General features: G+C 45.6%; 8 protein-coding genes across 11 annotated transcripts; all 8 read right to left on the minus strand.

Annotated features, from left to right (window-relative positions):
- Positions 1–22,356: 22,356 nt before the first annotated feature.
- On the minus strand, positions 22,357–28,835 carry LOC133890507 (G-type lectin S-receptor-like serine/threonine-protein kinase B120). The gene is made up of 9 exons (XM_062330894.1): positions 27,738–28,835; positions 25,796–26,109; positions 24,899–25,228; positions 24,671–24,790; positions 23,824–24,044; positions 23,534–23,744; positions 23,206–23,443; positions 22,972–23,122; positions 22,357–22,882 (listed from the first exon to the last, which is right to left on the minus strand). Exons 1-9 carry the CDS (start codon positions 28,424–28,426, stop codon positions 22,574–22,576), a joined length of 2,583 nt encoding a protein of 860 aa, XP_062186878.1. The 5' UTR covers positions 28,427–28,835; the 3' UTR covers positions 22,357–22,573.
- A 4,670-nt stretch (positions 28,836–33,505) lies between these two features.
- On the minus strand, positions 33,506–41,198 carry LOC133890764 (universal stress protein PHOS32-like). Of its 3 annotated transcripts, XR_009904101.1 has the most exons (5): positions 40,256–41,198; positions 38,067–39,525; positions 37,856–37,960; positions 35,611–35,654; positions 33,506–33,816 (listed from the first exon to the last, which is right to left on the minus strand). XR_009904101.1 is itself a non-coding variant. In XM_062331290.1 (3 exons), the coding sequence occupies exons 1-2, from the start codon at positions 41,052–41,054 to the stop codon at positions 35,647–35,649; spliced, it is 807 nt and encodes a 268-aa protein (XP_062187274.1). In that variant the 5' UTR covers positions 41,055–41,196; the 3' UTR covers positions 33,506–33,816; positions 35,611–35,646. The 3 variants fall into 3 exon arrangements, 1 of the variants encoding a protein (XP_062187274.1); XR_009904102.1 differs by lacking the exon at positions 38,067–39,525 and having other exon boundaries at positions 40,256–41,197; XM_062331290.1 differs by lacking the exons at positions 37,856–37,960; positions 38,067–39,525 and having other exon boundaries at positions 40,256–41,196.
- A 1,616-nt stretch (positions 41,199–42,814) lies between these two features.
- On the minus strand, positions 42,815–48,036 carry LOC133891753 (probable mixed-linked glucan synthase 8). The gene is made up of 3 exons (XM_062332496.1): positions 47,569–48,036; positions 44,818–45,553; positions 42,815–44,668 (listed from the first exon to the last, which is right to left on the minus strand). Exons 1-3 carry the CDS (start codon positions 47,829–47,831, stop codon positions 43,025–43,027), a joined length of 2,643 nt encoding a protein of 880 aa, XP_062188480.1. The 5' UTR covers positions 47,832–48,036; the 3' UTR covers positions 42,815–43,024.
- Positions 48,037–63,524: 15,488 nt separating this feature from the next.
- On the minus strand, positions 63,525–66,656 carry LOC133891037 (mixed-linked glucan synthase 4-like). Its single transcript, XM_062331726.1, has 3 exons — positions 66,355–66,656; positions 65,480–66,224; positions 63,525–65,377 (listed from the first exon to the last, which is right to left on the minus strand). The coding sequence occupies exons 1-3, from the start codon at positions 66,615–66,617 to the stop codon at positions 63,734–63,736; spliced, it is 2,652 nt and encodes an 883-aa protein (XP_062187710.1). The 5' UTR covers positions 66,618–66,656; the 3' UTR covers positions 63,525–63,733.
- Positions 66,657–79,378: 12,722 nt separating this feature from the next.
- LOC133891038 (probable mixed-linked glucan synthase 3) lies at positions 79,379–82,774 on the minus strand. The gene is made up of 3 exons (XM_062331727.1): positions 82,421–82,774; positions 81,281–82,022; positions 79,379–81,105 (listed from the first exon to the last, which is right to left on the minus strand). The coding sequence occupies exons 1-3, from the start codon at positions 82,666–82,668 to the stop codon at positions 79,513–79,515; spliced, it is 2,583 nt and encodes an 860-aa protein (XP_062187711.1). The 5' UTR covers positions 82,669–82,774; the 3' UTR covers positions 79,379–79,512.
- Positions 82,775–88,779: 6,005 nt separating this feature from the next.
- Positions 88,780–92,412, minus strand: LOC133891590 (probable mixed-linked glucan synthase 3). The gene is made up of 4 exons (XM_062332317.1): positions 92,274–92,412; positions 91,870–92,182; positions 90,641–91,382; positions 88,780–90,449 (listed from the first exon to the last, which is right to left on the minus strand). Exons 2-4 carry the CDS (start codon positions 92,175–92,177, stop codon positions 88,836–88,838), a joined length of 2,664 nt encoding a protein of 887 aa, XP_062188301.1. The 5' UTR covers positions 92,178–92,182; positions 92,274–92,412; the 3' UTR covers positions 88,780–88,835.
- A 21,735-nt stretch (positions 92,413–114,147) lies between these two features.
- LOC133891792 (probable mixed-linked glucan synthase 3) lies at positions 114,148–118,423 on the minus strand. The gene is made up of 3 exons (XM_062332547.1): positions 118,038–118,423; positions 116,484–117,245; positions 114,148–115,899 (listed from the first exon to the last, which is right to left on the minus strand). Exons 1-3 carry the CDS (start codon positions 118,350–118,352, stop codon positions 114,307–114,309), a joined length of 2,670 nt encoding a protein of 889 aa, XP_062188531.1. The 5' UTR covers positions 118,353–118,423; the 3' UTR covers positions 114,148–114,306.
- Positions 118,424–129,126: 10,703 nt separating this feature from the next.
- LOC133891684 (G-type lectin S-receptor-like serine/threonine-protein kinase At2g19130) lies at positions 129,127–139,107 on the minus strand. 2 transcript variants are annotated; one of them, XM_062332420.1, is made up of 2 exons: positions 136,648–139,106; positions 129,127–129,443 (listed from the first exon to the last, which is right to left on the minus strand). In XM_062332420.1, exons 1-2 carry the CDS (start codon positions 139,019–139,021, stop codon positions 129,388–129,390), a joined length of 2,430 nt encoding a protein of 809 aa, XP_062188404.1. In that variant the 5' UTR covers positions 139,022–139,106; the 3' UTR covers positions 129,127–129,387. The 2 variants fall into 2 exon arrangements, with proteins under 2 accessions (XP_062188404.1, XP_062188405.1); XM_062332421.1 differs by lacking the exon at positions 129,127–129,443 and adding an exon at positions 129,902–130,678 and having other exon boundaries at positions 136,648–139,107.
- Between the last annotated feature and the right edge of the window lie 3,388 nt (positions 139,108–142,495).

Raw genomic sequence — 142,495 nt, forward strand, 5'->3', positions numbered from 1 at the left:
CGTTATGTTTCTTAGAGCACGCCAATCCATCGATCCCGGAGACCGAGGTCGATCCCGAGGTGCCGCACCTTTGTGAACCAGTGCATAAAGGCAAGCATCTATCATATTGAATCCTGTCAGTTGAATGAAATAAAGTCTAAATATTGATAAATTATGCTTATGTATAGGTTTGCATGTATAGGAAGTCGATGTCGGGCTTTTATAGATAGAACCTATGTTATCACATTGTCTCTACCTTGAATTATTGTTGATCTATATCCTTGTAGCTTGGGTTTATTCATGATAAGGTCTAACTTAAAAGTGATGCGAGATGCTTAGCAATACATAAGTCCTCGGTAAAAGTCAAGCGGTGGAACGTCCCATCGTTCGCGAGCTATAGGTTAAATTACTTTCACAATGGTTACCGTGTTGGGTTGTTGGTGTTGATTGGTCAAGTGGTGAGTATGAGACGAGATGTGGACGGTGTTAGGGGGTGTCATCTGCCCTCAAGGAAAGTCTGGGGATAGTTCGGGAAGGGAACCCAGACACCGTAGGCCGCTTACATCGTTTAAGGCCGATCGTCGGGGTAGTTGTCTTTAGCACTTACCTTACTCACCACATGCTGATTTAATGGTAAGGCGAGCCGAATACCTTCGCAACTGTGGCTTTGTGGGCGTGGACATCGACGGTGTGAGCGGGTGGGCTTGTAAGCGGTACTAGTTTGCTCCGGGAGTAGTTATAGTATCGTCGCGTCGAGCGATGCATGCTCCACACGGTTGGGGCTGGTTGGGAAAGGTTGTCACGAGTACCCCTTGTGTGCACTTTGGCCGGTGGCACAAGTCATATGGTCCTTGTGTCATGTGGGTCCAGGAGTATCCCCTGCAGGGTGTATAAACAGTTCGAACTGTCGCGCTCTCGGTCATGAGCATGCTGTTGTTTCATTTGCACCCGGACGTAGAGTTCTCGTGGTTGGTTCGGTTGTATGGTTCGGATATGTGATTTGTGGTTCGAATATGTGGGAGGTGGTCGAGATGGTACTTGTTATACATTGATACTAATGTGGTTTCAGTTTCATATGATCAGTTGGTAGTTGCAGGGTAATTTTATATATGTTGGTTAAGTTAGTTACTCACACATATGTCTAGGTTGCTTACCGCATATGTTTTACTTAACCTTATGGCCTACTCTTGCTAACAGCTCAATGCATAATCCTTGGAGTTGGGATATTATATACTCATATTGTGTAAGACTTGCGAGTACCTTCGTACTCAGAGTGCTGCCCTTAAGTTGATGCAAGTTCACAGGTCGGCGAGGAGTGGGCGGTGTTTGGCTACTTTGTGCCTGCCGATCAGGGTGAAGGGCAAGAGTAGCACACTCTACTCCGAACTCAGTGTTTTGGTATGGAGCCTAAGGGCATGTGGCTCCATATCTTTTTGTTGTATAGCTTTTAGTCTTCCACTGCTTAGTTCTTTTGCTGGTTAGGAGTTGAGCAGGTTTTAGTCTCCTCCTAGCTCTCTTTTGCTATAAATTCTGATAACTTGTTGCATGCTTAAGAACTTGTAATATAATGTTAATTACTCGCTCTTTCTTAAGTTTTGTTGTAATGTACATGTTGAAAGGCATGTGTTCCGATCTTGGGCACAAAACACGTGCCGGGACTACCGGGATGATATTCTGGTTAATCATCGAGGTTGTGATTATGAATAATGATCCTCCTGATGATTAATTAGAATATTATTTGGACGGTTCCTCACAGCGTGGTATCAGAGCTTGGTTTAATTAAGTAGCCTAAACACAATTAGAATGTTGTTTAGTAAGTGTGTCAAATCCACTAAGCAACCAACTAAAGTTTAGTTATACATTTTCCTGTCAATATGTATGAATCTGATATATTATGCCCCTAAGTATAACGTCTTGTGAGTTTTAATGTTTGTTGCGAAGAGAAGTGCACGAGAAAAAAACGGTAGCTAGGATCGAGCATACCGTCATTCTCATACTGCATTCATGCATGCATGATCTATATACATGTATTATGGGGGGGGGGGGCTAGAAAATGATATCCGGTGAATGCTTTTAGGCTATGTCGGAATTTGACGTTTCCCTTTTTATTTTGTCAGTACAGTTGGTGAGCAGATCCCTCATGGTGGAGTTCAAGCTCAAGAACCACCAGGAGGAGAAGAAGCGCAAGAGGGGTCCCTCGCCTTCTGTGAGCGAGAGCTCGCAGCGCGCCCGTACGGAGAGTCTACTTCCACCATCTCGCGTGCCGGCATCAAGCGCTCCTCGTCTGATGTGGCTCGTGCAGCGCCCGTCGTTCTCCACTCCACAGGGACAACCACCACGACTAACCGGTTAGCAAGTGAGCGTGATTGGTGGCCCCGGCGGCCCGTGCAACAACTGCGGCCGTGTTGGCCACTACGCACGGGATTGCCCCAACCCGAGGTTAGGAGCCGTGGTGACCGCTCCAAGGCCACCACCAGCTTAATCTGCATCGCAGTCCTCTCAGGCGACCCACGTCCCCAAGCGTGGCCGAGCATGCCACACCACCACTGAGGACGTTCACGAGAGTGACACCGTCCTGATGGGTACGTTGATTGTGCATTCACATTCTGTCATAGCTCCAGCAGTTGTTCTTTTCGATTCTGGAGCTTCTCAATGCTTCATAGCGGCAAGTTATACTCGGCGTCATGGGTTGATAGTCAGCACCACCCCTACGCCCTATCTTATAGATGCACCTGGAGCCAAGGTCCTTATTAAGCAATGCGTGTCCAACGCCTCGGTAATCATCAATGAGATATCTTTCAGGGAAAATTTGCTAGTGATGGATTCGAAGGGAATAGATATCATATTGGGGATGAACTGGCTCACTAAGAATGAGGCGGTCTTAGATTGTGCTCAGCGGACAGTTACTCTAAATGGTCCGTCCAGCACCCGTATTCAATTGAAGCGTGAGGGTGACAAATCTTGTCTCTTCGCTTTGAAGGCTGTCCCCACCGTAGACATGATGAGTATTCCTATGGTGTGGGAATTCTCGGATGAATTGCCAGGAATGCCGCTCGACCGAGCAGTTGAGTTCTCAATTGACCTCATGCCTGCAGCGTCCAATTTCCAAGAAATCTTACAAGATGTCGTCAGTTGAGTTAGTTGAGCCTCATACTCTTGCTTCACAACGGTGTATCTCAGGAGCACCTCACTCAATGTTGACACCTTGTCCTGATCAGCAAAGCGAAGGATTGCATACAATGGCTGGACAGAATCGACAACCATTTTTAGATTGTCCCACCATGGTAAGCTGGATAGGCAACTATGTGCATATCTCCCAATATCAGAACTAATGTATCGAGACTGCTGGAGCTCACTAGATGCCATCCATTGCATGAACTTATCCTTTCGTCGTAGAAAGCTATCAAGGAATAGGTAGTTCGTGCCAAATCTTGTGGCATTCCACCTCACCAACTCTCCACTAATCGCGGCCTTCATCATTCCATGTAGTTTTGAATGATTGTACAGCAATCGCGATATGGACCTTGCACTTTGGATGACCATATCGTGTTCTCTAAAATCATCAACCGATTTCAACATTAAATTTATCGTGTGCGCCACACAAGGCTACCACACGATAGCACGATATTCCCTTCTGAGAACCTGGCATACCTTCTTGCAGTTGGACCCGTTATCAGTCACAATCTGCACAATATTTTGTGGCCCTAAATCATTTACCACTGCTCTTATCTCCTGCATAAAAGAATGAACCAAATAAATATGCAACAATTGAAATACTATGTTAGCAACTTAGGAAATAATGTACCTTGTTCAAATATTTTGCATCCTGACTGTAGCCAGTCGCATCTACAGACTTGTGAAAAAACATACGACCATTGCAATATAAGAGAAAATTAATAATACTCATGTGCGTCGGTCTCGTCCACAAATCGCATATTGTGGTAACACCATACTCTGGACATTCTAGCTTCCACTTGTCAAATATTTTCTTCAATGCACTTTCGTTCTCGTCCAGATACTTACTATCTATATCCTGGCCAGCTGGAGATGGTACACCCTCGCCTGTTACGGAACAAATGATCAGACGTCAAAAAGAAAGAAGTATGACAACAATAAATTCATTACAAACTTAATCACTCACCCCATTTTTGTGTTTCTTTCACTGCAACAACAAAGAATGCATCGTCCGCCCTTCTACCAGGAATGCCTGAAGTGTGGAAAAATTTGGACAATGCCACACCAATAGCTTCCTTCGCTTTATTTCCCTTAGCACTCCATGACCCGATGTCAATCCTCGACTGCACAGGGGCTTTTGCTAAAGTAACATTGTAATCTCTGATACTTGGTGGTGGCTCCCTTAGTGAAGATGCTCCCCTAAGCATCCTCTTTAACATAGAGCCCCCTCTGTCACTACCACTACCACATCTATGCTCGTAGGACTCGCCTACCCTCCTCCTAAACTCTTCCTTGTCCCTCGATTGAGTCATGACACACTGCACCTATTCCTCTTCCGTGTCATCATTGTCGCTTGTCAAATCTACCTGAACTTTAGCTGATTCTTGCCTCCGAACCCTCTCCTCAGTCTTTCCCTTCCTCTTATCTCTTGCCCTATCCAACTCACGTCTGAAATAATCACGTACATCTGGAGGCACCCTATCACAATATATAACATTCGATCCACGCCCTGCCAAATGTTCTTTCAACCTTGTAGCACCACCGCCTCTCTTTTCCTTATTGCAGTACTTGCACCTAAAACCCGGGGCTAAATTGTCCCCATGCTACCACACCACATCTTTATCTGTCATCGCTTAGTTTGCAATTTCTCTGTTGGAAGAAGAAAACTCGATGGTTAGCCTACTAATAAATATCTCCATACATGTTCAAATCGCTAGTCAACTGAATTGAACGAAAATTATTAATGGTTAGCCAACTAATAAACTTATTTGAACGAATATTAGCACCATTTGCACCTAAAATCGATAGTAAATGGCCAATTATCTTGCACGAATATTACCAACATTCGCATATATACGGACAATTCAATGTAATAAGGTCCATAACCCAGCGAATCAACCGCTCCATATTCCTAATCGACTACACGACGAACTGTTGCCCTTGTAACACCACTTACCGAGCATAATACACGAAAGAACGCTACTAAACAGTCCACAACCGAACGCATCATGCATTGCATCGTCGAAATACCACGCAATCTACAACTACCGACCATATATCCACGATTACCGACCGAGAAACATGCAAAATCGAAGAAGTGGCGATTGTCGGTGTATTAGAAACCAGGGGTCCCTGAATCCCGAGACCGGGCCGGCCATCCGCCACATGTCACCATCCCGCGAGGTCCACCCTGCAGGATAAGAAAAAAACTAAGTCCCGGGGGAAGGTGCTCGGGGCCGTAGCCTCTAGGTTTCCGAGCACCCCAGTTCCCCGATGATCCACAGAGTCCAAGTACCGAGAAGGAAGTACTCGGAAGGTTTCTCACTTATCCCCGAGTACTGTAGTCCCCCGATGATCCAAACACCGAAGTGCTCGGGAGAGAGTGCTCGGGGCTGCACGTGGCAGCCCCCGAGGACTCGGTTCCCCGAAGGTCCCACCGAAGTGCTCGGGAGAGATTGCTCGGGGCTGCACGTGGTAGCCCCCGAGGACTCGGTTCCCCGAAGGTCCCACCGAAGTGCTCGGGAGAGAGTGCTCGGGGCTGCACGTGGCAGCCCCCGAGGACTCGGTTCCCCGAAGGTCTCACCCAAGTACTCGGAGAGAGAGTGCTCGGGGCTGCACGTGGCAGCCCCCGAGGACTCGGTTCCCCGAAGGTCGCACCCAAGTACTCGGGAGAGAGTGCTCGGGGCTGCACGTGGCAGCCCCCGAGGACTCGGTTCCCCGAAGGTCCCACCGAAGTGCTCGGGAGAGAGTGCTCGGGGCTGCACGTGGCAGCCCCCGAGGACTCGGTTCCTCGAAGGTCTCACCGAAGTACTCGGGAGAGAGTGCTCGGGGCTGCACGTGGCAGCCCCCGAGGACTCGGTTCCCCGAAGGTCTCACCGAAGTGCTCGGGAGAGAAGGCTCGGGGCTGCACGTGGCAGCCCCCGAGGACTCGGTTCCCCGAAGGTTCGCGCAAGATCGTCCGACGACCCGAAGGGTCCCATCGTCGGGGTGTCAGCCAGTCAAAGGCCCAATGCCGCATTTAATAGGCACGCGCAGCCTGACATCCTGACATTCTCAGCTGCCCACGCTCCAGTGTCAGACCCTGCCATGCACTGGCAGGGGGGCGTGGGTCCATTAAATGCACGGGTCCCGTCCCGTTTCATCCGGGTGCCTCGGGATAACGTTGCCAGAATCGAAGCGCTCCGCCTGCCACCCCGCCCTGGCAGAAGAACAAGACAGGGTGGGCGCACCGGGCACCTCTGAGGCTGCCCGGTGGGCCCCCTTAATGGCGCCCGAGGGCATCCACAGTGGCGGGTGGTCGGATGCGCGCCGCATTTTTCCACCGCCCCTGTCACTTCGCCAAGACGGAATGATGATGCCTTTCTCCGTAGCACCTTGGCACTCGCACCCCCTATTTCCCATTCAGGATATGTCGAGGTCGGCGCGCCTATAAAAGGAAAGAATGGAGAACACGTAAAAAGACAGACCGTAAGAAAAAAAGAAAGAGGACGCAGACGCTCGAACCAGCTCAAGCCAAGCTAGAACACGAGAGCCTCAAGCTCTCAGTAAGTGGCTCTCTCTTGTAACCAGATACATCCTTAAAGAATTCCCTTCAAGGATAGATATAGCACTCACACAGGAGTAGGGTGTTACGCCCCCGTGCGGCCCGAACCTATCTAAACCCCGGAGCACCCATCTTTCTCGCACTAGGACGATCATCTCCCACCAGTCACTGCATTTATTTCCGTTTCTCGCTTATTTTCCAAAACAAGCTCGTTCAGGATCATCCCCCCGGCCGAATCTCTAAAAAGGGGTCTCTCAGTATCCCTGCGATAGAAGTTCACCCTCCGACAGCTGGCGCGCCAGGTAGGGGGGAATATCCCTGGATTGTTTGTTTCACTTTTTTTCCCACAGGAAAAGATGGCCGGTGGGCATCGCCTCCAGCGTTCCGGCTCCACTTCCAGTGACGGGGCGCTGCCCGACGCCAGAGGAGGCCCAGTCGCTGCTGCGTACCAGCAACAGCCACCATCCACGTGCGCGTTTTTTCCCGCTCAAGGGGATCAAGGCATTGGGCCCGTCAGGGCCGCCGCCGCCGCTGCCGACGCACTTTCCGACCCCGGCCGCCCGGTCCGCCTCTGGACCGCGTCGGGTGCCACCACGACGCGGGCTCGCTTTCAGCGAGGCTAGCCCAGGGAGCGCTCTGCTTGCAGCACATGCTCTCCTTAGGCACCCGCCCGTTCAGGCCACGCTGAACACTCCGGAAGGCCGGTGGATACAAGATGTCGTCGCTTTGGTCGGCACTGCTCGTCGCCAGGTGCAGGCCGGGAGTCCTCGCACCACTTCCCGGCATGGTGCCGCCAGAGCTGGCTCCTCAACGGGCAACACCCGCACGGGCCGAGGGGTCTCCAGGCGGAGTGCTGTCCCCCTGGTCGCATCTGAAGCCCAGGACCTTCGTTTGCGCCTTGACGAGCGGAGGGGCCACGAGGATGCTCGAGTTACTCTCGAGCGTCAGCGGGAGACCCGGCAGGGGGTCGGGGCAGAGGACCAGGCTTCCTCTCTCCCAGCCCAAGGCCACCGGGGATCCCCGGCTCGCCGCCACTCGCCACCGAGGACCCCCGCTCGCGCTGCGGGGTACGGCACCGGCTGCCGTGCTTTCACCGCCGAGCTCCGCCGGGTCAGGTGGCCTTCCAAGTTCCGCCCCGAGCTGCCGGAGAAGTACGACGGGTACATCGACCCCGTCGAGTTCCTCCAGATCTACACAACGGCCGTCCAAGCGGTCGGAGGCAGCGAAAAGGTGATGGCAAACTACTTTCATGTTGCCCTGAGGGGCCCGCTCTTGGCTTATGAACTTACCCCCAGGGTCTATCGGCTCCTGGGATGACCTGTGCCACCAGTTCGTGGCCAACTTTCAGGGCACGTTTACGCGTCCCGGTTTGGAGTGCGACCTCCACGCCGTCCAACAGCAGGAAGGGGAGACGCTACGGTGCTTTATACAGCGTTTCAGCCAGGTTCGCAACACCATTCCACGAGTGGCCCCCACGCTGTTATTGTTGCTTTCCGGCAGGGCGTCCGCGATGAGCAGATGCTCGAAAAGCTAGGTACGCACGAGATCGAGACCACTGCGGAACTCTTCGCACTGGCCGATAAGTGCGCCATGGCTGCGGGAGGCCAGGGCGTGGCATGCTCCTCGCCCCGCCTCCGACCAGCCAAGTTCTTCCCGCTCCGACAAGCGGGAAAAGAAGAAGAGAAGGAAGCGCGAGGCCGCTCCCGTTGAGCCAACCCAGGTCCCCGCTCACAGGGTGCCGCAAGAGCCCGATCACCGGCAAGAGCGCCGGCCGGGTGTCGATCGACGCCCCGTCAGGGCCCCTGCTCGGGCTCCTCCTCGGGCCTCCGTGCCTACGAGGGCCCCGGCTCCAGCAAGGGCACCAGCTCCAGCGAGAGCCCCGGCCCCTGGCCGAGCTCCCGCTCCAGCGAGGGCCCCCGCTCCCGCGGGGCCCGAGCCAGGTAAATGGTGTCCCATACACCAGACCAGATGGCACGACCTCACGGAGTGTCGTACGGTCAAAGGACTCGTGGAGCAGCGCCAGAGGGAGCGTGACGAGTTCCGTGGAGGAGGCGATACTGAGGTCGCCCCCGACAACGCCGAGCTCGGCTTCCAGGAGCCCGAGCACACCGTCGCCTTCATCGACGGGGGCGCGTATACGCCTTCCTCGCGTCGTGGCATCAAGGTCATGCGACGCGAGGTGTGCTCGGCAACCCCGAGCGACGAGGCCGCAAGGCCCCTAAGGTGGTCAAATACTTCGATCACGTTCAGCATGGCTGATCACCCCGCCAGTACTGCAGCCGTGGGGCGACTACCTTTGGTAGTGTCCCCCACTGTCTGCAATGTCAAGGTCGGCAGAGTGCTGATCGACGGTGGTGCTGGCCTCAACCTCCTTTCTAAGGAGGCTTTTGAGAAGCTACAGGTGTCTTCCCGACGCCTAAAGCCGTCGCTCCCTTTCTGTGGAGTGACCCCTGGGCACTCCCTGCCCCTCGGGCAGGTTGAGTTGCCTGTCACGTTCGGGAGCCGGGACAACTTCCGCACGGAGTGCGTCCTATTCGATGTCGCGGAGCTCCCTCTCCCCTACAACGCCATCCTCGGGCGTCCGGCGCTCGCCAAGTTTATGATGGCCGTGCATTATGCATACCTTACGGTTAAGATGCCCGGCCCCGCAGGCTCCATCTCTGTGATCGCCGATTCCTGCGGCGCCGTCTCCTGCGCTGAACAGTCATACATGGCTCTGGTCTCAGCGTAGGCCGAGGTCGATGGCTCTACAGGGGGCCCGGGACCCTCTTCATCCAAACCCCGACTCGCCGCAGACACCTCTGTTCCAACGAAGGAGGTCGTGGTGGGCGAAGACGCTACCCAGGTTGTCCGTATCGGCAGCAACCTGGGCAGCAAATAGGAAAGCGCGCTCGTCGCCTTCCTCCGGGCTAACGTAGACGTGTTTGCCTGGCAACGGTCCGACATGCCCGGGATCCCTAGGGAGGTGATCGAGCATCACTTGGCGGTGCGTCCGGACGCCCGCCCGGTGAAGCAGAAGGTCCGGCGGCAAGCGCCAGAGCGCCAGGAGTTTCTCCTCGAGCAGGTTAGCAAGCTCCTCAATGCCGGATTCATCCGAGAAGTCCTCCACCCCGACTGGCTAGCAAACCCAGTCATCGTCCCAAAGGCCAATGGCAAGGTCCGCATGTGCGTGGACTACACCGACCTAAATAAGGCTTGCCCTAAAGATCCCTTCCCCTTACCTCGCATTGATCAAATTATAGATTCAACTGCGGGATGCGATCTTTTATGCTTTCTAGATGCAAACTCTGGGTATCACCAGATTCGCATGGCCGTAGGGGACGAGGAAAAAACTGCTTTTACCACCCCGGTGGGGACTTATTGCTACATGTCAATGCCTTTCGGCCTGCGCAACGCTGGGTCATCCTTCCAGCGCGCTATTCGTATTACTCTTGACTCGCAAGTTGGCCGTAACGTCGAGGCTTACATCGACGACCTCGTGGTCAAAACCCGAGACCGTGCCACCCTGCTCGAGGACCTTGCCGAGACTTTCAACAGTCTCCGTTCTACCCGCCTCAAGCTCAACCCGGAGAAGTGTGTCTTCGGGGTGCCGGCGGGCAAGCTCCTTGGTTTCTTGGTCTCTGGCCGAGGGATCGAGGTCAATCCAGAAAAAATCCGGGCCATCGAGCAGATGCGACCCCCGGTTCGACTCAAGGAGGTCCAGCGCCTCACCGACTGCATGGCAGCCCTCGGGCGCTTCATCTCCAAGCTCGGGGAGCGAGGGCTCCCCCTCTTCAAGCTTTTGAAGAAATCCGGTCGTTTTGACTGGACGCCGGAGGCCGAGCAGGCCTTCCGCGACTTAAAAGAGTACCTTACTTTGCCACCCGTGTTGGTGGCTCCCTCTCAAGGTGAGCCCCTACTACTCTACGTTTCGGCCACTCCTCAGGTCGTGAGCGTAGTGCTGGTGGTGGAGCACGACGAGTGTCGGGGGCCGGGTGCTGGGTCCCAGCTCCCAGAGGCCCCCGACCACTCACTTGTCCTCGCGGCTCCCCCCGGGCAAGGGGTCGAGCCCGAGCACATTGCTCTTCCCAGCCAAGGAGTCGAGCCCGAGTGCCTGGCCAGCCCCGACCGTGCCGCCAACCCTGGGGGCTGCAGTAGCCCCCCGGGTGGAGCCGCCGTCCAGGCTCGCCGGGTGCAGCGACCGGTGTACTTCGTCAGCGAAGTCCTCCGGGAAGCCAAGACAAGATATCCCCAGGCGCAAAAGCTACTCTATGCCGTGCTCGTCGCCTCCCGGAAGCTGCGCCACTACTTCCAGGCGCACAAGGTCTCGGTGGTTACCACTTATCCACTAGGACCCATTCTCCGGAACCGGGAAGGCACCGGGCGCGTTGTCAAATGGGCAGTAGGGCTGGTGGAGTTCGACCTACACTTCGTCAGTCGCCAGGCAATCAAAAGCCAGGCGCTCTCCGACTTCTTGGCAGAGTGGACGCCCGTCCCCTGCGTCGTCCCAGAAGAGGTTTCTGCCTATCCCGGGCACGACGCGCCCGGGTACTGGGTCATACACTTCGACGGCTCCCTCTTGCTGAAAGGCGCAGGGGACGGAGTGGTTCTCACCTCCCCAACAGGTGAAGAGCTCAGGTACGTCGTACAGTTGCAATTCCGCGCATCCAACAACATGGCGGAGTATGAAGGTCTCATCGCCGGCCTCCGGGCTGCGGTGGGGCTCGGGATTCGTCGCCTCCTGGTCAAAGGGGACTCCCAACTGGTCGTCAACCAGGTATCCAAGGAGTACCAGTGCACGGATCCTCAAATAGCGGCGTACGTGGCTGCAGTCAGGAAGCTCGAGAGACGCTTCGACGGCCTCGAATTGCGGCATATCCCTCGCCGCGACAATGCTCCGGCCGACGAGCTCTCTCGCCTGGCCTCCTCACGTGCGCGCGTCCCTGCCGGAGTCTTTGAAGAAAGACTCGCACGGCCTTCCGTCCTGCCTGCCGAACAGGATGAAGGGGAAACCTCGAACTCAATTCAGGGGACCCCAGCGGTGCCCTCAGTGGGAAGCCCCGTCAGGGCGCCACCGTCCGGAGAGTGCGCTGTGCTCACCGAATGTTCTCAAGATGCCTCGTGGATGTCTGACATCCGAGGGTACTTGAAAGAAAAGTTCCTACCCGAGGATGAGGCGTCTGCCGAAAGAGTTGCTCGGCAGTCCAGACGCTATGCCATAGTAGATGGGGATCTCTACCGGCGTAGCGCAGGAGGTGTCCTCCTAAAATGCATCTCCCGGGCAGAAGGCGGCGATCTTCTCGCTGAGGTCCACGAGGGCGAGTGCGGTGGCCATTCATCGTTCCGCACGCTAGTCGGGAAGGCCTTCCGGCAAGGTTTCTACTGGCCTACGGCTCTCCAGGATGCTTCCGAGCTGGTTCGGCGCTGCAGGGCGTGCCAGTTCCATGCAAAGCAGATTCACCAGCCAGCTCAGGCTCTTCATACCATTCCCCTGTCATGGCCTTTCGCGGTCTGGGGTTTGGACATTCTGGGTCCATTCCCCCGAGCAATCGGGGGCTATGCATACCTATATGTCGCTATCGACAAGTTCACCAAGTGGCCGGAGGCGGTCCCAGTCATCAAGGTGACCAAAAACACAGCACTCCAGTTTATCCGCGGCATCACTAGCCGCTTTAGCGTCCCGAACCGGATCATCATCGACAACGGCACCCAGTTCACAAGTGCCTTGTTCGGGGACTATTGCGAAGATCTCGGCATCAAGCTCTGCTTCGCTTCCGTCGCTCATCCTCGGAGTAACGGGCAGGTCGAGCGCGCCAACGCGGAGATACTGAAGGGCCTCAAAACCCGGACCTATAACGTGCTCGCTAAGCACGGGAAGGGATGGGTGGACGAGCTGCCAACCGTGATGTGGGCCAATCGGACTACGCCAAGCCGCGCCACCGGGGAGACTCCGTTCTTCCTCGTCTATGGCGCCGAAGCAGTCCTCCCCTCCGAGCTCACTCTGGGCTCCCCTCGAGTGCATGCATACTCTGAGGGTGAGTAGGAGCGGCAAAGACGCGACGACGTGGACTACCTGGAAGAGCGCCGGCGGCGTGCCGCTGTCCGGGCGGCTCGGTATCAGCAGAGTCTACGGCGGTATCATCTACGCCATGTCCGGGCCCGGTCTCTCGAGGTGGGGGACCTAGTTCTCCGACGCGTCCAGTCGCACGAAGGAATGAATAAGCTATCCCCTGTGTGGGAAGGTCCTTTCACCGTGATCGCGGTCCCCCGGGCAGGTTCTTTCAGGTTGGCGACGGAGGAAGGACAGCCACTCCCGAATCCGTGGAACATCGAGCACCTCCGACGCTTCTACCCGTAGATGGTCGTGCTCGCGGCTCAGGTCAGCGAGGCCGGGGGCTTCTCCCCGCCCAAGCAGTCCGAGGGCTTCGCCCCTTGGGTAAGTCACTGTCGCCCAACCTTGTAAATATTGCACATTCAGTATTTTGATAAGCAATCACTATGTCAAAATATTTTTTCTGGATTCCGTATGTTTAATCTGTCTGGTGAGGTGCTCGGTTGTGCGAGAAAAAGTTTGCTCTCTCATTTTCCCCGCTGATAAAAGAATCCCAATCGGTATGCATGCGAGCAGTCGCCGCTGACTTATGTCCGGCATGGTAGGCTGTGGTGTTCAGTGTCGTGGCAGGCTCCCGGGCAATACCGAGTTTCGGGGTGCTCTGGGTAATCCCATCGCTCGAGCTGCTCGAGTAGTCCGGAGCCCAGGCCCCCGGAGCGGGCTGTTGGTGCTCGGTCTGGTCTGTCATACCCGGGCGCCATCGAACCATAGGATCTCTGGGTTATGCCTCTGCCCACTCTTGTCCGTCGGTTTGGGTGTTCGAGAGGTCTCGGGTCGAAAACGAGAGCAGTCTATAGCAAGTACCGCACTAACAGAGCGCACCAGACAAAGAAATTCTATATTCTCTCTTAAGTCACAGGCTGGCAATCGCGAGCAGTTCGGCCGCGAGGGCTTCGATGCCTCGGTCTCTGGTCGGCCCCAAGGGTCCTCGGGTGATCCTACCACTTATGCATGGGTGGTCGAGATCACCCGACCCCAGGAGCCTCGTATGCCTCTGGGCACTCGGGCGCTCCGTTGAAAGAATCAAGTCCCCGGGCACCCGAGCTCCGAAGCACACCCCTCCTGGATCGGTTGGCCGGAAGGCCGACAGCTGTCCGGTGAGTGGTTATATTCAGACAAGTCTGCTTTAAATAAATTTATGTCCTCAAGTCACTCTCGGGGGCTCTCGCGCTTTAATCTGTTCGGCGAGGTGGTCTCCTCGCACGCAAAAACCCTACCACGTGTCTACTTTTTTCCAGAACGACAGAGCGGTTTGTAGAAAGGAGTAGCACGCGTGCGGTAATGTCTGACCGAAGCCCTTCGTGGTGGTCGTGGTGTTCGGTCCGCTTTTAAGGACCCCGAGCACTACCGAGTCCTCGGGTACCCTGGGTAATCCTATCACTCGAGCTGCTAGAGTAGTCCGGAGCTCAGGCCTCGGGGGCGGGCTGTCAGTGCTCGGTCCGGCCCGTTTTAAAGCCCGGGCACCACCGGACCACGAGGACTCTTGGTCACATTCTCGCCCGCACGCATCTCCCTTCTACTAACTGAGTGGTCGTAAAGTGAAAAAGTGTTCACTAGGTATGGCGTGTTCCGAGCGGGATCGATCTATCTCCCGGGCAAGGACATCTGTGTCTTTGTTTCTTAACTTAGGCAAATGCGGACTCGCGAGAGCTCGAAGGCCGACTACGCCAGCAGCAGCGATCAGGACAACTTCATTCTCGGGGACGGGAAGGTCGGGAACGGCCCGACTGAGTACTCCCCGGGACTTCCGGACAAAACACCAGAAGGAACATCAAACACTCAAAGAAACTGGAGTTGCGAGCCCAAAGGAAAAGTTGCCATTAATATTCACAGGATATATACAAGGCTTTTTCTAAGGTTTCACTCATACATCTACATTCATCAAGACAACAAAAGAAAAAAAAAGACTACAAAAGATCTAGTCGGCAGCAGAGGCGTCGGCTGAATCCTCTGAGTCGTCCCCGGGGGCTGGCGGCGACGGCACCTCTCGCCTGAAGCCGGCCGCCACCACGGCGGCGGTACTCCGGACCGCTACCCGGGCGGCCTCTCCCTCAGCCTCGACCACTCCCTCCCGCGCCGGCTCCAGCGGGAAGTTTGGGTCCCTACTTCGGTAGCAGGCCAGAACGTGCTCGGCCACTGCATGTGCCAAGCCACGTCCCTCCCGGGCGGCGAGTTCCTGGACTGCCCAAGGCAGGGCCTCGAGGCGCTCGCAGACCTGCTGCAGCCCCAACACTTGTCGTGCGGGGCCGTCGCCCTTCTCGCCTTCAACGAGTCGTCCGAGACCACCCTTCTCTACGGCCCGCCGCATCCGCCGGAGTATGTCTTCCAGCATATGCTCGAGGTTGACCCGCGAGACAAAGGCGGTCTCGAGCTTCTCCTTGGCGGCCCGCAGCTGCGCCTCGAGTCCCTGGTTCCCGACCGGACCGGAAGAACCGCCAACTGCTGCGGGGGCGGCAGCCTGCTTCATCTTGGCCACCATCTCGGATAAGGTGCGTTCGCGGGCGGCCAGTTCCGCCTCATGCTTCGCGTTTTGCTCCGCCCTGGTCGCCATGGCCGCCGCCACCGCGTCAGCCTCGCCCTCTCGGCGACTCAGTTTGCCTTCTCGACGACTCAGCTCGCCCTCCCGCCGGGCCAGCACGTCCTCCTGCTGAGTCACCGAATCCTCCCGAACATCGAGCTCCGACGCTAATAGTTCGTTGTTCACCTCCCGCAAGGAAACGTCCTCCTCCCAACGGTGGATCTCTTCCCTGATCTTCCGAAGGTCGTCTTCCCTGCGCTGGAGGTCGGTGCACGTCTTCTCGGCCGCGCCCTCCCGGCGGGTCAGCTCGGCTTGCCGCTCCTCCGCAGCCTGCTCCCGGGCTACGATTGCTACCTCCCTCTCCTACGCCTGCCCCATCCTGGCAAGGGCCTCGGCAGCTTGCTGCTTCGACACCTCAGCCAGGCGGGCGGCATCTTCTCGTTCCCGCATGGCCTCTGCCCGCACGGTCTTCAAAATTTCTTGTTCCCGCGCGGCTTCCGCGCGAATATCTTCTAGGAGCTTCTGCTCCCGCGCAGCCGCCCGCTAGCTGCGCCTTCTCCAACGCCAGGCGAGCGCTCAGCTTCAAGCTCCCCCTCCTTGGCATCCACCGCGGCGCCCAGCCGCCCAACCGCTACTTTGACGCCTTCAATGGCGGCCAGGAAAGGGTCGGCGGGCTGGCCGGGCGCCGGTGGGGCCCAGGCTTCTCCGCAAAGTGCCTCCAGGGGGGCCGAGCTCTCTGCAGGGCCCTGCTCTGCCATCCGCCCCGGGCTCTGCCTGCCCGGGGTAGGCTCCGCCGGCGCCGAAGACTCGGACGGCGGCCGCATTCCCGCATCGGCCGCCCTGTCCGTCGGCCCCGGCAAAGCGTCCGCCTCCACCATCATCCGCCCCGGGCTCTCCACGCCCGGGGTAGGTTCCGCCGGTGCCAAGGATCCGGACGTTTGCTCCGTCCTCCTCTCGGCCGCCGCCTCCGTCTCTCTCCCGCTGGCCGCCACGACGATTGGCGCCTCCGCCGTTCCGGTGCCCGCCTCCGTCGGAGCTGCAGGCGGGCTCGTTTCTGGTCTCGGCGCCCGCTCTTTCTCCGTCGCAGTGGCACCTGCGGCCGGCCTACGGGAGACAGATGAAAAATGCCAAAGCATGGTTCGGGCCAGAAATGCCCATGGAAAAGCAAGAAAGGAGACTCACCGATACCGCCATTTGGCCGCTGGGAGCCTGATGTCCGGGTCCGGCGCCGTCGGTCCGGACTCCTCCCGCCGCCTCTTCCGCTGGGGGCTCGGCTGAACCGCTGCGCGGGCCTCGGGCGCCGTCGTGCGGGCCTCGGGTGCCGCCGCACGAGTCTCGGTTTCCGCCATGCGGGTCGCGGGCGCCGGTGCAGGCCCCATCCGCACCAGGCGCGGCTCCAGCACCGGAAATGCCGCCGCTGCCGTTGGCGACGGCGGAGAGTCCGGCACCAGGATCAGGGCCCGGGGACGCTTTCCCCGATCCCCCGGCGCCACCTCCTCGACGACTTCAGTGGCGCCCTCCTCTCTGGCACGGCGGCTGCTGCTTGCGGCGGCCCCGTCGCCAGCCCGCGCCGAGCTAGCAGTAGTCTCCTCGCCAAGTAGCTCCTCTAGCCCGGGGAGTTCGGAGGCCTCGGGACTCCGGCTTCTTGGCCGGTCCACAGGCCCCTGGGCGTCGAACTCCGGCAGCCCCGCCATAATGGCCACCCGGTTGGGGTTGGCGCAGAGCGCCATCTCCGGCCACGGGAGCTCCGTCCGGCCCATGTCCTCCGTTCCGGTGATCACCCTTGTCATCCCCCGCAGTTCCGCCTGCCCCAAATCCCAGCTCGCGCCAATCTGGGTCCTGGTGATGTCCTCCGGCCCGGTATAGAACCAGCTCGGCCGGGCCCGCTCTCACAAGGGCGCCAGCCGACGGCGCAGGAAGTCCACGACCACCATGACGGAGGTCAGCCCGGACTCGCGCAATTCCAGGATGCGCTCCAGCACCGGCTTCAGCCTCGCGTCTTCCGGCGGCGGCGCCTCCCACGTCGATCGCCGAGGCTCCGCCGCCGCCTCCGGCAGCTCGAGGCGCTCATAGGGGTCGACGTCGACGAAGAACCAGTCCCGTCGCCACTCCTCCCACTTGCTGCGCAGCACCTGGGGAATGTAACGATCCCCCAGGCCGTCCCGGAGCCGAAGGTTGCAGCACCCCGCGACGTCCGCCGTGGAGTGCCCCCTCTTCTTCCCCACCGGCCGAAGGACGAAGAAATGACGAAGCAGCGTCGCCGACGGCATCACCCCCACGAACATTTCGCAGAGATGCGCGAAAGTCGCCAACACCACCACAGAGTTGGGGCTTAGGTGCACCAGCTGAATGCCGTACGTCTCCAGCACTTGCAGGAAGAAGGCGGAGAACGGCGGCACCAACCCCGCCGCCACAAAGGAGGTGAAGAGGACGGTCCGCCCAGGGACGGTAGTCGCCGGCGTCAGGCTCGCCGGCCTCACCACCACAGCACCTTCTTGCCCCTTCGGCACCAGCAGTTTCCTGATTTTGTCCGCCGCCTCCTCGTTCCTCAGACGAGACTCCGGCAAGATGCTATCCGAAGCCTTGTCCCGGCGTCCTCCTCCAACCCTCGTCATCTCGGCAAAGATGGAAGGTGTTTTGGTGGTGGAGAGAGAGAGAAGGAAGAATGCTCCGGTCGCCTGAGAATTTCCTAAGGGCTTCAGAGCACAAAGAAGGCAAGAGCACAAGTGCGAGAGAGCGTAAAGAGGGGAACGGACCGATCCATTCCCCCTTTTATATCTCAAAGTTCAAAAACTGCCGCCCAAACGGTTCGCTCGGCGAAGCGTCGCCTCGATCGACGCAACTGCCAGGTGAATCTCCCGTCGATTGCGCGATGTCAGCGGCTGCCAGGCGCATTTTCCTCGATCTGCGCGGCGACCGCGTGTGCCGCCCGTATGGTCATCATACCCTTCGGAAGTTGTGTGGACACGCGTCCACTCATTTTCCCGTTGGGGCATACTTGAGGTCTGGGTCCGCAAGCGCCACCTCTCGAAAGCTTGCCACATGGCGTCTGCGCCAGCCTCGGCCTCGGCCGCGACGAAGGGCCCATCCGCAGTCTCCGTCCCGTCGCCTACCAATAGACCCGGGGGCTACTGTCGGTGTATTAGAAACCAGGGGTCCCTGAATCCTGAGACCGGGCCGGCCATCCGCCACATGTCACCATCCCGCGAGGTCCACCCTGCAGGATAAGAAAAAAACTAAGTCCCGGGGGAAGGTGCTCGGGGCCGTAGCCTCTAGGTTCCCGAGCACCCCAGTTCCCCGATGATCCACAGAGTCCAAGTACCGAGAAGGAAGTGCTCGGAAGGTTTCTCACTTATCCCCGAGTACTGTAGTCCCCCGATGATCCAAACACCGAAGTGCTCGGGAGAGAGTGCTCGGGGCTGCACGTGGCAGCCCCCGAGGACTCGGTTCCCCGAAGGTCCCACCGAAATGCTCGGGAGAGAGTGCTCGGGGCTGCACGTGGCAGCCCCCGAGGACTCGGTTCCCCGAAGGTCCCACCGAAGTGCTCGGGAGAGAGTGCTCGGGGCTGCACGTGGCAGCCCCCGAGGACTCGGTTCCCCGAAGGTCTCACCCAAGTACTCGTGAGAGAGTGCTCGGGGCTGCACGTGGCAGCCCCCGAGGACTCGGTTCCCCGAAGGTCGCACCCAAGTACTCGGGAGAGAGTGCTCGGGGCTGCACGTGGCAGCCCCCGAGGACTCGGTTCCCCGAAGGTCCCACCGAAGTGCTCGGGAGAGAGTGCTCGGGGCTGCACGTGGCAGCCCCCGAGGACTCGGTTCCTCGAAGGTCTCACCGAAGTACTCGGGAGAGAGTGCTCGGGGCTGCACGTGGCAGCCCCCGAGGACTCGGTTCCCCGAAGGTCTCACCGAAGTGCTCGGGAGAGAAGGCTCGGGGCTGCACGTGGCAGCCCCCGAGGACTCGGTTCCCCGAAGGTTCGCGCAAGATCGTCCGACGACCCGAAGGGTCCCATCGTCGGGGTGTCAGCCAGTCAAAGGCCTAATGCCGCATTTAATAGGCACGCGCGGCCTGACATCCTGACATTCTCAGCTGCCCACGCTCCAGTGTCAGACCCTGCCATGCACTGGCAGGGGGGCGTGGGTCCATTAAATGCACGGGTCCCGTCCCGTTTCATCCGGGTGCCTCGGGATAACGTTGCCAGAATCGAAGCGCTCCGCCTGCCACCCCGCCCTGGCAGAAGAACAAGACAGGGTGGGCGCACCTGGCACCTCTGAGGCTGCCCGGTGGGCCCCCTTAATGGCGCCCGAGGGCATCCACAGTGGCGGGTGGTCGGATGCGCGCCGTATTTTTCCACCGCCCCTGTCACTTCGCCAAGACGGAATGATGATGCCTTTCTCCGTGGCACCTTGGCACTCGCACCCCCTCTTTCCCATTCAGGATATGTCGAGGTCGGCGCGCCTATAAAAGGAAAGAATGGAGAACACGTAAAAAGACAGACCGTAAGAAAAAAAGAAAGAGGACGCAGACGCTCGAACCAGCTCAAGCCAAGCTAGAACACGAGAGCCTCAAGCTCTCACTAAGTGGCTCTCTCTTGTAACCAGATACATCCTTGAAGAATTCCCTTCAAGGATAGATATAGCACTCACACAGGAGTAGGGTGTTACGCCCCCGTGCGGCCCAAACCTGTCTAAACCCCGGAGCACCCATCTTTCTCGCACTAGGACGATCATCTCCCACCAGCCACTGCATTTATTTCCGTTTCCCGCTTATTTTCCAAAACAAGCTCGTTCAGGATCATCCCCCCGGCCGAATCTCTAAAAAGGGGTCTCTCGGGATCCCTGCAATAGGAGTTCACCCTCCGACAGCGATGGTTACCGAAGCTTTAACGATGGTTACCGAAGTGTGGCGAGAAGTGGCGACGCGCAGGGTGCAGCCCGTCGGTTACCGCTCGGATGCGATCGATAACTGACCTCCCCCGCTTGATTACCACACCTGCGTCGTCGGATTTGCGCTGGAGAACACCGAAAACAGCCAGGCGGTCGTTGTCCTGCTGCTGTGGGAAGTGGGGTGGGGATTGTCTGCAGTGCACAGAAGCCTCCACACCAACGCAACCTTATCCAATGAACGTGGGCCGAAACGGGCCGGATCCATACTGTTCATTCGGCCCTGTAGACAAAACAGCCCATTTAAAAGAAATCCGAACTTTGCTCGCCAATTTGGAGCTCCAAACGAGATTTGTTTCAAATTTTATTTGCACAGATACTCGTAAAATTAGCTCTAGTTTTTTTATCAGATTTATTTTGGATTTTTTGATTTTTTTCAAAATCGGTTTGAATTTTTTGAATTCAAATTTGGTTACCGCTTGACTTTTGAAACCGAACCGAACCGAGAAGATCGGTAATCGTGGTTTTTGCTCGGTAATCGTCGCATTTTTGAACCATGCGCGGGAGAGCGCGAAACGCTTGCAAACCGGTCGAAATGGACGAAAATCGCGAAATGGGCCGGGATTGAAATTTTGGACGGACTCGGCGTGCCACGACAAGGAGAAGGTTCTGTAGCGCCCAGTACAAAACGGAGCCTGCTACGGTAATAGATTAAAATTTCACAAGAATGAAATATCTAATTTTTAAATTTCTAATAAAAAAGTTCAAAATTTTATGAACTTTCATCTTTATTAAAATCCATGGCTACTTTAGCTCTCTCCGTCGCTAATGGCGCGTGGCTGGGCCCACCTGCACCATACCATATGCTACTTCTTAATTACTCCTTTTATTACGTCTGTTTTTTTATTTGTCATTTCGGATATTGATACTGTCTCCAACAAACACGTTTAATTATTTTTTTTTATAACTACCTCTTAATAAAATATGATAAAAATTAGATGATGTTAAAGTATTTTTATGATAAATTTATTACTATCATTTTAATGTGTTAAATCTTAATAGTTTTATGTATATTAATGATCTAAGTTTTTAAAATTTGACTGTATGTATTCTAGGACATTTATTTCAAAACAAATATAGTATTAAGTGCGGGGACGTGTGATTAATTAGGACACCTGATGCATTGTGCAACTTACCTTACGTAATGCATGGGTTCTCGCTGTTTAATGGACGTCTATCTAAAGAGATATCAAAAACCCAAAACAAAAAAAGAAATGCTGCGTTTAATGCGAGTTTCACGTTTCATTCATGTTTAGATAGAGATATAAGTGTTTGGTTTACGTATGTGCAATCGGCAGCAAGCGATACACATGCGTCATGACCTCGAGTCAGAAATATGTGTGTTGTCGCCTGGTGAGCTCATGGTTCATGGCTCCATATTTTCCTGACTATGCATCAATTTCGGAGTGTCTTTGCACTGGACATCTGAAGTGATGTGTAAAAATTTAAAATTAGATAATATATATGAACGTATTTATCGAAAGAGACACAATGTAGACGTATTTATTAATTCAGTATCCGTATTCGACGTACGGTGTACCAAAAATGGTGTGCCGTATTCGTTATATCGTGTGTCAAAAACACTTTTTCGGTATACGGTTATGCCGTATCTGCTTTTTCGATACACGGTTATGTTGGTACGAACACACGATGTACAGAATACGGGCAATAGTGTCGAAAATGTCTTTTTGGTATACGGTGTACCAAAAATATATTTTTGATGCACTATACACCAAATACGGATACTAAATTAATAAATACGATTACATATTATCTATTTTAATAAATACGTTTATATATGTTATCTAATTTTGAGTTTTTACATACTCCTTGTGATGATATGCATGTCCTATTCAGTAGATGTCATATTCATACCAGGTTAGATAAAAGTGGAGTATAGCTCCATAACACAGTTTGTTGAGGGTAATGCTGTTTTTCTTTCCTTTATTGACAAGTGAAGGGAATAAAGCAAAGAATAGCAATATAACTGCCAGAAACTAGTCAGAAATTCACATCCGGTTCTGCTAAAAAAAAATACTTTCTAGCAAAGTAAGATGGTATCAAGTTTTGTATTCATCTCATGATTAGCTTACGCATGCCCTGGGTCGACAAATGACAGTACTACACTCACCTGCTCATATTTCCTTTTGGAAAACTAAATGTCACTACGATTTTTTCATACAAATTGAAGTGACCCAACCCCTAACACACACACCCAAAAACAGAAAGAATAACATAAAGTAATCTACACCAAACAGCATATTATCAACATCAGAAAGGGTAAAAAAGACACAAAGATATCGCAATTCCAGTATATTGTTCTTGCTATTCTATCTTCCATGCAACTGTGTCATCGATACAGTACCAATGGAGTGGCTCTGCTCATTCTCACTTGATTTGCTTGTTTCAATGTCGCGGCCTCGAAGCATCAGGGTAGGCGGCCTCGGGTTGGGAAGGTTCAAGCTGTCGCTGCTCAACATAAGGATGACGGCAGGGATGTCGGGACGCTCATCAGCATGATCTTGCACGCATAGCAACGCAATGTGGATGCACCTCAAGACTTGTCGAACTGGGCACGATGCTCTTATCAGTGGATCAATCAGTTCCGCACCCTTATCTTCGTTCCATTGCCGCCATGCCTGAAAAACAAAACAGAATATGGGGGGGAACGCCTGTTTGGTTAGGTAAGAGCCCCAAAAAAATAGCTATGGGACAAGCATGTACTTACATATCCTGCAATATTCAGTGAGTCCTGATGACCATGGAAGCTCACAGCCCTCTTTCCTGTGATGATCTCGAAGATCAGGACTCCAAAGCTGTAAACGTCAGACTTGATTGAGAAAATGCCTTCCATTGCGTATTCAGGAGACATGTAGCCACTGCAAAACAAAAATCAACCTATCATAACCAAGTTGGAGATGTGGTTATTGACTTATCGTATGGTCTATCGAATCACACATACAATGTCCCGACAACACGATTTGTGTTGAATTGGTTTTGATCCCCACCAAATATCCTTGCCATCCCAAAATCTGATATCTTGGGGTTCATGTCTGCGTCCAGGAGAATGTTGCTGGCCTTGAGATCACGGTGAACAATACGCAGCCTTGAGTCCCGGTGGAGATATAGCAGCCCTCTAGCAATACCTTCAATTATATCAAACCGTTTCCTCCAGTCTACAAGCCCTTGCTTTTCAGGATCTATTCATCGACAGTGATCACAATTTAATCAGCATATTTGTTCATTCGGTGGGGCAATCAAGATGCATGGAAAGTGGAAATGATACGTACTAAAGAGGAATGCATCTAGGCTTTTGTTAGGCATGTACTCATACACCAAGATCTTCTCTTCTCCCTGTATGCAGCACCCTAGTAGTCTTACAAGATTGCGGTGCTGCAACTTTGCGATAAGTACGACCTCGTTCTTGAATTCCTCAAGGCCTTGACCTGAATTCCTACAGAGCCTCTTCACAGCTACTTCTTCTCCCCCAGGTAATCTTCCCTACAGTGATTCATGATATTCATTATCATTATGCCAACTATAACACAAAGATTGTTGTCATTGATGGCATTTAACATACCATATAGACAGGACCAAATCCTCCTGCTCCAAGCTTGTTGGAGTCACTAAAATTACATGTAGCAGCTCTTATGCAGTCCAGGGAGTATACTTTGAGTTCGTGACTTTTTCCATCCTCCACTTCATCATCAAAATGAATCGACTGTGAGATATCGAGCATAGCAGTAGCCTGATGGGACTGGGTAGATGAATGTCTTGACCTCCAACTTATGTGCACAGCATCTGCTCCAGAATGGTAGTTAATATTATACATTCTACAAAGAATTCATTTTAGAACTGCCAGTTTCACACCTATTTTAGCGAGCTTACGACAACATTATAGCAAAGTTTATGGTTTTTCTAATCCCGTAAGGCATGATTAATCACGGATCTAACTAGTACACTTCATCAGAACAGTGACTAATAGGATCACTTAAAATATTTGTTATTGTAAAAAAATAGTTCAACCAAAGGAATGAGCTTTTGCTATTCAATCAGTAAAAACTATGATTTTCGTTCACCATGACGAGAATACCTCAATTACTGATGATGGCAATGTTTTCCTACAGCAACCACATAACTAAAATCCATGGCATTATCATGATTGATTAAATCCATGAAGGAGACGACTTGACTTCGAGCCCTAACCACTAGCTTGTTTTAGGATTCACTAAAGCCACCAATTTGGTAGATGAAAATCAAGCCCACAACACATCTGAGCATGATGTATGTTTATCTTTCATTACAGTATAACCATTGTTGCATCCCATATTTGACTGAATTCCTACATTCAAAATACTGGTAGGTGAACAGTACTTAGCGGCCACATGGATTTGTCCACATGAAGGGTACATGCAACAGAACCTTACCTTTAGTATTTCTGCCACGCTTCCACCACATCCACCACAGAATGAGGCAAGCTACCAAAACAAATAGCACCACAGCAGATACTATTGTCGCTATTTTCCAAGTTGCAAGATGTCCTCTTGCTGATTAAGGGACAGAGAAAATTGGCATAAACATCATATTTTACAGGTGAAGAAATATAGAAATGTGCAAAGTTATACCCTGTTGTTTAGACAATCATCATTACTTACGTAACTCAGAAGCAGGAAGCTTCAGGTTTAGGGTATATCCCCCAGTCGGCAACTCGTGGATATCAATTAGTTCATCACCCCAGGCTAGACACCCTATTGTAGTCACATAAACATAGGCACCACATGAGCAGTTGTTCTGGCAGGCAGTCCTGCACCCAGTCTCATCTGCCACACCGGATGCCCAATACGCGAAATCAGGCCACTTTACGTTTCCGATAGAAAGAAATCCATCCCCGGATTGGTTGACCTGACAACCCAAAGGTGGGCTCCTGATGCAACCTTGACTCCAGTTTCCTGCATTCCACTGATCCAACAACTTCGGCTGAAAACCTATTGAAATAAATAAAAAATGTAAAGCCAGACCGTAGCTAGTATTTATTTCGTAAGCATATATGAAAGAGCTTTAAGGTATATAAAGAAACAGACATAGCAGTCCATGTATTCCTGTTTTGAACGACTGGAGAACAAAAATGGAATATGCCCATTTAAGTAAGAAAAAAGACAGGCAAACAAGTTTCCTTTTAACCAAGTAAACAATCCTTCCAATATAAAGCACTTGACTTGAGCATATTCTAAAACTTTAGGCATCCAACCATCAAAGTTCGGGCTTTCATTACCATGTACCATCAAATTTTAACCATTTTGCAGCTAAATCAACTGGATGTTAAATAAAAACCTTTGAGTTAAAGGAGGAGAAGGAACTAATGTTTTGATGCATGAATATTGTAAGAACTTGTGCATTTTTTGCAAGATTGCTGTAAAATTCCCATGTTCCAAACGGACCCTTAATCTCCCAATCCTTCAAAGTTCGAAAATTGAAATTGCAACCTATTTTGGTGTGGGTTCTTGCATTGCACAGTAGATATTAGCACTCGGAAATTTTGGTCCGGGACAAACCTTTCAGGCAGGTGCATTTTGCCTTGCTACCTTGCACCACAGTACATTTTGCATTTGCACCACATGTGGCATAGTATTCACACTCATTTGATGGTTGCCACCAGACAGTCTCCCACTCTTGTGGAGACTTCTTAGCCATGTAGCAGATGTCTGTGCCATTTGGCAGGACAACAAACCTCTGCAGAGATGTGTTTGTTGCAGTGTAAGTGTAGTATACTCCTCCTAAGACTGGATCATTTCCCTGTTTGAACCCATTCATGTTGAGTGGCCTCCATGGAATGCCTATAAAATTCACCCCAGTCCATTGTCCCGACCTGTTAAAGGATTCAAATCATGTTATGATACATCTTGAAAATATATATATTCAATCTTTTTTTAAAGTTGGACACTCAATTATTTTGAGAGCCTATATTCAAGTTGCTACACTGCTATTAACGCTATCATTTACACTGGCCAAATTCCACTTCATTTCTCATCCTAGTTTCGGTGACATGCTGCTTATCCTCTTAGGTGTTGACTTCTCTTCAACGGTAGCTATTCATTCGATTCAACACACAGGTAAGTTCACAGAGACAAGTACCATGTAATGTGGAAATGTTTGGCATTACTGGACTTCATAGAAGAATATTAATTACCAAAGATAAATTTGTTCTTTTAGAAGTTCGTCCAAATGGCCCTAAGGCTCTAGCATGTAAAAGAAAATATTTTCAAGTTATTGAGCTTTAAGAATAACACAGGCGCCACCCTAACACACACAGATCTATCAAGAAACAGTTGTTAAACGTGTTGGAATGACCAACCCATCGTGACTGACTAGCCAGTGCTCACTATTGATGGACTACAAGTAAGAGGTAATGTTTGTCCAAAGGGGAAATACTTGTTTGCAATTGAGAAGGAGGTGTGGGTGTACACCCTCACCACCTAGGTTCGAGTCCTCTTCAACTCGAATTAGGGTGCTTATTTCTTCTTATATGCAATGCCACCTAGTTATTCCTAGGTTGGTCGAGTTTTTTTTTCCTTTTTGCAATTAAGAAGTTTGTGGATTCCTGAAATACTACCGCACCGCACAGTAGATGCTCATTTAGGTGCCAATGCTTTTTTGAAAACGCCCATCATGATTTTTGCACAACTCCATCATATGGTTTGACTGACACAATATGGTCAACAATGGAACGGACAGGTGCGTTTTCAAAAGAAATGGCACCTAAGGGAGTGTCAAATTTGCAGTGACATATCAGGGATCCTGAAACTTCCTAATGGCACATAGAAAGTTTTCCTTCTCTAAACAACTAGTTTCCTACTGCTAAACATAATGCTTTTTATGTTTCCTCTCCATCCTCTTATAATGAAACGAAAAGGATGCTTTTTATCACCCATGACCATGAGAAGGAGATGCTCAAGATTTCCCATCGCCAACTGGGAATAGCCGATAGCTGAAGGTGCCTTGCCGCAGACTGATGCAACTAGCACGGGATTAGCTGCAAAAGTCTAACCAAACTAGACTACCAATCAGTCAAAACTAGCTAAATTTTTAAACGCACAAAACCAGCTAAATTTGAACAAATTCACCTAACAAATGATCAAAGATCTTGGGTTGCTCCCATCAATCATGAGGAAAGATATATCCTCCAAGTGATATGGTTAAAGTCTGAAAGAACACAACAGCCAGCAGCTAACTACTATAGTAGTGTGTCGTACAGCAAGTTAATAACCCTGAAGTGGTCAAAGGCATAATTGATACAGTAATTGCTGTCCCAATCGAATCTGAGTGCTAGCATACAATGATACAAATAATTACCTATCAAGAAAACCGACGGAAATGACACAGAAAAGTTGGATTATCTCGAAACTCCAAACGAGGAGTATACCACCCCCACGGCCCCACCCACCCCCAAAACCCAAAAAGAGAGTTTTTTTAGAAGCAGGGAACCAAGAAGCGGACCTCCAGATGATAACATTGCCGTCTCTCCAGATGTAGGCCTGGCCGGAGTTGGCATCGAGGCCGAGCGCGTAGCGCCCCGGCGAGGGGTCCGTCTCGCTTGCCCACGACGTGAACCGCATCAGCTCCGAGGGGCTCCTCCCTTGCGTGCGCTCGGTGATGCGCATCCCGGACAGTATGGTGTCCGCCGGGTGCCAGAAGCTGTCCCATAGCGGCCCGTCCTCGCTACTCACCTGGAGGCTCCCCGAGTCCCGGATGACCGCGGAATAGCCCCCGCGCGGCGCGGCCGGCGAGGAGATGTTCGAGGACCAGAGGAGCGGCGCGGAGCCGTTCACCCCGCCGTCGAGGACGCGGAGCTCGCCGGTCTCGGTGAGCGTGAGCGACGGCGATGATGATGTGGCCGGCGCGACGCGGTTCGCGATCCAGACGACGGTTCTTGGCGAGATGCCGTGGTACCAGATGCCGAGGTAGAGGCGGGACGGCAGCTTGGGGTCCGGCGGGAAGAAACCCACCTCGAACACCCCCGACGGCGAGGAGACCAGCGTCGCCGCCCCCGACAGCGACTCCCGCTGCTGCAGCGTGTCTGTCGCCGCCACCACCACACTGCAAAGCGAAGCGAGGAGCAGGAAGAGGAGCTGAGGAGAAGAGGCCATGGAGCAGCAGCGCACTCCTCCCCCTAGTCCCTTTCCCATCTCTCTCCCTCCACTATTGGGCTATTGGCAGGCCACCCTAAGCACCAACCACTCCATTGTGGAGAGAGAGGGACAGAGTTGAGTGGTGAGAGTCTGAGAGAGAATTGGCTGGTGGCTTTGTTTAGTGGAGGCGTGACGCTGCAGGTGGAAGTGGGAGTGAATTAATTAGTGTTGTTAAGCACGTGGCTTTGCATTCGGTTTAGTATTAAGTGTGTGGCGTGGCAGTGAGTGAGTGAGACCGCGAGAGCGGCGGCTCGGAGTATTTTAGCGGCCAGCTCGGAAAGGGCGGCCGGCTCGCCGGGCCGGGACTCGCGCTCCGGTGGGCTCGATTGGCGCGTGAGTCGATGCGGACCTGTGGTAGGAACAGAATGTGGTTCGAATGAAGATACGCTTGATGGATGGAGATCCGGACGTATTTGGTAGCGTGGTCGTGTGTTGATGCCATTAATGGCATGGAAAAGGAAAGGTGACTGGGAAAATGGGGCTTGGGGGTTTTTGTTTGGGATGAAAACATCGCAGATTTCGTACAAATTTTACGGGAAATAATTCTCATTTCAACTCAAACTTGATCTGGAAAGTAAAAACGAAAAACAAATATAAAGTCTTTGCTTGAACACTCATTTAAAATAAAATCCTTATGGCAGATAACCTGGCCATCAGGGTTGGCCTCACCATCCGCAATGTTCATTGAGCCAGTTGTCGTTGGAGGTGGGCAAATGGTGGCCCATCTGTGGCTAGATTACCTCTTCTACACATTTGTTAGGTCTTTGGCGTTGTCCATCCTACATATCAACCTGCCACGTATCGTTATTAGACCTAACGACTCTCTAACAGTATAGTGGCACCTTTACTTTGAAAGCCATGTGCAAGGAGCATAGTCACGATGCTAATGGCATATTGATTTACACTTGGTGTAATGTCTAGAAGGAAAGGAATCGTCACACATTTTAAAACACGGCAAAGTCTTCGAATTAAGTTGCGAACCAGATGGTGGAAGACATTCTTTAGCGGCGACCAGCCCTGTTCATGCAGAAATGATGTCCTCTGTGCTTTCTTCTTTTTTTAGCATAGATGGACTAGGTGGCATTTTTTTCGCCGTTTGTGGTGGGGCGTTTTTTGGTTTCCTCATGTAAATACACTATATTTCTCTCTTAATAGATCCCAACAGTGCTCCTGCCATTTTTGAAAAAAACAATTCTTGTTCCATAGGTACGGAGAAAAATCTCGACATTCCAAATAGGATCTTAGTTGCTTTGGAATTTACAGGTCCAACATAGATGAGATCACTTCATAATACACATTGAGGAAGGTAATATTACGCCACCTCTGCATCGAGCCCTGGTCACCGTTCCAAGCATTGCCATGCCAGAACTATACTATTTCGGCCATTGCAAGCTTGGTGTCTATGCAAGACAAAGACAATGATGCCAAGACATCATCGAGGCTAACTGAATCCGACCAGATCTAGTTACGGAGGATGAGAGGTTAGAAGCATATGCAAGGCCAAGTGATGGAGGAGGAGAGGTTGACAAGTAAGCTTAGGTGGAGGCACGCGTTATCGAGTGGGGTGGCACGCACGAATGAATGGGGAAGGAGATAGAGAGAAATAGGGTAGTAACAGGCAAGCTAATAAAGTGAAAAGATTATATGAAAAGTTATATTCATCGTGTTGAGGAGTTCTAGAGGAGGATGTATTGTTGATACTATCTCAATTGATAAATCTTGATGTGTTGTAGATATTATCTCTAACGATGTCTCTTGATGATGTATGTCGCACTCAGCTTTTGCCACCTAACGTAGTAAGATATTCTAGCTAGTAGGTTGTAAATCCATCTAAGTAGGCTAGCTCTTTGCTCTCCCTGGTGACGTGTTCAGATGGGGATTTTTGTCCATTGTTGGGTTTCTCTGGCGATGGCGTTATCTCTTCTTCCTCCCCTCCGTAAACAGTAGAAAAAGGCACCCCAACAGGCGATTCGATCCCGGTGCTAGCTCCTTTTGGTACCCCTCTCCTCTGGCGGCCTTTTGGTTCTGGAGGGGGATGAGGATGCAAGAGGTCGACATCCGGTGCAGTATTCTACCTATTTGGTTGTAGATATATCTATCTAAATAGGCTAGCTCTTCGCTCCCCATGACGACATGCTCGGGTGGTGATTTTTGTCCCCTGTTGGGTTTCTCCAGCAGTGGTGCCATCTCCGGCAGTCGTTCCACTCATGGCTTTGTAAGGTATGTAATAGTATCCCTTCTAGCGGTTGGGGTGGAAGATCCATCCTTCTGGATTGGATTTTGTGTTTTCCGGATTGTCGGTTGTGTTTTCAGTGGTGTTGGGTCCTTTCTCCAGGTCGACGGTGCTATCGGTGATGCTAGATTCCTTTCCCGGGCCATTGGTGTTGTCGGCGGCGCTGGTTCATCTGCCTGGCAAGTGCATGGAGTGGACGGTCGATGCTCCTTAGTGGAATCAAGTCATGCGGCTAGCCAAAGTGTTTGGATATCGCTTCATGTTGCTTGCGCAGGTGCTCTGTTTCCCGTCCTCGGTGTTTCTCCTCCGCCTGAGAGCGTTGCGGCGGTCTAGCGAACTACAAGGTATTCGGGCGATGTGACTAAGGCCCTGTAGGCTTCCTTCTTTATTTCTTGGTTGTTTAGGGTCTTATCTGTATTTTATCAACCTTGAGGAGATGGGTCTACGTGCTTCATTGTAATTTTGACCTTCTCCAAGGTTGCCTTTACATATCCAGAGGTGTTAGGTTGTTGCGTTTTTTAATATAACTGGGCCTCTAGCCCCTTCTGCAAAAGTAAAAAAAAGAGGTGACGAGCACCAATGTGCACACGTGAAGCACTGGACAGCCTCTACGAAGCCATCAGGACGGAGAACCGCTGGACAGCCGGCACGGAAAGTGTCGCTGTAGGCCTGTAGCCCAGGAACCATGAAAAGTGTTCTTGGCTTCTGTAAAAGAAAGGTGGTATCGGCTGGCAACCTGCGGACCCTGATGGGCAAAACACAGTTTTAGCTGTACTGACATTGGGTCATGTTCCAAGGAATGATCATAGTATGTGCCGACTTGGAAATCTGAACGAATTCAATAATGGTGTCTTTTCAGTACAGGACTTCCGTAGTGGAGGTCGCCAGCTCCAGCAGTCTTGTTAAATCTCTCTTGAGGAGCCTCCATTGTGATTAGGGAGCTTCTTGTTTTGATGCTGAGCAGGATAATACCGCCCGTGGTCAAAAGTAAGCTGTGAATTCCCAAGCATCAGACCACTCGTGTGCAGATTATCCTGTACACTCCCTCTCCCAAGCGTCAGAAATAAGGACCACTTTTATTCTACATCCAAAGACTGCCCTGCATAAACATATTCCAAACGCGGTAGCTCGTGCCAATCCAGCTCCTGCAACCGTCGAGGAGGATGATCATTGATCAAACCAACAACTCCAGATCCAAAACCGGGTGGTTCACATCTCGGCATCATAACCCCAGATAGCCGGCCGTATCAGATATAGAAATCACAGAAAGACATAGCAAGGATTTTGTCATTGTAAGATCAAACCATCAATTTATCGACCGACAGTTCTGATTGTGCCACAACAGCTTCACCGAGCTAAGATCATGCCAATAGATTCCCTTGGTAACCAGAATTCATTTGTGAAGAGATTTTTATTCCTTTCAACGTTCCAACAATTTACTTTACGAAGAAATTAACAAGGTCATTTCTACCAAAACGGGATTATCTCTTTTTTCTTTACAAATCCTTTAAAAAAAACTGTTAAAGATAAAAAAATAGAAAAAAAATCAAGAAAGAAATGAAAAAAAAAATAGTTGGGATGTTCTAAGCTCGCACATCGTACCAACCCCGTAGGGTCAGATTTTGCATCGTCCGAATGGACTAGAAAAAGCGCGCACTTTTAGAATTGCGAGCCGTGAAATGACCCCAAACCAAAAAGAGAAGAAGAAAAAGAGATTCTGTTTGGTCCGTAGTCGGTCCATGATGAAAATGACGACGATAATGTGGTTTAGCGACAACCAAAATTCTTAATGTAGCCACAACAATGGAAAAGCACAAGGAGTGAAGGACAAGATGCGCCTCAAAATTGCTATTGAAAGGGCCCATGCTGTCAACGTGTGCCTGATGACAATTAGTAAACACGGCAGGTGGCTGGAGTGAAATATCCGCCCCTCAAAAGTGGTGATGAGTGGCGTACTATCACAAAAGGTGACAGGTTGAGCCGGAGAATGAGCAGCTTAGATGCATTAACACGTTATAGAAAAGGATCGAAACAAGAAAGTTAACGGCGAGCTGTTCACCTAATTATTCACAGAATTCCAACAAGATTTTCATTGTCCCGTCCGTGCGTGTAATCGGTAGAATTAGATGACCCGTGGAGAATAACAAATAGACTACCAGAGAGTATCAACAAATTCCCTCATCAATCACTAAGTTCCAGAACCCGATCTCTTCGCAGCAGCTGGGCATCATAGCATTTTTCTCAGCCCCACACGACACATGAGTACTGGCAAGGCCAAGGATCCAATACTTGCTAGTGTTAAGGAATTGATCTTCTGAACCGCATGAATTGTTAAACACTTCCAGATGAAAAGATGTGTTCACCAACTCTTTTGGAAACCAACACATTCAGAACTCGAAATCTATGCATGTGATTTTCGGTAAGATCTTCATATCATGATTGCATGATATAGGGACCCAAACTAAAAAATTGCAATGGCACACGTCCATACAGAAGCATATTCTAAGAGTTCGAACAATAACTGCTTATAAATCGAAAAATTCTAAACCAGCCAAGTTTTCAAGACTGAAAAAAAAGCTAATCCAATTCTGTAATAATTGTGGTCGACACAAACTAATCCAGTATAAATCCATAAAAGATGGGTTTCATAGTTTCCATGTGCCAAAAAGGTAGTCTGAACTGACTCTAAACAAGAGAATATTCCACAGGGCAGATAGTACCAACCAAGCTAGGGAACAAGGCTCTAGTACAGAAACATCTAGCTTTTTAAAGTACATTCAGAAAATAACGTAAATTTCTCCAGGCAGGAAATTGGCAATGAACATCTAAAGATTCATGAAATCTACCACAAAGTTACTTTTAATTAAAATAAAGCAAAGCAAACGAAAAATATTGCGGAGGTGATACACTTGGTTCTAAAAGTAGTCAAACTGTAACTTTCGTCAGAAACAGTGGATCCGAAGAAAATACAAAGGTTCTAATGCACAAATATTCACCAAGCAGGTGAACAGTTAGACAAGCTACGTGAAAGAAGGCAACTGAAGATACAACAAGGCAAAAGCATTGACAGGCATGAGCAATGAAAGTTGACCAAACACCAGATGTCCTCAGTAGAAACCACCAGCCAACGGTTGACTGCTAGAATCTTTACATGCTGTGGAAGGAAATGGCAGGAATTAGAGGCAAAACAAAAAATCGAAGGAAATTAATCTAACAGATGTATGGATAGTAAGACCATTTGGTGGTCGTAAAATCAGATGCTAGGGCAGTGTAAAATCATGCTTAAATAGTGCAATTCCCAAAAGTTTCAGTTAACCATTGTTCTTAAGGCAGAAAGGCATGGTGCGGCCACCCACCCCCTTATCGCCTAGGCACTTAAGGCGACGCAAAGCTGACACCATACACATAATATATATTCTCGGTCTTATATATAGTTACTCCAGAAGAGAAGAAAATAATTATAATAAAAAGAAGGGATAATTTTGTTTTTGCCATTAGCAGGATCCTAGTTTTGCTTCTGCCATCGTGTTTTATCACTTTTCGTTTCTGCCATTGGTTTGCAATTTGTAGTTCATTTTTGCCATCGGTTTTGCAATTTGTTGTTTGTTTTTGCCATCGGTTTTGCAATTTGTTTTTCGTTTTTGCCATTGGAAAAACAGCAGGAAGTGGCAAAAACAAACAATAAATCGCATAACCGATGGCAAAAACAAAATCTGATAAAACACGATGGCAAAAGTAAAACTAGGATGTTTGCTAACGGTAAAAACATTCTTTCCCTAAAAAGAAAGAGATGGAGATTGGGCCTTCATAACTATCCAGCTCATTACCCTTGCTACTATTGCACCAACCCACCACAGCCATGTACTAGATGGCATGTTGTCCTTGTCAGTTGACATCCACCCACCACACGTCCAGGCCACAAAGACAGCAGTAACACTAGGGAATGCCACCACAGATCGCCGATCAAATCGAGCGACGTCGCAGCGAATGGATGGCACAGAGGGAGCAGCAACAAGCTGTCAAGCCCCACCACCCCAAGCCCCTTCACTAGACCCTGAATCGCCTGCTGCCGCCGCCGCTCCCTTTCAGATCGGACGCCGCCATGGTCGACCGGAGGAGTGCTGCTCTGGCCACCGCTGGAGCCAGCAGCAACAGGGATGGGGAGGCGGTGGCTGCTTGTCCCTGCTAGTTCCACTCCCGCTCCTCTTGTTTGTGAGGGGTGGAACTCTCTTATCCCTCCCTCTCCTCCTCTCCATCTCTGATTTTAGCAAGGCACCGGGGACGCCCAGGACTCTAGCAGCGCCTCATCGCCTAGACGATGCCTTAAAAACAAAGCAATTAACTGTCTATGAAATAACCAGTGACAGGTTGGAGGTGGCCGTACAAAACAGTATCGTAGTGAAGTGCTAGTGCATGGGAGGAAAATGATCAAATCAAAGGGAGCTAAGATTTTTCATTAGTATCAATTATCAAAGGATAGGGCAGCTGGTCCCTTCAATAGTATTTTAACCTTATACGAATATAGCATTGTTCAGATCCATCTGGGGTTCTGCAGTGTAGCTTTGGGCATAAAATAATCATGTTACCCAAAGCCACAATTTGTTGCTTGGGACAACAGTCAAGCTTCCCATATATTTCCCATCGGGATTATTAAGCATACTCGAACCTCCCAACTTATAGTGAATATTTCATTTGAAGTTTTAGTGTATAACTTGCCGTACACATGTACCTACATTACAATAGGCTACAAAGATATCATATTTTTTTACTGTATTTAAGGTTATACTCTTAACATTATACCAAATGTGCTGCAACGTTATCTTGAGAGAAAAATAGAAATTTTGAACCCAATGGGTAAGGAATTACTGTTAAGAAAACATTGGATAGTGGAAAACTATCAGACAACAACCATACAAACTAAATGGAAAAAGTTTAATCCTATGCTCACCTGAATCCAGCGGGACTTCACAATACATCAACCCAATCAAGCATCTGCAGCAATATCACCAATTCAATATATTAGCTAATTAATCATGTAGGATCCTTGACATGGTACAACAACAACAACAACAAAGCCTTTGTCCCAAGCAAGTTGGGGTAGGCTAGAGATGAAACCCACAAGATCCTTGACATGGTACATGCAAATGAATGTCATTATTCAATCTATCACAAATATCACTAATAAGGAAGCAAGAAATTTCGATAATCAGAAGAAAAAAAGTACAGTTCTCAGTTTTTTTCCAGGTAGTAACTCAGCTAGCATTAACACACAGCTTATTACTCCAGTTATTAGTTTATTACAGATTGATAGCACACAGATAATGAAATCTCAACCAAAAGAATCCAAACTGTTAGCTAATCCTTCTACTATTCGGAAGCTAATAAAGTGTACAACTACTTATTCTTTGAAAACAAGGAAATTTTGGAGATATCTTCAACTATTCCACAAAGCTATTTAGGAAACACACAGTTATGCTAGCTACAGTCTATAAGAGCAGACAATGCACAAACATAATTTTCTAAGTATCTGTTCATTGGAAGTTACTAGATAGTTAATCACAAATATTAAAAGGCATGGCACCATTGTTTCTGTTAAATTAAACCATCCAAGTGAAGAGACATGTTGAAGCATACCGATTAAACAGTATAGTGAAACGGGGTAATACAATTCAGATATATATCATCAACTTTTAAGTCTCATTTTCCCATACCATGCTCATGGTTAATAATAGGTTTCAAAAGTAAAAGAGTCTGTATAAAGCAGGTTTGCCTAACTATTTATTTCCTAAAAACATGCCACTTCTAAAGCAGGTTTTGCACTTTTCTATAGCATGATCTGAATCGATGACACAAATGGATCCCACTGCCTAATAGTTGCTCCCAGCATCTCCCTGATCCCTTCCCTTCCTACCTTCATGATAGTTTTTCTGAAACTAGATAGTAGAACAATCCTAATTCACAGAAACAGGCCGTGCTGCAGGTACAGTTTCTCTATTTCAGCTGAAGCCATGGCCATACAGGGGAGTTCATTTGGGGCATAACAACCCTTTTACAAAGTATAGACTACAGGTAAGTTACAGATACTGTATGGTAGGTTTACAGCTTACAAATGGATAGCAGATGAATTTCTTTGCTGAAGGCATATCTGAGTTCAGTGATTAATTATGCGCACAAGCCAAACAAACTATGCAGAGATAATTGTTTCCAAAGAACAAGTGATCATTGTGATCAGGTCCTGTGGGATAGATGGTTATGCAGAAGCTGCTTGGTAGGCTGCAATCTGCAGGTGAAACTCATACTCGTGCCAATACAGGAGTGCAAGGAAGGTCTGCTTGATCACCAGAAGGCACCAGCTCAGTATCCTGCATAGAAAATGGTAGGGGAGAGGTCCATGCCATGGTTCATTGCTAAGCTAGATAGTAGGAGGCTGGGTTCCAAAATATTAGTACTGCCTTAATGGGATATTCGCTTCCTTACAAGCTAACTCAGTTTACTGGAGAATCATTGGCATCTGTATTAAGAAGTTAAATACATCCAATTGTATTATTGTACGCACATAAGTGAAGGGGAAGGGATAAGCAATAAGATAACGAGAATTACATCTTAACCTTTTTTGGGTTTATCAATTCCTAAGACAATAGGTTAACCTATAAAATAATAAGACTAAGCATGAGCAAACAGACTAATAAATTTACTCTCAAAAGCTAATCAAAATTCTTCCTCCAAAATGTCCAATCAGGTGAAGGACAAACGTAGAGCACTAGTGAACAAACTAGAAACTTTCCTCAAGCTGAAAATAAAACTAAATTTTCAGACTTAATCGCTTTTAGACATAAAGAACTATTTGGGGTACAACAGAAAAGCTAAAACACTCATGGTCTATACTTTATATCCTTTGATTGGAAAATGTGAAGCAAAATGACCAGACATTTAGTTGGTAGCCTAGGTACTGCAACGCTACATGTACAATTGTACAGGACTACACAAACGCTAGAACCATTAAACCTTGAGATGAGGTGACCGTAACAATGCAGAGCTAAATCCTTCACTTATACACCATACAACAGTTGGCTTGACCCAACAGTCATGTTCCACAACTTATTCAATGTTAACTGGGAAGTAGACCTAATAAATGTAACAAGATCTAATTGAAATCCATATCATGATTCAAAGGAAAAGTATAAAAGCCATACCCCATAATCCTTGCTAACTCTCCCTATCTATCTATTATCTTAATATTTGAGGTGCAAAAGGAGCCTCCGCATTCGCTCTCATGGTCATGAAATTACCATGTTAATCTGAAAAAAGAAAAAAATCTAGACCACTCATTATTATGAACATCTAACAAACTAGATTTAATCAAAGAGTCAATATCAAATACGATTAATAAATAAGAGATATAACTCTTTTCTTATTTAATTTATTTTAAGCCATCAAAGTCACGACACCATCCTAGCATCCCAAGAACACGAGAAGCAGTCAGGCTACAAAATAAAAAGGAAACAAAGCCGTCGGTACAGATTTGTTAGGCGGTGCAGTAGAAGCAGCAAAGAAAGAAGGGGAGGACCACCCCGGTCTCTGTTTCCTCGCCCATGAAATCTGGATGGCACCGACCCCTTCACGACACGACTTCGACAATGATGAATCGTGACGACCGTGAGGAACTTGAAGACCGCGGTGACCGGGTGGCACGACCCTTAGGTCCCTATCTGACAGAGGTAGCACGGGGTTTGACCGAGAGGTGCGGCCACCATATCTGCAGCGGCTCCAAGATCGGCACAGGACCAGTGATAGCATGGGGAGATGGGCAAAATGGAGTGCCGATGTCAGGGGCTGTCCGCCAGTAATCGCTGCTTAGCGAGATTAGCCTTTGCTGTAGACTAATTTGAAGGAGGCGTGTGGAAGAACGAGGGTGAATCGGGAGGATTCAATGGCTCAGATTGAGAAGATCAGCCTACGCAAGCCCACTAGCGCGCTTTAAGGCGATGGTACCCCGAGCCTGCGCTACGCGGGCAGATGATGGGGAATCGCAATGATGGCACCACATGCCATGATTGGTGTGATGCTTCAGTTCAGCACGGTTAGGACCACCGATTGGAGAGTTCGGATGAATTCATTAATTTCATGCGGTCACAGGTGGAGGGGCAGCATGGCAACAACGCTCCATCAGCCTAGAGAGAGAGAGAGAGAGAGAGAGCGGTTTGGGTGGTGAATCTGTGCAGAGGAAGGAGACCGAGAGGGAGTAAAAGAGGAGTTGAGTTGCCGATACAAGAGGATGTGCGATGCACCGTCCCGTCGCAATAGCAGAAGGAAAACGACACGGTCGTGGCATGGGCTAGCGTACCGATTGGGCCAGCTTGGGCCTAAAGGAGTAAGGACCCACGTATACAATATCTTTTCTCTTTTTTCTAATACAGTGATTTAATCTCGATTTGTCAATGCTTTCAAATGTGCTCTAAATTTTAAAAAAATTATGAAAAATATTAATGTATGTCTATGGTTTCCATACTGTCTAAGAAGCAAAATATCTAAATAAAGAGTCCAAATAAAATAAAATTAATTATAATTGAAATTGGAGTTAGAATAGAAAAAAGAAGGATTTGTATCAAATATAGTCTTAGAAAAAATCAAATACCTAAATAAAGTCCATGTAAAGTACAATTAATCAATAGATTTGTTGACACGTAGCACAAGATCATGATGCTAGGTAGGCGTCAAGGGAAGCCACCATTCACATACTATAAATGGTCAACAAGGGACACTAAGGACATTGAAGCTAGGCTTGTGCCGCGTACCTCGCGACTGCAGCCACAAGGAGACGAGGAGCTACATTTGACTTAATTCATCAAGGAAGTTAAAAAAACTGACAATAAATTTGTTGCACAGAACGAGATAATGATGTCAGGTAAACGACAAAGCAAGGCACAACCACAGAATGCATATGGTGGAGCCGCGACCTATGGTGGCTACAAAAGGACACCTACAAAGTCAAGGATTAATAAGCAGAATGCAACCGGTAAGAGCTAGACTTGGACCAGACAGCTTGCCGTCACAGCAGCAAGTGGGTGAAGAGCGTGGTATGTATCTTTGTATGATCAAGACATGCCTATACAACTATGTTTGACTAGAATGTTATATAAATTCAGTAATTAGACAATAGATTTATTGATTGAATGTATAAATGTAAATTTACAATCGAGGTGAGTACATAAAACTAGCAAGTACACAAAACTAGCTGAGTAAATATGCTGGCCATAAATAATTTTCTCTATTTTTCTCTTCATCTAACATAATTTTATCTCTTCTTCTAATTTTATGCATTTTGTCTCTAAATGGCACTAACCTCATTAAAAAAGCTAAAGATACTACTTTTTAACCAAAGATTATCGTGACAAAATATTGCGGCGTAGCTACGCTATTAGCGTGGGCCATCTTGCTAGTTCAATTTAGTATAACTACTTAGCTAGTTATATTGATGTAGAATAACCTCTAGTATGCACATCATCTTATTTTCAGTTGAAGCTTTGGTACATTTCGTATAAATAATGACGGCAGGCACAGACACATGCACAAGCAACTATAAAATCAATTACCCTTGTGCTCCTCAGTAGCATCATGGTATTCAGCCTCCTCCTCCGGCACAGGGTTCAGCACTTCCTCTGCACCCGCCGTGGTCTGCACACCACCGGCCTCCCCACCCTCTGCCACACCGTCATCAGGGGAACGCACCACCACCACCGGGCAAACACAGTGGTGCACACAGTAGTCGCTCACGCTCCCGAGCCTCCCCTTGCTGGTCCTCCGTGAGGCGCCAAACCCTTTGCTCCCCATGATGACCGCGCTGAGCCCGAGCCTCTCGACCTCGAGGCAGAGCCTCTCCTTCATGTCGTGGTCCTTGACGATGTGGACCTTGTAGGGGATCTCCGCGTCCTTGAGCGGCCTGGCCAGGTCGTCGGCCTTGAAGGCGGTGAAGGCGTCTAAGTCGTCCTCTATCCTGCGTGCGGCGGCCTCGGCATCGTCGCCGTCCTCATCGGCGCCGCCGCTAGGGTTAGCGTTGGCGCGGGGGAAGGAGACGTCGACGGCGCCCCAGTCGGCACCGTAGAGGACGGAGGTGGTGCGCACGTGGAGGAGGATGACGGCGTCCCCGGGGCGGAGGTAGTTGGCGACGGCCCAGCTCACGGCGTAGGCGGACTCGTCAGAGAGGTCGACGGCGATGGCGATGCGGCGGTGGGAGGAGCCCAAGGGGGCGGCGGCCGCGGCCGCGCTGAAGAAGAAGCCGGGGGACTCGGGCTGGAGGGAGGCCGGCGTAGGGGGGCGCGGGGCCGGTGCCTTCACCGGAGGCGGCGGCGCCGCCAGCGGCAGGTCAACGGAGGGGTTCGCCGGGGTCTGCATCGCGGGGTCGGGATCTTCTGCGGATTCCGGTGCGTGGGGCGGCGGTCGCGAGGGGAGGGGAGAGCTCGCTCGCTTGTGCTTTGGTAGTTGCTCAGCTGGGGAGGGGAAATTTGGGATTTTGCTATTCTCATCGTTGGCGCTGGCTAAAATAGCATAGGTAAACACGACCTCGTTAAAATGTCACTCTCGCTGATGCCCATCTCGTTACAATGTCACTGTCTTTTTTTCCTTAATTTCTTTTTTTTCAGCTGAAATCAAACCTGGATTGACGAATTTGCCTGGCCGAAATGCATACAGTCACCTTGTTTCAGTCACTATGTGTTTTTTCCTCGTATGCTCCCAACAACCATACAGAGGCTACAGTAGGCAAGAGCAAATCAATCTTAAGCTGGGCTCGAGATTTAGATTAAAAAGACGTGATTTTAGCTGAAAAAGAAATGACCTCAAACTGATCCATAGAAAGGGCATGTTTGGCCAAGGGTAAATTCGTTAATTCAGGTCTAATTTTAGCTGAAAAAGAAAAGAAATTGAAAGGAAAAAAGACAGTGGCATTGTAGTGAGGTGAGCATCGGTGAGAGTGACATTTTAGCAAAGTTTGTTTACTAACAGTATTTTAGCGAGCGCCAACGATAAAAGTAGTAAAATCCTAAATTTCTCGCTGGGGAGGGGGTGGGGAAGGTACGGGAAGGAATGAAAGACTTAGACGGAACAAGGGCGTAAGTGGAAGCCAAAGCGGATAAACTTATCATGAGTCAGGATGCCCGTGGCTTTGGACATGGCAAGATACAGAGGACGACAGATAAGGACAGCGTTTGGACGGGTCTGCGACCTGACGGCTCGGATCAGCTTAGCCTGCACTCTGCATTGTGTTGGTTCTCCGCATTCCCCCCTCCCGAGTGCTAACTAGAGTGACTAGAGATGTGTAGAATCTTAAAAAAAATCTATTTTTATTGTCTATATTTACTGTTGTAGTTTGACTCGATAGATGCAGTTTTTTATCCGTTTATACAAACAGATTTATTTATTAATATTATAAAATTATTTTTATACGAGTAACCAATCAAAATCTTAGCATCTATTCATGCGACATCAGATCCAATCAACCAAACATAAATTCAATTCAACCTGCCTAAACAAATATAATCAATCAAATATTTTTTTCAATAAATATGACTCTGTTTAATTTGTTTTCCCTCGACCGCATATATGATACAACTTAACTAACCTCATCAGGGAACCAAACACACCTGTACTGAAGGTTTTTTTCCTCCCAATTCTGAGGCAGGGTTTTGAATTACTGAATCAGCATTTCGTTTGTTGAATGATCCCACGGTTTATAAACCCTTGAACCAAGAAAATTAAATTAAAATTGGCAATAAACAACTTTATCGATGTGTTTGGTTTGAATTACTGAATCAGCATTTCGTTTTTGAATATATATTTTTGCTCAAGTTTAGTAAGTCCAACCGTTAATATTGCCAAAATTTGACTTCCCCCATCGCAAAAAAAAAAGACTTCCCCAAGGTGCACTTGGATGGGATAGTGCGCATCAAGGAGAATTATTAGCTTATCTTTTTTGAACGGAAAACAGTGAAGGAATCCCCACTGCAAAGTTTATTCAAACGAGAGCATAGGTACAAGAAGGAACATTATTATTAGCCTATCTTGCTGCGCATTGTTCCTTTGCTTCACACGATCAGTTGCAACTTGCAAGGTTGTTAAGATAAGGCCCGAAAATTATGAGCTAAAAAACATGTCTTTCCATCACCCTCTGTTTTCACCCCCGGATAGCCATGAATATAATCAAACACAATTGAAACATGCTATGCAAATCGAAGGCTCCAAATCAACAATTACATCAATCACTCACCATCAACAACACAAATCTCTCTTTTTCTCACCCACAATAACAGAGACGAAACTATCAACAACGGGGAACTGGTACCACTACAGCAATGAAGACCACAAGCCTAAAAACCCCAGCTTGTTGGGAAACTGGCACCACCTGAATGTCTAAAGTGGAGCCGAACAAAACCAGTACGCATGGCCTGGATGGCGACATCCACCAATGCGATTACAATGAAGGCAATCACCAAGAGAATGAACAGAACATAAGGTCTCTTGCTCCACCTTCCCATGATCCCTAGAGCAAACGGGTAGATCAGCACCAGAATCCATGCATTGAACACCAGCCCGAGGGCCGCGTCCGCCATCTGCAAGAGTGACCATCCTCCCACGACGGCCTTGCCGATCGCCGTGCCAATCGCACAAACATTCACGGCTATCACCACTATTGTTGGGATCAGCAACGGAGCCCACTGCACAGTGTACAGTTCAGCGAACTTCTCGCTCACGCCGCTCGTAGCCTGCTTCGCCGTCAGCTTGAATGAAACACCCTTCCCACGAAAGACTAGCTTCAGCACTATGTGCAGCGTTGCCAGTGGGTACACGGCTGTTGCCCCGATGATGTAGAACTGCTCGTTGCGGATCCAGTCCAGCAACGTGAGGCCTGCCCACTTAATTTCGACCACACCGATCAATTCTGTCATTGCTATGACGATGACGAGGTACAGCACGTACGTGGGAAATGGCTTCTGTATGTAGAACTCGCCTCGGAAGATCCATATGACTGGGAAGAGGAGATAGAAAACAAGGAATATGGATGAGATTGGGTAGGCTGTCATATTGGTGTAAGCAATCCGTTGCATAGGGTGGAGTCGACGGCCAGCAAGGAGTGGGCAGTGTGAGAAGAACATCTCAAGGGAGCCGCCCGACCAGCGCAGGATCTGGCAGAGGCGCTCAGTGAGGTTGATCGGTGCAGTGCCGCGGAAAGCATCTGGTTCGATGCGGCAGTACATTGAGCGCCACCCTGTTCGGTGCAGTCGGAAGCCGGTCACCACATCCTCCGTAGCGATGTTGTACACCCAGCCGACTTCCTTGCCAAACTGAGTCCCGCCCTCATATGCACACTTCATCACATTGGTCAGCTCTGCCATGACTGACTCATCAAGTGCCGGTTGTGACGTCATGGACCATGCTTGGTTTGCTGCTGCCGGTATGGAGTTGATGAAGGACATTGAATTGCCAAACTTGTTGGGGTTGTCCACGATCTTGACATCGTCAGGTCTCCAACGGGGTGGATCGGCACCGTAGAGAGCAATCCGGCGGAACATGCAGCCGGTGCCAACATAGGAGGGTCCCTGGATGCCATTTAGACCGAGCAAGGTGGCATCGAAGAAGACACGGTTGTGATTGCAGTACCTGTCTGTTGGGTCGACATCATCAAAGCGTTGTGGGAACTGAACGAAAGCGGTGTTGTCGCCGTCACGCCGATCAAGCATGAAGCACACTGCAGCACGGAAGGCCTGTGAGTTGTTGACGTAGTGGTCACAATCAAAGTTGATGATGAAGGGCGCGTTTGTCAGAACTGCAGAGACGCGCAGCTGCACGTTCATGGCGCCTGCTTTCTTTTGATGGTCATAGTCCGGGCTCTTCTCACGGGAGATGTAGACAAGCATCGGGAGGCGCACATCAACAGCACTGAAGTCTAGAGGATTGTCAGCACTTGCTGGTACACCAAATTGAGGCTCATTGCCTGGGTGATTCAACATAACCTATTGAACAGCCATGTTGGGGGGTAATAGATGAATATACTTCTTACATTACTCATGTATGACTACTACTATAAGTTAGCACTATAGAAAAGTAATGTTTTTTTTACATACAAAAAAAAAAGAAATTGAAAGCCAGTAAAATTTTATACCTCAACAATTCCAGCATGTTGTCCTTTCTTATGGTGCTCAGCTGGGTCAATCCATGTGCCTGGCCACTGTGTTCCATCTGCCATCCAGGTTGCCTTTGCACCTTCTTTGGCCTCTGCATTGTATGCATCGGAGCGTTGGGGGATTTTGGTAAAAAGCGCGTCCAAACGCACCTTGAACTCATCGTACTCCCTAGACATGCGCCTATGGTCATCAACAAACTCATCTGGTGCATTTCCTGTGTATGGGCGTGCCTTCACTGCAAAATAGCTCTCAGGAGCTCTTGGTTCGATGCAATGCTTTCGGCAAAAGGGTACCCACAGCACAGCAAACTTTGCAGTCTCAAGCAAGCCCTCATAATGGATTATTGATCCGCCATCATCAGAGAGGTAGGTAGCACTCCTATCAACTGGGTAGTCTACGGCAAGAATGGATAGGATAGAGTTCATAGTGTAGATCATAGGCTCGTTTATAGGATCAACGGTGTTGATAAAAACATCAAGGCGAGGGAGATTGGAGTTTCCATCAGGCAGATCGAACTGTTGCTTCAAGAGGGCAAGGTCTGGGACATGCTTGATAGGGTTGAGCTTTGCGACTTGGTTTAGCAACCAAGTGACGCCAAACCAGAAATCCCCAATAATCGATATCCACCACAGCCACATGCCATCGGCGTATGGGTGCCTGACGCGCCATATGAAAAATAGGATGATAGCGATCAATCTGAGCAAGGTCAACAGCCTGTTGCACATGAATGAAAACAAAATTAGAAAATCTGCTCAGGGAATACCGCTACAAGTCATAACATTAGAAGTAGGATAACTACTACAGTATGAATAACTAGTGTCACTGTACCTATATGAGATTTATAGCACAACGAGAACTTAAAAAGAAAAGATTTACTGCACAATAAAATCACGCTATCCAGTCCAAGGCAACTGATTTGTAAAATTCGTTATAACATGTCAGTAACGATATGAAAAACTACACTACAGATTTGCATCCATTCATGTACACTGCATTTAACTTCACGAGATGGGTTCTTCAACTGGACATTTCGCATATTCCGATTGCACAATGCACATGGGGCATTTCAACTCTCAGCAGCCGCTCATCGCGCCGGGCATCTAGAACTCAGAAAAGACAACGCGACAAACCTAGCGGGACGCGCCGAGAAAACGGCAGGGGCTGCGCCTGCGCGGCGGCTCAGCGCTCTCCGGCGACCCGTGCAAGGCGGTGCTCTGCGGTGCCGCGAGCAGTGGGGCCGGACCACCCGGAGAAGAGAGGTCGGGAGGGCTCCCGGCTGGACGGAGAAGCCTGGGATCCGGGAGCGTGGGCCGAAGGATGGAGGCGCCGCCCCGCCCCCGACGTTGGTAGGGTTACCACTCGGTCGTCGCCGTCGGTCATCGCCGTGTGTAATTATTGCAATGTTGGGACGAGGAACGGGAACAGTAGCAGGCGGGAATAGTGGTGAAATTTCGGGAATTTTGGAGGAGCGAAATATCTAATTCGAAATTTGATATGTACGAAAAATCTTTACTATTTAAAAAATATACAGTGATTACTGTTTCTCTCGTATGTATTTCGCTTTCGATATTTTTAACGTCTGCTTTCCGCTCCGCTCCCCATATGTGCCCACGTCCCGTACCCACGCTCCCGCATGTTCTTACGTGAGCCGATCTGCCGCGCACGCTCTCATACCCACTCCCGTGTGAACTCGCCTACCGCACAGGAAGTATTTCCGCGTGTGGCCCCACGTCCGTATTACGTATAAAATATATGCACGTAACTAGTAATTAAAAATTTAGTTGAAATTTTATGAATTTTAGTTGTTTCACCGGTGATAAAAAAATATAAAACGAAACTGAAATCCCAGCCGGTGACTGACGGGCGGGGCCGACTTTGGCTGCGACTTTTTACCGGGCAGCCCGTTGGGCCTTCAACCCATAGAGGACATACGCGGGTTCTTCGTTCTGACAAATGGGCCAGGAATTGCTAGCAGCTGAAAGATCGACCGGGCTTACATTCTATTGGCCCAGTGATTACGCTTGAATGCCTCCCGATAACTGGCGAGGTAGTGAATCATGTGACTGGCGTCACAGAAAAAAAAAGTGAATCATGTGACTTGCACACGATTACACCAACTCGGTGCACCATTCCTCTAAGAAAAAAAAAAATCCGTGCAGTACTGATCTCTCTCTCTAAACTCGCAGCTTAGTGGATTTTTTAATGAAAACAGAAAAGTCTCCTCCTGCTGGTTTATATTCAAAGAATTCTACTACTTTTTTAAAAAAATAGAAGCAATTAGGACCCTTACGGTGGAACCTGTATACCCGAGTTTAAGTTCTAGATTCAGCACATATGCTCGTATATATTTTATTAAATTCTGAGAGAAATAATACATACACATATGTGCGTGTTCAGTGTTTAAAACATGTTTTATGAGATTATGTTTCTAATCTTGTTTAAACATGTGTTATAATTGTGAACGTGAATGTAATATACTGTGTGTGTCCGGCTTATACTTTAAAAATACGAGCACCATTGTTGCTGCCTCCATGGACATGTGTAATTGTGTGTGTCCGATTTATACTTTAAAAAAAATAGAATTCTACTCCTAGACCACACGTCCCAAAATGGACATGTGTAATTGTTCATTGGCGCCCCAAAATGGTAACCATGAGCTTGGCTAACCGCAGAAGCATATGCAAGCATGCGCGCGAGCAGATTAATCAGGCGGGTACGATAGTACGAACCTATAGGGGTGCAGGAGGACGCCCTTGACCCTGTACGTCCGGAATAGCAGCGGCCGCCGCCCGTCCTCGCCACCGTCCTCCACGGCCGCCGCCGCATCCTTCTCGTCGATGGGCGTCCAGTACTTGTCCATCGGACTGATGGGCTTCCTCCCTCCGTGTCGCTTGCCGTTGCCGTTCGCCACCGGCGCCGGCCGGCCGGCGACGACGACGCCATTGTTGCTGCCTCCATGGCCGGCACCGTTCGCCGCCGCCTGAGGAGCCATGCCTCCTTGGTTAGCAGCTGGCAGCTGGCTAGCTACTCAATTAGCTGCTGGGCTTAGCTCCCTAAGACAAGTGAGGAAGCTGGTCACTCGGTGCACGTAGAAGGCTATAGGAGTGTGAAGATATATACACTGATCACTTGCACTTTAAAAAGAAAAAACCCTCCACACTGATCACTTGCCACTTCCAAAAAACAAAACGCATACTCCACACTGATCACGCACCCGTCGGTTAGAAGAAGCGATCGAAGAAGGACGAGCTGTCGGCCTCATCTCTCGGCAAGTCGGCATCACGAGGGTACAGAGCCAGCACGAATAAATTATCGCCATGCGTTGCGCCCCATACATAGAAGGTGATGAGAAGAACACTACACGGCAAATATAAATTAACCATCAATCATATCGTCCATCACACATAATATCATAATTCCCACATCGAATCATCCAAATCGTTGATCACAGCTATAAGAGAATACGGACCAGATATAGCCAAGCAAAGCAATCATCGATATATCAAGTACTTGGGAACATGAAAGATATATGATTGAAGTTGCTTGGCACTTACAATCCTACTAAAATTTATAATGCAAGAAACTTCCATTAAACCGTTTGGATGTAACACTGGAGTAAGAGAAGAGATGAAATCAAAGGAATTTTTTTCATAATGTCTATAAATCCTCCAAAATTCGTGTACAACATGCCATTCTATGGGAATTTTGTAAGAATTCTAGATGTCCAATCATTTGTTGCAAAGAGTGTAGGAACAAGATTGGAGACTAGATGTGAGGTGAATAGACACATTAACAAATTTCTTACGAAATCGACGACCTTCTCCTATTTAGATCACCTAACGTACCTTAAAACTCAAGCGGAAGTAAAAATAGATTTTTTTTTAACAAAACAAGCAAAAATAGAGAGACATTTTAACAAGAGAAAATCGAGACAATACGACTCCACAGATGGTATATGAATCATATGTTTGATTTAAGATCAATACATATGTCTTAACACTCAAATTGAGGCAACACGACTCCAAAGATGATATATGAATCATAGTTTGCAAAGAAACAAGAAAAGATGAATAACAAGCAATGAAACTCTCCAAGTTAATTATCTACAGATAAGAGAATTTAAGACTCAATCACATAAGCATATATATGTGAATTTTATATCTCTAGCAACAAGAAGAATGACCTCGCAATGTGTTGAAATTTCAGCCAAAAAATCAAAACGAAAATTAAAACCGAAAACCGAAAAATTTGCAAACTTGCAAGGGAACCAATAGAGGGAAAATAGAAAGAGGGGAATTCAAGCATATGCAAAAAGATAAACTTCATTACTCAAAGAGATCAGCCCTATTTTAGACAGATTACAAAGATTTATCTCTCAAAACTCTCACATATTATATAAGCTAAACACTCATCATTCTCTCATCTAAAAATCTAGCTCTAAGCTCTCAAATGGGTAGCACAAGGGGGTTCAAATGGCTGATTCAAACTCTCTCATAACCTACCCCTCTATTTATAGACCTAGAAAACTTGATCCTTAAATTTTCTAACTTTTTACTAAAATATCTCTATCTTATAGTACACTCCTACCTACCACCGAGGATATTTTGGTCTATTTTCTTTTCCATTTATCGGACGACTGTGGTGCCTTCACGACTTAGCTTCATCTCAATGCAAGCTTCACAATGGTACCACGTACTCCTCCAGTCCTCTCACGATTTTAAGGACAAACCGTGAAACTACCTACACGCTTCTCAAAGCGTGACTCGTCGTCTTGCTTACATCTTAAGCAAGCGCTTCGATGTCGATACGTGTACTCCATCATGCGATTCTGACCATCGGTAAGTCTCTTCTACTCCCGATCCCTCGGGTCACCTTGTCCTTTGCACCAACATCTTCTTCGCTTGATTTTATCAATACATCATCTTCATCCATCTTCAATGCTCTACTTGACCTTCACGTATTCAGCTAGAATTACCCTTGACTTCGTCTGGCCTCCTTGGTCGTCTAGCACCAAGCACTCCGTTTGGTCCCGATCATCCCATCGTCAACCGCTAAATTGCATTCATCACCTGCACACCATAAAACAAGCAAACATATATCTTAAACTCCAGTTCCAATTGGTCTATAATCTATATGCTCAAATAAATCCCAAATCAATTCAAATCACATCAAAACTCATGTAAAACTGAAGATCATCAAACCAAATAAAATATCAATATTAATCACTCATCGTAAGTAAATCACGACTTATTTCAAGTTAGTTTCTCAAAAAGCTCATACGATTTTTCGTATAGGATTCAAATTCTTTAAATTTCTTTCATTTTTCCTTTGCACCAAACGGGCCTAACGGATCTATGCTAAAAACAAAAACTTTGCATGCACAGAACGTGCACGCTATATAAGTAATATTCGTCCATGTGCCACATATCACTGTTCGACCATACGAATACTCCAGCTTGGAATTGGACGGGAACTCACACCGACACCGTGCTGTGGGTACAATCTATGAATTCGCACCGCCGCGCGCCTGAGGTATATACATCTTCAGATTCAGCACGAGCAGAATTCAAAATAACAATTGTTAATTGTGGAGCTGTAGAACCAGCACGGTTTACCTTTTCGGTTTAGGAAAAAATGGGACCCCCACTTCAGCCGATATGGCCGAAATTCGGAAAAATTCAGAAAAATTCGGTCAGAAATTATTTAAAAAATTCGGAATTTTAAATGAAATTTGATTGAAAAATCCAAATTTGACCAAAAAATTGTTTAAACGATGAGTTGTACTCAACGTGGTTGCTGTCGGTTGATTTTTCTTATACTAGTAAACAATACACAATTTGTCCACATCATTCGTCTTTTCTCTTTCAGAGTGCCAAGCAAGACCTGAATATTTCTTGAGATGGAAAGATAGATGGGTATTGTTCTATTTCTACTTCAGTCACCAACATACTTCTTTCTTCGAGTTGTCCTAACTCTCGAGACTATGAGACAATGAGGTGATAGTCTGGCAGGAAAAAAAATGTCTTTCATTATTTTACGATTTGTAATACCCGTACTTTAGCTATCTATTTAAAAGATGACGGATTGTTCACACATTAAAGCGTGCCACAATACTAGCTATAACCTATATATCCTGCGTGTTTGGGTTTTCGTGCTATTGATAGCATGAGCTCGTTGCAATTCTCTACGGTGAAAATCATATAGTTCTGACTCTTATCTCAAATTCTCATACATTGCATTTATATTGAAATAGTACATCAATTACATTGAGGTACATACCCTTGCCCAGTTGCATATACACACACCTGTGCATCTTGCATCTGTAGTGGAGGAGTCTTGTGCTATTTTGGTAAAAAGGAACGTTTATTTTCCCAGCGAGATCATTTTATTGGTGGAGGTCAAACTTGCAGAACCTAGAAACCATTCAGAGTTAGAAATTCTTTCGAATTCTCTATGACTCTTAGAAACCATTCAGAGTTAGAAATTCTTTCGAATTCTCTATGACTCTCAGTATGTGTCTATTTAGCATAGCACAACTTATGGTCAAGAATTTTAGGAGTGAAGGTTTATTTAGCTCCTAAGTATGATTTTAGCAATTAATGATAGTACATATGGACTAACAATTGTGTTGAAAATGGTTAATATGTTGTTACATAGGTGATATATAGATGATTGAGTATAGATTCATTGAGAAATGCCATACGATTAAAAGAGATGTATCAAGATTAATGAGTTCTAGGTGATGCTTATAAGATAAAGGAGAAGATTTATAATAAGTATAAATGCTAAGTTACTAGTGGAGAACAAGTAACTAAAGGTAGGAGATTATCAATTGAGTTTTATGGACTAACTCATATGCTATGTACTTAACAGTGAGTGAGGTTAAGTTTTATATAAAGATTAACAATAAGAGTGAAGCTCAAGTTACTTGTGAAGATCAAGTGACACTACTATAAAACCAATCATAGATGGCGGTTCATCACTGTCGGTTGTGCAAGAATCGACAATAAAAATGTATCACTACCGATTCTTAATCTTCCGCACCTGAACCATGCTGGAGTTGTTAAGAACTAGCACTGATAGTCGGAATCAGTGTTGGTTCGTGTTATAAACCGGCATTGATACTGACTATCAGTGTCGGTTCTAGCTACGAAGCCCCACTGATAGTCCGTCCGGACCCAGAAATTTTGATCAATTTTAGTTTTGGCTCGCCCTCACATTTGGATCCAAAGATATTTTGCTCGGCTCTCCCTCTGTATTATCTCCTTCATATCTACGTCGACCGACGTTGCCTCGTCTTCCATACCATCCACGCTGACTACGTCCTGGAGTCACTGTTTGGCTTCCTCGGCGATGGCTGGTTCACCTTCGTGGGTGTCAGGGTCCGCAACAACGTGACCAAGCTGAGGGCCGGGTACGGGTTGGAGGTGGCGTCAGCGGTGGACCTGCGCCACCTCGCCGCCGACATGCTCAGGAGGCCCGAGCTATGCTGCGTGGGGCTGGAGGCGCTGGTGTGGTCTTTGCAGGCATCACTTGTAAATATTCTGCTCAAGTTATCTTGAAGTTGTTTTCGTGTGGATCATACTAGTCATGTTAATGTATGCATGTCATTTGGACTTGAATGTTTGCATGCGATTCGTGTTGTTCTTCGTTGTATGATGCATTTGGGAGCTGTTTGATGATTGTCGTGTGAATTCTTTGCTGCTTCTGGATTTTGGTACCTACTCATTGTATTTTGCCGAGATGTTCAATTGTTGGGCCACATTGTGCGTGCTTGTATTCATAGCAACAGCGATAGTCTCGGAATATTGAGCCGCCCAAAACGTTGGTTTCCTACAACCTGGGCCAGAGCTATGTCGAGCGTGAGGTGGAGGGGGGAGGCGGCCTCGACAGCAAGCCAGCGGTGGCATATGAGGTAGTAGCGCTTGCGGCCGTTGGAGCCGAGGAGGTCGAAGACCAAGCAACAGAGAGACACGTGTGCGTGACCGACCATGCGATGGAGAGCGGGTGGTGGGGGCAGTGTCTATGGTGGCGGCAACAGAGCTAGCTCGTTTTTTATTGGCGTAGACTTTCACTACCGACCAATCACTACCAGATGCAAAATCGACAGTGAAAGGCCTTTTACAACCGGCAGTGATCTATGGTTTTGTAGTAGTGTGACTTAAGGTATGAAGTTGTCAATTAAATTTTATGGACTAACCTATGTGCTTTGTGCTTAGGAGTGAGTTAGGGTTAGGTTCCATAAAAGGCATGAATTGAATTAAGATATTCAATATGCCAAGTTGAAAGAGTAAGATCAAGATAAGTTTAGTGGATAACTTCTGTGCTTGATGCTCGCGGTTCATGACAAGTGGTGAACCGGATGAAGATGATGAAAAGAGAGAAGTTTTCTACGCTTGGTGCATAGGAAGCAATCAAGTGTGCTTCATTGAGTTTCCCGAGATCAAGTGAAGATCAAAGTAGGAATCGAGGATGATCATCATCATCAAGATGAAGAGAAGTGATGACAAACCTTGAAGATCTATGAGAAGCATCAGGGTTTGGATGATGTGTTCATCAAGTCCGGCCGAATTGCTCAAGGCGAAGGTATAACTAGATAGGTTTTCTAGTTTTGTCGGTTTCAAGAAGTTTGGTGGTAAACCGGGCTATATGATCGATAGCCATACTATCAAGAGGGGCTGTCAAAAGTGTTGCTTGATTATTGTGTTGAGTGCTCAAACCATGCTTAGTGCGGGATATGTTTGTGTTGAGAGTTTGTTTTAGGAATCCAGAGTATCTAAAATGTGTTTTAGATTTAACCCTTTTGTATTGTCGGTCTTAGTGGCGAAAAATATTTGTAGCCAAACCTTAGTAGTGTTTGGTATATTCCATGTGGTTCCTAGTTTAATCTTAGGGGATTAAGCTTTGAAAAATTGGTGAAAGTGTTTGAATCGGTCTTAGAAGTGTTTCTAGATTTGATCCAATGTAATTGAGATCATGAATTAAGTAGGGATGTGTAGCCCTCTGAATAAACTTCCCATAGAGTTTAAAATTGTCGAAATCGGATATCGGGATCAAAAGCTATCGCCGTTTTTAGAGGCTTAGCTGTGCTGATCTCGGAAGTTCCGATTTTGGACCGAAAGTTCCGAGTTAGTCGGTTTCGGCTTCAACCCGAAAGGAAGCTCTCGGTTTTAGTTTTCTCATGTAACCGGAAGTTTCAGTTTTGGATCAAAAGTTTCAAGGTCAATTATCTTTTGACTAGGAGAACGATGTTAACCAAAAGTTCCGACTTAGGACCCAAAAGTTCTAGGTTAAGCCAGAATACCTGTAACGACTAGTTCTTTAGAGTGGAGTATAAATAATCATTTGCCTCCTTGCATGGGGGCAAAGCTTTGAGGTGGTTTTTGCTGCCTTTGTGGTGCTTGCGGGAGATATTAGAACTTGGTATTCCACCTTTGAGTGCTCCCCTCCCGTCTCTATTAAGAATTTGTGAAAATCAAGCTTTTGTGGCTTAGTGAGGATAGAGTGAGGTGTGTGGAGCTTAGGTTGCTTGCACGTGTCGCATTAGTTGCGTGTGTTTGAGCAATTGGTGTTGATTGTACGTGGTTCGGGAGTTTGTTACCTTTGGAGACCACTGTCTCTTAGATGAATCAGTGGTGGATTACCGACGATCTCCTTAAGTGAAGATTATGAGAGGCCCAAAAGTGGTTACGGAACTCACCATTTTCGGAGTGGAGGAAGAGTTGGCCATAGTGAAGGCGAGGAGTGCATGTGTGCAACCTCGTGAGGAAAAGGGTTGGAAAACACCTGGCTCAAGTGTGACTGAGCTTCCACAACAGAGATATAGGATATTGGTGGATATCTAAATTTCGGTAACAAATCATTTATCTCTGTATTTTTTTACTCTTGTTTATTACTTTGATATCCATATTTGTATTCTTATTTGTATGTACATTGAGTTAATTTTGTGATATTAAAATATGTTTTTTGAGCTGATCGGAAGTTTCGATGAACAGTATTGGGACATCTGATGAACAGTAAAATTGGAACTTATGATGAACAGTACCGGAACTTTCGATTAATAGTAAAATCGGAACATCCGACAAATAGTACTGGAACTTCCGTTGAACAATAGTTTCAGGCCTTTTGATTACAGTTTTCTTGCATATCTTGCTAGATTTGAATAATCTTTATCACACCATAGGATTGTAACATTCACACTTATTTAGGGTGATTATGCACTAGTTGAGCCTAACATATTTAGATTTTTCAATTGTGAAAAATCTGTTAGTTTATTTCTGCTGTAAGTTTAGTCCAAATAGTAAAAGGTATCGAAGTTTTATTAAAACGCATATTCACCCATTCTAGGCTACATCATTATCCTTTCAAGGAGAATTTTGAAAAGGACCCAAACCTTTCACAAAAATTCCAAACAAGTCATTTGACTTTTCCAAGACAGAGCTATTTGCATAAAAGCCCCTCATTTTTTGGAAAAATCACAATGCGACATAACCAATACACAAACCAGTCCAAACTGACCTAGCCCAAAGACTCATGGGCAAGTCCATATTATTGCCAAGGACCTAAATACAAGAGTGCCACATTTCCAATAGAAAAAGAATTATTTTTAATAATTCTTTCTACAAGTTTAGCCTAAAAAGCCACAAATTATCAGCATTGCCACAGCCGAAATACTTAAATACCCTTTTCTTCAAAGCTAAGTTTACCATGACATATAATGAGCCAAATGTATATCTACCATGACTCAAACTATACAAATGGTGAGATGTCATTTCGCAAAATTAACAAGACATGCATACTCCAATACAATTACACAAATCACTATACCTAAACATGTTTTTGACTTTTCAGCCAGATAAATCTCCGTTCGGGAGAGACTACTCCCCATGCTTCATCCGTGTAGGAGCTTGCCACTGCACCCATGATCACCACAACTGACCCTCTGCCTGAGGTTGTTCCCCTGGGCGTGAAGATCACCACGGTCATGGAATTTGCCTAAGTACATTTGTATTCATACTTGCTATCTCATCGTTATATAGAGGCAAGGCTTAGATGTCAACTATTTCCAAACTCAAGACAAAATGAAGGAGTTGAGCCGAAAACCTAGAGATGGAACTCAATTTGAGACCCAAATCGTGTAGGAGTACTATGAGGTCCAACCAGAAGATTAAGAGATAGGATGGGATAGAATGAGACGTGGCTTATGTAGTGGTCGGCATTCCTACGTGCTCCGACTGGTTCTATTCAAAGGAAAGAAAAGAAGCTCTCACTTATCTTATGCTTTCCTAGCTATCAAACCGCGAACGAAAGAATTGATCTTGCTGGATTGAAGTGATAGATGATATCAGGTACTCCGTATGAAGCGAGGCGTGCGAAAAGAAATAGCAACGGTATTACAGTGCCTCTGAGTTATCTCGTACTCGCGGTTTGACCTACCCAACCGCCATACCCAATCGAAAAAGGATGTTATCCAAACGCATTTCAAGTAGTTGTAGTCAAACCCGACCTGCTGACATGCCCTTAGGCAGGGAATTTGTATCTTATGTCTTTCAGAACCATGTTAAATAACCTTAATGGTACTTCATTCATGAAGTAACCTTAAGTGTTGGTGACTTTTTGTCAGTTGCCCTACATTGCTTCTGTTATATGCTACTATGGTGTGCTGGTATTTCGTTATCTTCCACTATCGAAGTAATGACTGTAGACATGACATTCTACCTTGGAAGAGGAATGTTGAGTCGCCACACGGTTTATGTTTGTCTGTTTGTTTGATGGGATGATTAGTTTGTTCTGCTGTGAATTCTGATCTCTGATCTATGTTTGCTATGCAAGTCCATGTGTTTATTTATTTATATAATATGCATGCATTATTTTTCTTCTGCATGTGATGATTCCGTTCAAGACATGCCCCTTCAAGATCTGGTTCGATCTATATATGTGTATTTTTAAGTTTACTGTGACTGTTAGTAATAGACACATAGACAAGGAAAATTTCAAGTAATGCATTCCACTTGCTCTCTCTATGACATGTGGGCCATGGACCACTGTCATAGAGACACGGGTAGCATTTTATGGATTGACCAATCTTTGGAGTACGTAGTTAGCATAGACAATGGATACATTTTAGCTGAAATAGGATGTTGACCCTACATGATTTTAGAAACCTTAGAACATTTGGATCGAGATGTCCACCTGTAGGGGCGCACTGATGCAGCGCATGCTTTGGCACATAGAAATACAATCCCTTTAGAATCCATTATCTAAAGGCTAAACCTTTTATATAAGCTATGGAATGCAACCCCTTCGGAATTCGTCATCCAAAAGCTTCCTTTTGGATAATTTATGTCTTAATTATATATGGGCACCTTAATTAAGTATAACTGTATAAGATCAAAGCTCACGGCATTCAAACATGGTTATTTATGAACATGATGTACGTAAAACACATGGTACCACGATACACATGGCCGTCCTTATTACAACACAGCAGCCTTAGGCTGTCAAAACATATGGTAACAAAATAGCCATAATCCACCACACTAAACTGAATATCTACCCATACTTAGGTGGAAATTTCCATAGCTGTAGTCTCCAAAGACGGCATGCAAAAGGTATGTGATGCTGCTCCTCTTTCTTCTAAACCAAGGACCAATATGTCCCATCTAAAGATCACCTGTATGGAAGCAGATGCAAACTCAGCCAAAGGTACCAAGCAGTTGCAATCTAGTAGATTCAAACGTCACACAAATCCAAAGGTATATATTTAGAATTGTTATAGCATCAGTTCGAATTAAGGCCCCATGAAGAATACATGCATAATTCCTACGTCTCAGCGTATGACGGGTCGTACATCCGCGTCGCGTTCTCATCGCTGGCGGTTGGTCACCGCACCTACCTTCCTGCCGCCGCATCGATCGATCGATTGGGTCAGATTCCGGAGCAGACGATACATCACATCTGACCCTTCAGTTAGGAAGATCACAAGATCCAGATAAGCATTAATAGATATACCATCAGCTGAGCCGTTGCCGTCCAGCTTTGCTCGCGTGCGTGCGTGCTCTCGGCGCTCATCAGGTGCTTGGCGATCTAGTCTGCCGTGCTGCATCATTGCGTCCACTACTGGCCGCTCCCAGTCCTATTCTTTCGTGCTCTCGATTTCTTTTCGTGCGAGGTAGGCTGCACGATGACGCTGATGCCAGTTGCAAGTGTCGGTGAGACGTAGCCGACGAAGGAGATACCAGCTAACGACCAGAGAGCTTTGGGCCCGGCAGAGCGCCGGCACGTACCCTACGGCTAAGGGAATTAGGGAGCTGGCCTGGCCTTGATCAACCAACAACCATTTCCACTCCGGCATCTGTATAGTGAGCAGACACAAACCGACGCCAGTGCGGCGTTGTGTAGTCCATGCAGTGCGGCGCCTAGTTTGCTGCTCGGCGAGAGCTGCCCGACCGAGGAAGGACAGTTACCGGGTGGCGACTGGCCGGCGAGCCAGCGCTGCCCGCCTGAACTCCACATCTGCTTGGTGGCGTTGGTGTACGCGGCTGCGCGGGAACACGGACACGGCGACGTGCTTCTCGGCACGGGCGAGGTAGGCCAAGCGCCTCGCCGTTGGAACTCGGAAGTCATTGTTGCAAGCGACATCTGCTCGAGGAGAGGGGGCTGGGGCTGGGACTGGGGGAGTATGGGAGGCAAAAATAAGTGGAAGTAAATTCTATAGCACTCTGTCTGAAAAGACTCTTATGAAACCTCATCAATATCATCCATCCTGTTATTCAATGACTGAGTTAAAAAAGAGAGAGGGAGTGAACATGTGTCATCGTATGGGAAAGAATTTTTTATAAGATTAGTTATTATAGAATTCGCTTACAAGGTCAGGAGTGAGGAGGAGGGAGGCGATGGGCGCTGTTAGGAGGGGTGGGCCGTGTGTTTGTCCTTTTGGACTCTAAACAAGAGGGTTGTGATGGAGAAATGGGCTGGGGAGTGAGGGCTTGGCATGGTTGGCGTAGGAGGGCCGTGGGTCGATCAAATCGGGGGAAAAAGATTGGCGATGGCCTAGCGGGCTACGCAATAGTTCTATGGAGTTTGGAGACACATTTGAAACCAACTTCCTACCACGGTCCCGCTCCCCCCACCGTACCGCCTTCGCGCCATCAGCTCTCAATGCCTTGATCGGCCGTCCGCTCTTCTACTCCTGCCAGTCCTGTTGCGGCCAAGGGCGGATCCAAGGGCCGTGCTGGGGGCTGCAGCACGGGTCCAGCTCAGGAAGCCTAGAGAAAGATAGAGAAAATTTTTTAAAAAATATATTATTTTAGCTCACAAGCTCAGGAAGCTTAGGAGAAAGAAAGAAAAAAAATTAAAAAAAAAAACATCATTTCAACCTATAAACTATAAATTTGATCCAATAACAGAGGCCCAGCACACCCTGACATTGGACTGGATCAGCCCCTACCCTGACATTGGACTGGATCAGCCCCTGGTCGCGGTGGCTCCCCCATCGGCCACATGCACCAGCATGTGTAGACTTCTATACTCATTCTTGGGGTGCCCTGATCATGCACCCGCTGCTTGAATCCGGCGGCCGGCAACCAGGGTATGATCGTACTACCCTCTTGACTCATCCATGCACTCAAGCTGTATATTGTATTGCCTGAAAAGGCTGAGAAGAACGAAATGCATTTTCGGGATGGAATTAATGCCGTACCTGAGAAATTGGAGGCTCAATGCAAAATTTAAAATTAGGCTCTACCTATAAGGAAAGGTATATTGCGGAAAAGAGTATAGAAAATATACTTCCAAATTTATTTAGTTAGTACAATGATAACATAGCTTTTTCTAGGATTTACATCGTGCCAAAAAAGCATATCTTAGAACTCTAGTCTTAACAGCTATAATCGATCTTTTAGGTGAAACGTGGCATGCACCTAGCATTTCTTAATATAAAATCTTCAATTAAATCTTCATATGCAAACTTCTGCAAAATATCATTTTCCAATGCTATTGTAGCCAGTCGACCGAGTCTTTCTTATGTAGTAGAAACATAGGGTGGCGACACATGTGATTCTGGCTACTCTGCTCAGCTATGAAACGCGGCAGCGTCCCTACTCCCCAATCTCAAATTGACCAACTCCAAGTCTTCAATCGACGCCAATGCATAGTAGTGGAGAACAATGCGTGAGATATGAGAAGGAAAACATCCGATAAAAAATAGATGAGAGATTGAGGTTGGAGGCAGCGCACCTATTCATTGCCAATATATTTATTTTTGAGAATTTGCAAAGCAACTATCTATGGAGAGAAGAATTAAGATTGGAGTTAATTTCACAAAGAGAGTTAGATTTCCATTGCCATGTGTCGTTGCCGTGATTGGGAAGAGGAAATAGGGATGTCAATGGGGACTCGATACCCGATTCCTCGTGGGGAATTCCCCTATTAGGGGATGTGGACGGGGAGATTTTCCCCCTCGCGGGGATACAAATGGTAGAAATCATATCCCCGTCGGGTCTAGCAGGGATGGGTATGGGTAAGCATTTCTCATCTCTGTCTTCCCGCGGGGACCCATTTCGGCTCAGCGGTGGCAGCCCAGGCGTGCATGGCTGGCCCAAGCGGGAGCTAGGCGCGTAGCCCAGCTAAGGTGGGAGTGCACGAGGGAGCCTGGCGGGGTGGACCAGGCTAGGGCGCTACGGCCTAGTGGCTAGGTGGGCTAATGGATGCGGGAGAGACCTAGGTGGGCAGCTGGCTCTTCAATTGTTAGTGGGGACGAGTTTCTCGTCGGGTCGCCATTCCCTACGCAGGGATAGTGATGGAGAGAAAATAGTCCCCACAAGCAGAGGCGGGGACGGGGATGGGGATGGGTATGGGGATGGGGAATCATTCCCCATGGGTAATTCCCCGTTGACATCCCTAGGAGGAAAGGTAGAGGGAGATAAAGGGGGTGTGCTTGCCTGGAAAAAATTCTAGGAAAGAGAGACGTGTGGGTGTAGGTCGGTAGGTTTCAAGGAATTAGTATGCCCTATTTTATTTATTAATCTTTTATCTGTGCGGTTAATTTTTTTGCTCTAGACTTTAATTTCTCTGTGCTAATATGAGCATAAGTAGAACTACAAAAAATTCTTAAATTGCAATAATCAACTGGTTTACCTGACCAAACCTCTTTTGGAACCTAAAAGTTAATGGTGGAAATTAGGGAGCTATTGATCAAATAACAAGCAGTAGAAATAGTCTTGGCTCACAAAGCAAGCTTATTTCATAGACATGCATTTGAAAGCATGCAACATGCTCTTTCTAGAAGAGGGTGATTCATACGCTCTGCCACGCTATTTTGTTGATGAGTTTCTTGAACAGTAAAATAACTTGGAATACCGTGATTAGTACAAAATTTATCAAGCTCACAGCTACAAAATTCCAATCAAATATCAGTTCTAAGTTTCTTGATTTTTCTATCAGTTTGGTTTTTCACCAAAAATTTCCACTTCTGAAATACTGAAAGGGCTTCATTATTACGTTTACAAAAATAAATCCAAACTTTAAGAGAAAAATCATCAATGGATTTTATCACATACTCACATCCACTAAAAGAAAGAAACTTAGACTTTCTCTAATGATCAGAGTGAATATAATCAAGAATTTCTTTAGCTTGACGAGTTACAATACTAAAAATGACCCTCTTTTGTTTGCCAAAAATACAAAGCTCACATAAATCAAGTTTGTAAATATTATTTAAAAGACCTTTCTTGCATATTAGATACATACATTTCTCACTTATATGACACAAACACATATGCCAAAGTTTGGTGATGTGAGGATACGATACAACAGTAGAAACAACTACATAACCTATAACTGTAGATATTTGCAAGTGATAAAGACTATTGATTCTACTAGATTTCATTACAACAAAATTGCCTTTTAAATCTTAAGAACACCATTTTCATCAACATATTTATATCCCAAATATTCTATGGTGATTTCTTTTCATTATGGGAACATGACGAACATTTATTAGGGTCCAGCCAATAACATCATGGATTTTGATTTGAATAGAACTCATTCCAATAATTTCAAATGGAGACTCATCACCAACCACGGCTTCACCACTACCAACATGATCATAAGTAGAAAACAACTCTTTAAATATACATATATGAAAAGTGCAAGCTAAATCAATAATCCAAATAGTTTGATTCACCAAATTAATAGTGTTGGTTAGAGCCTTACATTTAGATCCATTTGCAACAAAACTAACCTCAACATATTTTTTTAGTCTTATTACTGCTTTCTTATTGTTTTTCAACTTTAAGCACTGAGAAATATCATGATTTGTTCAGTAACATAAAAATATGGATATATTATTCTTGATTTAGACCTGCACTTTGATACAGAAGAATTAACTTTATTTCATGATCTACCTCTAGCAATTAAGCCCTCGATTTAACTTCAGAACGAGAATCAACATCAATTTTTTTCTTTGGACAACAAATTTGATTTAATATTATCAAAACTAAGAGTAATGACTGCTATAAAGCATAATTTTCTCGAAATGTTTAAAGGTAATAGGCAAAGAGGCAACAAGAAGAATAACCTTATTTTCATCATCAATTTTCACGTCTAACTTCTTAATATCAATGATGAGTGAATTACACTCATTAAGATGAGAGTAGATAGTCTAACTTCTTAATATCAATGGTGAACGAATTAAACTTATTAAGATGAGAGTAGATAGAGGTATCTTCTACCATGCAAATCGTGTACATATGTTCTTTAAGGTGCAATTTATTGGTGATTTTTTTCATGTATAATGTCTCCAATTTCGTCCATAATGAGGTGGCAGTAGTCTCATTAGTGATTCATGCAGAACATCTGTAGACTAACTATGTTCTATGGAGAACAGAGCTTTTTCATCCAATTCACATTATTTGTCATTTGATATGTTTGCTAGTTTTGTAAGTAACATCTTTTGTATGACTACTGGTATAAGAACAAATTTCATCTAAATCTGTCATGTAGAAAAACTGATCTTGTCATTGAACTTCTCAATGTCAATAAATTTAATGATGATACAGTGGAGAAAAATTACAGATAAAAAAATGTAGTAGGTTCTAAAAAACAATTTCCTGGTACGTTGTGGGTGCACGTAGCAATTTTCAGCCAAAAAAGAACTGAGGTGCACAAACCCTGGTACTCTGATCATTGCGCGTTTAGCAGTTTTCAGCCCAAAAATCAGAGTGCGCAGACCAGGCGGTATCGGCTGTAGCCTCATGCTGTGGACACACGGGATCTACTGTTCCTGATCTGCGGCGTCTGCACGGCTGGGTACCAACTGTCGGCGCGTGACTGAGTGCCAACTGTCGAGGAGCTGCCCCTAGCACTAGCAGCAGGAGCACGTGCGGAGGTGCGATGGGGCGAGCGACTAAACGACACGTTGCTGTGGCAGCACCAGCGCGTGGCGAGCAACGGCAGACGCATCGAGCGACGTCGAGCGCGCAGCATTTTATAGGACTATTTATACAAGATTTTTATAAGATTGTGATCATGTCGTATTTTCTTAATCGAAAAACCGGTATGTGTAATTGAAAGGAAAGAGAGAAATACGTGACATGTACAAAAGATCTGGTGCAAGGCTGAATTAACGATTTTACGTTAAAAAAAACTACGGAAGGCAACTCTTATTATCAATAAAACAGAATTACAAGCACAAGAGGTGATCTTTATATAGATTTTTGATGGGCTGTAGTTAAAAATTAAAAAGTAAGGGACAACAAAAATCTTAAAAATTTTCATGTCAACGTCTCACGTTGGATGAATACAACCCTTACTTGAGCTACCATCACAGCTAAATACAACCAAACCACTGCACCGAGTGTGCAGTGACGCATTATCAAAATGAACTATATAAATCTACCCAGATGACCCGGTCACTGATTCTGCTCTACCGAGAGAAGTTGCAATTTCTGACCATCCTGTCGGGTACGTGGCACGGAAGTTGACATACGCGATCGCAACTGTACCAACGGCCATCACCAGCAGAAGAAACAGGATGGAAGGTTTCTTCCCCCAGCGTCCCATGATCCCAAGTGCAAACGGGTAGAGGAGCAGGAGAATCCACACGTTGAAGACCATCCCGAGCATAGCGTGCCGTGCCTGCTCCGTGAACAACCCCCACGTTGCTGCCTTGCCGACTGCCATCCCAACGGCCGCGACATTCACAAGCAAGACTGCGATGGTGGGGATCAGCAGAGGCACCCACCTCACGGCGTACAAGTCGGCGAACTTGTCGGCGGAGCAGGCCGCTGTCTGCTTCGACGTGAGCCTGAAGTGTATCCCCTTCCCCGTGATCAGCTTCAGCGCCACGTACAGCACCGCCGTCGGGTACACTCCAGTCGCGCCGATCATGTAGAATTGCTCGTTGCGGCACCAGTCGAGCAAGGTGATGCCTGCCCATCTCACCTCGAACATGCCGATCACGTGCATCATCGCGATGATCGCGATAAGGTATAGTATGTACGGGCCGAATGGCCTTTGGATGTAGAATCGCTCAGAGATCACCCACATCACCGGGAAGAGGTTGTAGGCCAGGATGAATACCGTGACGATCGGATAGGTCGACATGTTGAGGTACGCGATCCGCTGCAGGGGGTGCATCCGACGACCTGCAAGGAGTGCATTGCTGTGGGAGAAGAACATCTCAAGGGAGCCACCTGACCACCGCAATATTTGGAGGAGACGCTCGGTGAGGTTGATCGGCGCAGTGCCACGGAACGCGGCTGGTTCCATGGAGCAATACAAGGAGCGCCAGCCTTGACGGTGCATGCGAAATCCGGTCACCACGTCCTCTGTTGCAATGTTGTACACCCACCCAACATCTCTCCCCCATGAAGTGCCATCCTCGTAGGCACAATTCATCAGGGTAGTCAGCTCAGTGTTGATCGACTCATCGAACAACATTGGTGTGATAGACGACTGTTCTTGGTTCGCGCCATCTAGCGTCGAGTTTGTGAACAGTATTGACTTACCAAATTCTTTGGCCGTGCCTGTTACCTTGATGTCGCCCGATCCCCATCGCGGTGGCTCCATACCGTATAGCGCGACACGACGAAACATACAACCGGTGCCAAGGTAGGAGGGCCCTTGTAGGCCATTGAGGGAGAGCATGGTGCCATCAAAGAAGACACGGTTGTGGTTGGCATACCGATCTGTTGGATCGACGTCGTCGAAGCGTTGCGGAAATTGGACAAAGGCGGTGTTCTGGGCATCGCGCGGGTCGAGCATAAAGCACATCGCTGCACGCAGGGCCTGCGAGTTGTTGATGTAGTGGTCGCAGTCGAAGTTGATGACAAAGGGTGCATTGGAGAGCAAGGCGGAGACACGGAGCAACACATTCATGGCACCAGCCTTCTTTTGGTGGTTATAGCCAGGGCGCTTCTGGCGGGACAAGTAGACGAGCATGGGAAGGCGCATGTCAACGTTGCTAAAGTCAAATGGATTGTCAATGCTTGACGGCAATCCGAGTTGTGGTTTATGGCTCGGATGGTTTAGTATGACCTGTGAAAGAAAGAGCATGTTGGTTCCCAATCATTTCTTGTTGACAAATCCTTTAGAGAAAATCAGTTACGAAATTAAGGGTGGTACTTATACCACTTATACCTGAACAATTCCAGCATGTTGTCCTTTTCTATGGTTCTCAGCTTGCTCAATCCATGTGCCAGGCCACTGTGTCCCATCGGCCATCCAAGTTGCCTTCACACCATTTTCTTCCGTGTTCTTGCCAGTGTAAGCCTCAGATCGTTGTTGAATGGTGTTAAAAAGGGAGTCTATCCTCACCTTGAATTCTTCATATTCTCTGCGCACACGCCTGTGGTCACTCATGAATTCTTCTTGCATACTTCCCATGTATGGTCGCCTCTTCACCTCAAAGTAGTTCTCTGGTGCTCTGGGCTCTATGCTATGCTTTCGACAAAAGGGGATCCATAACGTAGCAAATTTTGCAACTTCAAGCATTGCCTCATAGTGGATTAACGTCCCACCATCGTCTGAAAGGTAACATGCATACTTCTCCACTGGGTAGTCAGCGGCAAGGATGGAGAGAATGGAGTTCACCGTGTACAGTATAGGCTCATCCACTGGGTCGACGGTGGTGACGAAGACATCGATGCCAGGCAGCTTGGATTCACTGGAGGTGGAGGAATCGTACTGATCTCTGATGGCGGTGAGGTCTGGAACGCGCTTGACGGGGTTGAGCTTTGGGAGCTGGTTGAGGACCCATGAGAAGCCGAACCAGACGTCCCCAGCCATGGACATGACCCAGAGCCACACGCCATCCTGGTTTTTGTGCTTGATGCGCCATATGAAGAACGCGATGATGGCGATCAGTCGCAGAAGAATTAAGAACCTGATAGATAAAGAGCAAACCCATTAGCATATCTTTTTTTTTTTTTGGCTCAACCCATTATCATATCTGGACAATCAGCCTTCAGTAGCTAGTAATTTTTTTGGCAAGCTACGATTAGTTGCATGCAGACCTGTAAGGATGCAGGATGCTGCCCTTGACCTTCATGGTCCGGAAGAGTAGCGGCCGGCTGCTGTCGCCATCGCCGGTCCCCGACATGTCCCCTTCCTCGACGGCCACCCAGACATCACTGTCCTTGGCGTCGTTGATCCGCTTGGCGACGGGCGAGTCTGCTGGTGCCCCGTCGCGCCGGTTCTCCCCGTTGGCCACGCCGTTGCCGTTGGTGGGCTCGACGTGGAGGCCGCCATTGACCCGGCGAGTCACTGCCGCGGCCATCGTGAAGGGTGAACCTCCCCCTTGTTCGTTTGGAGTTGGTGCTTGCCGAGCGCGAACGGGCATTATATAGGGCTGTAAACCAAACAAACTGAAAGGCGGAGAGGGGAGAAGAGTGGAGGGATCGCTATTCGTTACACGTTTTCATCTGCATGGTCAAAACACTACAGCTGGTAGCCGCCATTGCTACGTACTTTTCTTTAGCTCAAGCTAGTGCACTACAGCGACAGTCAAGTTCCGACCGATCAAATACAACAGGCCAAAAGTCACCTGCTGAATAAGGAAAAGTTGATCAGCTCGTATGCTTCAAATGGGATGACATCTTTTCCAAAAGACGCGTATGCTACACTGCTAGTAATAATGAGTTGATGGATGATGATACTTTATACCTCCAGGTCAGATCAAAATAACAGGACCGGGTTCCTATGCAGTTGTAACTGCAACGGCAAATTAAGCAGTAGCCACGACGTGCACAGGATCCAAATCGAGCGGAGAAGGTCCACACGGAACACTGTAGCAGGCATCGCAGCGAAATTTAGCGTCGGAAATTACTGTAGCTGGAAGTACATTAGCGGTCGATCTGGACTGTTCGTCGAAAGAATGGACAGCCGAGATCCGGTGCAGTCGCATAACAGCCGGACAGAAAGGTACGGGAGAACACAGTGTGGTTCTCACTTGCGCAGTAATCAGCAAGTCAGCAAGTTCTCAAGTTTTTGTGCCTGATCGGCGAATCTGGTCTACAGACGCCGTTATATATGCCTTTCTGCTGCTGTTTCTGACTTCCTGTGGCTCTGAAAACTTCAGGATATCACGATACTTTCTGCAAAGAGACGAGCGGAACGTCAGGCGAAGTGGTGGATCGGTGTAGCTGTTGGTCAGACAGAATGAAAAAGGGAGGGGGTCAAAGGAGTGCACCGAGCACGCTATGGGGAATGGCCGACAGCCCAGCTCTCGATAGCAAAATCGTGAGAACAACAGCCAACGATGCCTCCTGCCGCCAGGTAAACCAGCTAGCCCACTGATATTTGAGCGTTCCTTTTTCTATAAAGAAAACATGATATACTTTTTTTAACGTAACGAAAAAAAGAGAGTATGCTACAGACAAAAGACCCTGATACTCGTGTGTGAAGTTTTTCTGAAGAATGTTACACACAAACAAAAGAAAAAAAGAGTATGCTATCGAAATTTTATTACGTTTGACCAATCATAGCTGTTGAATATTTAAGTTGGTCAGATAAGATCAGAGCAAATTGCTCCAGACTCCCTATACTTGCACTACAATACTACATATTTACGTAAACTTGGCAAATCGCTAAACTTGTACTACTCCATCTATTTCCATTTACAGCAATATAGGTCCATATTTTTGGATATTGTCCTTTCATAATGTAAGTCTATTGAAAAGATCAGAGTTCACTTTCTACCTACACTTCTAATACTGTAAAAGAGTTTGGGTGCTTGTAGCATACTTTTAGTAAAGGGATGTATGGTTCAATTTCATTAACTGCTGCCTAGATTTGTTGTCTCCTTACCTTATTCTGTACGCATCAGTTAATTTAGTAAAGGGTCTGTTTGGTTAAGATTAAGTTTGCCACATCAAAGTTAGGTAAAGTGCAGCGTGCCAAAAAAAATGTGGCAAACAAATTCGGCATCACAAATCGTGGAAAAGTTTGGTTACAAATCTAATCTATGACATGTGGGACACAATACTAAGAAAGTGTGATATTAGAAAACTTCCCAACAAGAGAGAGAATAGAGTGGTGCTGGAATGAGCTTGAGCGCTCATATATATATATATATATATATATATATACATATATATACATATACATATATACATATACACACATATATACATATATATATATACATATATATATATATATATATATACACACACATATATGGGGGGCCTACAACTACAACTAAGGATGATCCTTAGTCTATCAGGAATAAGAGCATATACTCTAGGAACCCATGGTACAAATATGCCTCATTAAAAACTCCTACCCAAAAATTCAGTGGGAAAAAGGGGCCTAGAGAAAAGAGCGCGTGGGAGGCCAGGGCCTAACAAAGTCGAGGGAGCCATATCGCTCGAGGTCTTGCAGCCGCTGCGAGACCGAAGGCGTAGAACCGCAACCTTTGACCTAACAAAGACAAAGGAGAGCCATGGCGGTGAGACGCGATGAAGTCATGAGTGGAGAGTGGCGACGACACCTAGCAAAGTCCCTCGTCGATGAAATTCAGCGTAGTCGAAGCAGAGCCGTAGCGACAAAACCCAGAGTCGTAGCCCCTCAGGGCTCCGAGTCCTCAAGAGAGTCCTTGAGAAGTTGTTCCATTTGAGTAGGTTTTCTATTTGCTTCGCCCTTGGAAGGTAAAAAAACTTGTCACTGGTTAAGTTCGAAAGTTAGATCGTTGTAGCGGAGATTTCAGGTAGTGGTGAGAATTTTCCCCCCACTAGAGTTTCATGATTACGACAACATTGCGAGGAGCTAAGCTCCTCGGGGTATGGTGCCAACTGCCTCGCATGCGTTGGGCATTAAATGTGATGTGACAATAACGTTGGAGATCGTGGTCTTGAGTCGTGTCACGACGTCAGCTGAAGCGCCGTTTTCGGGAGCCTTTGCTCTATATAAAGGCAAAGGGAGAACCCACTTCAACGTTCATCCTACCGTCATCGATTGCTTTCCGTCACACTCTTCGTTCACCTTACACCCCTACCTCCAAAAAACCCCAAAACCCTCCTCCTCCAATCTCTCCACCGCCATGGGCAAGAAGAAGATCGAGGAAGAGAGATCCTTTGCCGATTAGATGACAAGCACGATCTCGAAGTGGCAAAAGCCCAACATTACAAAGGAGGCCCCAGAGAAGGCATAGATCGATGGGGTGATCCCACCCCAGGCTTTGATTCCTTGCACGCCAGTGGCGGGGTAGACGATTCCGAGCTTGGACACCCATAGCACGATGATCTTTCTTGATTTCTTCCGATGCGGCTTTCGCTTCCCCCTTCAAGTTTTCTTCTCGAGGTGCTGGGCTTCTATGACCTAGAACTCATCCACCTCAATCCCATGTCGATCATCATGTTGAGCGTCTTCGTACATATGTGCAAGCCTTCATTGGTTTGCGCCCAGCCCTTGACCTCTTTAGGTACTTTTACCTTTTGAAGAGGCTCCAGAACAAGGTCGCCGGTGGCGCTGAATTCTGACTTTGGGAGGGTAAGTTGGTAGATTACATTGCCTTTGTCACCAAATCCTCCTGGTCGGGTTGGCATAAGAAGTGGTTCTACTGCCAACTCGGCCCACCGAGGCTTTCTTCGTGGCTTGCCACCATTGTTGAGGCCCGCCTTGACGAAAGAGCCGGTGATGACTGCCCATTGCCAGAACCTTATCGGAGGATCTGACATCTGAAGGAGAGGAACATGATGCCTTATTACATTGCCAGGGACTTCATTAGGAGCTGCCTGAGTCCTCTAAAGTCGAGGATTATCGGTGCCTAGCAATTTCTGGCTGGGTTGGATCCGACCCGAGAAGATAAGACAGGTACTCCTCGACCCCGAGTAGCCATTTTTTAAAGGAACTACAAAGTTAGTCCTTATAGTCAATCGCCACTACTCACAGTGCTTCTATCGAAGGTCATCGAAAAGAGGGCCAAAATTCTTTTTGAAGCAATCCCTTCCCCCGGTCGCTCGAATGTCCTGGTACCCCTCGTTGAGATGGACTCTGATGCGCAAAGAGGATCATGTCGGTAAGTCTCTCAAGCCTTCTCAATTCTGTTTTCCTTTTTCGAGTAGTTGTAGTTATGACGATGATTGTTGGGGACTTGTACAACTTCCTGGGTGTGGGCAGCCCAACCCGAAGGCCAAGAATGTGGGAGCCCCTACTGCAGACCTGAATGAAGTCATCATTACAGGGAGCACGGGTCCGAGCGAGTGCGGTGGTGACATACTGCAAGTTGCATCCTTTGGCAGTGGCATGGCATTGCAGGGTGATGACTTGTGGAGGTTGATTCGTTGCCAGACGATACTAGGACACCGACGCTAATTGCTCTAGCTTCATCTGCTTTCCCCGACCCGGTGCCAATCCTGATAGCGGCTTTGACTCTGGTAAGTTGAGATTTTATCCATAACCTTTTGTGGTTGTACCTGTTTTAATTTTTGTGCATGTTCTTGCCTTCGGCCCAGGACCACGGGAAATAAATCTTTCTCATAAGTTCATCATACGACGCTCCCCTAGCCCCGATGTCATCGAGGAGCAAGAGAAATGCCCCCGAGAAGATACTCAAGAGGTTAGTGAACCTCCTGGTCCTAGTGAAGCCTTCCTTGCCTAAGAAATAGCTCAAGTATATCGTGCATTATCTCCTATGTTGTCTAGAGTGTGTTGTTTAAACTTATCTTTCTGTAGGTTACTCGGAGTGCCACCGGCAGCCTTTAAGCTCCAACCCTCTTAGCCCCCAAGTGTTACCATCTCTGAAGGAGTCAGGGGTTAGCCTGGTGAGCCCTCGGTGTCTGGGGCTAGCGGCCAGGAGCTGAAAGTCATCGCCCCAAAGACCACTGTAACACACGAGAGGGTGATGTACGAGATCCCCTTGAACACAACTTGGGGGGAGATGGTCAAAGAGACTATAGGTCACCATCCAGATGCAGTATTCATCTCCTTTTGCATGGTAAACATTTGCCTGCAAGTTAGTTGTTTAATTAATGGAATAATAAATACTAACATGACGTTCGCTGTAGTTGTTCGTGCATCACTTGAATAAGACCAGCAGTGATGCCAACATGGTTTCTGTCGGAGTAGCCAAACTTGAGGAGGAGGCTACCGAACTGCGCAATTAGCTCTCCCAGGTGGTGGCTAAGAAGAAGAAGGCAGAGCTACTCTGGAGGACCGGATGAAGGGTAAGTTTCCAATATCCCGTTATGCTACTAACCCATTTTGTCTTTTTAACATATCACCCTGCAGAGCTCTCCACGGCCTGAGAAGCTGTTGCATAGAAGGGGACCTAGATGTCAGCTGCTCACCGTCAACTTGTCGCGGCTCTTCACATCTTCCATGAGGCGCTTGCCGAGGTCAAGATCCAGGCAAAGGCTCCTGGCAGTGAGGACACCACCAGGCTTGCAACCTGGGTCATTCAACTTGTTGATGCGTTCAGGGGTCTACAAGGGAAGGTCATTGAGCACCTTTCGAGCCAATCTCGACAGAACATGGAACATGCGTTGGCCTTTTGCGCTGGCCATCCTGAAGACCCACTAACTGGAGATCAAAACCGACATCCTTCTAGAAGTCTTCGGGGATGAATAGGACGAGGTGTCGGTGCAGAAGGTCGAGGAGGCAACTGGAATAGCCAAGGACTTTGTGGACGAGTTAGACTTCGCACCCTCGCCATAGTTTTGCTTTTTTATCCTTTGCCCTACAGTCTGTAACAAACGCTTGGTAGATTTTGTTAATTTACTTGAAATTTAGATGCTTTTCACATTCAATGCGAGTACTTTGTGATGGACGCTTTTGACAACATATTGTGATCGTCTTACTAAATTTTTCCTTCTATTAGTTCAGGACATGTTATTTGCTAGTCGGAGCACTTAATATGACCAGCCTTGGGTCCGCTTGAGTAGGAGGCATTGTATCCCCCAATCACTTGTGGAACACGATAAGAAGCATTTTCGCAACCCTGAGTTTGCAGCGCAACGATCCTTCTCTTCTTGCTAGAATTTGCTTTAGAGGACACACAATATGTTGTTTTTGGATTCCAGCATCTAGTACTTATTAAGCCCCATACTGTCTGCTTGGAAAGAAGTATTCTGAGTAGGCAGTTTAAATAGTAAAAATGTAATAACGCAAAAGGAGTTCATATTGCCTTTGAGTTGATAAAAGATTTTTTGGGATGAAAGACTCGAGAAGCAGCTTACCACCCTTATTGGGAGGATGCACAGAAAGACGAGTAAGGTAGGAAAAGAATTCGATCAACTTCACATGCAATATGATTTTTATTATTGCAAAAAGGTATTATTAGTACTTACACTTCGGACTTATAGAGTTTATTGACGACCAACGAGCTATGTAGTCCTATTATCTTAAACCTAAACGACACAGACTAGATTAAGCTGATAAGCAGTGACCCTTATTACTTTGAGGGTAGCATAAGCACTATTATATGGGCTTTGGATTAGTCATGGAACTAATCCCCTGGGTTTCTGGGTTTATGTCTCGAGGTGATGTGATCGCGGTCATGACCGAGGCTTCTTATCAACCCTTATCCTTTAGCTCTTGGGTTCCTTGCTTAGTTGGTGTTGAACTGTCATGTCGAGACTCCGCTTGTCGCAATGGAGACCTGTCTTGGGACAACCTCAGGCGATGATGACTCTCTCGGGTTCCAGGATCTTCACACATTGATAAGCATAATGTGTGGCTGCCATAAATCTGACAAGAGTAAGTCTTCCAAAGATGGCATTGTATGTCGTCTCGAAGTCAACCATGTCGAACATATTTGTTTCTATACGGAAGTTATCATGCTTTCCAAAGGTAACAGGAAGCGATATTTGGCCAATGGGGGTGGCTGAAGATCCGGGTACTATACTGTGAAAGGCTTAAATAACTGGCTTGATAGCAGACCAGGAAACATGCATCCATTCGAGTGTGTTAGCGAAGAGGATGTTCAGGGAACTCCCTCCATTGATAGAGTGATTTATCGTAGGCTCTACCACTATCGGTAAGCGGTCTGGCCGTACGAAGTTATCTGGGCAATCTTCTTAGACAAAGGAGATTTCAATGTTTGACCACTTAATAACTTTACGACCCTTGAAGATGACGGCTAAGACTTCTTGAGCCACCGTCTTGTACTATCTTTTGAATTCATAGGATGCAGAACCACCTAACATGTGGTTGATTGTCCTCCCGTCCGACTGAAAAGACATCGAATCCTTGTTATCCTCACTGCCGTTGGAACTGGAATCCCTACTCTAGGCCGCAACCTGGGTCTTCTTTCCTTTGGACGCTTTCTCAACCTCCACTTTGACCATCTTCTTCTAGAGGCGGCACTCATGGAGACTGTGGTTGTTGGTCTGATGGAGGTCGCACCAAGGCTTACCGTCGCATTCACCAGAGCCTAGTGTAGAGCTCTTGCCCCGAGAAAAAACCGAGATGCTTGTTGGCATGGGTGTTAGGAAGATCTATAAAAACTTCTTCAGAATTAATTTTCTTGTCCTTACCTCCATTGGTATTATTCTTATGCTTGTCCTTGACCCTATCACCCTCGAGCTCGGGTTGAGGGCTTTTGATACCTTGAGTCTTCTCCTTGACAAAGAGAAGTGCGTCTTTAGCCTTGGCGGATGCATCGATAATTTTCATGAGCACCTTGACTATCTTAGGCTCCTGGATGGTGATGTATTCAATGCATCTCTGGCTCTTGACCCCACGAGTGAATGCTTGTATGATATTGTAGTCGCTGACCTTGAGGATATTGTTTAAGATACTACTGAAGCGGTGTACGGGTTTCATTCCCCGTCTGCTCACAACGGTAGTGATTGTTTTTCCTGCCAAGGTGAACATATGTACCCTGGAAATTGGTTCAGAATACATCACAAAGCTACTCTCACAAGTAGATTGTTCCCTGGTGATAGGTTGGTCAACTATGTTCTGGCAGCCCCTTCAAGGGTGGTAGGAAGGTAATTCGCCGTTACCTTCTTGTCCCACCAGACGCTTGGATGGCCGTGGTATAGATCTAGAGAAAGTCAATGAGGTTTGTGCTTCCGTCATACTTTTTGATTTTCCCAGGGCGGAACCTTACCGGCCAGCTTACGTTACGTAAATATGGAGAGAAAGCCAGACATCCATTAATGACACCCTGTTTGGTTTCAGCAACCTTGGGAGTTTTTACCACAGGGATCGGAGATCGGTCCTAATTTGATCGATGTCGGGACGTCCCCCGATTAGATACCTAAGGTGTAGACGAAGCCCCTTCAGAGGCCCTCAGCCACCTTTGCTAGTCATCGATGACCTCACGCAAATTACTGATTGGATGACCTTTGATTGGTGAGGCTCGATGACTGTTATTCGCCTAAATGTCATCCCAGGAAGCTTTGTTACGGAGGTTACACCTTTCCGAGTCTGATATGTATCGCGACGGGGGATTGCGTGATTTGCTCCGATTAGCACTATTCTCAGTCAGGACCAGACGAGAGTTCTCGATCTAGATGATGACCTCTTCCGTTAAGTCGATCGTCGAGTTCATCCAATCCTTACTGGATGGGGTCACCAGATCTATGGCCGGAGGATGCATAAGGGCCTCTTGTAGAAGATGGATCCTCTTAGCGGTCTATGGCATCTGGGTTTCCTCTTCTTGACCTACCTCTAACATCGTCCACATCTCGGCATCCCATCATCACTTGCATTGAAATATTTTTAAGTCCTGTAGCTCACGAATGGGCATACTATCGCTCGACTTCTACCGATGACCTATGCATAGCTAAGCATCTTGGATAACTTTTAAGTTTGACATTAACAAGGTTATACCCAGGTTACAAGAATGGGGATCATCAATAATCAATGTAGGAACAATGCATCAACCTAGGTTCTATCCACAAATCCTGATATTGACTCACTAAACATGCACATCATACATAAAACAATAACTTATCAAATTTGACACCAAAAGATCCAAAGTAAAGGTGAAATATGCTTAGATTCTTGTCTTGTTGCTTCGGTGCTTCGCTCACGTACACCTCCGGTTCAATATCAGTCTTGACCGCTTGAACTGTCAATGTGTCACTTTCTAAACAATTGAAGAACGTATCGAATGAACATACATACAAACGAAGATGTATGCTTATGATGCATGATTGTGTTGCCGTTCTCTAGAAGCGGGTCGGTGAGGCCTCCATCGCCCTCATGGACAGCGTCGGTGGCCGGCGTTGGTGAAGTCATGCCTAGGAACAAAGTCCTAGCTAGCTGGTTGTAGCTTTAAAAATCCTCTCTCTAGCCTAGCTCTCTAGTTTTTAATAAGACCGGAGGAGAGTGAGTGACACATCACCCTCACAGGGATGTTTGGATTGTGCCCTGCCTAGCCATGCCAAATCGCTGGCTCGCCCAAGAATTTGCGAATGTTTTTGCTGCTGCTGTCTCGCCTGCGCGTGGGCACAGATATGAACACGTGACTCAACGCTGGCGTGGACGAGCCAATGTTTTGGCGCTCAACCAAACAGTCACCCACGTTGCCGGTCAACACCCATGTTTTGGCGGGGTGGCTGCAGGCATTGATCCAAATGTGAAGGAATCTTCGAGTACGAGGTCATCGCAGTTAAGCTGGCCAGGACTCAGACTTCAGGTGCAGGGGGTGCCGAGCACTTCACTACACACATGCTACATCTAGATCTGCACACGGGATCAGTGGCGTAGAATTGGACTAGCGAAACAACCATCGACGTGGTGCGGTGATGCTAGAGACGTGGAGCGAAGCGCCTCCGCCCATCCATATGACCGTAGCGCGATGGACGGGATTCACTGGCTAGATCGGCGCATCTTGTGCAAACGTGTGGTGTGTGGATCCAGAGCTACCTCAATTTTCTTTTGCGGTTTGTGTGAGGCAACAAATTCTCTCACTGCGTCAACCAACTTTCTGATTATTATTATTATTATTATTATTATTATTATTATTATTATTATTATTATTATTATTATTTCTCTCATACCAAGTTCTGGTGCCTCCATGTGATGTGTGAAAGTTAGCTTCTGCCTCATCTCTACACATCACTGGGCACGTCATGTCTGCGCCGAGTCTTCCTCTTTTGTCACCACTGTAGTTTATCCAACAATAGGTTGTTTAATTTTTGTCTTGTTCCCTATTTTATGTATTATGTAGCGATGCTCACTCAGTCTTGTAAAAGAGGATACGTGATACCCTTTAAAAAAAAAAGAAAACAAAAAAGAATATACATGCCACATAGCAAATGATAAGACCAAAACAGGATATGAGAATTCTTCCTACAAGTATAAAACACTCTTTTCGCCTTGGAATGGGGTGGCAAAATACTTGAAATTGCAATAGAAATTGCACCAGTTGGTGCAAATGCGCAGTTTGAATCTGAAAGCGGTACCACGGCTAGGGAAAACATATGCATTAGGATGCACAAAATCATAGAGACATATATTACAAGATTAGTTTCAACAAAATCATAGAGAAGTAGATTACTGCAGTAGGATGAACAAAGTCATAGAGACATAGATTCATCCATGTTCACATGAAAAAGACCATTTATATAAGTTAAGAAAATAAATGATGCTTACCATCTTATCTTTTAGCACCATAGAGCATTTGTGCTGGTAATGTGTTAATAAACAAGTTCTTAATAGCTAACTGATCCATAGTCTCACTAGAGCACTATTGGGGAATGGTACCACATGGGCCCTCGTTCGTTGACTTCGGTCACAATAGTCAAATTCCAAAAACCAAAATAGAGAGACTGATGTCAATATAGGGATATTTCCCTTCGTGTTTTGCAGGAGTTAGACTCGATAAGGTGTAGCAACCCAAGGAACAGAGCTCGGAGGCGAAGCCCAAGAGACCAAAAGAGTGCGACGAACTCCGAAGGGTGAAGAGCATAACAAAGCCCTGAGGCCGAAGGAGTGCAACGAAGTCCGAATGATAAAGAATATAGCGAAGCCTCAAGGCCGAAGGGTTGCGACGAAGCCAGAAGGACGAAGGATTTGGCATAGGTCCTGAGATTGAAGGGAGGCGACACGAGGCCCTTCGGTAACAGAGCGAAAGCTAGTTTAGAGAGAGACCCGCAAGCCAGCCAGAACCCGACGAGGGGGTGGCTCAAGGGAAGATCGCTAGTAGTCCCAACGCTAAGGGTCCAATGTGGGACACCCCCTAAGACACGTGTTAAGATTCTGTTACTTAGGACAATATATGTAGATAATGACCATAACACCCTTGAGGATACCCTAGAATATTCCCTACCATTAGTAAGAATATTTTTGTAAATAAGAGGCAAATATGTAATGACAACGGGAGTATTTAAGGTATGCCTATAAATACCTCTACTCACCCCATGTAAAAAGGAGAGGAACAATTATTATATCAACAATTATTGTATTGTTCCCTATGTTGCGATCACGATTCCAACAAGCAAATTGGACTTTTAGAGCATAATAGTAGGAACACAAGAACTCAAGTATTTGGGGGTGAATTTGTGTTTATGACCTCCCTTTATTAGGTTACTTGTTCTTCGTACGATATCACAGTGAAATGAACTCAACCACAAGACCACAACCCCTCTCCTACTGCCTATTTACATGCAAATGGGAGAGGGGTAGATTTAGTATTTGACTCACGCCGTCCAAACACCGAGGGAAACTTTTCCTGGACATTAGGTTTCATAATACTTTTATGTTTGAATTGTATACCTTTATAATTAATTCTACTAAAATATTATGACAAAAAAACTAATTATTTAAATTCTGTAACAAATAATTTTAAGAATTAAAATCCCATGAAATTTTTAATGGAAGGATCAATGTGCATTATCAGCTTAAAAATCGATTAGATTTTAACAAAGCAAACCTGAATGCCTTTCTAGAGGGAAAAGGAAAACGAAATACACCTCATCCTGCTTGAGCCTAACGGGCCTGGTCCTACCTCGGCGTCTATATCCAGCCCTGATCTCTAACACTCGGCCCATTAATGTAGAAGGCTGCTCAGGATCACCGAAAACGCTCACGTCGAACTTTTTTATTTTTTAAATAAAAAATTGCAAATATATACATCTATTTTAAAATTTTATAATTTTTTAAAACGGAAATATATATTTGCAATTTTTTATTTATAAAATAAAAAATAAAAAATTCCACTCGAGCCCATGAAGCCGGTGTCTAATTCCAAAAGTGGTCGAGCATCTGAACTCTGAAGCGTTCGAAGTTTCGTGCACGCAGAAGCGGCTTGCGGCGTTCGTCGCCGGCAACGTCTTTGCCGCCGTCACCCGTTGGCTTCCCTGGCTCCATCGTCTCCGTCGACCCCGTCTTCAACTGGTCGCTTGTAAGCCCCCTTCTCCTCTGCCTCTAGTTGTTTGTCGAAATCAATGTTTGATTTTGAGTAAGCTCCTGTTGCTCCGTGTGGTGTCCTTCAACTGTTCGATCAAATGCCTGTATGAACCGGTCGCATGTTAGTTTCTATTTTTATTTTTTGATATCAATCTCTAGTTTGGCGAGATATCTGTGACTTCACTCCAGCTTGTTATCTATGTCTGGCTGAAATTTCGGTTGAGAAGCTCTGTTCCATAGTTGTGGACGATGCATTCTTGGCATTCCTGGTGCCTGGTAGAATAAAAGGCATAACCAATTTCCCTATTTTATATACACTAAGCTGTTGGTTTACTATGCACAATTTTTATTTGTCTGCTATGTGGAAAAAAGATATATTATATTAGGTAGACTGAACAGAATTGAGTGATTAACAGTCGAACACCACTAGTACACTAGCAGGGCAGAATTTGAGGTCAGAAGTAGATGTGCCTATGTATTGTGATATGTCTTGACCAGTTGACCTTGATGAATTCTTCCCCTCTGAGACTTACAGAACTTAAGTTTATTTTCATTTCCAGTAGTATAACACTGCTACTCAATGTATTTCCAGTCATGTGAAAACTCATTGAGCAGCAGATGAATTAAGCCTAGTTCAAAGCAAACAACCGCTGGCATAAACTGCCAAAGGTGCTATTTCTTACCCTGCAATCGGCATTGCCCCATTGAACTAGATTGTATGCGGCCAAAATCCAAATGGTCTGAACTTAGTTAGAACCATTCTTTATTATTACCAAGTAAGAATACAGTGTTTTATTTGACACAATGGAACATAATTGGTTCCTTGGTAACTACACAAGAAATTACAATGTTTTTACTCTACCTACCACCTAGAAAGGAATAACATTGGCAAGTAAGATATGGAGACCTACATACAACAGGGCAACAAGTACAAAGACAACCGGCAACAAGACTACAAGGATGACCGGCCTCTTCGCCCACCGTCCCATGATCGCTAGTGCAAACGGGTAGAGGAGAAACATGACCCATATGTTGAACAGCAGACCCATAGCTGCATGCCTCTTCTGCGCCGCTGTCCATATTCCCATGTATACCACTGTTTTGCCCAGGGCCACACCAATGGCACCAACATTGAAAATTAGAACTACCACCGTCGGGATGAGCATTGGCACCCATCGAAAATCATACAAGTCGGCGAACTTGTCGTTGCTGTCAGCAGTAGTTTGCTTGGAAGTGACCCTGAAGTGTATGCCCTTCTTTGTGAGGAGGTTCACCGCCATGTGCAGCACTGCCGCCGGGTATGCGCTTGTGGAGCCGATCATGAAGAACTGCTCATTGCGCCAGTAGTCCAGCCATGTGACCCCAGCCCACTTTATCTCGAGCCAGCCAATCATGTGAATCATCACGATGATTACGAGAAGGTACACGACATACCTAGTGAATGGTCTCTGGATGTAGACTTCATCAGGGATAAGCCACATCACCGGGCTAAGAGCATATATCAGGATGAAGACTGATGTCACTGGGTAGACCGTCATGTTGAGGTAGGAGACACGCTGGAGGGGCCAAATTCGACGGCCGCCGATGAGTGGATTGTTGTGGGAGAAGAACATCTCCAGAGATCCGCCTGACCAACGGACAATTTGATGGAGGCGCTCAGTGAGGTTGATTGGTGCAGTGCCACAGAACGCGTCATGCTCCATTGTACAGTACATGGAACGCCACCCCTGCCCGTGGATGCGAAAGCCTGTCACTATGTCTTCTGTGGCTATGTCATAGATGTACCCTACACCCTTGCCCCAGTCCGTCCCTTTGTCAAAAGCACACGACACAACCCTCTCTAACTCTGCAAGAAATGTGTCATCAAGTGGAGGTGGTGCGGTTGACCTTTCTTGCTTGAGGGCTTTAGACACTGAGTCTAGGAAGAGTGTGGAATTACCAAACTTGCTAGCTTCGGCGGTGATGTTATCTGGTCTGCAATGAGGTGGGTCAATACCATAGAGTGCTAAGCGACGGAACATGCAACCAGTGCCGAGGTATGAGGGCCCTTGCAAGCCGTTAAGGGCAAGCATGGTTCCATCAAAGAAGACCCGATTGTGGTTTCCATAGCGGTCCGTCGGATCAACATTGTCAAAGCGTTGTGGGAACTGAACGAAGGCAGTATTGTCACCTTCCCGCTGATCAAGCATGAAGCAAACGGCCGCACGTAGGGCCTGGGAATTGTTGATGTAGTGGTCGCAGTCAAAGTTGATGATGAGCTGCCCATTAGAGAGGAGAGCAGAGGCCCGCAGTTGTGCGTTCAAGGCACCTGCCTTCTTGTTGTGGTCATAGCTTGGGTTCTTCTCACGAGAGACATAGACAAGCATTGGTAGGCGCTCATCAGTGGCACCAATGCTGGGATTGTTTTCATCATTTGGTTGTGAACCATAATGTTGCCCACGGCTTGGATGTTCCAACACAACCTGTTAAAGAAGGAAACAAAACCATCAGTGGCAAAATTCTTGTAACAACACTACATTGTACGAGATTAAATATTCCAGAACTTAAGTTCTATAATGAAGTAAGTGGATTGCATGAGTGTCTCAATTATCTACTTATTAAAATATCAACAACCACTAATAATCTGAACTTTAGTACCTTGGCAATTCCAGCATGGTGTCCTTTTCTATGGTTTTCTGTTGGATCAATCCATGTGCCTGGCCATTGCGTCCCATTTGCCATCCAAGTCGCCTTTTGATCCCCTTCTGCAGATCTGATGCTGTCGTGAACATCAGACCTCTTGCAGATGGTATCACCGATCTTGTCCAAGCGCACCTTGAACTCATCATACTCCATCTGCACCCTCCTATAATCATTCAAGAACTCCTGCGTTGCTCTTCCAGCCTGTGGCGGTGCCACATGCTCAAAATAGCTTTCTGGTGCCCTTGGCTCAATGCTGTACTTGCGGCAGAACGGAACCCATAGAGGCGCGAACTTTCCAACCTCGACCAACGCCTCGTAGAGCATCAGCGCCCCACTGTCGTCCGAGAGATAGCAGGCGAGTCTGTCGACCGGGTAGTCGACGGCGAGGATGGAGAGGACGCAGTTCATGGTGTAGAGTACGGGCTCGTCGATGGGGTCGGCAGTGGTGACGAAGACGTCGATGCCGGGGAGTCTGGAGGTGCCGTCGGGGAGGTCGTAGTGCCGCTTGAGGGCGACAAGGTCGGGGATGGTCTTGACGGGGTTGAACTTCGGCAGCTGGTTGAGGAGCCACGAGAAGCCGAACCAGACGTCGCCGACGACGGACATCGTCCAGAACCACATGATGTCGGACTTGTTGTGCCTGATGCGCCACACAAAGAAGAGGAGGACGGCGATTACGCGTATGACGATCAGCGCCCTGTAACATGGAAATGTGTTGTTAGGTCTCGTCGTACAAATGCGAGTGGATGTGTATGCTCATGTGAGTATGTGTCCAGAAAGGAAATAGCAACCTCCTACTGGATCCAATAATGCAAATAGTATCTAAGATAGTGCTTGGAACATGGGCCCGAGTAGTGGATGCTCAGGTCAACGGCTGTTCACAAATGGAAAATTTTGGAGAAGAATATATTAACGCCCGCAGGATCTATTCAGGCAAAGTCTAACAAATAACTAGGAAATACACATTTCCAAAGTAAATACAAACTTTACACACAATAATCTGTGAATATGTTTTCGGATGCTCTCTAGCTCTTCCAACAGAATTTGTGCCATATTCGTACGCATGTACAAGCGAATTTAGCTGAGCTGGCTTACCTGTACGGGTACAGGAGGGAGCCCTTGACCTTGTAGTTCCGGAACAGCAGCGCCCGGCCGTCCTCACCGCCGGACTCCTTCGCCGCCCGCCGCTCCGCCTTGTCGGCGGCCACCCAGTACTTGCCCTTGGCGCCATGGCCGGCCTTCTTCGCGGCGGCGCCATGGCCGTTCGCGCTCACTAGAAGCGGGTCCATGAGGTCGCCATTGCCTACATAGACGGCACCGGCAGCCGGCGCCGGCGAAGCCATGGCTGGCAAGTCCTAGCTGCCCGTAGCTTTTTTCCTCTCTAGCTGAGACCAGAGGAAGGTGGGGACACTGACACTTAAGCCAGTGCAGTGGCACACGAAAGTAGCACGCAAGGAGCAGCACATATATAGAAGGTGGGAGACACGACGGGTGGGAAGTACGAGGGCGAGGCCAAGCCAGGACGGACTCGGGGGTGTGCCGGCGAAAATCCTGTTACACGCATGATCCCTCGTGGCCAACTCGTGGACAATTGTTACGTGGGCTTTACTCAAGCTCAGTCGTGGACAACTGTTACGTGAGTTTTGCTCAAAACTTTTGAGTAAATTTTTTCTTATTATTTTTTTAAAACTTTTAAGTAAACTTTTCTCGTACAAACTTTTCTCGTATAACTTTTTGAGTTAAATTTTCTTGTGCAAAATTTTCCAAAAAAAGAAAGGCGGGGATATTTTTTTTTCAAAAAAGAAAAAAGCGGAGGCTGTCACGTCCGCGTGCCGGCCGGGTTGCCGAACAGTGTACAGGTTTTACACACCTGCAGAGAAATGCATCCAGAATTCCAGATCTGTGTGCGATCTGTGGCCGATCGTTAAACCAATGGATCCGGCGGTGCGTACCGGACTAAACAACAGCCATCCATGCAGAGAACATGGACCAGAGACGCACACACCTGTCCATGTGGGTAGCTGACCGCAAGGCAACGGGCGGAATCACGGGGAGCGCACGTCATGGTGCAAATGGATGCTGGAGCTCTGTCTTCTTTTGCACCTGTTGTCAGGCATACTCCTGAGCTAGCTGCGTTAACCAGCTGTGGCCTGAACCGATTAGTTGGTTAACTGTCACAGTAAGTTCCCGTGGCTGGCTGGATGTGTTCTGTGGAAGTCAGCTTCTGGCATTGTCTTCTCGGTCGCCGTTCACAGCTGAAAATATAGACAGAATGGGAACAGCAACCAGTTTGTCTCTCCTTCGTTTTCTTTTTGTTATCTCGAGCAACCGCGCACATGCAATGATCGGGTCTGTCTCGAGCACACGCAGCCATGCGAGGAAAAACCAGATCTTGTCACCGTGAGAGACATGGAAAAGGGGAGGACAAAATACCCTATTCTTGACGCTGTACGTTTGTTCGCTTGCTTCTCCTTCAGATCTGAGATGTTAGGGGGTTTTTTTAGCACAAGTTGATGCGTGCCAACATTACTTTAAGCTGATCATGATCGTGTTGCATATTCTTGTGTACCGTTGTTTTCTATCATGTGGGGGAGAACCTTATCATTTTTCTAATCATCTGTAATCTCTTGCAGCTATTGAGATCTGATCTGATTTGGTGCGAACACATCTAAGTACCGGGCTCTCTATAATTTCGCGTGCTTATTGACCAATGGAGAGTGGAAAAATAGAGAAATTTGTCTGATTGATTTCAGAAAAAGACTAAAAATTCACGTGCTAATTAATCAGAAAATGAGAAGAATCTACAGTGTCTATTATTAGGTAGCGGGATCCAAGTACATATATCACATGCTAGATCCTGGGTTCAATCATGGAAGAAAAAATGTTCCATACTCATACTTCAGCTGCAAATGTTTGCGAATGTAAAATTAATTTCGCTGCTCGCATGGTGCTAGTATCTGCTATGTCTCGGTTGTTGCAAACTTTTTTAGATTTGCAGGGCATCAAAACAATGCCCCAGTTCGATCAAAATGAGACTGAGTTCATGGTTCAAGACAGCAGGTAAGCTCAGCGTAAAATAAGTTTGGACAGCCTACAACTGTTAACAAACTGAACAAATTTTGAAACAACATAATAAAATTCATGATCTGGTAGATTTGCCATTGAAACCTTTTCCTTTATAATTTAGATCTGTGCTGTGTGGCCATTAAAATATTCTTCTCCATGACCATGAGTGCTTCCACAGTTGCAGCCTTCCTTCCAGTTGCTCTTCAGCTGTAAAGGTGCCTCCAATAATGTATTCGAGCTGACAAGCCAGTGATCTTTTTGGTTAGGTTGCAAGGAGTCCTTGAATAATGGTTCCCTACTTCTAAGCTTTACACTGCTCCAGTACAACTGATATTGAAAAAGCAATGTCGTTCCTACTTTTCCATAAAGCCCACAAAGCTGGACAAACGATATCCAAACCACATATTTTTGTAAACCAAAATTTTGCTTTTGATTCATTTATCATTCCCAAAGCAGCAAGCAAATACAGCACTACAGCAGATGTCTCATTCCAATTGGTGCCAATCATCACCTGACCTTTTGTTTTGGAAAAGTTTCCACCTAAACAGTATGTGAAACTATCATTATGCGTGTTGTATATAGTCGGAGTCCCACTGACCAATGATGGCATCCCATATGGTCATCAGGTTCACAATTTAGAGAATGTGAAAACATATTAGCAAGTATCATTGTTGGATAAAGTCACTAGAACTGATATTTATCGGATTATGGCAAATTAATATTTGAACTCTTCTTATATCGATCGATCATGTCCTCTACTCAACGAAATATACAATTGAAAAATGATACGTCTAAGCAATTTGTGGCTTAAGAGTTGCATCTAAACTAGTGTGAGCACAGATCGGTGGACCCTCCATATCGAATTAATAGAACATCCTGAATGTACCTGCTCAAGTACACCCCATATGATGTTTCTTTAATCAAATTCTTTCTTCTCATGTCTTAATTGCCGCTCCAACATGCACATCAAAACTCGAGAGTTCGCCTGATTATATTCAGAATTTCAGATGCATGCTTCATCTTAACAGGCTGAAGTATATATGGGGGGCCATGTGCACAATACAACTGGTGCTTCGGATGCTGGATCGAAACCTCTCCTTCCTGGGACTATTAGGGTCATATCTTATTTTTTTCTCCAGATGACATTTCGACAAACTAAGTTAAAATGTGTTTTAGTTTATATGCGATGAGTGATTAACGAAGTTGTTGATTTGGTTTATTAAGTTTTGGATTGCTTGAGCTTGGTTTGAACATTTTGATTACGGACTAACTGGAGTTGGAGTTGGAGAAATACGTTTGTTTGTCTCATGGTGTGCAGGTGACGAATGCAACTTAGCGGTAGATAGCGGGTGATCGGGGCTAAGCGGGTACTTGATGTCGAACGATCAAGGAGGCTAGGCGGAGTCAAGGGTGATCCTAGCTGTACACGTGGTGGTTAGGGAAAGCATGAAACGATCGAATGATGAAGACGGCGTGTTGACAAAGTCAAGCGAGAGGGATGCCGATGCAAGTGACAAGGAGACCTGAGGGATTGGGAGCGAGAAAGATTTGTCGGCGGTCAAGATCGTAAGACGGAGTATACGTGTCGACATCAGAGCGCTTGCTTAAGGTGTAAACAAGTGACGTGTCACGCTTTAAAAATTGTGCAGAGGGTTTCATAGTTGGACCTCAAAATCGTGTGAGAACTGGAGGAGTATGTGGCACCATCGCGAAGCTTGCGTCCAGACAAAGCTATGTCGTGAAGGCGCTGCAGCCCTTTGATGGACGGAGAAAGAAATATATCAAAATACCATGGATAGTAGGTAGGAGTGTACTACAAGAGAGATATATTTTATTAAAAAGTTAGGAAACTTAGAGATCAAGTTTCTTAAACCTATAAATAGAGGGGTAGAGCTATGAGAGAGTTTGAACCAGCCATTTAAGCCCCTTGTGCCACCCATTTGAGAGCCTAGTGCTATGGTTCTAAAGTAGAGTAAGATAAGTGCTTAGTCTATATAATATGTGAGAGTTTTTGAGAGAAAAATCCTTATAATCTATCTAAAATAGGATTGACATCTTTAAGTAATAAAGTTTATGTTTTTTACAGATGCTTGAATTTCCCTTTTTCTAGTCTCTCTCTATTAGTTTCCTTGCAAGTTTGCAAGTTTTCCTTTTTCAACTGTGATTTTCTTGTTGATTTTCGTTTTTACCTTTGAGTTATGATTTTTCAACTTTGGGAAGTTGTTCTTCTTGTTGCTAGAGGCATAAACGTTTATATACTCATGTATTTGAAAGGGTCTTGAATTTACTTATCTCTAGACCATCAACTTAGAGAGTTGCTTCTTTCGATGACTGTCTTTTTGCTTTATTATTCGCTCAAGTTTCAAGCTTTTATGCTTAAAGATATATAAAATGGTCTTGAATAGAGCATATGGTTTATCTTAGAACTTTCTTTCTCGCTTTGTCTCTCTAAAGTTTATGTTTCTGTTTGTACGTTTTTTAGGAGCGTTGGGTGAACAAGAAGTAGGCCATCTATTTTGTAAGAAATTTGTAAGGCGTCTATTCACCCCCTTCTAGTCGTTGTTCTTGGTCATATAATTTGTATCAGAGCCAGTTTGATCACTTGTTGTCACTAACCGGCTTTATGATCTATAGGCGACATGGAGAGAGGTGGAAAGATTCCTTTATTCGATGGTCAAAACTTTTCGTACTGGAAGGTGCGCATGGAGGTTTATATTCTAAGCCAAGGAAGTGCAATATAGGAAATAGTTGATTCTAACTGTGTAGTCCCTGCTGCTCGTATGACTCAGGTTCAAATCAAACAGTATGATGCCAACAACAAGGCTAGAAATATTTTGTTTACAAGCCTGAGTCGAAATGAGTTTAACAGGGTCTAGCACCTTCGTACTGCCCGGAAGATCTGAACTATCCTAAGTGTCTTTCATGAAGACACTAATCAGATTAAGACCAGATGCTAAAGCACATATAACCAAGAATATCAAATATTTGTGCAAGGGAAAGGGGGAAGAGAGGCGCGAGCGCGACTCGGATGGGCAACGCGTGGCCATGCGGATGGCCGAGCGGCACGCAGAGCGTAGGCGGGACGGCGCGGGAACTGGGCCGAGCGCGTGCAGGAGGGAGAGAGGAGAGGGAGCTGGGCCGAGCACGCGTGGGAGAGAGAGAGGGGCTGGGCTGGCGCTTGGGTCAAAACCGAGAAAGAGAGAGGAATCCGGCCTGGGGAAGAAAAAGAAAAAGAAAAGAAAATTGGTTTTGGAATTAGATTCAAATGAGAGATTTTAATTTTAATTTGATTTTGGATTTGGATCAATGCAAATAAATATATTTGAATTATGATTTGAACTTGAATCTTGAGCTTCTTAAGATGACTTGAATCAAGGAATTTGAATTTGAATTGGATTTGAGCCGAATAGAATCTAAGAGTAGATTTAAATTTGAGAGACATTCAAATTCAAATATCTACACAAAGAATCATAAAGATCACAAATCATAGCATATGAACTAATTTAAGACAGGGATTAATCCAGAAATTGTCTTAGTGCTATTTGGAATACTTAGCCCAAATACTATATTTGAATACACACACACGAGCATATATACTTCATATATAAATTTTCTTGATTTTATATTGGTTTAATTAATTAGAATTTTTTTTAACTTGGAGCGAATTTTTTAATTAATTTACTTACTAAAACTCAGGATGTTACAATACGGTCTTGTGATCCTGATCACTGACAAGTCTCTCCTGCTCGTGATCGCTCGAGCTGCCTTATCACTTGCATCGGCACCCCTTTCACTTAACATTGTCAACACACCGTACTCATTCCCGTTTCATGTTTTGCTTGAGCTACATGTGTACAGCTAGTATCACTCTTAACTCCGGTTAACCTCTTTGATTGTCGGGCACCAAGCACCTGCTTAGTCCCGATCACCTGCCATCAACCGCTAAATTGCATCTGTCATATGCATACCATAAGACAAGCAAACACATTTCTCCAACTCCAATTCCAGTTAATTCATAATCAAAATGTTCAAATCAAGCTCAAGCAATCCAAAACTTAGCAAATCAAATCAACAACCTTATTAATCAATCATCATATATAAACTAAGTTATATTTTAATTTGGTTTCTCAGTTTCAGTTGTTTCGAACGTGTGACTGCGCAAGCCGTGTCCGTCTTGAACCATTCCATGGGTTTATCTTCCTGTTCCTATTCCTAGGTGTCTCTTAGCCTATTAGATTTGATCGACACCTCTTTAGTTTCTGAATGACGATGTGTTCTTCTTCAACAGCTCTTCTCACCTCACACAAAAATAAGCTCTGGCATGACATGTAGGCAACTAATCAGCAGGTACGAGCCTATGACTAGCAAGTTGAGCAATACTCAAATGATTTGGTCACGTCAACAATTCTGTATTATTATCAACTAAAAGTACACAATGATTTTGCTATATCACCATGAACGGGAGGAAATTTACAAGGAACGCATGCACGCCAATGTACACCAGCCCAATGACCACAAATGCAACCAGAAACAAGACGAAGAGGATACCGGATTTCTTGCTCCAGCGTCCTATGACCGCCAACCCAAACGGATAGAGGAGCATCATGATCCACACGTTGAACAGGAGACCCAGCGCCGCGTGCCTCTTCTGCACCACAGACCATACTCCGTTGTACACGACCGCTTTGCCCATGGCCACGCCGATAGCCATGATGTTGGAGAACAGCACCACCGCCGGCGGGATCAGCATGGGCACCCACCGCATCTCGTACATCTCAGCGAACTTATCGTCGACGTCGGCCGCTGCAGCCTGCTTCGAAGTGACCCTGAATTGGATGCCCTTCCCCGTGAGAGGCTTCACCACCATGTGCAGCAGCGCCGTCGGGTACGCGCTCATCGAGGCGATCATGAAGAACTGCTCGTTGCGCCACCAGTCCATCCATGTGACCCCCGCCCACCTTATCTCGAAGATGCCAATGGCGTGAATCAGTGCGATGACTACGATGAGGTACACGACGTATCTGGTGAACGGCCTCTGGATGAGTATTTCCTCCGGGATTAGCCACATCACTGGGCAGAAGGCATAGAGTATGATAAAGATCGACGTGATCGGGTAGATGGTGAAATTGAGGTATGCGGCCCGCTGCATTAGGTGGAGCCGGCGGCCAGAGAACAATGGGTTGTAAGGTGAGAAGAACACCTCTAGGGATCCACCAGACCAACGAACAATCTGGTAGAGGCGCTCCGTCAGGTTGATCGGTGCAGTGCCATGGAACGCGTCTCGTTCCATGGTGCAATACATGGAGCGCCACCCTTGCCCGTGGATGCGGTAGCCGGTCACTATGTCCTCGGTGGCTATGTTGTATATGTACCCAACGCCACTGCCCCAGTCTGTCCCTTGATCATACGAAGATGACACGACCATCGCCATCTCAGCGAGAAACGGCTCGTCTAGCTCTGGTGGTGTGATGCGGCGTTCTTGTTTCAAAGCCACCAAGACCGAGTTCAAGAACTGTATGGAGTTACCGAACTTGTTACTGTCGACCGTGATGTCTTCAGGTCTCCAGCGAGGCGGGTCGAGGCCGTAGAGCGCGAGCCGGCGGAACATGCAACCAGTGCCGAGGTAGGTAGGCCCTTGGAGTCCATTGAGGGCGTACATGGCGCCGTCGAAGAAGACCCTGTTGTGGTTGCCATACCGGTCCGTGGGGTCGACGTTCTCGAACCGTTGCGGGAACTGGACGAAGCCAGTGCTGCCGCCTTCCCTCGAGTCAAGCATCAAGCACATCGCTGCACGCAGGGCCTGCGAGTTGTTGACGTAGTGGTCGCAGTCGAAGTTGATGACGAAGGGCGCGTTGGAGAGCAGGCCGGAGATGCGCAGCTGGGCGTTCAAGTTACCCGCCTTCTTGTTGTGTTCGCTGCATGGGCTCTTTTCACGAGACACGTAGACTAGCATCGGGAGGCGCGCATCGACGCCACCAAAGTTGACTGGGTCTGGGTTGGCATTGCTACCTTGGAAGCCCTGTTGAGGCTTACAACGACTCGGATGGTTCTGCACAATCTGTACGTTGAAGGAAGAAGCACGTATTATTGACAAATAGCAGTGTCATCAACTATATATGTATCTGCCTAAATCTTATAGAAAATATGAAGCTGTATACCAAAGTATGTCTGGACTATAGAGGTGTGCTAGTTTTCTATTTTTCTAAAATCAACACATCAATAACCATTAGAGTGAACCTTAATTCATACCTTAACAATTCCAGCGTGGTGTCCTTTCCTATGGTTTTCTGTTGGTTCAATCCATGTGCCTGGCCATTGTGTCCCATTAGCCATCCAAGTTGCTTTTGCACCCCCTTCCTTTGCTTTCATGCTGTTGCACACATCTGACCTCTCCTGAATAGTGCTAGGGAGCGTCTCCAACCTCACCTTCAACTCCTCATACTCCCTCTGCACATGCCTATAATCATTCATGAACTCCCCCGGTGATCTTCCGTTGTAGATCATCCCCTCCATCTGGAAATAGCTCTCCGGCGCTCTCGGCTCAATGGAGTGCTTCCGGCAGAAGGGCACCCACATGGAGGCAAAGCTTGCAGCCTCGACCAGCGCCTCGTAGAGGATCAGTGCGCCACTGTCGTCGGACAGGTAGCAAGTGTACCTGTCGACGGGGTAGTCGGCGGCGAGGATGGAGAGGACACAGTTCATGGTGTACAACACCGGCTCGTTGACGGGGTCGGCGGTGGTAACGAAGACGTCGATGCCCGGGAGGATGGAGCCACCGTCGGGGAGGTCGTAGTGCTGCCGGAGAGTGGCGAGGTCGGGGGTCCGTTTGATGGGGCTGAACTTTGGGAGCTGGTAGAGCAGCCACGAGAAGGCGAACCAGACGTCGCCGACGACGGAGGTCACCCAGAACCACATGACGTCGGAGTTGTTGTTCTTGATGCGCCATGCGATGAATAAGATCACGGCGACGAGGCGTATCAGAACCAGCGTCCTGATTGTACAAGGGGAAAATTATCATAAGGTAATCACAGAAATGTAGGTAAATGTAAATATTCATTTCTGAAGATGCATTGCAGAATCAGATTCTGGCTTTCATGCACGACACTCTGTCATTGTGAGCAGGAATCTGTTCATAGTATGAGCAATTGAGAATGATGCTAGTCGAGACTTGAGACACTCTAGCTTCTCTTCCAGGAAATGCACCACGCAAATGTTTGGAGGTCTTAAATCAAAGGAAACATATACTGAGGTACCAAGAATTATAACTTGAGAGTTACCAAATTTCGAGGTACCTAGCTGAGGCTATCAAATTTCATTATCTCGATGATATAATTTGATGGAACCTCATGGTACCTCCCAAGAACCGTAAAAACATTATTACTATTTTTGCAACTCTTCTCTCACTAAATTCGTGGTGCTAGTAGTAAGATTAACATGAGCATTATGCAACCATTCATTCAAGCAACATGTGCACACACCTGTAGGGGTACAGGAGGGTCGCCTTGACCTTCTTGTTCGAGAACAGCAGCGGCCGCCCGCCGCCGCTCTCCAGGTCTGCCGCCGCCACGGCGTCCGGCTGGTGGACGTCCTCCCAGTACCTGTCCTTGCTCACCTTCACGGCACCCTTCTCCTTGGCCCCGCCGCTGCCGTGCGCATTGGCCACGACCACCGCGGCCAGCGCTCCGCCAGTGTGAAAGCCGCGGTCGCCGTTCGCGAGCAGCGGCTCGTTGAGGCCGGCATCGTCCTCGCGCGCAGCGCCGCCGGCGCCGGGCACCAGCGAAGACATGGCGCCTGCAAGCATGCACAGAGGTAATAATTAAGTAAGTGCAGTAGTCCGTACATGAGTGCAAATTAAATGAGACTAAGGTGCTAGCTTGCTTACGTGGTATACGTGAGGATGCTGCTGCACGGACGGGAGCCAACCAGAGAGAGGAGAGGTTTGTACGAGGCGTTACACCAGGGATGCCACGGAGGCATATATATACTAACGTGTCCGTATAATTCTACAGCTCCGACGTCACGTGTGCATGGATTTCAGGTGTAAACACCGGTAAGCAGTAGTAGTAACATACATGGTGGCATCCGCGTGGCGCCAAATGTCACCTAAAAAAGAGCATGCGTTGCGTACTGAGAAAAGACATGTCCAATCATCACTCATCAGCTAATTCAGTTTTTTTTTTCCCCTGAAAAAAATCAGCTCCATTTTATATCACTTGTTCGCATTCTTCCCAAAGCTTGCAACGTGTCCCTCGCTACCCTTGCTGGCGTGAGAGCCCGATCGACCAACCAAAAGAGGGTTGAAACCTAACTCAAGGCCAAGTTTGAAGACGGAGTTGAAGACAACGAAGATAGCATCGGAGGAGAGATACATAGATCAAATGGTTTGAATTATACTGAAATTTGGTAAGAGTCAGCTGATTTCTTATTCTTGTAAGCACAAAGAAAAAAGAAAGGTGCATGATGAGCACAAATTAGTTGGGCTCTATATGTGTAAGGTGACTGATTTATTTCTTAAATATAATTCACATTTCTGGACCACTGGATTGACATGTGAATTAAATACGTAGGCACGTCGAGGCTAATTTACCTGCAAGAAAAATTCAACCTATATATATACACATACGTGAATAGAGATTAGGCAATTACATTTACGAATAAAAGAAACAATCAATTATGTATTGTCTTGACCTTCCCGTCGATCGTGAGGAACGTGTGATGGTCCTCTAGCTTTAACAAGCGTGTGGTGTCTACGAATAGGATCAAAAAAAAACAAAACAAAAGTGGACTGAAGGCGAGCGTTGTGCTAGAAGCCAAATCAGCTGTGAAGCACGCGTGTGTTGCTTGTCGTTTGTTCCTTGTCCAGCAGTGCCCAAATGCTGGGATTTCTACTCAGTTTTCTATTGTCTGGAGAGAAGCTAAGGTGCACGTACATGCACATTTCCAAATGCAGATAGATCCGGAGAGTCTGCTTAGTTCACATGTACACCTATATATTACATACCAGATTTTTCTACGGGTATCACACGTGCGAAACAGGGATGTGAAATGTTGGTGCGTGCTTTCGACGGCTCTACCAATATACGAAACACCAGGCGCCAGCTGAATGGAGTGGGCAAAAGCTAGCTAGATCTTGTTCAGGCATATCTGCATGTTAGGGTAGCTTGTTTTTTGGTTGCTTGCATTTGGGTCAGCTGTGGTTGTTTGGTTTACTGCACAAACATGCATCATATGATGCCAAATGTTTGTAAAGTGAAAAAAAGATGTTACTATAACGTTTATGCCGTCTAAATATACTACAGTTGCAGCTAGTTTACCTTGTTAAGCCTTAATCTATTTTGAAATGCTTAATCTCACTTTATGTACACTAATGACTGTAATTAACTGGGACTGGCTCACGAAAGAAGCTCGAATCAAGCATACCTACAGGACCACGCTGAGGGAATTAATCCTGCATGCATCATGCAGGTCCATCTGGGTGCCTGAGAATTCAAACAAGCGCATCTTTAAAATTAAGATTCTATGCCTGATGGACCTGGCACGGCCTGATGCCGGCAGACAATCACGCCCTTAGCGTTCTCGAAAGGAAAGGGTTCACTTTTGGCCCCTAAACTTTAATTGCCCCGAGTCTAAGTTTCATTTTAACTCGATATATACCATTTGTTTTCACCAAGTTTCATCCGAGTTCTAGGATCAAAAGTGTCTTGAAATGGATGCGTACGATGTTATATATTTTCCATGCTTTAGCATTGAGCCGTGAGCCACTTCGATTGAGCTGCAAGTGTAGTAGCAGTACTCCAGCCAACTGGGTGACGTCCACAGCAAAAGCCAAATCAAGCTAAAAAGGACATAAAAACTAAAGCACTCAAGTCTTCGCTGTTCACGGCCATTTCCTGCGTGATTTGCAAGAGCCAGTACGTAGTGCTTCGATCCCAGAGTGTAGGATGCTCGAATCCACTACTCTCCTGATTGGATCTTAATTTGGCCACGCACACGCATGCATGCGGAGCAGCAAGAGCCTTGTGTCATCTTGTGACCATCCGCATTCAAGACAACGAGAGTGTCATCTTTGTTCTGCAGTGATATGATGCCACTGCATGCAACCATGCCACATGCAAGAAAGCTAAGTAGCATCTGTTCTCTGCTCTCCGCGATGGACTGTACTTCTCTCCTCATAGCTTCATTTGTGGACATCAGTGCTTGGCGCCGATAGGCTAAGATTCTGTCTTCCAGCGCGAGAATATGACATATGCAGCTAGCTGGTATTTGTCCCCAGCGCGATAAGCATATGGAGTTACAGCTTTGCTAATTTTGAATATTCTGAAATTTTCTTATCTTTCAGTCACCTATAATTGCAGTATCACATTATGTGCAATGAACTTATTGCAATTTTGACATTGCATTTAGAGATAACACATGTGAGTTGTCGACGTGAATCTAGTGCTTGAGGAAAGTGACTGAAAATTCTTGTTAGCAACCTCACTGAGGGGAAGAATCTGGAGGAAGATCTAGAGGAGGAAGAGAGAAGATCTAGTGGGGAAGATGAACAGTAGAGAAGAGAATAGAGGAGCACGGGAAGGAGAAGAGCCGGTCCGGCAATGCCTATCTGTTCGATGCCTTCCTGTCCGATGGTCATGGTCCCCTTATGTACCTGTTGGCTTCTCCAGGGGGGCAGCCCAACGGTGGCAGCCATGTGCGCGAGGTCGTCGCTGAACGCCTAACAGAACTGCACCTCCAGCTTCGGGATGTCCGGCGTGCCAGCCGTCCAGTTGTAGCAGTACTCGAACGGGTCCATGCTCATCCTCGGCAACCCGGCGAGTTGCTTGCTCAGCGCCGCGACAACGGCCTTGTACGCCGGAGTGGCGAGGATCGTCAGCCTCGTCCCCGAGTGGAGGATCGCGCCGCCATTTTTCTCGGCATCCCACACACCCGCGGGGATGTCGAGCTTCTCTCCCGTGACGTGGCCGAACGCGAGGACCCAGGCAACTCAGTGCGGCGCTCGGCGACGGTCCTCTCGGCGAACTCCCTCGCGGCGCGCGGCCTCCACAAGCACGCGTTTGCTGCCGACCCGGAGGAGCCGGAGCCTCTCCGCCCACCACTCATCCGCTGAGTCATCCTCCAATATGCTTAAAATTTTATTATATCAGTCCTTAAAACAATCGCCCGTTAAATACAAATATTATAATAGATAATATCATAATCATACAATAAAAAGAGTGGTAAAATAAATTCACCAAATTAATAATATCGAATATCTAAATATGTGATATATACGTATAAGGAGTACACTATATATGCAAAAGGTATATCATGCACATGTATAACAACTTCGGATACTACGAAACCGAATCTACATAACCTGATACACTCGGAAATTTAGAAGACGTATACTAGGAATATCTCAATTAGTTGACCAACTAGAGAACGACTAGTATCCAAATCGGATTTACCTGCTTTGTCTTAATAGACAAGATGGAGAACTCACTATTGATTATGGCTAGATAGAAGGCGGTATATTAGTCCTATATAAAGCAGGGATCCAAACCCTTGAAGAAAAAGGAGAAAGTAGAGGAGGAGAGAAAACTCACGTATTTGCAACTCGACGCAAACATCAAGACCATAGGAAATACCCGCACTACTAAAAAAACCCTTCTCTATCGGCCCATAAAAGGGTTTCACTGCCGGTTTTTAAGCCGGCAGTGGGTAACGGGCAGTGATAGTTCCCGACTATCACTGCCGGTCCGGGGATCAGCAGTGAAGGGGTTATCACTGCCGGCTAAAGGCTTCAGTCGGCAGTGATAGTCGGGTAGCGAATCATCTTTTTGGGGCTGAAAAAATTAAAAAATATATTTTATTGCACCTGAGGAACCCCCACGCACACACCAAAGTCACAAGTCACACTATTTTTCGTGCGAAATACACGCGTGTGCTGTTCGTGGCACTCGAACTCAGAACCTCTCAGCTCGCGCGATACGTCTTTATCATCCCACCACAGAAGTAATAGTGATACCATTAGCATATGCAATCATTTTGACATCTTCTGTCTGAAACTTCAAACGATTATTTAGATATCTAAATTACATCAAATGAAAAAGTTTTCAACTACAAAGTTATAGATCTCGTCGAGGGCTATAATTTTGATATAAAGTTTGTCTTCATCCGACTTCGTATGAAAATGTTATGAGTTTTTTAAAATAAACTATCATCCACTATTACTGCCAGCTCTAGCCACGACAGCATTTCTCATGATAAGTCGGTAGATATTCAATGTGAGGCAATGGACATAAAGAGAGTAATTATGGCATTTCTCTTAACTCCCTGAGTTACAAGATAGCACCTTTGAGCTAGTTCATCAGGACAAGAACCTCTAGAACACATCATTTGCATCATTGAGTGAGAACAATTCTCAATTCAATATCAATTGTCATAATTTAATCTGGAAATTGTAAGGGGAACTACTTTCAAAATCTACAATAAAAATATAAGCAATGTTTTAACACTATGTTTGTGTGTATCCTCCAATAAATAATTTATTAGAAGATACTCCCACTGTATGTTTTGAAACTGTTTCCCTCTAACGTCATACAATGTGATAAGATACATATTCAACTAGGTTCTAGTGAGCTTTGGTATCACTGCTAGAAACCTAGGTGACATAGGTAAGCAACACATTACAAATCACATCTTTACGTGACTCTTGTTTGTTGGATGACATCAAATGCCCAGGCGCCCAACAGCATGCCCCAAGCCTAAAACCATTTTGATAACTTGTTAATTAAACCAACGCTATTCGTGTAGATGTCTGACATCCTGATGCGCGTTTACCCGATCTTCCGAAAGGTAATATGATAAGTTGATTGGTGGAGCTTTGACGTTGATGATTCAAAGGCTCTGAACAGAACAAATTGAGAACCCTCGCAACGACTGCACCACTACTCTGTGATTATCAACTATGCCAAGACGCAGTTGACCTCACCAAGAAGGCTTTTCCTGCAAGCAAATTGAGAACACAAGCAAGAACTGGTAAATGCAATATGAATATTGCTAATTACTAATGAAGTACTCGAGTTGGGGTTCAACAAACCGATAAATGGTGAAACTGTCTAAAATAGAATAATCTAAGCTAAACCCAAGTCTAAACTATGATGATTACTGTCTATATATAGGAGGGACGTGAGGAAGTCGACCTAGGGTGGTGCAACTATAGAAAGAGGAGTGCACAACCTGGACTCCGACCCCGACACAATTACAAGACCCAACATGGTCTGATACGGTGGTGCAGCACCTTATTTCTTTGACTATGAATAAACTATAACTAATATTTGGTCGAGCTCATATCCATTGGAAAGTGCTCGTCGTAAGCTTTCCAGAATGTCCAAGATTGCCTAAAACAGACTTCGTATGAGAGAGTTATGCCCGTTTTACTGACGTGCTGTCTTGCGACTCGACCACGACTATGACTTCGACCACGACCACGGCTAGAACTCAGTCTCGAGTCTGAGTAGACTTGGCCTTCAATGGGTGACATCCGAGTAAGGTTGTGGTGTTTCTCTCACGTTCCTAAGCAATAAAACATCACAAGAATTTAGTAGTAATCCATCCAAGCAAGCATGAACAGCGAGAAACGGCTTCACCTGGTGGTCTAATTGTCGTGCACGTGCTCTTGTAATTGTCCTCATATGATTTGAGAACTATTAGTAGTATTGATTGTATATGGAGGAGTCATGGGCTCATCACCCCCCCTCTTGAATTGGAGTCGTCCTCGACTCAAGCTCATCTTCTTCTCCCAAATATAGCTTCAAATCTGAAATGTTAAACGTGGGACTAACCCCAAATTTGCAGGTAGGTCCAATTTGTATGCATTGTTATTCATTTTCTCAATTATCTTAAATGGTATATCAGCTCTAGATATCAACTTTGACTTTCTTAGTTCTGAAAACCTATCCTTCCTCAAATGCAACCAAACTAAATCACCCGATTCAAATTTTATTTCTTTCCTACCTTTACTTCCAACAATCTTATACTTTTCAGTCATGCTCTCTATATTCTTTTTAGTTATTTCATGCAACTTAAGAATAAATTCAGCACATTTCTTAGTATCTAAATTAAGTCTTTCAACAGTAGGAAAATATAGTAAATCAATAGGAGCACGGGGATTAAATCCACACACTACCTGGAATGGACTTACCTTGATGGTGGAGTGTACTGACCTATTGTAAGCAAATTCAATATATGGTAAATACTCTTCCCACATCCTCAAATTCTTCTTTAGAACTGCCCGTAACATTGTCGATAATGTGCGGTTGACGACCTTTGTTTGACAATCAGTTTGAGGATGACGCGTTGTAGAAAACAACAGTTTCGTCCCTAGTATATTCCAAAGTGATCTCCAAAAGTGACTAAAAAACTTTGCATCACGGTTCGAGACAATAGTATTGGGCACTCCATGTAGTCGAATGATTTCCCTGAAAAACAAATCAGCTATGTTTGTAGCATCATCGCTCTTGTGACAAGGTATAAAATGTGCCATTTTAGATAATCGATCCACAAATACAAATATGCTATCTCTCCCCTTCATTGTCCTAGGCAGTCCTAAAACAAAATTCATGAAAATATCCTCCCAAGGTGCACTAGGAACAGGAAGAGACAAAAGACCATGTGGATTTAATCGAAACTTAGCTTTATTGCAAGTGGTGCAACGTGACACGTAGCACTCGACGTTACGTCTCATGTTTGGCCAAAAGAAGTGGGCGACCAGCACATCTTCAGTCTTCTTTGCATATCGTTTATTCAGTTTAGCTTGACTTCTAATATATTTCAATGATTCATGATCAGAATGTATAACAAATTCTTTGGGTCATAGATAATATTGCCAAGTTTCAAGCACACGAACTAAAGTATACAATTCTTTACCATAAGTGAAATAATTCAGACTTGACCCACTGAATTTCTCGCTGAAATAAGCAACAGATTTACCTTCTTGAATTAGCACACATCCAATCCCAATCCCACTAGCATCACATTCAAGCTTAAAGGTCTTACCAAAATCAGGGAGTTGGAGTAAATGAGCATGGGTAAGTTTTTCTTGTGCAGGTCCTCATTTGAAAACTACTCCTTTCTTTGTCAACTCGTCTAATGGAGCAACAATGGTGCTGAAATCCTGCACAAATCGTTGATAGAAACCCGCAAGACCATAAAAGCTTCTCATTTGAGTAACAGTCTCAGGGGTTGGCTAGCTCTTTATGGCTTTAATTTTTTGCTTTATCCACTTCTATTCCCTGTGGAGTAACAATATAGCCAAGAAAAGAAACTCGATCCGTGCAAAAGATGCACTTTTTGAGGTTACCAAATAAACGTGCATCTCTCAAAGCGTTAAAAACAGCACGTAAGTGATCAAAGTGTAGGTCATATGACTTGCTGTAAATCAAGATGTCATCAAAGTAAACCACCACAAATCTCCCAATGAATGCTCGTAAAACTTCATTCATTAATCGCATGAAAGTACTAGGTGCATTAGTTAACCTAAAAGGCATTACTAACCACTCATACAAACCAAACTTAGTTTTAAATGCAGTTTTTCATTCATCTTCGAGTTTCATTCTAATCTGGTGGTATCCACTTCACAAGTCAATTTTTGTGAAAATTATAGAACCACTCAACTCATCAAGCATATCATCTAAACTAGGGATAGGGTGATGATATCTTATTGTAATATTATTGATGGCTCTACAATCAACACACATACGCCAACTACCGTCTTTCTTAGGAACCAAAAGGATGAGATCCTAGTCCACGAGACCTTGTTTGTCCTTTTTAGGCAATTATTTTATTCAAAGTATGTATTTGATAATATTCTGTTGAATGTTGTGCATTTCAGCTATTTGATCTAGGGACTGATATAGGAGGCACAGAGAAAACCTAGATCGGGGTTCGTCACATTAGGAACTTTGTTAGAAACACTATCATAGAAATTGTGAAAGCATACAAAGTGACACAGACGGTTTTCAAATACTCGTTACTGACAAAATACCCAGAGACGCTTGCTAAGCAAATGTGTTAGTTAGGATGGAGCATGATCCGAATGACAATGAGATGATGTATGAAGACAATACTATTGCAAGGATTATGGTGAAATGCAGGCGTACTATTTGTCTATGTGTATTGCAAAACTGACATGTGTATAGTCTGTTATAGACAGAGTAACCGTCTATAAAAAGCCTGATATTACAGACACTTCTACAGAGACAAAACCCATAACTGTCTATGATAGAGATTAAAATCCATCGGTGATAACTCATTCTAAAGTAGTGAAATCAATAGACAAATAATTAACCAATGTACAGATCAATCAAAGAAAACTAGAACACGAGACACCAATTTTGTAGAGAGAAAACCCTTGCCGGGGACCACAAACTCCAGACATCGATCTTCACTGTATCACGAGAGTTAAAAATAAGAAAATATCAACGAGTCATCAACTCTTCCTGTGTGGCTTACAAGAGTATATGTGTAAAAATGACTCGAATCTAATCACAAATCCACTCCAAGATCCCTCAGGTGCCATAGGCCCCACCGCTCCGATAGACTTGGCTCCTCATCATAACTTCATAATTCGGATCATATATCAACAAACTTAGTATCATGCCTCCTAATAGTTAAGTTTCTGATGTGGGTTTGCCCGATCTTCCGAAGGTAATATGATTAGTTGATTTGGTGGAGTTTCGATGTTGATGATCTAAAGGCTCCGAATAGAACAGGTCGAGAACTCTTGCAACCACTACTCCGTGGTTATCAACCATGCCAAGACGCGGTTGAACTCGCCAAGAAGGCTTTTCTTACAAGCAAATTAAGAACACAAGCAAGAACAGGTAGATGCAATATGAATATTGTTGATTACCAATGAAGTGCTCACGTTTGAGGTTCTACAAACCGATAAACGGAAAAATTGTCTAAAACATAATAATCTAAGCAAAACTTGACCTAAACTACGACATCTACTATGTATATATAGGCGGATGTGAAGAAGTCGATCTAGGGTTGTGCAGCTGTGGAAAGGGGTGTACACAACCTGGACTCTGACCCCGACACAATAACAAGTCCTGACAAGGCCCACAATGGTGATGCAACACTTTATTTCATCGATTCTAGTCTATAAGGAATATTTGGTTGAGGCTAGATCCATTGGAAAGATCTCGTCATAAGCTCTCCAGCAAGTCTAAGATCGCCTCAATTTGACTCTGTATGCGAGAGTTATGCCCGTTTTACTAATGTGTTGTCAGTAGATTCCAAGCCGAATTTGAAGTCTGACTTGAGCTTGACTTGTTGTTCGAGTAGACTTGGCACTCGAATGATTACATTCAGGTGAGCTTATGATGCCTCTCCCATATTCCTAAGCAATAAAAAATCATAAAAATTTAGTAGTAATTCATCCAAAAAGGCATGAACAGTGAGGAATGAATTCACCTAGTGGTTTAATTGTCGCGCACATGCTCTTAGAATTGGTCCTTGTACGATTTGAGGATTATTAGCAGTGTTGCTTGTATCCAAAGGAGCCATATCCTCATCATCCTCCCTTTTGAATTGGAGTCGTCCTCAACTCAAGCTCATCTAATTCTTCCAAGTATGGCCTCAAATCTGAAATGTTAAACGTGAGACTAACCCTAAAATTGGCAGGTAGGTTCAATTTGTATGATTTGTTATTTATTTTCTCAATTATATTAAATAGACCATTAGCTCTAGGCATCAACTTTGATTTTCTTAATTCTGGAAACCTATCATTTCTCAAATGCAACCAAACTAAATCACCTAATTCAAATTTTACTTCTTTCCTACCTTTACTTCCAGCAATTCTATACTTTTCATTCATGTGCTCTATTCTCTTTAGTTGTTTCACGCAACTTAAGAATAAATTTAGCATACTTTTTAACATCCAAATTAAGTTTTTCAGAAGTAGGCAAAGGTAGTAAATCAACAGGAGCATGGGGATTAACTTCATACAGTACCTAAAACGAACTTACCTTGGTGGTAGAGTGTACTGACCTATTGTAAACAAATTCAATATGCGGTAAACACTCATCCCACATCTTCATATTCTTCTTCAAGATATCATGCAACATGGTCGATAATGTACGATTGAGGACCTCTATTTGTCCATCAGTTTGGGGATGACATGTAGTAGAACAGCTTTGTCCCTAATTTGTTCTAGAATGATCTCCAAAAGTGGCTCAAAAACTTCGTATTACAATAAGAGACGATAGTAATAGACACTCCATGTAGTCGAATGATTTCCCTGAAAAACAAATCAGCTATGTTTGTAGTATCATCGCTCTTGTGACAAGATATAAAATGTGCCATTTTAGAAAATCAATCCACAACTACAAAATGCAATCTCTCCCCCTCTTTGCCCTAGGCAAACCTAACATAAAATCCATAGAAATATCCTCCTATGGTACACCAGGGACAGTAAGAGGTATGTAAAGACTATGTGGATTTAAACAAGATTTAGTTTTATTGCAAGTAGTACAACGCGACACATAGTGTTAGACATCACGTCTCATCTTTGGACAAAAGAAATGAGTGGTCGGCACATCTTCAGTCTTCTTTGCTCCAAAATGTGCCATCAATCCTCCTCCATGCACCTCCTGCAACAACAAAAGACGAATGGAGCTAGCTGGAATGCATAGCTTGTTAGCACGATAGAGCAAACCATCAATCAACACATATTTATTCCATATTTTCCCTTCTTTACAAAGTTTAAGTATTTCTTTAAAGTCTAAATCAGTAGCATATAAATCCTTAATTGTCTCTAAACCAAAAATCTTATGATCAAGTTGAGATAACATGGTATAATGCCTAGAAAGCGCATCAGCAATCACAATATCCTTCCCTTTCTTATGTTTTATGACATATGGAAAATACTCGATAAATTCTACCCATTTAGCATGTCGTTTATTCAGTTTAGCCTAATTTCTAATATGTTTCAGCGATTCATAATCAGAATGTACAACAAATTCTTTAAGATATAGATAATGTTGCCAAGTTTCAAGCACACGTACTAAAGCATACAACTATTTATCATAGATAGAATAATTTAGACTTGGCCCACTTAATTTCTCGTTGAAATAAGAAATATGTTTACCTTCTTGAATTAGCATACTTCCAATTCCAATCCCACTACCATCATACTCTAGTTCAAAAATCTTACCAAAATTCGGGAGTTAGAGCAATGGAGTACATGTGAGCTTCTCTTTCAACAACTTGAATACTTTTTCTTGTGCAGGTCCTCATTTGAAAACCACTCCTTTCTTTATCAACTTGTTCAATGAAGCAGCAATGGTGCTGAAATCCTACACAAATCACCAATAGAAACCCGAAAGACCATGAAAACTTCTCATCTGTGTGACAGTCTCAGGGGTCGGCTAGCTTTTTATACCTTTGATTTTTACTTCATCCACCTCTATTGCCTATGGAGTAAAAACATAGTCAAGAAAAGAGACTCAATCCATGCAAAAGGTGCACTTTTTTAGGTTACAGAAAAAACGTGAATATCTCAAAGTATTAAAAAATGCACGTAAGTGATCAAAGTGTAGTTCATGTGACTTGCTGTAATCAAGATATCATCGAAATAAACCACCATAAATTTTCCAATGAAAGGACATAAAACTTCATTCATCTAACACATGAAAGTACTAGGTACATTAGTTAATCCAAAAGGCGTTACTAACCACTCATACAAACCAAACTTAGTTTTAAATGCAGTTTTCCATTTATCTATAAGTTTCATTCTAATATGGTAGTATCCACTTCGCAAGTCAATTTTAGTGAAAATTATAGAACCACTCAACTCATCAAGCATGTTGTGTAACCTAGGGATACGATGACGATGTCTTATGGTAATATTATTGATGGCCTCATGATCTGAAAGGTCTTAGACTTGTCGCTGAATTTTCTTAGTCTCTTCTAGGTTGGTCCAATATGCAGCACGGTTTGGCAAGGTTGCTCCCGAAATCAAATCAATTTGATGTTTGATTCCTTGAATAGGTTGTAATCCCGGGAATACCTTAGCTAGAAATATATCCATAAACTCCTGCAAAAGGTTAGCAACAGTAGAAGGCAAAAAGCTAGATATATCCTCAAGTGAAACTAGAGCAACCTTGCATATCAAAGCATATTATGGTAGCTCGTTATCATAAATTTCAGTAAAGTTAGATTTAGTGGCAAGCATAACACACTCTTTCAATTTAATTCCATCAGACTTAGAACTTGTAGTCGATTTCTCCTTTTTGTGTGGAAAAACATATTTTGCTACTTGCTGATTTTCATATTCATGCTCACACTCTTTTATCTTATTCTCAGCTATCTATTGTTCGCATTTCATAATTTCAGCTAGGGTTAAAGGTATAAAAGTTATTTTCTTTCCTTTATGTATAAGTGTGTACTTATTACTCCTACCATGATGTGTTGTATCAGTATCAAATCCCCATGGTTGGCCTAACAAGAGTGAGCATGCTTGCATAGGAACTACATCAAAATTAGAACAATCATGGTATGAACCAATAGAAAAATGCACCCTAGCTGTTTGCATTACCTTCACATTACCGCTATTGTTCAACCATTGAATGTGGTAAGGATGAGAATGTGTCCTTATTAGCAATTCAAGCTTCTTAATCAAATCTAAACTTACCAAGTTGTTGCAGCTTCCTCCGTCAATAATGACTCAAACACGGTAATCCTTGACCATGAAGAACATCTGAAATAAATTGTGGCGTTGTAGCTATTCCACTTACTCCATTTGAGTGCTTAACACTCGCTACACAATGAGTGTCATATAATTCTCTATGGCAGTAGCACTCAATTCTTCCTCGTGGTCAATTTCAGTCTCATGTTTGTCCTCATCTCCTACATGGTTAGCTGTAAGAGCATATTCATTACTAGCACTTACATACCCACCGTCTTCTGTCATAATGTACGCTCGCTGACTTGGATAATCTTTCATGACGTGGCTCATTCCCTTGCATCGGTAGCATACAATTCTGGTCGAACGACATGTAGAAGGAACCGAAGAATAGCTCTTGGCTGGAGCCTGCACACTAGCAGATTTGCTTACCTCTGAAGCGTGTGACGGTGTTGGAGGTGCTGCTGAACGTGCCCTACTCGAGAAGGGGGCAGCAGACCGTGTAGCTGAACATAGAACTGTTTTATCTTGTTCTGGTGTTGATTTTGAAGTAGTCGTGCTTCCAAAATTATTCCTAGGTCTTTGTTATCGTCCCTGCAATTCTTTCTCTAAACATGCAAGTTGGAACAATCTAAAAACACTATTATAGTCTTTGTAATCAACTATGTCCTGAATTTCACGTGTTAATCCTCCATAAAAGTGTGCTATTGCAGCCTCTTCATCCTCAATAATATCACACGTAGCATACTAATTTGTAGCTCATGGTAATATTCTTCTGCAGATCTATCACCTTGATTTAAGTACTGCAGTTTCTTATGCAAATAATGTTTAAAAGAGGGTGGTACAAATATGTTACACATAGCAACCTTTAAATCATTCCATGTAGTAGGCGGTAATCCATCGATGCATACTCTACTCAACCAGATAATTGTAAAATCTTTAAATTCACTAGTGGCTTATCTAACTCTATGCACTTTAGGAACTAAATGAGCATTAAACTTCTATTCGACCATCATCTTCCAATCTAAATACTTTTCATTATCATAAGCATCGGCAAAAGATGGTATATAGTGAACTTAAACTTAGCAAATGGATCATCATTGGCACGTAGGTTTTGTTGTTGAAAATTATTACCTCTCATACTTTGATTGTTGAAGTTTAATCGACTACGTTGTCATGCATCAAAGACGTCTTGTTCTTGCATCAAAATTTCATCATCAGCGACAGACTCATCATGTTCATGGACTACACCATGAGGGTCCATACGGCTGTTGTTCAGTGGTTGATTGACCAATCGATCAAAACATGTATTGAACATTGCAATACTATCGTTGAGTAACTGCAATGCGGTATTTGTTCCTGTAAGCTTCTTATCAATGTCGTCATTAATAACTTGTCGATGATCATCCAACAACATTGTGAGTTCTTCCCTTAAAACACACTCTTTCGCATCCGATGCTTCACCTACCATGGTTAGTAGCAAACAAGAGACAACAAAAATATATTATCCCTATTGACTAGGTGGTGAAGATTGAAGTGGAATCACACACTCTCAAGTGTCTTATCACGCTCTTGCAAGTGTTCTTACCAATCACAACAGATGGCACAACCGATGGCTAGTTCGTGATACCTTATCGAGTGCGAGTGAGGCGGTTGCAAAAGGAGAAATATTCTGATCGAGAGAAGGTGGAGCTTGAACAGGCAATATTTGGTAGCAAGGAGTAGTAATAATTGAAATCAGATTAGCGAAGATGAATAAAAGTCAATGGTACTCATCACAGTTGCTGGCCCGAACACGTTCTTATAACTAGCTCAAGCAAGCTGAATAAAATAGGGTAGAAACAAGCATAATGGAACAAAATTTGCAATGCCACCGAATTCTCTTTCTTTCTTTCTTTCTTCTTTGTACTCTCCTTTTTTTTTGACACTCTTTGCTCCTTGCTTTCTTCTTCCTTTCTTTTTTGTGAATGTGATACAAACTCAAAACTCTTCTACAACCTCTTCTAGGACCAGTGAGGCATATGGGTCACAAACTTTTTCCGGAGAGCAGAGGTATAAAGGTAATAAAAAATATACCCTCTCTCTCTATCTCTCTGAACTTTGCCTTGCCCTGTTTTGGCTAACGAGTTGCTACTCGAACTTTATCGGACAATGATCGATATGAAGTTTGCGTGAGGGTGTTCAAGAGCAGCCAGAAATAGATAGACTCTGACTAAGTTGTGGAGGAAAAATCGAGTGGATAGTCGAATCCAACTAGGTGGTCAAAATTGAAAGGATGGTCAAATCCGACTAGGTGGTCAAAACTGAAAGGATGGTTAAATCCGATTAGGTGGTCAAATCCGAGACGGTGGTCAAAATGCCTAGTGATCAAACTCGATTAGATGGTCGAAATAACTAGTGGTCGAACCCGAGTAGATGGTCGACTCGGATAGTGGTAGATCTCGAGTAGATGCTTGAAGCGACTAGTGATCGAACCCGAGTAAATGGTCGACTCGACTAGAGACACTATCTCGGCTATAGCGGACAAGGGAATGCCGAGATACTCGATGACTAAAAAAGCAAAGACTTTACGCTAGAAACTAGAACACAATGACTCAACCAGCAACAAAGACACCGAAGATGGAATTAAACTCAACAACGCAAAAACTGAAAACAAAATTACGAAGGGCACAAAATAGTTTGGACAACGGAAAAACTAAGATCTAAATCTTTTTGTGGGGTAATTTTCTGGACTCTAGGTAATGAAATATGACAAAACAAAGAGAAATAACTGAGATTACCTAACGGGCAACCGAAGCTCTGATATCAATTGACGTGGGTTTGCTCGATCTTCTGAAGGTAATATGATAAGTCGATCCGGTGGAGCTTGGATGTTGATGATCCAAAGGCCCTGACCAGAAAAGATTGAGAACTCTCGCAACCACTACACTTCTACTCAGTGGTTATCAATTGGGCCAAGACGCGGTTGACCTCGCCAAGAAGACTTTTTCTGTAAGAAAATCAAGAACACAAGTAAAAATAGGTAGATACAATCTGAATATTGTTGATTATCAATGAAGTGCTCGAGTTTAGGGTTCTACAAACCGATAAACGGTAAAACTGTCTAAAACAAAATAATTTAAGCAAAATCCAACCCTAAACTACGACGACTACTATGTAAATATAGGCGGACATGAAGAAGTCAATCTAGTATTGTACAGTTGTGGAAAGAGGCGTACACAAACTGGACTCCGACCCTGATACAATTACAAGATCTAACAAGGTCCACAACGGTGATGCAACGTCGTATTTCATCGATTTTAATCTATAAGGAATATTTGGTCGAGGCTAGATGCATTGGAAAGATCTCGTCATAAACTTTCTAGCAAGTCTAAGATCGCTTCAATTGGACTCCGTATGCGAGAGTTATGTCTCTTTTATTAACATGTTGTCCTGAGATTTCAAGCCGAATTTGGAGTTCGACTTGAGCTCGACTTGTTATTCGAGTAGGCTTGACACTCAAGCGATTATATCCAGGTGAGCTTGTGATGTTTCTTCTATATTTCTAAATAATAAAATATCATAAAAATTTAGTAGTAATCCATCAAAAAGACATAAACAACGAGAAACAAGTTCACTTGATGGTTTAACTGTCACGCACGTGCTCTTATAATTAATCCTTGTACAATTAAACATTATTAAAAATGTTGCTGGTATCCAAAAGAGTCATGTTCTCATCAGTTTCTCATGGAAGATGAAAGGGTGAACAACTGCACTGATCACTTGAGGGCTGAAAGAGTTCAATTCGGTTCTTATTTGGATCAAATTTGTGATCTAATACGGTAGGCTCAAAGCAAGCACCAAACTAGCTAGAAAAGAACGCGCTCAACTAAACTACATGTAGCTTTGGGGGGAGCTTTATTATGAGTTAGTTTGGTATAGTTTCAGTTTTGAGATTCATATAAGATTTAGAGTTTATATGAAAATAAAGTGATTTAAATTTTTATTTTTAGTCTAAAACAAAAATTAAATCATTCAACTAAATACCATTAATCCACCTACGCTCTGAATTCAAGATTCCTTTGAGCTAGGTTTGATCTGAGTAAAAAAGGTCTTAAATTTAAAACTGTATTAAACAGAATCTAACTCTTATCGTTACATTAAGATAATATAATCACATAAAAATTTATCCTTAGCATATACATAACTAAGATACATACTATCATAATCTACAACAATCGGTACATGAGAAAAAAAATCTAATAAGATGGAAACCCATCTTGTCTGCTAAAATTATTCTACTTAAGTTTAAATATAAAATCTAAACTATCATTCAAATCAGGTAAAAAGCTGTACACGTCCGCTCGTGCAGCTGACTGTACCATTCTGTTCCGCTCGCTCCGGTGTGAGCTGTAAGAACCGAAGATGCCCTAATATATAGCGTTGGTGTCAGAGTGTCAGTTTCTATCACGTTAATAAAAGTACAAGTTGGTTGGCAGACGTCATCTTCATGACGTCATCCGATCCGAGTGATCTCTTCTCTACCACAAGAACTAGTGGTGGTATGGTTGTGGTTGTGGTCCGGTCTGCATGTATACGGACGCGACGTTACAGAGACGCAATTGGGCGCGTGCAACAAATCGAGGCGTCGCGCATGAATGGAACCAGCTGCGCTGCATTATTATTTGGTATGCTGCATCCATAAGCTATCTTATTTGTCTATTTCTTCAACACGAAATTTATCTACTTATTAATTTTTTATCTACATTTTAATATAAACCGTAATATAAATAATCAGTTTTGATAAAATATACATACTCACAGTCAAAATTTCCTATTCCCCGGTCCCTGGAGCTCGGGCGCCGGTATATATGTTCCTGTGTCTCGGCTTAAACGCATTACATTATTTGGTGGGGCTGCTGCTAGCTGTAGGCGTCGCCTTTTCGGAGCAAAGCGACGTGCGGCCATGGACGCATCCGTTCTTGGCGCGTACGAATGTGTCTCGGTCCCGGCCTTGGTGTCATGGTGAGGAGACTATTGCGGTAAAACTGCAGCTGGCTATAGCCATCGAGCCCCGGCCCGGCGGCCGGCCGTCCGCCACAGCTTGTGCTCCGCGCGCGTGCTCCGGCTCCTCCGCGGAAGGAGGCACCGGGGGTGCGTGTTGCCGTGCTGGGCCGGGGTGGAAATGCCGCGCGCGCGGAGCTCGGGTTGGCGGCGAGCCGGGAGCCACCTCGAGTTTCTCGGCAGGAACGGACGGAATTTACATGAATTCACGGCATAAGTGCAACCGGGACATGCTCAGCTAGCTATTATGGATTAGTTCTATTTAAACATGTTTAGTCGTTTAGCCATTGCGACCAGGACAAAATCACGCTTAGAAGTTAGAGATATATATTAAAATATACTGGCAGCGGCAGGACTTGAATGCACATATATCACGGGAAAGTTCGCAAGCACATACATCACGGGAAAGTTCGCAAGCAGAGTTGCGGCGTGGACATCATTTCTATACATGGACGTAGAACCGAGACATGCAACTAAAAGGAAATAAATAGACGTTTTACAAATTTATTAGAAAATAGATGATCTACTCTGTGTTTACTTAACATTTTTTAAAAATGCACCAGCGAAAACTAAACGGAGTGAAAGTTAAAAAGAAGGTTTTGACACAACATGACTTCACAAAAGTAATATGAAACCTAGATTCTATTCAAGACCATCTCATGTGTCTAAAGCACTCGAAAGCTCTCAACTTGTAAAGAAACTAAAGAAAATGATCACCATACAAAAAAAAACTCTCTAGATTGTTGACTTAAAGGTAAGAGAACCCAAGACTCTCGCATATATATGAGTATATAAATTTTATGTCTGTAGCAATAGAAAGAGCAACTTCCCAAAGTGAAAAGATTGCAGCTCAAAGGCAAACAAAAATCAACATAAAAATAGAAAAACTTACAAAGAAGACAAGAGAACTAAAAGAAGGATATTAGAAAGAGATGAGCATGAGCATATGCAAGAAAACAATCTTCATTAAGCACAAATGTTAGCCCTATTTTCAGTAGATTATAAAGTTATTTCTCTCACAAAAACTCTAGCCTATTACAAAGACTAAGCATATCCTCTTATTTCCTCCAAAACATATCACTAGGCTCGCAAATAGCTAACTCAAGACTCTTCCACCTCTCTACATCTCTATTTATAGGTCTAGGGAGGTGCCTTGATCATTAAATTTTCTTGTTCCTAAAATACCCCTCACTGGTAATATATTTCTACCTACCACCGGGACATTTTGGTCTATTTTTTTCTCCGTACATCGAACGATCATGGCTTTTTCATGACTTAGCTTCGCCTCGACTCAAGCTTCGTGATGATGTCATGTGACCCTCCAGTCCTCACATGATTCTGTTGCTGACAATTCCATTAAAACGAGCAAACATAGTATACAAAGACTTCCAAGATTCTGTACAAACATCTGGTATTTCTGGTTTTACGTGCTCTGGCACCTGGCCTTGATCTAATTAGTGCCCTCATAAAAGACACTAAGAGTGGACCAGTTCTCATGAGAAGTACGGATGTGCTAAACTCTGTCAAATTGAATACGACTTAGGCTATTGAACAATATATTGTGAGCCTTGTTGTTGGTCTCATATTGTTCAATCTAGATCGGAGAAGAACAAGTAATAGGAATCACATAGCCTCCATGCGCACCTTTCAGTACGAAAAATCTCGACTATCGAAGAACGGAATCTTCCCACTTCTCTCCATATCGTCTACGAATCACAGAGCCGTTAATGTCATAAGTGATCAAACCGGCTCTGATACCAATTGTAGAACCGAGATATGTGACTAGAGGAGGATGAATAGGCGACTTACAAATTTCTTGTGAAATAGATGGCCTGCTCTGTATTCACCCACCGCTAAACGCACAAGCGGAAGCCAAACAGAGATAAAGTAAAAAAAGAAGATTTCAAGGCAACATAACTTTATGGATGGAATATAAACCTTAGGTTCCATTCAAGACTATTCTATATGTCTCAACACTCGAAAGCTCTCAACTTGTAAAGAAACTAAAGAAGATGATCACCGAGTAAAGAAACTCTCTAGATTGATGATCTAGAGGCAAGAGAACTTAAGACCCTTTCATATATATGAGTATGTGAATTTTATGCCCGTAGCAATAAGAAGAACAACTTCCCAAGATGAAAAGATTGTAGCTCAAAGGCAAAAAACGAAAATCAACACGAAAATAGAAAAACTTGCAAGAAAGGCAAGGGAACCAAAAGAAGGAGACTGGAAGGAGATGAGCACGGGCATATGCAAGAAAATAATCTTCATTAAGCATAGAGATCAGTTTTATTTTTGGTAGATTACAAAGTTATTTCTTTCACAAAAGCTCTAGCATACTACAAAGACTAAGCCTATCCTCTTCTTTCCTAAAAAATCTATCACTAGACTCTCAGATGGCTGGATCAAGACTCTCTCACAACTCTACCCCTCTATTTATAGGCCTAGGTATGTGCATTGGCCCTTAAGTTTCCTTGTTCCCAAAATACCTCTCACCGGTAATACACTCCTACCTACCACTGTGGTATTTTGATCTACTTTTTGCTCTGTCCATCAAATGACCATAGCTTCTTCATGACTTAGCTTCACCTCGACACAAGCTTCATGATGATACCACGTGACCCTCTAGTTCTCCCATGTTTTTGTGGCCAAATCACAAAACCCTAGCACGCTTCTCAAAGTGTGACTAGCCGCCACTTGCTTTGCCTCACGCAAGCGCTCCGATGTTGACGCGTATACTCCGTCTTGCGATCTTGACCGTCAGCAAGTATCTCCCGCTCTCGATTCCTTAGGCCACCTTGTCACTTTCACTGGCATCCCTTTTGCTTGACTTTGTCAACATGTCGTTTTCATCCTTCTCTATCCATGCTTTGCTTAATCTCCACGTGTACTGCCAGGATCACTCTTGACTCTACCCAACCTCTTTGATCGTCCAGCACCAAGTCTCCCGCTTGGTCCCAATCATCTCGCCGTCGACCGCTAAGTCGCATCCATAATCTGCATACCATAAGACAAGAAAACATGTTTCTCCATACTCCAAAATATATCCAGGTTAGTACAAACCAAAAATCCACAGTTCAAAACTCATTCTGCAGAAAATGTGAGTACTGGATGTTTCGGTGTGTTCTGTTCCTGAACACCGGATCATCCGGCGAGCTCAGATCCATTTTGTGCCTAGAAAAAAATGCTCTCTGCAAGAAAAGGTCTGACGCAAGCTTCCAGTGTTAACCCTTCAGTCACTGAAATGTCCAGTGAGTTCAACTCCACCTGATCAGCGACTGGCAACCTCTCTGCAAGAATTAGTCCGGCGCTGTTCTGAACCCATCGCCGGATCATCCGGTGATCACTTCAAATTTGGCGCCAAAATTCTTTCTCTATAGAAAATGCTCCTGTGAGCACAGTGCCCCTACACCGGACTATCCAGTGTATTGATCAGATTTCTCCTCTTAGATAAAATGCTTTGACGTCAGCTTTAGCACAACACCGAACCATCCGGTGCTTTAACTCCACTTTGGCTTCTTCACAAAAATACTTCGGTGCCTGCTCCTTCACTATCCGGTGAAGACAATTTCCTCACACCGAATTGTCTGTGATCACTCTTTTCCTAGACTCACGCCAACTCTATTGTACTCTCCAACAGTGGTTAGTCATAAGCAAAATAATACTTAAACACACTCATGCTAATCAAGATCAACTCAAATCAACTGTTGTCAATAACTCATCACAAACAAACCAAGACACATATTCACTTGGTGCCTCAATAGAAAAAGCAAAGTACCAAAAATCATCCGGCACTGCCAAGAGAAGAGAGCATCATGTCAATTTCATTTGGCAAGAGCTGCACACATGTTTGACGGGCTTGGAATCACCTTCTATAAACTTTTCTCCACTGTACACAAACGACAAAATTTTAATGTCTAGCATTACATGGTATTAGGAATCATGATATGTCAATTCACTTCACCTATAAAAGCTTTTTGCACAATTTTTTGAATGGAAAATCTTTTTTTTTTCACAATGGAACCTTTTCTCTTTCAGTTCATTCAACTTCAAAAATTCAGGATTGTATACTAAATCGAAATGGGGACACATACATTTATTTCACCTTATAGTACTTCCTTTTAGGGAGTACTAGCCAGAACTGAAAAATCAAAAAGATATTAGAAGTCCTTTATTTCATCCAAACTGCCAACATTTGCATCTAGAATGGGATAAAATTAACGAGAAGGCTATGAACAGCGACATATGCCAGGGCAACAGCTACAAAGGCAATAGGCAACAGGATGACTAGGATAGTTGGTTTCTTCCCTCGCCATCCCAATACTGCCAGTGCAAATGGGTAGAGGAGTGCCATGATCCATATGTTGAAGAGCAAGCCCAGAGCTGCATGCCTCACTTGCACCGATACCCAAACTCCATTGAATACAATCACCTTACCCAACGCCACACCAATCGCCCCGACATTTGCAACAAAAACCACAATTGTGGGGATCAATAGCGGCACCCATCGGAAGACATACAAATCGGCCAACTTTCCATCGCCGTCGGTTGTTGTCTGCTTCGAGGTGATCCTGAATTGTATCCCTTTCCCTGTGATGAGCTTGATCAGCATGTACAACACTGCAGTTGGGTATGCACTTGTTGCACCAATCATGAAGAATTGCTCATTACGCCACCAGTCCGTCCATGCGATCCCCGCCCACTTTATGTCAAAAGCTCTGATCATGTGAATCATCAAGATTATCAGAATGAGGTACAAGACATACCTAGTGAATGGCCTTTGTATGTAGAATTCTTCAGGGAAAAGCCACATGAGTGGGCATAGACCATAGACTACGATGAAGATTGAGGTGACTGGGTAGATTGTCATGTTGAGGTATGCCACACGCTGCAAGGGGTGCATCCAACCACCGGCAAGGAGCGGGCTGTTGTGGGAGAAGAACATCTCTAGGGATCCACCGGACCACCGCATAATTTGGAGAAGGCGTTCAGTAAGGTTGATTGGTGCAGTCCCACGGAAAGCAGCGGGCTCTATGGTGCAATGCCTGGAGAACCATCCTTGCCGATGCACACGAAAACCGGTCGCAACATCTTCTGTTGCAATGTTGTAAATCCATCCAATACCCCTGCCCCAACTAGTCCCAACTTCATATGCACACGACATGAGATTCAACAACTCGGCAGTAATCAACTCATCAAGTGGCCGCACCATTATTGGTCGATCTTGTTTCTCGGCAATTGGTATTGATTCTAGGAACGATGTTGAGTTGCCAAAAATATTAGCTTTGACTGTGATATCAATGGCTCTTCGACGAGGAGGTTCTGCGCCATAGAGCGCAGTGCGACGGAACATGCAACCAGTGCCGAGGTAAGATGGTCCCTGGAGGCCATTGAGTGCGAGCATGGTGCCATCGAAGAAGACACGGTTATGGTTGCAATACCTGTCTGTTGGGTCGACGTCGTCGAACCGTTGTGGGAACTGTACGAAGGCAGTGTTTTCTCCTTCCCGTGGGTCGAGCATGAAGCACATGGCAGCACGAATAGCCTTCGAGTTATTGATGTAGTGGTCACAGTCAAAGTTGATGATGAAGGGCGCGTTGGAGAGCAATGCAGAGACGCGCAGCTGCACGTTCATGGCTCCAGCCTTCTTCTGGTGATCATAGCTTGGGTGCTTCTCGCGAGACATGTATACAAGCATTGGGAGACGGACATCAATGACATTCAAGTCAAGAGGGTTTTGAGCACCCGTGGATTGGCCAAGTTGAGGTGTATGATTTGGTTGCTCCAACAGAATCTGTCAATGATAAATTTCTGATAAATACATAATTATTTGAATAAATGTTCCTACATATATGCGCATTAAAATTTACTACTAAGGCTACTCCCAATACTACACCTCGACTTATTTCGTAGATATTAAATGACCATGCCACATAAGATTTTTTATAAGGTAGCAATAAATTAAAGAAGAAACAAGCTAGGCACAATATACAATACAAGAGACAAGTTAAGAAATGCATTGCGGTGCTCAATATCCATGAGCTAGTTTCTTCCTAAAGAAACAAGTTAGGCACAATATCCAACACAAGAAACAAGTTAAGAAATGCATTGTGGTGCTCAATATCCATATTCATGTGTTGCATGAAACAAGCAAATAAATAAGTATCAATAGAAAATTAGATGTTGACACATATATATTTTAAGATGTGGAAGAAAATTTGCATTTGAGAGATAATTTCTATACTAATGTCGATGTGAAGTGGAAGGGGATAGACATTACTCTAAAATTTTTGCGTTGAGAGTGGCCTAAGAAGCAAATAATGTGGATACATAGAGACAAGAAAAGGAATTGTTATCAATGGCCAACTTTCGTCGTACCTGAATAATTGGCGCATGATGACCTTTCATATGGTTTTCTATTGGATCAAGCCATGTTCCTGGCCACTGTGTCCCATCAGCCATCCAAGTTGCTTTTGTTGCCTTTGTCTCTCCTTCAGAGTTCACAATATTGTATGCATCAGACCGCAGGCGAACTGTGTCAAAGAGCTTGTCTATCCGCACCTTGAACTCATCATACTCCCTACGCAGATACCTGTGGTCATGTACAAAATCCTCTGCCGCTTTTCCTTTGTACGGTTCTACTTTTGACCCAAAATAGCTCTCAGGTGCTCTTGGTTCGATACAGTGCTTCCTACAGAAGGGAACCCACAATGTGGCAAACTTTGCAGTCTCAGCCAATGCCTCGTAGTGGATCAATGCTCCAGCATCATCCGACAGATAGCAAGTGTATTTCTCGACCGGGTAGTCAGTGGCGAGGATGGAGAGAACGGAGTTCATCGTGTACAATATCGGCTCATCAACAGGGTTGGCTGTAGTGACGAAGATATCGATTCCGGGGAGGCTTGAGCTGCCGTCCGGGAGGTCGTACTGTTGCTTGAGAGCAGCAAGGTTTGGGATGCTCTTGATGGGGTTCAACCTGGGCAGCTGGTTGAGGAGCCATGAGAAGCCGAACCAAACGTCCCCGGCAACGGATAGCGCCCAAAGCCACTTGACATCGGAGATGTTGTTCTCCACGCGCCATATGAAGAAAAGAATGACCGCAATCAGTCGAGCGAAGATCAAGAACCTGTCAACACATAACTATCGAAAAGGTCATCATCCAGCCTAGCTGCGGAAATGTTGACATATATTTTTACCTCTGCAAAATTATATTGTTCAGATTATCTGTTCTAGTGCATACATAACAGTAATAGTTGCATGATGTTCAGGTTCAAGTAAGTAGAGTTGAACTAACATAGTGACCAAAATAAATACTTTATTGTTTTTTGACCACTGATTTTTTTATAGATGCCATAGCGGTGTTATCCGAAAATCGAGAAGTTTAGTTGCACTGCATTTTTTAACAAATCGATTAAGATATAAGATTGTGAATAATTAATTTGTTATCGCAACTATCTATGTAAAAGCTATGAAAGCACTGTACGTAGTAGAATGTCAATACTCATACTTTTGATGATAAATCCATCAGTACCACATTCACTACGACAATTTGCAACCAAAGTTCGAAAGGTGCAGTTGCATGTTCTTGAACATATATAACTTATGCGGATAGAGCGCGTACGTATATATGTTCTAGGTAACTTATCACCCTTTCGCCACTAAATGAAGGTCATCCCAGAGTTTATGCGGTCAAACTTCTAATTTGTCACCTTCGATGTATAAACAAAGTATATAGATTGACCACATGAAAATAATGCCACTGCATATGTTTTTGGAAAATACATTTATAAGACATAAATAATTCTTCTATTTTGACAGTCTTGCAATCCACACCTTTAAAAATAAAAAAAAAATCACACCTGCACTAGTAAAAAGTAAATCCAGAAACGTGCACCAGTGCAGTGCAACGTGACCAAGTGCATGAACCTGTACGCGCGGGTGCAGGATGCTGCGCTTGACCCTCTTGCTCCGGAACAGTAGGGGCCGCCTGCCCCCGCCCCTCTCCGCATCCGCGGGCTCCAACGCCTCCGGCTGGTCGATTTCCACCCAGTACTTGTCCTCTGCGCTTTCCTTCTCCTTGGCTGCCGGCCCCGTGACGTGCCCGTGCCCGTGCCTGCTGCCATTGGCCGTGGTCCTCAGGGCCCCGGCGTGAACGCTGCTGCCCTCACTGTTCGCGAGCAGCGGCTCGCCGAGGCCGGCACTGCCGTCGTCACGAGCAGCAGCGCCGGTGATCACCGCCGGAGACATGTGGCTTGCGAGCGTGCCTTGCAAGTAGGTCAGCTGGTCAGGGCCGGCCCGCACGTGTGAATTTATACACACACACATATATGCGTACGACGACGGCGTATGTACACGTAGCCGTCGGCGAGCTATCAAAGCAGTACGTGCGATACGCCAACGTCGCACGGGCGCGTGCGCACGAACGACAAAGCAATTCCGACGGGAAATTGAAGTACCGTTTCTGCGTACGTACAAAAACTACACCGTCGTGGGGAACGCTCGTTCTTGTCTCGGCCTGCACGTGTCGTGAAGAACGTGTGTCGCCGCGGTGAATAAGTGTCACGTCTGATGGAACCAGCTTGTCCTGGCACGTACTGCTCACATTGCTAGCTAGAGAGCATGTTCACTGTCTACTGCTGTACTGCATGGTGAGCCATTCTTCTCCCGGCTAGCATATGCCGTGAAGAACGTGGGTGCTGTGGATCGCTGATTCCTGATCTGAAAATTTGGTGATTTTGCTGTTTGTTCACGTGATATGGCTTTGTTCGGTTCTGTTTATGTGAGCGTGACTTGAGACTTCCGTGCGGGCGTTCGCTTGTTTCCACGTTGAACTCCAACACAATTTCCAATTCAAGAGTTCCTACTTTCCACTGATCGAAAGCAGCATTTGAGCAATTGAGATGGACTTGATTTTCAGTCGACTGTTAAATTCAAATCCCCACTATCAATTCAAAATCCACGCCTTTCAACTCAAAGGTTACAAAAAGAAAGATCAGCACGAGTTCCGACTTCCAAAATGAATTCTAAAACTTCTAACTTTGAGGTTTTGAAATTTCAGTTGTAGACATCGCAAGTCTCAACTACAGTTGGCACAAGTAACATACCATCTTCTTACTTGACTCCTTGGATCCAGCATCTTGAAGATAACAGAGGCCAAGGACCGAGGGTGATGGCTCATTAGCATTGTAGCTCCATGTGAACGAGATTGTACAATGCACACGACATGGTAGTGAAGGGGAGAACACGAGCGGTGGAAGTGAAGGGGGCCTGCATGATGCATAACAATTGGGAAATTAGCTAGCGATAAGGAAGGAATTTAGGGTGCCATCGCGTGACTCAAGAGTCTAGCAAACTTGCCAAGTGTCTGAAGTCATGGACGCACATGTGCAACATGAGTAAAATCGGCTACCGAAATTTGGTACTAGGTACCAAATTTTGATATCTCCCAAGTTATAATTCTTGGTACCTTCTAAGGATAGTAAAAATGCTCTTTTCTAATAGGTGGACACATTTCCTTGCAAGTGATAGTCCAACGAATTGATCAGACTAGCAGCCCTTTAACTCGTTTCACTACAGGTCTTACGGCTAGCTAGTTTGTGGTTCTAGTTCAGAGAACGCGCTGTCTGGCGCCCGAAAACGTCATCGGAAAATGACCCCAAATACACCATCCAACTGAAGAACACGCATCTAATTAAAGAAAAACACGAGAACACGAGACGAAAACAAAGGACAAAGACAAGCAGCGACGCCGTTGTCTCGTTCGAAACTAGCTAGGGAGCTAAGTCGTCAGTACTCAGCAGACGGCACAGCACTTGCATGCAATGTACAGTGTTCAGTAACCAAAATGTCTCACTGCTAGCTCTTCTCTTCCGCTACTGGTATCACCGGGTGTTAACCCAGAGATCTACTGACGAACTAGAACGGTGCCGTTTCACAGGTTGCAGCCGGAACCAGCAGAGATCACATCATGCCCGACATCGCAGGCAGGCCAAACGAAACGAGCGAGCTCGCTGCCAAGACTCCAATCCTCTGGGGGACCGCTATGGAATCGGAATCCAGCGAGCTAGATCCGTCGAGAGGCTGTGCAATTCGCCATGTAATGCCGAGAGAGTGTCGACTTCGTCGATGTGCTGTGTGCTCTGCTGGGCATCAGCGATGTGGCTGTCTAGTGCATTATCTACAAGACAAGGATCCTGCATTTCGGTACAACTAATCGTGTGTTTACGTACGATCGAGATTGATAACTAGACAAGGTGAATAGTTATTTTAATAATTTCTGTCAAAATAGATGATTTTTTTCTATTTTATTATCTAAGGCGCCTCAAAACTAGATCATAACAAAGTGTAAGACACAAAAATCACAGCGGAAACAGAATAACCCGGAAGATCTGAGTTGAACATAATAACGTTTCGAAAAATTAAAATCCAATTAATGGTGGGTCTTATAATTGAAATCGAACACTAAGTTCCATAGCATACCAAACCATAACTTATCCCCACGTAAATCTTGGATCTAGAGAAAAACATCCAAAGATCAAAACGATGAACACTAGGTAAAGAAATTCTCCAAGATGATAGATAAGAAGCAAGAAAATTCAATTGGAGATATAGTAAGTTGTGCTAATAGCCTTTGTCCAAAACTTAGTCCTATGCTCATCGAGCATCGTCCTAGCCATCTCCACCAACGTGCGATTCTTCCTCTCAACCACGTTATTCTGTTGAGGAACACGTAGGGTAGAAAATTGATGCTCAATGTCATGTTCAAGAAAGCATCAAAGAGATAGTTCTTGAACTTGGTGCCATTATAACAGCAAATTGCTTTCAATGAACCAAAGAGTTTCTTAAACAATCTCAAAGCCAAGCTCTGAAAGTGTAAGAACACTTCATCCTTACTCACAAGAAAGAAGACACAAGAGTGGTGAGAGAAATCATCAACAATGATAAGTACATACCACTTTTCACCCGCCGAATGAATCCGGTAAGGACCAACAATGTCTATATAGAGAAGTTCTCCAGATCGTTCAGTCATCACATGATTAATTGGTGGGTGAGATGCGGCAACCATCTTGCCATGTCGACAAGGAGCACGAACAAGGTTCTTCTCAAACTTGAGTTTAGGCAATCCTCGGATCAAGCCTAGGCTACTCAAACGAGAAAGCAAATCAAAACTCATGTGCCCTAGTCTCTTATGCCATATCCAAAGCTCAGAAAGGGTTGAGCAATTAAGCATCGAGAAGAACCAACAGATTCAGAAAAAATCAGCTCCAAAAACTCTCCCAACTCTGGAAATCCGACAAATCAAAGCGTCCGAAGAATCAAGAACTCGAGAAGTATCGCGTTTGAAACTCATTTTCAAGTCCTCATCCAACAACTGAGATACAGAAAACAAATTGTATCTTAGATGCTCCACCAAAGCTACATCTTTGAGAGTGAAACTCTCATTCACCTTCATCATACCTTTGACTTTCACCCTTAATTTTTTATCATCCCCGAAAGTAATGTACTCGTGTCTCTTCGTTGGGGTGTCTCTCCGGTCATATGACGCAAACAACCAGAGTTGATGAGCCAATTGTTCTTCAGGCTTCCGCCTGCCACTCACTTATGAGAAGAATAATAGGTGGATGGCTCAGTACTAGAGTTAGATAAAAACCTCTTGAGAATCCAGTACTGGGTCATCCGCCCTGAAGCAGTAGAAGGAGGCGCATGCAAATAAATTCTAGTGTGTTGAGGGCAAGTGCCACGATAGGGAAAACGTGGTCTGCCAAAACCCTGCAAATCAAAGCCTCTTACAAGTGAACCAAAGCTATATAAATCATGGTAAGATCCACGCCGGGCACCACCTTTAGGAGGAAGCTGAGGAGCGATCGAGACTTGAGGAAAAGACTCATGTACACCAAAAGAGGGGCGATACATGTCCCGAGTACTCCACTTTCACTCACGCCGCTCATCCCTCCTACAGTGAAAATGAAACCCAATAAGGTGACCTTCTCTCTAGTAGTAGGTGCAATAGTAGCTCCTCTTAGGAACTCGACTGCTGCTCACTCTAGACTCTCTCACAGGGGCTCTCATCTTGGGCTGTGGAGCGCTCTTGGGTTGTTGTGTGGCTTTCTTCTCTATAGGTCGTGAAGTTAGTTTCTTGATGGGTTGTGGTGTGTTATTGATTTTGAACTTCTCGGCTTCTAGGATAGTAGATGAGGTGAAAAAGTCTTACCAACCCCATTGTAAGCCACCCTCTCAAAACTCAATCCCAAGGCTAAACCCGCCCTATCGGTACACATCTTGGTCTTGGCCAAGATCAAATTCATTTTGCCTTTGCCATCTGAGCACTTCTCCACAAGAGAAAGGAGGTACTCATTCTCGACCATGAGCTTCTCAACTTGCCTTCTAACCTAGCTAAGCTTGTCCTTCAAGACGATGCAGGTGGAACAGTTTAGCTGCACATCCTTAGAACTCTTAGCACTCTTCAATTTATACTCTAGCTCCTTTATGCGCTTGGCTTTTACGTCAACATCCTTTGAGAGTAAAGGGCAATTCTTGCAAGCGTCTAAAAGAGTAGCTCTAGACTCCTTCTCAAGGAGCTTCTTCTCGGCAGTCTCAAACCAACTATTGACTTGAGCATGCAAAGTCTGAAGCTTAGCAAGCTCACTCATGACCACAAGGTAAATATCACACTCCTCATCATTGGCTCTAGACTTAAGCAACTCAAGCTCAGAAGATGAACACTTAGCCTGGACTTGAGTTTCTTAACCTCACGAATCGCTTTCTTAAGCAATATATCCTAGCTTACAAGCGCATCATTCAAGGTATCAATCTGAATAGAAAGCTGATCGTAGGAGGGTGATACCTCAGAAGAATCAAGCTTGGAGTCGATGTCGTTGTTGTCCGTCATAAAGCAAAGGACGGTGAATTCCTTGGTTTTCTTCTTGTTCTTCATAGGCTGCTCCTCCTCGCTTGAGGAAGTGTCGACATTGCTGAGCGCCACCATAAATGCCCTTGAAGCTACCTTGGTCGCTTTCTTAGCCATCTTATCACTGTTCTTGAAGAAGGGCTTCCTGGACTTGTTGTGCTTGTCGTGGTCGTGGTTGCGGTCTTTCCTCTTCTTGAGCTTCGGGTAGTCCACCTTGAAGTGAGTGGTGTCACCACACTCAAAGCAGGCCCGAGAACCACCCCTTCTCTGGTCTCGGTGGTTGTTGTAGAAGCAGGTGAACTTCTTCACAATCAGTGCAAGATCCTCATCAAGCACGTCCACCTATTCCTCTGTGATAGAGACCAAGGAAGACAAAGAAAATCCACTCGGTGAAGTGTTAGCATAAGAAAAGCTAGCTCTAGTCTTATTGTCACCACTACGTCCGGAAACCAACGCTATGTACTGAGACAGGGGGTTTCTGAGACCTATCTGAGATACCTTGGCTATCTCGATAGACTTGAACTTGCTGAAGAGTTCATCACAAGTCAATGTGTCATAACTGGATGACTCTTCAATACTCAAGATCTTAACTTCCCATATGCTACTGTCCAGAGCATAGAGAAGTTTGATCATTCTCTCGTGATCAGAATAGGGTAAAATACCAGTGAATCTAAGGTTGCTAATGATTCCATCAAATATAGCAAACATAGCATTCAAGGATTCACTAAGCCCTTGCACAAACATTTGATATTATTGGTTGTATGTGCTTTGACGTCTAGTCTTGATTTGCTTGGTACCCTCATGAAAGACACTAAGGGTAGTCCAAATCCCACGGGCTGTACGGAGGTGCTGAAACCTATCAAACTCATTTCGACTCAGGCTTATGAACAAAATATTTCTGACCTTATTGCTGGCCTCATACTATTCGATTTGAACCTAAGTCGTGCGAGCAGTAGAGATTTCTTAGTTGGAATCAACTATTTCCTATATTGCACTTGCTCGGCTTAGAAGATAAGCCTCCATGCGCACCTTCCAATACAAAAAATCACGGCTGTCAAACAGCGGAATCTCCCACATCTCTCCATTATCGCCTACGGATCACAAAGCCTATTAAAGTCAACAAGTGATCAAACTGACTCTGATACTAATTATAGGACCGAAAACGACGACTAGAAGGGGTGAATAGATGCCTCAATAATTTCTTTCGAAACAGATGACCTTCTCCTATTTTTTCACCCAATGCACCTCGAAAATGGATCACAACAAAGTGCAACGTAAGACACAAAAACCACAGCGGAAACAGAAGAACCTGGAAGATCAGAGTTGAATAGAACAGCGTTTCAAAAAATTAAAATCCAAAATTGAAAATCCAATTAATGGTGGGTCCCATGATTGGAATCGAACACTAGGTTCCATAACATATCAATCCATGACTCATCCCCACACAAAGCTTGGATCTAGAGAAGAAACATCCAAAGATCGAAACGATGAACATCGGGTGAAGAAATTCTCCAAGATGATAGATAAGATGCAAGGGAATTCAATACCCAATTGTATATGTTTGTACGTAAATTTTATGCCTCTAGCAACGAGAATAATCACTCCAACAAGGTGGGAAAATTTCAGCTCAAGCATAAAAAAAAAATTGCAACCAAAGGATGAAAAACTTGCAAACTCGCAAGGGAGCTAATAGAGGAAAAGTAGAAGGAGGTGAATCCAAGTATGGGAAGGAAAATAAACTTCATCACTTTCAAAGTCCAGTCCTATTTTCGGCATATTACAAAGATTTTCCTCTCAAAAGCTCTCACCTAGTACATCGACTAAGCATTTATTTTCCTCTCCTCTAAAACTCTAGCACAAGACTCTCATATGAATAGCTTAAAAGGCTTAAGTGGCTGGTTCCTCCCTTCACAATATCCTTACCCCTATATTTATAAATTTTTATAGCTTCCTTGGATGCTAAGTTTTCTTGTTCCCAAAATATCCCTCGCTTACAATGGCCTCCTGCCTACTACCGAGGTATTTTGGTCTATTTTTCGCTATGTCCATCAAACAACCATGATACCTTCACGACTTAGCTTCACCTCGATGCAAGCTTCGCGATGATACCACGTGAACCCCGTCTTGCGATCTTGACAGCCAGCAAGTCTCACGCTCCCTATCCATCGGGCTGCCTTGTCACTTGCACCGGTATCCCTTTCGCTTGACTTTATCAACACGTCGAGTTCATTCATCTCCCATGTTTTGGTTGACCTCTACGTGTACTGCTAGTATCACCAATGACTTCGCTTAGCCTTCTTAATCATCCGGCACCAAGTATCCCGCTTAGCCTTGATCCCACCGTTGACCGTAATTTTCCTGAAATTAGAGATAAAACTTCTAAAATAATTTTTTTCTCTAACTTTAGTTAGACAAGATCATAATTTCAATATATAGATACTCTTATGCAAACTCAGAAATCATCAAAACAAAACAACAACTTTATCAATCACTCATCATAAATAAATCAAGACATATTTTAACTTGGTTTATCAATTTAGGCAACGATTAGTGAGTATGAAATGTTGTTAGTATATATCTAAGTTGGTTAAGGTAATGTGTTATATATAAGGACCTGTGAAGCATTTTAGCAGTACTAAAATCTTCATTTTCATTCGGTGCATTAAGAGCTTTGCACGAGAGGTGTCTACGAGGTCCCACACCATGGATTTTTAAATAATATTATTTTATTAGAAAATTACAAAAATATAATTCAAAATATGAAAATTATATATATATATATATATATATATATATATATATGCCAGTCGGCACTCTAATTACCGAATAATCCCTTATCGGCAATCGGATAGCCTATTGGCATTCGGTGTGCCGACAAGGGACCTGTCGGCATACCAATTGTCGATAGGTCAAGTGTCCCGTAAACGATAATAAAAAAATCACAACTTTTTCATATGCTCTAGGATGGAGATACTGACAGGTCATGTGTCTCGTAGACGATATTAAAAAAAAAATCATAAATTTTTAATATGATCTCAGATGAAGATGCTCTTTATATAAAAATTATACCTACCGATGATATCAACAACTTTATATTTAAACACTTTTTCTTTTGAATTGGTTTAAATACCCAAAAAGTGGTTAGAAATTGCAGACTAAAAAACTAGACGTGTAATTTCTAGCCACTTTTTGTGTATTTAAACGGATTCTAATGAAAAAGCGTTTAACTATAAAGTTGTAGATATCGTCGATAGGTATAATTTTTATATAAAGATCATCTACATCCAAAATCATATAAAAATTATAATTTTTCTTTAAATATCATCAATGGAGCAGAGAACCTGTCGCCAATTAGTATGTCAACAGGTCTCTAAAGAATTACTTTTCGGCACACTAAGTACCGATGGGCTATACGATTAGCAACAAGGGACTAGTCGATAATTGAAAGCCGACATGCATCTATATATGCAATTTTACTATTTGAATTATATTTTTACAATTTTTTAATAAAATAATATTATTTCAGAAAAATTCCACGCATGCATCGAGCACTTCTAACATAACTATCCATCGAGCACTTCTAAAGATGCGCTACTTTTTGGCACAAGTAAATTTGCTATCAGGCCCACCGTCTAACTTCCCAGCATCAAAGGCGGCTCAAATGAGAAGGCCACACTTACCGCGCAAAGCGTGCCCAAGTAGAGGCCCACAACGGGCCTATAATTTTCGTTTGCAGCTTCGCAGTTCACAGCCTGGGCCTGCGGGCACGAGCTTCGGTATCGAACTCACGAGCTTTTTATATTTTTATATTTTTAGAAAACTATTTAAAAAATATACTTTCAATAAAAAAAATTATGAAACTAGACACCTACCACCTCTCAAATAACTAAGCCAGTCAACGTGGCCCTTAACGTCATGAGCATGAAGCGATTAGACTCACGCTCGGGTGTGTCAAGAGTGATTAGATCTCAGTAGTGTTCCCTCTTATCCACAAGAGGTAGTAAGAGGGAGGGCTCCTAGCGGCCTAACTGCTTATCAGGCGACCATAAGAGTAGGCACATCTAAGTATGTACCTAACTGCCCTATGAGAAGGTGCTAAGAGTCACAATGATGTTGTACCTGTCACGGTGGCATGGATGGTTGTCTTACTGCCAGTCCTTAGAGAGTGTAAGCATCTAATCTGCAATTTTTTTTTTTTTTGAAAATATATTAAAAAAAATCCTCGTTGCAACCCCTGCACTGACACCGCGAAGGAGTCCATGCCGGTCCGCCTGCCTGCGCAGTTGGCGCTTCATGCCCGCCCCTCCCCTCCCACCCTCACTCTCGCGGTGTCCGACGCGTCTTCCCTGCTTTCCTCCCTAGTCTCCGGCTGTAGCAACGGCCCGTTGTCCGATCATTGCCTATCCAGCGGCGGCGGTGGCTTTCGCGTTGAGACGCGCAGTGGGAAGGCGGCATCCGCCGTCTTCTTCTCCACCCCGCTCTCCCATCCACTCCCAGGTTCGCCTCTCATACCCCCACTGTTTGTGTTCCGTGTCTTGCCGCCGTTGCCCCCCAGCGACCAGTGACTATCGCGTTCGATTGTGCGTGGTTGGAAACGAATTTTATCTATCATTTGGGCCTCAAGATATGTTGGGGAACTTGCAGGGAAGTCCCATTAGAATTGTGGAACTTGAGTGCCAGATTTCACCACCATTGTTGCTAGTTGGACGTTAGTGAAAATTCTGTGGTTGAATCTTAGTAGTATGTTGCAAATGCCAGGTGGAGTGGGTCTAGCGGTTCCCCAGACAAATTTGGCACCCCAAGAGGTGGGCAAATTTGTTCTTGCCCTGCCATAGAAACTTGGATTCCCTGCAAAGCAGTGCAGGGATAGATGAGATGTGGTTAGGATATAATTTCAGGTGGCAGTTCGGGACACTAAGAACTGCATTAATTTTACACGGAATGGATAGCCACCGGATGTGTCTTCTTCCTCTGGCGGTTGTTCCATTTGGGTGCTATTGTCACGTTGTTAGGGTAAATATTCTTAGGAAGGATAGTCGAACGGTATCGGTTGGTAGGAAGGGATTAGATTTTAAATTAGGGAGATAACATATTAGGGAAGACCAGAGAAGTGGATTAGGAACTAGATTTATTTCTTTTTGCTTGATTATAATAGGTGATATGCGCTCTTTTATATAGGAGCTGGCCCTATCAATCTAAACTAACAAATGTTATATCTACGATTAACTAATAGATCTTATCTCTATCTAATTTAGGCCCCGTTTGGTAGAGCTCTGGGAGCTGATTCCGCTCCAGAATCACTCCCAGCGCTGCCAAACGGGCTGGTCGGGGAGTGATTTCGCGCGGGAATCACTTCCCATTTTGTATAACGAGGTGGGAGCTGAAAAAACTAGCTTCCACCTGATTTCCGACTGATTCTCTTCGATTTCAACACAATATCCTCTCAGGAATCACTTCCATCACTAGCATACTAAACGATTTTACAAACAGAATCACTTCCACCCCAGAATCACTCCCACCATACTTCCACCACAGAATCACTCTCACCACAGAATCAGAACTCTACCAAACGACCTCTTAATCTGATTTCTAATAATTAATCTTATCCCTAACCTACTGCTACAGTGCGCGAGACGCTACAGTTTTTCAGCACTTAACGCAAGTTGCTTGTTCTGCGACCATATAGTGTAATTACAGTGATATGACTTCTTCTAGGAATATGATTATTAAGGCCAAAATATAAATTGAAATAATCGAATCATGAAGTGGATTACGTAGCTGTAGATGAAAATGTTGATCGCTGAGCATTGCTCAATTTTCACCCAGCTTGAACTGTCAAAAATTACATTGCAGTTTTGCTATGAATGCCTTAATTAGGTTACAGGATGTGCCAGAGCCTTATAAATTGTACTCGGTTTAATTAACTGTTGGCTGTCTACGAAAATGAGAGCTAGCACATATTTATCTTTCAACATATCACATGCTAACCCACATTTATATGGTAGTTCAAGAGGTGTCGGATCAATTAAAACAAACATAATTCTGATATTCCTTGATATGTGTTTCAAGGCACGCTCAAGATCAACATGAATATCGATTGCCATATAGTTTCATCACACATCATTATTAGAGTGCACATTTTAGAATATATTACAAGTCTTGATCCATGTTACACTTCATGAATTTAAAACATGAGAGCATCACTTACATCAAGTTTAAGCCCTCACGTCGATTAAAAGCAAGAATTAGAAATTATATTACAACAGTAGGTTCTTCTCTAGCACTTGATCATTTTATTGTGCATCGAAAATCATAGCAAAAGAACAAAAAGCTAGTGGCACATTGCCCATAAGCACCACCAGACAACCATTACTCTTACCCATCGTCGGCATTGGCGGGGTAAAAGTAGCCATAAATGGCATCATCCTCACCTGTAAAAAATCAAATATAGCATCGTAAGTACATAGCTACTGACAAGATTTACACATATGAATATATATAGTTCCGACTCAAAGAAAGTTGCATTCGGCTATTTAGCAAGGAGTAGGCCACAAGTTAACAAATTTGTATAAAGGCAATTTAAACTTGATCATGTAAGGTATGAAGACATAAGCAACTCATCAACTTATGCACATCACCTGCAACTATCAAATTATCCCACATCTTGTGACAATGACCATAGGAAAGTCACCCATACCATGTTCTCAACCTCAACAAGTTCACCCATACTCTTTCCCGATAAACATCACAATATCATCATGTGACTCTATGATTGATGTTTGATATACAAAAGCATGCTTATAACCAAGAGCATGACTATTTAAATAGTTCTTACACATCTTATAGGGGGTATATCTTTACCCACATGACATGAGTCCAACCACCTAGCCCTCGTGACAACCTTTCTCAAACCTATTATAGCCGACTTTGACATGTGTCTATGCTGCAGAGGATACCTAGGTCCACTCTCAGACATCCCTAGGGTCCGCGCCATCCCAAATTTAACTTCTCCAATTCGATCTCTTTTTCTTACACACCAGAGGGTCATGAACCAAACAATTTAATGGCGGAAGATAATCAACTCATTTGTGCATATATTGAATATGTGGTAGTACAAAAAGTGCTCAAGACAATAACATCAACAATCGGTGCTTAACTGACCCAAACGAAGCTACAGTGTTCAAGACTCCTTTCCTGAACACTTCTACCCTTCACCCAAGTCTCGTAATCCAACAATTAACCATATCTTAGAATTGAACGTATACATGACGTTTCATAAATCCTACATCTCACGAACGATGACAGCAATCCACTGCTCGACTTCTACCGATGACCTAACACATGGCTCAGCATATATTGATAAATTAAGACATGACTTCTAATCATCATTCTCAGGTTACAAGGAATGGATAACAACAATAACCAAGGATAGATCATGCAAACAATTAGGTTGTACCCATTTCCATTCCTGACATACGCAGGTCCTAAACATGCATCTACGACACATACATATAATAGCCAATTGAACCATCTCATTCTTCACAAAATTAAAGGTGCAATATGTGTAGATGCTTGCATTTTTTCCTCATGTGCTTCACTCACAAACACTTCCTGTTCACCCTCTAGTTCCCTCTAGTTCAACCTCGTGACTCTGGAATGTCATTCTCTAAAGAATTAAAAATGGTGCATCGCAAATGAGCATGAATGAAATACCATGAGAGATGCTCCAAAATGAATGAATTTTGGTGGAGATGTAGTGTACTATGGCATGGATACAATGCAACAAGAATTATTGAGTTTGGATCTTTATCAATTTTGGTATGAATTTTTTAAGTTAATCAATAGTAATTAATCATAGAAATTAAAAGCATGTTACCGAAGTATAAACATGTAAGAAGGTATTTTTCCTAGTTCAAATGATAAGATGACTAACAAAATTTGTTTCATTATTTTTGGACATATCATGAATTAATGAGGTTTTAGCATAATTAATTCATCCCAGGAATTTCAATAAACATTTCATGAGTGCAGATATTTTTAACAGACAAAAAAATAGTTTCATAATTTTTAGAGCTACCTATGATTTTCTATGCATATTACAACAATTTAAAAATATACAAAGTAGGAAATCTGAGTCTAGGTTGACTTAGGTCAAACCCTTGACCGCGATCAGACCGCGGGTACTGGCGGTTCTGGTTAGATGGTTTTGATCAGTTGCGGTGCCTCCGACGGATTTCTTCGGGAGGCGTGACACGCCCACACACATGTAGGCATTGCTTGCCTAAACCTAAAGTCACCTGAAAAGTTTTCCCGGAGGGTAGGCTTTACCCTGGTAGGCAGTGGAGCCCACACACCTGCAGCAGCACAGTATGCCTAGGTCACCCAGAGGACAGATTATGCCAGGGTGTCCTGGAAAGCATTGCATAGCCTCTGTAGTGTGGACGTCACATATCAAGGGATTACCTTGATGTGAGGATGCGGTGCTATGAGGGATGTTGTCGTAAGGAATCCTCGTTGCATGACATGCTTATATTTCGTCCGAGCACAGCGGGCCTAGGTCACCGCGAGGGTATCAAGCCTAGGTTTCCTGGAAGGCATTGCACTGCTTCGGTCGTATAAATGCCACGCACCAGGGCACACCCTTGGTGGACAGTGTTGCGGTGCACCCAGGGAGTTTTCTCGGGAGCACAACGAGCCTACACACCGCGGGTGTAGCATGCCTAGGTCACTTGGAAGGCAAGGTTGCCTAGGTTTCCTGGAAGGTATTCCGTAGCCCCGATAGTGTGTAGAGCCTTCGGCGTTAATACATATCGAAGGGGATACAAAACCTCCGGTAAAACCGGAGAGTCTTACAAAATGATACAAAACCTCCGGTAAAAACGGAGAGTCTTACAAAAGGATACAAACCTCCAGCAAAAATAAAGAGTCTTACAAAAGAATACAAAACCTCCAGTAAAAACGGAGAGTCTTACAGAAGGATACAAAACCTCCGACAAAAATGGAGAGTCTTACAAAAGGATACAAAACCTCCGACAAAAACAGAGAGCCCTTTACAAAACCTCCGGCAAAAACGGAGAGTCCTACAAAACCTCCGACAAAAGCGGAGAGTCCTAACAAACCTTCGGTAAAAACGGAGAGCCCTTTACAAAACCTCCGGCAAAAACGGAGAGTAATAACAAACCTCCGACAAAAGAGGATAGTCTTGCAAAAGCTCCAGTAAAAACGGAGAGACTTCCAAAAACCTCCGCAAGGAGGAGCGTCTTACAAAAACCTCCAACAAACAGTCTTGCAAAAGCTCCGGCAAAAATGGAGATACTTCCAAAAACCTCCGTGAGGTGGAGCGTCTTACAAAAACCTCTGCCAAATAGTCTTGCAAAAGCTCCGGCAAAAACGGAGAGACTTCCAAAAACCACCGCCAGACGGAGAGGTTCCAAAAACCGATCAGACAAAAACCCACGGCATCTTGAAGGCACACGCCTCCGTGCTGGAGGGATACGAAGCCCACTAGCCCCCGACAGGCATAACCAACATACCGAAGAAGTATGGCCCGCATGACTCGGACACATATGGTAACAGTATGTATCCCCAGCTGGTTGTTGCAGGAACCGGGCAACGGCTAAGGGCTGAGGGGATCGAGGGCTTCGCCTCCAACACGCCATCGCCAAGCTCTGGGCAGATTACCTCCGGAGTCGGGCAGCGGCTGAGGGCCGAGGGGGTCGAGGACCACCTCTCTCATCTGGCCTTCGGCTTCGCCTCCGACACGCTGTCGCCAGGCTCCGGGCGGATTACCTCCAGAGCCCAGTAGCGGCTCAGGGCCGAGGGGGTCGAGGATAACATCTCCCGTCTGGCCTTCGGTTTTGCCTCCGACACGCCATCGCTAGGCTCGGGACGGATTATCTCCGGAGCCGGGCAGCGGCTAAGGGCCGAGGGGGTCGAGGACCACCTCTCTCATCTGGCCTTCGGCTTCATCTCCGACACGCCATCGCCAGGCTCTAGGCGGATTACCTCCATAGCAAGGCCATGGTTAAGGGCCGAGGGGGTTGAGGACCACATCTCCCGTCTGGCCTTCGCCTTCGCCTCTGACGCACCATCGCCAGGCTCCGGGCAGATTACCTGCGGAGCCGGGCAGCGGCTAAAAGGGTCGAAGACCACCTCCAGACCTTGTCTCCCAAGGTTCCAGATGGGCTTCGCTGGGTCAAAAATCTGAAACAAATTTGGAAGAAGGCCCTACCAGTACCGATCCCGAGGAGCACGCGATAACCAGAAACAACGAGGTTGCCACTGCTTCACCTCGACCTCCTTAGTTACTCTGCGTATCTACCACCGTCAGATTCCCGAGGTCACCTATCCCCTAGAGGAACGAAACCGGCGATGATCTATACGAAGGCTCGGAACATCGGTCATCCAAAAACTAGCCATCACTTACGAAAGGGACGAAGAGAAGCGGCTCGAAGGCACGAAGGCACACAGACATGCGGTCCCCTGTTCAAAGGACCCCCTCACACTTCGGCCCAAAAAAAGATACAATCGTCTCCAAGGGTCCAAATTATATTACTAAACAAATCGTGCATCCAGAGGACGCGTACAAGGAAGCAAATAGTACAAAGGCCGTTGTAGGGGAGGCAAACCCCGAGAGAGCAAATCAGGGGGAGAAAGAGTGCAAGGTGGCAAAAGACAACTATGACCCGTGGTAGGGCCATATTCGGACGGCAGAACAGGGTTGTCCGCGAAGCACCCCCGAACGCCACCTTCGACTCATACGGATTCCGACAGGGGCCAGCATGGAGTGGCTTATACACCTCATCCGTGGCTTACTGCCACGGGAGTTGATGTAGTAGCCGACCCCCGAGCTGTCAGAAGACAAGGAAGAAATCGAAGGAGCCACCATTGGGTCCTCCTCCCGCTTCTTCCCAGCCTCGCCACTAAAGTTCGCTCCTCCTCGTCACTCTCCCTCCGCAGGAGATCCCAGTCGATCCCAGTCGATCCCCTCATTGTCGTCGGAAATATCGATGATCTCGACATGCATGGTCTCCCGAGCCGAGGGTTGGGCAGGGGCAACAGGCAACTGTCCGTCCCACAGGGACGAAAGCTAGACGGCTACCGGTGCCACCACCGGTGGCCGAGACGGCCTAGCCCCAGTAAAAGCAGTTGAGATCATCAATGTTTTCGAAGAGGATGAGGAAGTTAAGTGTTCACTCGTGGGGTGGTAATAGATCCAGCCGGATGACCCCCGCTTTATACCCGGGCCGGGCGGCCACGTCCGCCCAGGAAGAAAAGCGGAACCAACTCGGCGTCGCTCTGTGGCATCCCTCATTAATCTCTGGAGGCCCGTGGCCATATCTCGGTCATCCTACATCAACACATGGCAACATCCCACAGCAACGCCTCATTTTCTCGCACGAATGTCCCGTCACATTAATGACCTAGACCCCTTTCGGTGCCTGCCAGGGGTGTGGGCACAAAGCCCTAGACGAACCCATGCATTATCCAGTAAGAAAAGCACCAGTGACACATCCCATCCTACTGTCCTCAAACGGGTAAACGTGGGGATTCCCTAATCCCACACACGTGATCCCCCACACTGACAAACTCAAATAGCAGAAAGACCCATCACCAAAACAGCCCAAAGAATCTAAATCGGCCTCGACACGGACCCCAGAGCGTATCACCTCCACCGACGCCTCTCCGGCCCCGAGTTCCGATATGTATACTCCAACTCCAACAGGCTCCGGAACGTACCTCCTCTGCTGGACGTCTTCGGTCTTCCACTCCGATTTCGACGCTGGCTGCACCTCCAACCTCAGTATAACCCCAAGGTGTGTCACAATTACCAATGCACCGTTAGCATTGAGCTTCACCATCAACACCCGCAGTTCCCGCCGAAAAACTCCTCAGAGACAGAGAATGGCCTTCGGGTATTCTTGTTACAAACCCGGGCTGGAGTGGGTTTTCCTCTACATCCTCTCACCCCTCCAAACGTCGAGGCCAGAGAATGAGGGGGTACTGTTGGGGGAAAATTGACCAGCCTGAGGATGATAGTTGGCGGTCGCTATCAAATGTCCCTTCAGAGCCTTTTGCCCCCAGACTCGACAAGAGGCCCCATCCCCGGAGGCTGCAAGTCCCTTCGGACCACCTCTCCGGCTCATACGTGGCCTTCCGAGACTCGTAGCTACAGCAAGTACCCCCAGAGCCTTAGGCCTCCAAACTCAACAGGATGCCTTATCCCCAGGGGCCGCGGACCCCTTCGGGCCGCCCCTCCGGTGCCCATGCGACCTTCCGAAGCCTAAAAACGCGACCGGCCTCTGAAGATAATATCTGGGAAGGAAGAAAACCCCCCTCCCTGCCGCCGACCTGACGCGAGGTGACGGGTGATAAATGCCAGTGCAAGTGGTGCTTATCCTGACACCCCAACACGATGTAAGTCGTCCTGACACCCCCGTCAGAGCGGCACTAGGCCGTAATTGACAGCCGGCTCACCCCTCAAGGGCAAGCACCAATATAGTTACCACGGTAGATATTTATCTTCTATGTAGGGTAAAAGGTAATTATCCAGGATAAGGCCTAGTAATTCGGTCAGGTCCTAAATATTTGTACATCGTAATAACTTGTATACTAAGCTACGTACTGCCTTATAAATAGGGGGTCATGGTCACTTGGGGAAAGAAGAGAAAAAAAGAAGGGACGCTCAACACAGCACGGAGGAGCATAATCGCAGAGTCTTTCCTGTGATACTCCCCCTTCGCCCAGTCTATATCTTTACAATCAATACATTCGTGGTGTTCCTTCCTCTCAAACTTCGTCTTTAAGCTTGAGTCTCCTCCTTAGAAGAAACTCGCGTCGTACTTGTTAGGGCAAGACGAACTCTTGCCCCAACAACAGCTTTTAAATTTTGCACAAATTTTTATAGCTTCAATTTAGAAAGGATCGGATCTGAAATGATGATATAGGTTATAGGGTAGGGGTAGTGCAAATTGAAGAAAAGTTTGTCCAATATTGGTTGAGATAGTTTGGACATATCCAACGAAGGCCTTCGGAGTCACATGTGCATAGCGGGATACTGATGCGCGCTGATAATATGAAGAGAGGTAGATGTCGACCAAACCTAACGTGGGAGGAGTCTGTAAAGAGAAACTTGAAGGAATGAAATATCCCCAAAGAACTATCCACGTATAGAAGCACGTGAAGTTAGTAATCCACATGCTAGAATCATAACTTATACTTCAGTCTACTTGTACCATTATTACTTTATTTTTTACTATTACTAGTACATTTATTATCATTATTATTTTCTCATTATCTTTTTAGTTGGATCTTGTGAGTTTCATCTCTAGTATACCCCAACTTACTTAGGATAAATGCTTTGTTGTTGTTGTTTTATAGCTTCAATTTAATTTCAAAAATCTGAAAAAAAATCACTAATACTCATATTAATTCATGGATTAATTTTAAAATTATTTCCAATCCTAAGTTGTATAGTGAAATTTTGAGTTGCTTCACAATGCATCGTTTGTCTTTTAGTTTAGCAATTTGAATTTCAATGTATTCAATAATTGCTCAAAATTTTAAATATGATGCCCATGATGCTTATGAGTGCTCAAATGAAATTTTGGGCTGTGACACAGGATTAGGGGCTACCATATTCTCCCTCCACTAGTCGTTGTAGAAATACCGGTACTGGGGCCAAACTGACATCTTGAGTACCCTGCAAGATTTGAACTATTTGCCGCATTGTTGGTCTGTGAGCCTCATTGTCCTGAATGCACCAACACGCAACCTTGCATGCTCTCTCTAGCTCTTGAAAATTTGCGTCATGAAGTCTGGAATCCAAGATTTCAGAAGTGTCGCCTGAACTTATCTTCACAGCAGCCCACACTGGAAAGTAACTTGTGGTTCTGTTCTCCATCAATTCTGTATTCCTTCTGCCTGAAATTATCTCGAATAGCATCATTCCATAACTGTACACATCTGCTTTTGGTGTAATGGGAAGACCTCCGATCCATTCTGGTGCAAGATAGCCTATTGTTCCTCTCATAGTTGTCAAGGCCCTGCTATAATTTCGATCCATAAGCTTCGCCAGGCCGAAGTCTGCCACTTTTGGACTAAAGTCTGCATCAAGAAGTATATTTTCAGGCTTTATATCACAATGTATGATGCGGTCATGACACTCATCATGGAGATAATGTAATCCCTTTGCAACACCTAGAATAACTTGGAATCTTGTGTTCCAATCCAATATCTTCACATTCTTGAAGAGATGAGAATCCAGAGACCCATTTACCATAAAGTCATATACCAGCAGCCTTTCGGCTCCTCTCAAGCAGAACCCAGTGAGGTGAACCAGATTAGTGTGGTGAATTCTCCCTAAAGCCCTCACCTCAGTTTGAAATTGTTTCTCCCCTTGTCTCATGCCTTGGAGCTTCTTAACAGCTATTAATTTTGAGTCTGGGAGCAATCCTTTGAACACTGAACCAAAGCTACCTTGTCCCAGTTTATCTGAGAAATTCTTTGTGCAGTGCTGTAAAAAGGAATAGTCATATACGATGAGAGAATAATCATTTGAGAAAGCCTTTTGACTCGAAATCCTTCTTTGAAACATCTGAACTATCACCCAAATAGCACATAGCGCCACAACAATACTGCCCAGCACTACAATTAGCACGGTAAGCCTCACATGATGCGCCTTCTTTTCACTATCTTGAATTAGAGGATCCGATGCTGAAAGACGTATATAAATATCAAAACCATCAGTATTACCATCAGATAATTGTTTAAGATCCCGGAGTTCACCATTCCAGATATTACAATCATGTTCGTGCGCATATGCAGTACAAGTGCAATTGCTCAGGCATATAGATCTGCACTCCTCCATGGTTCGGACTTTCAGTGGTATTGGGTTGCGTGAAATTTCGATGTTGGTGATCTTGAGAAATGCATCATCCTCTTTTTTGTCTCTTGGTTTATTTGCATCGACACATTGGATATCTATTTGCCTGACACATCCTTGACTCCATGCTCCAAGATCCCAACTCCTTAAGGAAGCTGGTCTGAAACCTGGCAAGCAGAAGCATTGCTTCTCAGCAGCACCTGTCTTGCAGACTCCAAAAGGCCCACATACTGAATATACGTCACATAGAGCTTGTGGTATATACCATTGTACTACCCATTCCTCTGAATCATGGGACCATGTATGACGTTGGAGTTGACCATTAACACTAAGAATTATTCTTGTGATTATGGACACATCCTTTGTGGTGCACCTAAACTTAAGCTCACGACTATTGTTAACGAAATCATAGCTGTAGTTACTGTTAAGTGACATTCCAGGGATGGATGCGAATGCTTTTCCTGTCCAGTTCCCAGATTGCCAGTAAACTTTCGAGTGGTTCCAGAGTGAGACATATTGGTTGAGTGTAATTTGGTCTACATGAAAGGAGAAAGGACCTGATGCAGGATCTTCTGGGTCATTCCAAGAAACACGATTCTGGTATTCACCTGTGATCTTGTCTATACCAAACCACTGCCCGCTCAGTACTGTATCTGTTGGGTGATCAAAGCTTTGCCAGAAAACATCAGAAGAGTTGTCTTGATCTCTCAGGATAAGATTTCCATTGTCAAGGAGAACTGCGATGGTAGAGCTGTTGAGCTTCCTTGTGCTATTCGATGACCATATGGGTGCCCCAAGAGAGTTAAGAAGGACTAGATTTCCATCCTCAGAAATTTTAAGTTCTGGAGATGTAGCACTTGAGACAGGTTTATCTCGATTGGCCACCCAGATGACAGTCCTCTTTGAAATAGATCTGAACCAGATACCAACATAAAAGTTTTCATTATTACCTGGAGAGAAGAATCCTAGCTGAAACTTTCCTTCTTTTGAGACAACAGTTGTATCGCCTGAAAGAGGTTGGATTCTGGAGATTGTATCAGTCGCAGCAAACGTAACTGTGCAAATATGGAGGACAACTAATATGGGAAAAGTAAAGGAAGAATGTGTCTTGCTGAGGAAATCCATCGCTCTGCAAGAAAGTGGTGGATGTCTAGTGTTCAAGAAGTTTATATACAAGGGTGTTATCCCCTGGAGAAGCAAAGCGTGCTTTGATTTCTTTCCTCTATGCTTTCAGCTGTCTTATTTGACTTGACTTGCCTTCTGAAATGGATGTCCGCATTCCCACCTTTCTCATTTGTCTTGATTTTTCTTTGTGAAACAATGGATGTGATTATGCAAATAGCACAAGGACAACCAAGTGGCTATGTTTCTCCAGACATGGCTTATTCAAAAGTAAAAAAAGGAAAGTGAAATTCATTCGCAGTGTATTTTTTTTCATTTCGGTGAAAGTAACAATTTAAATTATTTTTGTAAAAGTGGAAGGTTCACTTTTTTTACTTTTTTAAAGAATTATATATTTTTTAATCCGACTCTTGTAAAGTATGACTACCATACCTGATCAGACAGTAGTATCCTTGTCAAATCCCTAAATTTATCCTCTTCTTTCTCTCCTTTCTCTCTCTTCCTCTCTCCTCCATCCCCTCCCCGTGACCCATCTGCCACCGCCGCCTGCCGCGCCGCGCCGCGCCGGCAGTCCTTGCGCCCCGTGCCACCTCCCGCAACGCGCCATCGCCTCGCGCCCTGAGCCACCTCGCCCCGCGCGCCGCCCGGTCGCCGAGCTATATAAGAAGATGAACAGTGCCCTCCTCCACCTCACTCCCTCTCTCTCTCTCTCCCCGAGCCCCTCCGCCGCCTTGCCGCCTCACTCCACGCATCGCCGCCGGTGAGCTCCCTGGCCCCCTTCTCCCCTTCCCTCTCCCTCCTTTCCCTCCCCCCGCGAGCGTACCTGGGTCCCTCCCGTCGCTGGTCGCCGCCGCTCTCCGTCGCCCAGCCGCCGTTGCTTCTCCGCGCCGGGCCGAAGCCTTTTCCTCGGCCCGCCGCCGCCCTCCAGCCGGCGAGGCCTGCCGTCGCCCGCCGTCGCCGGCACTCCGCCGCCACCCTCGGCGCGACGCCGCCGCCCGTCGCCCCTTCTCTCCCTCCCCCTCGCGCTCTCTGCAGCCGAGCCGCCGGCCTCCTCTCTCTCTCTCTCTGCTCTCTCTAATATCTCTCTCTCTCTGCAATCGACGAGTGGGCCCCTTTGTTAGCTGAGCCGAGCCGCCCGTTCGAAGCCGAGCCGAGCCCACCAACAGCCGAGCCGAGCCCACCGACAACCGAGCCGTGAGCCGAGAGCCGAGCCGAAAACCGAGCTGAGCCGCTGAGCCTGAGCCGAGCCGCGAGCCGAGTCCAATCCCGAGCCGACTCAGCAGAATATTCCAGGAATATTCTTCCCTTTTCTTTTTCTGAATTTCTCTCCCGGCAAAATTTCAGAAGCCCGTTTCTCCTCCATCCTAACTCCGTTTTCGTCGATTCTTCCACCGATATTCATCTAAATTCAAGATCTACCCAATTATATCAATTTTATAATTTTTGTAAATTGTTTAGTCCTCATTTTAATCATTTGATTGATCGTGTATGCTTTTGTCGTTGTTGCGATTATTAGAGGAAGGAGCATTCGAGGAAGACCCCGAGGACCCGGAGTTTGAAGAAGGAGCAGACGAGGACTTCAACGAAGGCAAGTCCTACAACCGTTGATCATGTTGATACTATGTTTTTAAATACAACCCGTAGAGCCATTGTTTCAAACAATAGGAGTATGCATGATTAGATTAACAGTTGTGATTTTAAAGAAATGCTAGAATAGTTATGACCCAGCTTATTTATCCCATGCCTTGTCATTGTTACCTCTACTCCATTGAAACCCTAGAAGGTTCCCAATATCAACTATAATGACTATTTGGATGAATGCTTGTTTACTAGTATGCTTAGGATTGCTTTGCTCAAAAAGAAAGAACTAGATTATTTACATGTGATAATCATGCTTTACAATGTGGAGTGATGTGTGCTTGGTGCGCGTGCGTGTAAAACTTGTGTTCTTGGGAAAACTCTAGAGTAGTGTTAACGAGGGTGAGTAAGGTGCCCCGCAAAGGTGGGAACTACCTTGGAGCTAGGTTCGCCTTTGTGGTGTTCTTGCTGGGAGACTCTTGCCTCGGTCATATAAGGACCGGTTCGCTGTGACATCTCACCTAGTATCCACTCGTACAACCACATGGCTTGTATGAGCAGGACTTGACCTAACCCCTCTGACTTAGTGCGGTACCCACCCGGAGGCCGGTAGTGGCAATGGGGACCAGGAGAAGACTTGGGTAGTGTGTAGCCCAAGGTCCGGCTGGTGATATTGATTGAGGCTATGTCAAAGCCTTGGGATTGCTAAGTGGTCCTTCCCGTGAATCTTCTAAGGCCCCTGGTATCTTAGTGCCCCATGGGTGGATATTGTGGCTTCGTTGTGAGGTCGTTGCGTCTTGTTATGACAGCTTCACCAGTTGCTAAGGTGGGAGCCTGTGCATATCTTGTGGGTAAAGTGTACAACCTCTGCAGAGTGTTAAACCTATCCGGATAGCCGTGTCCTCGGTCTAGGACATGCTATGGTTTGGTCATAATAATTAGCTTTTCGGCGTGAGTATCTCCTTGGTGTGTGAGTGGGCTGTGTGCCCGTGTTTTCAAAAAGAAGGATTTTGGCTTTGTGCCCTAAGCCTTCTGGACTGTGTGTCCGCTGGCAAAAGTCTTGTGGGAACTGGCGGGACGGATGTATCTCTCCCAGGGCCGTCAATCCCCCTTAAGTTCAACTTATGTGTTCTCTTCGGAAATATTTTTATTAAAGTTAATCTTTGCAAAATGAACCTTGCATCAATAAAACTAGCTTTCCGCAAAACCTAAAAGACTCTATAGCCTTATCCTTGATCTACCCTTAAACATCTAAATTTTTCCCTCTTGAGGTAGGACTTGCTGAGTACCTTATGTACTCACACTTGCTAATTGTGGATCCAGATGATCCAGAAGCCGACTTCGTCGAAAGAGAAGATGAAGATTAGAGAAGCCGGTTTCGTCTGCACTCAAGCTGCCTGTAGTGCTTGGGTCGCTTTTATGTGTTTTCGCTGTGCTTTGAGGGTTTGTTAAATTATGCGTACGGGTTTGTGTTGTAATGAACTCTGTGTTGTACTCTGTTATCGTAATTATTCGATGTATCTCTATGATGTCTACATCTGTTGGAGTTCGTGTGTACCAGCTACTGATCCAGAGACTGGTATAAGCTATACGAGGTGACCCCAAAGGAGGGGTCCGACAATCCTCTCTTTAAATTGCAATGTTGTCCTATGCCTCCAAGAAGCTAGAAGACCAACAGTTAAGGGTACTAACTTGATTAGTATAAGCAAGTAGCCTGTTATAAAGAAATGAACATGTAAACGGGACTAGACTCCTGTCGTAAAATCCATAGTGTCAGTCTTCCACTTGTTATGTTACTACTCCTTTATCAGTTGGAATTACATGAGATTCTTAACGCATTACATTTTTGGGTACTCCAATTACTGCATCATATTTTTGGGTATTCCATCTAATTAGTCT

The sequence above is a fragment of the Phragmites australis genome, chromosome 14 (assembly GCF_958298935.1).
Source record: "Phragmites australis chromosome 14, lpPhrAust1.1, whole genome shotgun sequence".
NCBI classification, from domain to species: Eukaryota; Viridiplantae; Streptophyta; class Magnoliopsida; order Poales; family Poaceae; genus Phragmites; species Phragmites australis.

Excerpts from the sequence above, each read along its gene's own strand:
- LOC133890507 (XM_062330894.1), bottom strand. The coding sequence starts at position 28,426 with ATGGGAAAGGGACTAGGGGGAGGAGTGCGCTGCTGCTCCATGGCCTCT. Across the intron at positions 24,045-24,670 it reads GCGTGGCAGAAATACTAAAG|ATGCTGTGCACATAAGTTGG; the intron begins GTAAGGTTCTGT and ends ATTCTGGAGCAG. Across the intron at positions 23,444-23,533 it reads CCTAGATGCATTCCTCTTTA|ATCCTGAAAAGCAAGGGCTT; the intron begins GTACGTATCATT and ends GTCGATGAATAG.
- LOC133890764 (XM_062331290.1), bottom strand. The coding sequence starts at position 41,054 with ATGCAGACCCCGGCGAACCCCTCCGTTGACCTGCCGCTGGCGGCGCCG.
- LOC133891753 (XM_062332496.1), bottom strand. The coding sequence starts at position 47,831 with ATGGCTCCTCAGGCGGCGGCGAACGGTGCCGGCCATGGAGGCAGCAAC. Across the intron at positions 45,554-47,568 it reads GTCCTCCTGCACCCCTATAG|GCTGTTGACCTTGCTCAGAT; the intron begins GTTCGTACTATC and ends CATGTGCAACAG. Across the intron at positions 44,669-44,817 it reads AACATGCTGGAATTGTTGAG|GTTATGTTGAATCACCCAGG; the intron begins GTATAAAATTTT and ends GCTGTTCAATAG.
- LOC133891037 (XM_062331726.1), bottom strand. The coding sequence starts at position 66,617 with ATGGCCGCGGCAGTGACTCGCCGGGTCAATGGCGGCCTCCACGTCGAG. Across the intron at positions 66,225-66,354 it reads AGCATCCTGCATCCTTACAG|GTTCTTAATTCTTCTGCGAC; the intron begins GTCTGCATGCAA and ends TTTATCTATCAG. Across the intron at positions 65,378-65,479 it reads AACATGCTGGAATTGTTCAG|GTCATACTAAACCATCCGAG; the intron begins GTATAAGTGGTA and ends TTTCTTTCACAG.
- LOC133891038 (XM_062331727.1), bottom strand. The coding sequence starts at position 82,668 with ATGGCTTCGCCGGCGCCGGCTGCCGGTGCCGTCTATGTAGGCAATGGC. Across the intron at positions 82,023-82,420 it reads TCCCTCCTGTACCCGTACAG|GGCGCTGATCGTCATACGCG; the intron begins GTAAGCCAGCTC and ends TCCATGTTACAG. Across the intron at positions 81,106-81,280 it reads ACCATGCTGGAATTGCCAAG|GTTGTGTTGGAACATCCAAG; the intron begins GTACTAAAGTTC and ends CTTCTTTAACAG.
- LOC133891590 (XM_062332317.1), bottom strand. The coding sequence starts at position 92,177 with ATGTCTTCGCTGGTGCCCGGCGCCGGCGGCGCTGCGCGCGAGGACGAT. Across the intron at positions 91,383-91,869 it reads ACCCTCCTGTACCCCTACAG|GACGCTGGTTCTGATACGCC; the intron begins GTGTGTGCACAT and ends TTGTACAATCAG. Across the intron at positions 90,450-90,640 it reads ACCACGCTGGAATTGTTAAG|ATTGTGCAGAACCATCCGAG; the intron begins GTATGAATTAAG and ends TTCAACGTACAG.
- LOC133891792 (XM_062332547.1), bottom strand. The coding sequence starts at position 118,352 with ATGTCTCCGGCGGTGATCACCGGCGCTGCTGCTCGTGACGACGGCAGT. Across the intron at positions 117,246-118,037 it reads GCAGCATCCTGCACCCGCGC|TTATGTGTTGACAGGTTCTT; the intron begins GTACAGGTTCAT and ends CCTTTTCGATAG. Across the intron at positions 115,900-116,483 it reads ATCATGCGCCAATTATTCAG|ATTCTGTTGGAGCAACCAAA; the intron begins GTACGACGAAAG and ends TATCATTGACAG.
- LOC133891684 (XM_062332420.1), bottom strand. The coding sequence starts at position 139,021 with ATGGATTTCCTCAGCAAGACACATTCTTCCTTTACTTTTCCCATATTA. Across the intron at positions 129,444-136,647 it reads ACTAGTGGAGGGAGAATATG|GTGAGGATGATGCCATTTAT; the intron begins GTAGCCCCTAAT and ends GATTTTTTACAG.